Source organism: Lepeophtheirus salmonis, chromosome 4 (genome assembly GCF_016086655.4).
Source record: "Lepeophtheirus salmonis chromosome 4, UVic_Lsal_1.4, whole genome shotgun sequence".
NCBI lineage: Eukaryota > Metazoa > Arthropoda > Copepoda > Siphonostomatoida > Caligidae > Lepeophtheirus > Lepeophtheirus salmonis.
In genome coordinates, this window is record NC_052134.2 from 19731543 (window position 1) to 19865377 (window position 133835).

Below are 133835 nucleotides of genomic sequence, written 5' to 3' on the forward strand. Positions count from 1 at the left end.
ATAGTTTTGAAAAATAAATAACTACATCGACTTTTCAAAATATTGAATTATTAACATGGTATGTATTATAACACATTTATATATAAATAAATATATATATTTAATAATTACATTATTGATCGCTTTTCATAGATTTAAAAAAATCGCCTTTTCAACCCTCTTCAGCAATAACATAAATAAATCCACTGCAGCCCTATACAGTCATGAAGAACCAAAATTTTGGTGAAACAATATGGCTGACTTCAACCCCTAGACTTTGCTCTTTGTAGTGTCTTGAAGAATTATGTCTGCCTTACCTCTCAGTTAAGTTTGGATTTGCTCATAGCTGCCATAATGACAGTGTTGTACCCCATGTAAACGACTTTCATCGTCAAAAGCTGTAATTTTTTTTTCAAGCGTACAAAAATATATGTTCGACTTTCTAAAAAATAATAACAAACGCAATTGCTCTATTTCTTTTATATATTCATGTAATGTAAAATATATAAACCAAATAAATAATGATAAAAAACCAAAATTTATTGATATCTAAATAATTAATATTTGATTACATATGTGTATACGTTCCGAACCGAGGGTAAAAACGTATCTAACCGTAAGGGTCGTACCCAACAGAACTGTTGTATAACTTTGTATGATACTATCCCTAGTATTTATGTACATATATTAAATGCATTTTTTTTATTATATATGAATTAGAGAAAAAAAAATTAAAATAAGTATGAATAAAAAGTAGACAAAATTATAATTAAAAAAAAAAAAATAATTGTATTATAGATTTTATGGTTATAGCTTTTTGGAGGTTCGAGAAAAGGAATATCTTGCAATAATCCTCAGTTTCTTCAACTTCAAAGTTATTTTTATTACAAACTTGAAGGATTATTCACTTATGCATGGTTAAAGTTTAAAAACTTATTAGAGCCTTCCGTTTCTATAATTAATGTATAATTGCAAAATGGTAAATAATCATCGAATGAAAATTTCTGTTTTTTTAAAACTAAATGTAGTATTAGTCAAATTATGTATATACATACAAATGATACTACGTGCCAGCTTGAATATTTCATGCAAACCCTTCAAAAACGTATTTCCATCCAATTCAATGTAAAAATAAGCTATGAATGAACGATGGACTGGGTTCAATTTTTTCAAACATATTAAGTTGTTTAGCACAGTGGTCCCCAAACCCCAGTCCGTGAACCAATCAGTACTAATATAGTTATTACTTCTTATGTTATAATAGAATTGTAATGTTGGAGAAATGTACTAATAAATTTCCATAAGAGTACACAGTGGATTTACGGTTACTGCCATTTATTATTTACCCCCCTCCCAGACTGAACTTATGGTAGGCACGATAAAGAGAAGTATTTACCATTTTAAATTCATAAATACGTAGAGTCAGTTGTTTAAAATGAGAAAAAAAACATCAATGGAAAACAACTGATCATGAAATACATTGTATTTTTTTTCATCCCAAAAGCCAGTATGAAATCAAAATCTGATAAAAATCTGTCCGAGGGATTTGCTTTGAACGAAACAACCTTGTAGGTATTTGACTTTAACGTTTTCGCCATATATATATATATATAATAAATGAATTCCTGGATCCCATTTCTATAATATTTCATTATTATATTTAGATGTAATTGACCAATGAAAACAGGCAATTGTTAAACAAAAATGGTGACTTAACCCCATTATTTTGTTAATTCACAAATGATATAGGTTTATATACAATAATGATTAACTGCAAAAATTAATGATTTATTTCTGAAGGGTCTTGAAACACATTTTTCTTTCTTACATTCGTTAGGATCCAAAATCCTCACAGTAATAGGAAGATGGATACTTGGCATGAAGAAATGCGTTGATTCATACATGTAATTAACTAAAAAGATAGCAAGATATTTAACTCCTGAGGGATAGGGAAGTACAAGTAAAAAGTGAATAACAAACATACGTTGGTCACAAATGTACCTTCAACTACCGTTGAAGGTAAATTTGTCTTCATTTTATTTAAATAAAAGGGCTTAATTCCTATTTATATATCAATTACCCATTTTATTTTTTATTATTTATATAATATTGTAATATTATGGAAAGGAATGGATCTAATATAAGTTGAGATTTTATTTTTTTAAGAGTACGAGGAGAAGGCAGAAGCAATACATAAGGTGTTACTTAATTAAGATCCTTGTTTATATATAAGCTGCCTGAAATATGAAGGGGGGTAGGGAGAAAATGAATTACTGCTATGAAGAGGATACCTTCTACATTTAAAATAGCATTGCTCACGGCGTTACATCGCTAACAACAAAATACCCTATGTATTTTATTTTAAGTTGTAGATTCCCTCTTCTCCGTCATAGCTATTTCATAATTTATTCTTTTTTATAAATACACAAAGTAATGATTTATTCTATACTTATGCTCCGTTTCCAAAAGAACATGAATATATGTAATTTCTTGTTGATCCTTCGTCGTTTATATAATATATATATTGGTCATCTTGTCATTTCTATGAAGACATCTTGGCTATTTCTTCAAAGAAATAATATAATAACTACTCTTTTAATCAAATATTACTAAGCAATGAAATGAAATACTATGTAGATTTTAATAATTTTTAATTAATTTTAAAAATGGTGTAGAAATAACATGACAGTGATATTCTTCAATTATATATGATATATATAGCGGTTGGTAGGCCTGACTTATTTAACTAACTACCAGATCATTTTTGACCTTTTTCTGTTTCTTTTTGGATGAAGGATTTATTAAATAAATAATACGGATCAATGAGATTTAATATTAATCTTCATCTAATATACAAAATTGAAAGTTAATAGTTCAACACTTTAAATGGTCTTCAGAGTTGGGCAGTAGAAAGTGGACTGTTAATTAATGTTAATTTTTTCATTACTACAGGAAATTTTAGTTATTATTTTTTGACTTTCTGGTTATGCGAACGTTTGTGCATAAACAGACTATAATAAACATTTTGTCCTCATGAGTGAGCAAAAAAACCATCTTAGATCTCCTAGATGCTGAATTTGTGGTGGTGAGGATTATGTACATTATGAAGTGCACAAGGAGTCTATTTGATAGTATGACCAAGGTGAAGAGTGATGGAGAAGACTATTACTGATAGCGATAAGTAAAAAGCAAAATTTAAAGAAGAATCCAGAGACCCTGTACAGATTGGAGAAGAAAGCCAAGGAGGACCCTACCAAATCAATGAATTGATTCACCAACAACTTCTCTGTGGCTGCTAGGACCATCAGTAGGGTCGTGAAGGGCGGCTTGGAATTGTTATCATACACAAGGACCTCAGACCACCTTCGTGAAGGCCAAGAGGTTCGAGACGTAAAGAGTCAAAAAGATGTACCCTCTTTCCTCGCCAGATTTGAACCTGCTGGACTTTGCTGCGTTGAGCACTTTGGAGAGGGAAACCAACAAAACTCCACACTCAAAGGTGGTCCCATTGAAGGCTCCCGATAGTGTCTCTCCTACAATATGATATCGGTTCAAATGTATAAGTCGTGGTATATTAGCCAATGACGTCAGTTGTAGAGAGTGTTTGAAGCATAATCAAAACTATTAGTATTGAGATACGTTTTTATTTTTGATGTCCAAGAGTTATATTAGTAAAGGTCAATTCTATTTTTGATCCTAATCCAAATTATTAATATACTATCATGCATGATACTAAACACACTTGAATAGAAGAAAAAATAATGAATGACAAACTAAGCCTATATCATATTAAATAAATCAGATTTGTGAATTAATGTACTTGATTAATCGATTGATGAATTTCATTAGTAAGTCTATAAATGATATAAATAACCTTAATCATGATATAATTCAGATCCCTTTTATAAATCATTTTTGAGCAAACCTATCCAGGAGATAACTCAAAGTGTTGTGTTTAGTAATGAAAATCGTATATATTTTGGGAATCTTAACGAAAAAAGAAACCATGATAACCCAGATGATTTTATGTTTCGGAGGAGAAATTATTAGCTGCATGACATTTCGTTTAGCTACAACCAGCTGAGACGAGGGGAGAAAGAAAATAAACAAGGTCATTGGAAAGAATTACTCCGAGTTCGATCCATAATTCTACTCTGAGCTCAACAAGGACTTACAATTATAGCTCTGCAACAAATCCTGACGGATACTTTCCGTCTTTTATGAGCACACACAAATGTTCAATAAGGTTTTAAATATAACTGAATGTAATAGAAAATGAAGCTTACCACTCTGGAGTAGAATAATAATGACAACTGCATAGGAAAACAAAAAATCATTCTTCAGATTACAAACTCAAAAAAAAAAAGAAAAAAAAAAAGAGGGAAGCTAAAGAATACACCCGATTTTCATAACTATTTGTCCTCTATGGTAGAGTCATCATATCACAAGAGTGACCAAATATAAATGGCGCTTGTTTTTTGTTGTGTTTCATTGACGTTTTTATCTCACCTCTCTTATCCTTCTACTCCCGATTATTTAGAAACCCATATCAGCTGGAATTTGGAGCTCATAAACATTTAGTTTGATTTAATTTTTTTTTGCAATCGCTGCTATAAGAACTCGGAAGGCAACCACGTGAAGAAGTGGTGTATTTATTATTATTACCTTCTTTTTAACTTTTTTAGACGATTAAATTTGTCGTCCAAAAAAAAGACATAAGAGTAATCATAGAATAGAATGTGGAAAATCATCTGGTAATACGCATTGGTATCTAAGATGATAGATTTTTTACTTACATAATTAAATATATGAAACGTCTATGTGGGATAATCTGAGACACACTAGTTAGAGTAATATTTTCCATCGTATTATGGATGTTTGTTATTTTGTCATGAGGTATTTAAATCCGAAATTTGTAGGAGATGCAACTAGAGCTGGCTCAACTTTGGATTTTGGCATAGATTTGTCAAACTTTGCAAAGTAGGAGTTGTAGCCTTGTTATGCAGCCTAACAAACTCTTCTTGTCCACGCCATAAGTGCTGACTAAGTCATTTTATCCATCATATACTACTACTTATGCATAATTAAATAACTAGTTGCTAAATAATACCAATTAAGATTAATTTATTTCTAATGTTATATGCAATGTAAAGCTGGAATGAATCCCTTAATAGACTTTTAACTCATAAAGTAGAGAAAAAATAATCGTTAATATAAATATCATCTTTAGGATTAAAATTAGTATCATTATTTGAAAAATTGAAATTGACAGCACACTGTTAAAATATTTGTTGATCAATTCAATTCAACTTATGAGTGAAATATTAAACAAAAAAATAAAAAAATGATACAAAATACTCTAACAAATTAAAAAAAAAATATTTTTTTTTTAGTCATCGTCATCATCATGGCCAACTGTCTAATTTATTCTCATCACCTTGGTTAAAGTACATAAACATGCTTCGTGCGATTTTATAATTTGTTTGTTTTTTTGTCTTTGTTTTCTTTAAAAAGAAAAAATATTATTTCTTAAAAGTAACGAGAAACTGTTATAATAAAAATGTTGTATATCTAATAATTTCTGAGACACATCTGCGTTATAAATTGAGTGATAATTAAAGTTAAGTTCTTTAGGGAAAAAAGAGGTCAAAGACACTGAAGGAAGATGAGGAAGAGAGAACAAATTTTACACTACAATTTGTTAGTTTTTTAGTATACATATGTGGCCCATCAACACAAAAACAATCCAGAATTATTTTTCTCAAAATTGAGTATGAAGTACATATGTATTATTAAATTTACTCATTTCAACCAGCAGCGATAATAAAAGCCTATGACGGTCGACTCATAGTTAGTATTTATAGAATATATAAAAAAATATCATTGTCAGTCAAATTAATTCATTTAAGATAGGAATATTAAAATTATAAAAATAACGTAAAAGTGCAAACAAAAAATTAATAAAACAAAATAATCCCAAAATGTAAAAAATAAATATATAAATATGTCACATACAAAATCAAGAATTAACTAAAAATCATTTGAGGTTCCCCTGACGAAAGCATAGGGGTAAATAATTCTAAAGACTTGCCGAACTATCATAAAAATGTCTATATTTTGGTTTGAGGAGGTAGATGGTATTTTGATCAGAGAGTCTCGTTTTATGGACTAGGATTTTTTTAGTATCTAGGGTGGGGGAAATAGGTTTAGCTTTTTGTTTTAAATTCGGTGAAGCCTTATCAAATCCTTGATTGTACGTTTATGAAACAGATTGATGTACTAAGTCTTTTGATTTTGCATGGTTTGATGTCGTTATCTCCCAATGAAGGAAAAAAAAATCGACCCAAACATAACTTGTACCTTTTCCAGGGACTTAATCAGATTGTTTATGGAATATGAAATATTGTCAATTTACATCAAAAAAACTATTTATGCTAATCCTTTGGAGGCACCACAAGTTGCATTTAAAGTAGTCAAAATTGATCGTCACAATAAAAGAAAGATAATTTTATTTGAAAGGCCATATCGGGGCAAATAAAAGTTTCTTCAATCAAATAAAGGTTCTAAAGTATAGTCATAATTCTTGGCTATTCAAAAAAGTTCCACAAATTTGAATAATAGTTCTATTACTGACTCAAATATATATCTATGAAATATTTGCAGATACGAAGTAAAAAACAATTGGATTCCCCCCTTTGTCGGTTATTAAAGAAAGTAAAATCGATCTCTTGTGACGTCATTGAGGGTATTATTCCTTTTTTTAAAGTTATTCTGATATTTTTTAAAGAAGATGGACTTGACTCAACCAACACAATAAAGCATAAATGAGGATCAGAAACCTTTAATCGATTTCGTCTCCATTACTTTCATATTATATTTTTAATGTCGTCTCGAATTGAAGTATTCTCCTGTGGCTTCGAAACATTTATCAATATACCTCATGTGATCACTTATCCGCTCTTTTAATCTTCTTTTAGTTTGGCTGACATATTGCTTTGAGCATTTCTTACAACCAAACACATAAACAAAATGTGTAGAATTGCATCTAATCACATGAGACAGTTACTGTGTAACACCCGATACCGATGAACAGGTTCTACATACGTTTTCTAAGCTTTTTTTCAAGCCCACTTCATTGCCATTACGTGATGATCTTGAGATTCTCTATTTGCTCATAGGCAATCATAGCTGGCTTTGGAAACATTCTTTCTTTGTATTATATCGCATTTTAACCAAAAAATGCAAAAAAAAATTGCAAGATATTTACAATACTCTTAATAAATATTTCCTACATCTTATTTGGTTTCATAACCATCGACATTGGAAGGAAAAATGCCATGTGCCTAGTGTTATAGTCCAGTCCATAGGACAGCCATTTTTAAGTCCCAAGGATCTATGATCTTAAGGACTGACAAAACACTACTCCTAGCATGGTTGGGACTGAGTTTAAGTATCATAATATCCTGGGGAAAAAGTAATTTCGATATTGCAATACTTTATAAGAAGTGTTACAATCATCCGATTTAAGCCAAGTATGTCCTGATCTGTTCAATAACTTGTTGCAAACGAGAATGCAACTTCATTGTGACCTTCTCGTAGAAGCCCTTGTCCATATTGGCAAAAAACTCAGACAACTAATTTTACAACGGCCTCTAGTGAGGCCAAATTTGTACCACCAAGTGCATTAGATATGGACAGGAACATGTAGTAGTCACTTGATGCCAGATCCAGACTGCAGGGTAGATGTATACAAACTTCCTGTCTGAGCTCCTGAAGCTTCTGGCGCCTCATCAAAGATGTGTGCGGCCTCGTGATGTCTTGATGAAACACTATTTCTCTCCAATTCACCAATTCTTGTTGTATTTAGCCTTCTGCAAATTGTTAAAACGGTTTTATGATCAATGTTCTGCTCCTGGGCGAGGCTACGACTGCTAATATAAAGGTCTATATCGATATTTTCCATGATTTCATCAACATTTTCCACTGCAGACCTTCCAGTACGTGGGACATCATTCACTTCCTCTACATTAGAAGAAAATAGCTCGAACCACTGTTGTGCATCACGAACCGCGAAAGTATTGGCCCCGTATACATTACAAATTTATCTTGTTCGCTTTCTATGTATTTTCCCTTTCAGGTTGTAAAAATGTAAAATATGATAAATTTCTTGCTTTGGGACCTTCATACTCGATGCACGATAATCCACAACTACACCGGCCAATTGCAATACTGACCAAAAAGCATTTTTAGTACACACACACACCCCTTTACAGCACTTTATTGTATGATTGGATGTGACCAATAATGAACAAGATATACTTAGTTAAAAAAGGGCAGGAAATACGAAATTACTTATTCCTAAACATATTTATTAAGGACCCATACAGCTCTAAGGAACAAGCGGTTTCAAAACTATGGTATACATATCACTGTTACTACGTGAGCTCCCTCTAATTCCTTGGTATTCTTATGTAATATGTAATATTTAAATAATTAGTTAAGAGTCATTAGGAGTGCTAATACAGTGGAATGAACTCTGTATTTTCTAATAAGACTAATTTTAATGATTTATGAATTATTATCGTCCATCTTTTTTGTTTCTAATATTGTATATTGTCATCGCTTCACATGACTGAACTTTCTCTCTCACCGAAGTAAGTATTCCCTCCCTCTACATACACATCTCTCTGTGGTAAAACTCTAACATGTTCTAACTGTGTCTTGTTTTTCTATTGAGAATAACATGAATTAAAAATCTAGATTAATTATTTCCTAATCCCTGTTTTTGATTTATACATAAAACTGTATTTCAGCCAAACATCAACAAGGGAAGCGTTGACTCTTGATTCATATGACTCAAGATTGAATTAAAATTAAATTTTGATATTCAGTGGTTACCAAAAAGTATTTTTGAGTTCGACCCTTAAAATATGTGGCTAGACAAAGTGCAGCCCCATGCTTTTCATTGAGTATCCAAAGTATTTCTTTGGGCTACAATTTGTTCTCCTTCCAAGTGAAAAATAAGGAGTTCATTCTTATGTATTACTTGAGAAAAGGAACATCCAACCTCAACAGATGACAAAATGGCACCAATTTGGTTTCCAAAATGTTACCAGCAAACAGCAGCTGACTATTTAAAGATATTGAAGAGAATATATATGTCATATATTCACAAGACCTTTAAGAAGTCTGGGAATAACTAATAGGTATTCCAATAAGATGGAAATACTTTTGGCCTACCCACTTCCTTGATCTGAATCCCATGAACTTTTCAATATGATGGCGTATAAAATCCGCCATAGCAATATCATCGACCTCAAAACCTCTGTGGAGTTCCATCGGAGGAGGATATCCAGGAATTCCATTGCTAAAGATTGTTCTGCCTTCCGACCTCGTCTGGAGCCTTTAATGGAAGCTGGTAGGAATCAAATTCATAAACTATAATCTTCGTAATATGTAAATAAAATAAAAATGTTTTAAAGATTTTCCTGTACAGGCTCATTCTGATCTTTGGCTCATGGTTCTTTGTAGCACAATCGAAATAGTTAAAGACTTTTCAAACACCGTGTATATTAATATTTCTTGAATTTTCTGTGAAATAGCAATAATTTTGAAATACATTCCTAAATTTAAAATTTCAATCCGACTAGAAGATGTAAGTAGGTAAGTAGTCGCTAAAAAACTTTGTCTTACAATTTAAAAAGTAACTCCAACCAATGTTCCGTACTCCCGCTAGTTAATAAACAAGTACCAAATAATTTTTTTATTCAATTACGTAATTGATAAATGGAAATACCTTTTTGTATTAGAAGTAGGAAGATGTGTTACTTCCCACAAGTAATCAGTAGCTCTTGGATGTATAATTTACTTTGATCACTACGGAAGAAAAGCTGCCTTTATAAATTATATGTTTTACTTAGACACTTCTACTTCTCAGTGATTTGATTGACATCTGAAATGAAACGGCTGATTTGTGATTGACTCATAATTAAGTTGTCTTTATTGATATTTCAAGATGTTGCTATATGAAACTTATAAATCATTTGTATATATTTTTTACATAGACATATAATTGATATCTTGTTATTTTAGCTTGAAACAAAAGTCCATGAGATATCCAAGTACAATACACTTTCTATGACTAGCACGAAAATAAAAGCTGAGTCATTATTTATGTACGTTATTATTAGTTGCTAAAATGGATTGATTATACTTATATATATATATATATATCAATTTCAAGCAGCTAACAAATAGAAATGTAACAAAATACTAAAGTGAAACGTATTATGTAGCTTTTAAAATGTTCAAGATATATACAGGATGAATACGGAAAATTTAAGGACAATTTATTTCCCGAATTTTTTTTAGGAATTATTTTGCTCTAACATGATGGGGGTCTATAGTAATATAGTAAAGTCAATCACTTAGACTAATCACCTCTAACTTCAACACCTATTATAATTCGAAAAAAATATTTTTAATTACAAATGCAGACACTAGAGGACTTCTTTTTAAAGAATACTTTTAGTTTAAGTAATCTATATACTCTTTTTACAATCAACTAATGAGCGTCCATTATTTTAATTTTAAATATGACACACCGAGTTTTAGCTGCATACGCTAGTTGCTAGATAGTTATTTTTTACATATAGTAGTCATGCAGCTCTAAGATATTAATGCACGCCAAAAATGAGGCGTCAACAGACAGACGAACATTATTTTATTAATATAGATAGATCATTTTTATGTGACGTCAGTATTGTTGGTCTTGGAAGTCTAAACAACCAAGTTTTATATGTATAAAATGAAAATGAATTTGTCTCATTACGATTAAAGACAATTATGAACTTTGTTTTACATATATTTGGATGTGAAAAAGATAAATACATATAAAAAGAGTCTTAAGCCTATAACTTTTAGGAAAAAAAAAAAAAAATCCTTCTAACATCTAGCTTTATTATAAAGGGTGTGCAGAAATGAGGTTAATCCAGAAAAACGTTAATAGTAAGTTTATTTTTGAAATTACGACATTTAAACTTCGTAAATATAATTTAAATTTCGGTAATGAATGAAAATTTCATTTGAAATGGGTACCTCCAGCCTTACCAGTTACCGTCATAAGCAACGAACGTCCTTTAAAGTCGAACATACAACTTCATGACCAATTTGATCCTATTTTTTAACCAACAAAGCCTTTCGGGTCTTTAAATTCTTATAATACCTTTTACAGGCCTTTTTTTCAATAACGGATAAAAAATTTTTAAGTCGTTATGCTACCCTGAAATGCTGAACAAGATAGAACATGTCTTGTAAATCAAATGGGCTCTAGAAAATTCTTGAAAACAAGTCATGGAACTTATGGAAAGTTACCTTAAAAAGCAAAATAATGTGGCATTAGAACGAGTCAAGTTAGTGGGGGGAAAACAGAGTATGTCGAGTTTTGATCTCATCTTATACAGCTTTATATTGAGAAGGAAAAGATGGTGAACTAAGGGATTTGTCTAAATCCCCTGAGTTATCACTTTTGAGGCTATATCCTTTTGCCAAAGTGAAGAAAAAAGTATATTTCAGGAAATAGTCAAGTTCGTCGAATTAGAACCCGGGAAGATATTGAGGAGAAACCAGAATTATGGAATTATTAAACCTGAAAAAATGATCGACAGTCTTAAATTATAAAAACATGTGAACTCGAAACAATTTGATACTAAGATTACTAGGGATGGAGATGTTAGGATTCGAGGGGGAGCCCCCCCCCCCAATGTAGGAATTAAAAAAAGGTCTTCTTTCTAAAAAAAGAGTAATTCGATCAACTTATACTGTGGAGCATAAGTTTAAATGTTTGAAACTGATTGAAAAAAACTCTAAAACTCAAGCCTTCCCTCCCCCCCAAAAAAAAATAAAAAAAAATATATATATGTAATCCTGCAGGACGCCCCTGACTACTCAAGAGTTAAATAATAATGACAACAGATGAGGAATTAATTATTCAGTTACCAATCCAAAAAAAGATGGCCAGCTAGAAAATACACACGATTTACATCACTAGACATTACTTCTCCTGAGGAAATCACAGTCTCACACAAAGTTGACTAATTTTAATGTTCTAAATAATAAAAATCATATATGTCCCGCCACGAAGAAACGTCTGAAAGGACAAGGAGTAAAATTCAATATGTTAAATTCTTCAAGAATTTGAATGGTTGAGCTTCAACCACAGGTTGAAAGGTTTGAATAATTAATAACAAATGATATTGTTATATCAATTAATTAATATTATTTTGAGATGAAGTTGCTATGTGTTTTTTGGAATGTATAGATATATGAAAAAAAAAACTTTAAATACTTCCTTCGAATGACGACTTTGAAGTAGGTTCCTATCGGCCATTTGGTGGAGAATAAAATATTTTGAAATATAATGGATTCGAATTCTTTCTTGATCCTTTACTTTCCAGAGTGAGATTATCTCCCAATTTTGCAATACATGATAATTAATAATGATAACCAAAAACTTTTTAATGTAGTAAATAATGTACTTTAGGCCTGAGTTCGTAGAAATGAAAAAGAAAAAGTAACTCACTTCTTTTAGATATTGTTGACCTTGTTCACAACTTTCCTTATTTTAAAAAATTGCACTCATTTTGAAAATACTTTTGATTTTTGGAGTACCTTCAACCCCAACTTTGAAAATATTTGTTGAAGTTCAGTAATACTAGACTCTTGATACTTTGGATACTGGGTTTGGATTTAAAAATAAATATGAAACCCTTAAACTTAATAAATACATACATTTTATACTTATTTCTGTTTTAAAAAAGCACCATGTCTTATTATTTTAGATTTTAATAGATGGTGGATAATTTAAGTTTTTTTTTTTTTTTCATTTTACGATCGAGGTTTGTTACATTCATATGTACATTTAATGAAAATATAATATATTTATATTAGCCTTGTAAGAATGAAATTTTTTATTAATGAAAATATAAAGGATGTTTGAAATGTATGTTAAATGAATGATTGTTTTGTTTTAATGTACAATTCATACTTAAGGATTGTTCATATCGAAAAAAAAAGAAGATTTCTTTTCCCACACTTAATCGTTCATCTTAACCAAGTGAATCGCTTTCACAAATTGATGACTTAATAAATGTGTCTAAAAATATACTGATGTTGCTGAGAATTAATGTTTATTTTTTTAATATACATAAGAAACGCTTTAATGGTAATAATCATCTTTACCTACCAAAAGTAAAAATAATTTCTGCGAAACTCTATATCCAACTTACAAATTTTAATTTTAAACAACACATGATTATATGTATAATATACAGGACGATGAAAAAGTTTGGGAAAATATGTTTTAGTTATCAATTCAATTTCAGTTTATTAATTAGTATTAGCTTATGTAAATATGATGAAATTATAATTTAAATAGTTTTTTTTCGAAGTAGCCTACCTTTCACTGGATTGCATGACAGAAACAAAGAGACACTTGGGGAGAAGCGGTGCAGACAAATTTGTTCACCGTTGAGGTTATCCCAATTGCCCAAAATGACCACAGCATTCTTTAGGATCACCACCTTATCACTAGGTGCCAGAAATCCAGCATTTAATTATTTCATATTAAAAGTTTCATATAATTATATAAATTCCAAAAAAATAAAATTATAACCAATCCCCATGACGTATTCAATTATTTTTTTTTGGGTTGAATCGGGTTACGGAATTAAAAAAAGTAGGACTTGCAGGCTCTAAAAAAACCCAGGCACTTTGGTGATAATTGTAACTATAAACAAAATGATTATTGAGAATAAGACGTGCTTAAAATATAAAAAGAAACATACTGAAATTTCTCAGTATTTATTATTTACTAACCAGATCCCTTCATTTGATTTCGGTTTTCAAGTGATCCAGCTTTATGACAACTCTATTGGAAGAGAGAAGTGATAGTGTCTACCTCTATTGACCACTTTATAGGGAGGTGTTCTTTCACCAGAAATAGCTAGCAAACACTGTTGATTAAATACGAAAGATACGGTGAGTTATTCCAATGAAATTAGTTACAACTAATTTTCTTGAGTTAAATCCCTCTCTCCGTGACGTCAATTTCTAACATCCTGTCTCAAAATATGACATGTCTTTTCTAACGAAAATGTATTTTGGGAGTTAATTTCTGAGAAAAGCTTCTATCACCTTTTTTTGTAAATATTTTTTGACAAAACGAAATCTGTTTAACGTATGTTCATTCAATACAAGTAGAAGTTCTATATATCTAAATAATGTATGAAGGATCAAATTTTAACTGATTGAATCTCTTTCTACTTTTTAAACAAATTTTTAACAACTTTAAACTTTGCATTTTAAAACTCTACAATCTACATTGAGGGCGGTTTTAGAGGAAAACACATGGAACAAATGCCTCAGGCCCTGCTCTTGAGGGGATCCAGTACTGGAAACAACTTTAAAGAAAAGTAAAAAAAAGACATATATTCATCGAATAAATTTTGATAAAAGGACATTAAAAATAAACAATCATTCATTTAACATAGGTTTTTTAAAAATACAAAGTAATATTATTTTCTAAAAATAAAACCCTCATTAATGTATTATGGGCTTCATTTCCATGCAGCACATTTGGCTTCTGAAGGTATTAGCTAACAGAAAGTTGCACGCCTTACACTGGACTCTTGATCATAGCAACGGTGTAACACATGTGTTTAATTACCATGCATCATATAACTACTCAAGTGCAAACCTTCTTTAACTTTTTCTGTATGCCGCAGGTCATCATAATACTTTTGAAAGCATAGGATGGATAAAAGAAGTAACGTAGAACATATCAATAATATCTTCAATTTTATTCAATTGATTAATTATCGTTTTAAAACTCGGTAGTTTCGATTCCATGATTTAAAAAAAAAAATAGTATAATGAATGTACATACAATTTTTGATTATTATAATTATATAGGTATAAGGGTATACATAATTTACAACACGTATCTACAATATACATGGGATGTAAAACTAGAAATATAACATAATGATTTGTGACTCTTTTGACATAAACAAGAGTAAGGTAAATAATTATTATTGCACTTTTGTCCTCGACTTGTTTTATCAATTCATTATATTAGATAAGTAATATATATTATATAAGTTAATTAATATGTATTAATATTCAATTGCAGCTATTTTACAGAAATAAAAAATAAATGATTCTGTTATTTGCTCAAAGCGAAATATACACAGGTGCATAGCAGGAAAGTAATTCAAAGCAGACAGAAGACACCGTTAAGTTAAAAGAATATAATGTGTACACCTTAATGAAGTATGTAGGGGCATTTTCTTTTATTTAAATGCAGAAGGTATTGTGTTTACATACATAGCTTGAATAGAAAAATGTGCAGGCTAAGTTCTGGAATAAAATATTGGCATAATACAATTTACAGTCTTTTTCAATTTTAAGTATTACATTTAATGATATTTTTATTGTAAATAAATAAATGGGTAGGGATAATTATCACAAAAAATCAAGAACACATATATTTGAAATATTAGAGAGAAGAAATGAGATTCATAGGTAACAATAGACACCGAGAGACTATTCTATATGTGTCTTTTCTCTTACGGAAAATAGCCCAATGCATGTTTTAGGTTTGCTTCACTGAACTGGTGTGGAACAGATCGATCGTGCGGATGTCGACATGCTTGCTCTGAGTGGGAGCCATTTTTCATGGAGTCATATGCATCGTCTGTTGAGTCTTTATCGTCTTCTTCTCCTTCAGTGCCGTTGAAAATATCTGTGGTTTGATTGATCTTTGCTCCGGAGAAAACAGCTGCGATCTCAGCAGACTTTTTCATTGAGATAATGTTCATTTTTGAGTTGGCATCTCTTTCTTTTAATTTGGAGCGGTCTTTGGGCTGAATTTTGTTGTTTTCATGAGAGGCTCCCTGGTATACGACGTTTCCTTTCGTATCCACTGCTGAACACATGAGGACTTTGTTGGGTGAGATGCATTTGTTGTTAAGATATGATAATCGTTGACTGGAAATGCTTGAACCCCCAGAAGATGAGTAGTAGCAGGAACAACAGCATGAAGATGACGTTGAGTACCCATTTTTGGATGAGGAGTCGTAACCAGACCCCCCCGGAGCCGATTGAGTTTTTTCTTTTTCCGGTTCTATGAAGGATGGGGCGTTGAGGGATGTTAGAGTTTTTTTGTAGGTTGTGGACGTTTTTGGGAGTAAGGAACATTGGAGTTGCGTGATAATGTACAGTAACATTTATCGTTGGAGTCACAAGATCCATAGTCGCAGTTGCAAGATACGATCGTGGAAGAAATTGAGCTACTGGAAGAGGATGATGACGCTAATGTGCCAACATTGGAACATTTTTTGGCATTTACAAGAGGAGAGGAGGAGGAAATACAGGAACAATCACTATAATCAACAGTCTCGTAATCCGTTCCACATCCTCCGCAACAAGAATATGCTTCATCCTCTAATAATTTGGATTGAGGAACTGGAGGCAATGGTGCAGATTTGACAGGCCTCGTTTGCGTGGAGGAATTGGAATATTTTCCAGTTATAGGTATCGGATTCGAAATGTCAGCTTTTGTGATTATCTTTAAATTATTTGAGGAAGAAAAGACAGACGAGGTAGAGTTTGATGAACTTTCTTCTCCATTCTTGTTTTTCTTGTTGAAGAAAGATCCCAAAATCCCATCGTTTTTACTTGGGCCACTACCGCTGCTGTTATTGTTATTTTGACTCTTCGTGGATTTCTTTTGTGATATTATATTTTTTGAGCGTTGAAAAATTTCATCTTGAGTCATTGTCATTGCAAGTTTAAGGAGTAACTCCCTGTACACAGGTTTGATTTCATTAAAGGATATTCCGTCTGGGGATATTATTTTTTTGAGTACGTCATCTATGGACTCAACCCCTTCCTTTTCCTTTAGCTCTTTGAAAAGTTCTTGTAGATTGTACTGACTTGTAACGTTCATAAAACTTTTTGATCTAGGAATGGCTACTCGAGTATAGACGTCTCCTTTACCAGTTAAGGAAACATTAGAAGGCATAGTTGGCTTCCTTTTTCGTCGACTACTTCTACGATCCAGAGATGCACGGTTTGAGAGTTTTCCAGAGCGACGTCCATTTGCACCTCTTTTTATAGACCTCCGAGATGAGCCATTGCTTCGAAAAGAAGAATTTTTTGTCTCTTTTTTGCGTCTTCGTGGTGGTCGAGTCGGAGGAGTAACTAGTGTTTCTCTATGAGGTATGGGTAGATTCTTCGAAGCTGATGAGGGTACAGAAGCTTTCTTAACACTTGGTTTTACTCCATTATTTGGATCAGCCCTTTTTTTCATAGTTTTGAGCAAGGCTTGATACAAATTAGCAGCAATGGTAATGGCATCTTCAGCTTCAGAGCAGACAAACCCATGGCACTCTAACTGTTTAGGGGCTCCATTTCTTCTCATGACACATGCAAATAACGGGGGATGTGGAGTATCAGATGCAAGCTCCACCTCTTGGTCCTCGATGTCATTGAACAATGAGGCTTTATCTCTTCCTTCTGGATCACTGATTAAAGGTAAAAATGCAAATGAATGACGGATCTGTCCTGATCCTCGAACTACATCTCTTTTATGCATGAATTTCACTGCCGCCCACACAGCAATCGTGGAAAAAGAGTTGAATATTTCTTGGACACCTTTATGAAGTTCCCGAATGTATTGGACGACCAACCCATTATCATTAATCTCTAAAGTACCTGGAAGGTTTGTTTGTCCGAGATTCTTCATTGCTCGATACTTGAAGTATAAATCCTTTAAAGGTTTCTGTAAGGAACTCAGACTCGTAGATTTAGATGGCACTGGAAGAGCCCCCAAGTAGTCAACTTTGTGCTTAACAAATTCTTTTTTCTTCTCTGTAATCGAGAGCAAAGACTCCCAGTGGATAAATTAGGAGACGAAAGACGAGATTTCTGATGTTTTTGTTCAAGGCTCGAATGAGTATGGAGAAGAGAAGATGATTCAGATATACGTATAGAGTCTACGGACCCACTTCTTGCAGTAGATAAGGGTCTTATGGACTTTAGAGCATCAGAAACTCCATAGTGAATGGGAGGGGGTGGTGAGTGACTCAAAGGTTCCAGTGATGGAAAGTCATGACTCACTCCATGGGATGTGTGTTTAATAACAACTCCTCCAACCCCTTCCTTACTTTTTCCAAGCAGAAGCACATCTCTCCCTGAAGCATGATTCCGTGAAAAAGAATTCGAAGAAGAGTCAAACATTTTCTGGATTTGTTTTTGAACAGCAGAGCGTGCTTCGGAAAAGGGCGTATCTCTGTCAGGGATCCCTCTACTTGCAGGGACAGAACCAATGGTGTCTTTAGGACTTTGAAATTTCATTTTGATCTGATGAACTTTTGGAGGAACAGATGTAATCCTGGATTCATTAAACATCTGATCAATCTTCAATTTACTTGAGGAGGAGGAGGTAGAGGAAGGTGGACGTCTTCCATTCGAAAATGTCGAAGATAAAGTTCCTTTGAGACTCTCATCAGATGAGAGACGAAAAGAATAGTGATCAGTTGTGTCCAACATGTTCTTTCTTTCTTAAAAAAACAACAACAATAAAAGTATTTCTTTTCTTCTAGATATGTCTACTTAGTTCATTCTTTCACTACTAAACCATCTGACGATCATTATTTTTTTTAAACCCGCAATTGACGCGGGTTGATTTTTTTCCATACCTTTAATAGTCGCGTACGACGGTTGTATGTACAGTTTCTTAGAAGTTTCCCTACGTAGATTTTCAATTCTTATTTAAATAATCTTCGATGACAATCAGAGCAAAGTTTATAACGTATTGATGACTGAAATAATCTCTAAAGATCTTCTAAAAAAATGTGTATTTCCTTATTCATTAGGAAAACTTTTTGATGGTGTTCATGTGGTACACGCTATTCCACATCAACTCCTTGTATTTTGCCTTATTTTTTACACTTGAGCAATCATAATGATCCCAATAATGTTTAAGCGTCACGCTTGAATTAAAATTTCCAAATATCCATGGAACAAGGATTTTGTTAGGAGATCCTCTGAATTACACTTCAACATCCACTATTCATAGGAATCTATTTACCAACTAAATATAACCTTTGAATCCCGTAATCTTCATTTTGATAAGATACCACAAAAATTGAATAAAAATTAAAAGAACATCACATTGTTATAAATTAACTTTTCATAGTTTTATTTATTGAAAAGGTATTGAATTTACTTACAAGACGTTATCTTGTTATACACCTTTGTGGAGGTTTCTAATTTATCAGACTGAAAATACTTCTCATTCATTAACTATATAATTAATACAACAAAATTTTACGGCAAAATGACTTGTCACTTATATTTCATAGTTATAAATATCGTATCGATCCACTTATTGAATCTATTTTTAATCAATACTATTTCTGGTTTACTACATTTAGGGATTTCAACTGAAGTGACGATATGATATGGATTTTCCGTTCCTAATTTCTACACAATAGTTAAAATATTTTTACTAAAGCATAAATAAATTAGAATAGGGATATTATAAATCCTATTCTTTCTATAGGATTTAAATTATACGATGAAATGTTCTTCAACGTATTCAAGTTATAGTTAAAAGATTAAGTTCAATTAGGCGACAAGTACAACAGTAATGAAAATTGTGTATATTTTGGAATGTTTAAAAAAAAGAAACCAAAAATCTGCATTGTAACTCTGACAATTTGAAGAATGTTTTCAAGGAGAACCTCATAGTTTTTATGACATTTCATTACATCAGCTACAATCAGCTGTGACAAGGGGGAGAAGGAAATCAACAAGGACAATCATTCTCAAGAATGACTTCCATGTCAATTCTTAATTCTACACTGATTCCAACCAGGACTTACAATAATAATAGCTCTGCAATAAATCCTCAAAGTTACTATCCTTTATGAGGACAAACGAATGTTCAATCAGGGTTTGAAAATAATTGAATGTTGTAGGAAAAAAAGTTTACTACTCAGGAGTTACATAACAATAATGACAACAGCTCAGGAATATAAATTTCTTTCTTCAGCTAGATTACCAATTCTAAAAAAGTGGACCAGCTAGATAATACACACGATTTATATCACTGCACATTAAACTTGTTATACAGAATATAAACAAAGTTTTTCTGATTTCCATTGTTGAGGTCAAATAGCACAAAAATATCGTCCCCCCCATATGGATATCAAATTTATAAAGACCTAAAATGTATGAATAAATACGCAGGTTTAGGGCCGCTCATATTTTTTTATCCCTTGAGAACCGGCTTAAGTGGGCTCTGCTGTACCATGGAATTCTGGACACTAGAATTCCATGACTGTACAGATGTTGCTATCTTGTACAAGTTGAAACCCGAAAATTGGATGAATAAATTAAAGTACTTGGGAATTCTGGAAACGGATAATGCAATAATTGAGTATTATAAGGAAAGTTGATATATTTGTTACAAGTGGTAGCACCGAGCATTTCCCGGAGTCTGCTAAAATACAAAGTTTTACTTAAATAATATAAAACATAACTACTCCAGAAGATATCCTCAGTGTTGCTTTCCCTTTTTCATAAGCACAATCACACGTAACTACTAAATACTTACATACATTAATTCAAATGTGTTCTGTTCTTAAAATAAAAGAATAATAATAAGAGTTTAAGAAAAAAAAAAAATTGGGACGACTGTTGAGTACTTTTATTCAGAGCCCTCACTAATTAAAAAAACAAAGTTCATTTTAACATACCAGTGTTTATTTTTATTTCAAATCTTAACATATAGTGAAAATGCACATGAATTATGATATTAAATTAATCATATTAATTATGTGATATTAAAAGAAAAGGTTAATAGAAATACAAGGCTATACCCAAAGTTGATAATCCTGGAGAGAAAAACGCGTGTAAGGAGAAGGGGGGAGAAAGACTTATGGTATCATTGTTTAAAATACTGATGTTATTATCAGCTGCCTGCTTTATTATGATTTTTGAGCGTATAACGAAAATATTTATTAGCAAAATGTTTAATGAAGATATACTACGTATAATTGACTTAGACGTTTTTTATCTGTTACAGCAGATTTGAAAACGTCCCACTCCATGAAATTGTAATTCATTATGAACCATATTCTCAGAATAATAACTAATGAAACGACAAAGTAGAGTATTTTGAAATATATTTGAAGTTCCAAGTTTAAAAAGAAGGCTTACATTAAATATAATCTACATACTAAAAAATAAACCATCATATATTAAATATACAAATTAAACAATTGGAATCATATAACTAATAATAACAATAAATAATAAATACAGAATATTGAAATGATAGATTGATCCAAATAATATTGTCTGGTTCTGACATCGGAATTCAGTTAAATATGTCATAAATTTAGGTTGCAAAACACAAGCCGGACGTGGAGTTTAAGCAAAAAGATCACTATCCCTTTTTCTTCATGTGGAAATTGCTATATACAATTGTGCACAGGATACATATATATATCTCCACCGATGATGCCTAAATAATTAGTACTAATAAAGTAAATGTCAAAATCATAAAATTAGACAATAAATATACTAATAAAAAAATGTTAGAATTAAATCCATCGTAAAGATTTAGAGCAAAAGCTAATTATGTACTAATGTCCGGGGATAATACTTCTTATTAAGAGCATCAAAAAAGTTATTTATGCTTGCATAACAACATACTATTATCATGAAGGATACAGGCAATTGCTAATTATAATGCTACGCCCAATGCAACTGCCCCATTGTTGTGACCATTTAAGCAGTTGTTTTTGCCTTGTATGAGTTTTTTGAACACCCTTTCTTGGAGTTTATCAACCATGGCCAATCCTTAAGTTATAAAAAAGTAATATTTATTGACTATATAATATTGGAAAACCTAATTATCATACCCAAGTCTTTCAGTGAAGAAATTAATTTCAGACAAACTAGCTGCAAACCATCCAAAACTACTACCCTGTTGCTGCGACCATTGAAGCAGTTGTTTTTGCCATTTAATGGGTTGTGTATCAAAATTCTTGATAATTTTAGCTAAAAATATAATCCTATTTTATGGTTGGATTTAAAAAAATGAATACTTACTGTTAGATGGTACAAAATTCAGAGTTCCATTTCAAAATTAGTAAATATTTTATACTTTTTACTGATAACTTTTTATCGTAATTTGGTGTGGATGATTCAAAACATCCTGAAAATTGTCGCAACTTCACAATTTACAATGGGGGTATTTCTATAAATGACATCAGTCCCAACATCCTCCATTAATTTAATGATAGTTCATCGAGAAGGGATGGGTTTACCCGTGTATTTCTCCATATTTTTTTTTTAAACGTAGGATGATTAGCAATGGATAAGGATATATTACATCCAATAAGCACCTTTGTGAGATCAGAGTTAAAGTCTGACTTGATGTATTCATCATTAAATTCAGACAGGAGTCGTTATTTTAGGCATTTTATTCAGTTCTCTATCGACTATCAGTATCTAATATTATATTAAGATTGAATAATAAAGGCGGGAATTGTTACTGTTCTTGATAGAGGAATATGTTTATTATTTTACTCAATGGTCAATGATACCATAAGTATTTCTTCCCTTCTCCTCGCACGCTTTTGTATCCATACCAAAATTATCAACCTTACCTATACCATAACGCATGTACGACTCATGTTTGACTTCCACCACGCTTTTAATATTGACGTCATATTGTATGAGTCGTTGCAGGATTTCTCAAAGTCTGTTTTTCCAACCCAGCAATTGATACGATATATTAAATTAAAAATTCTAACAGTGGTGAGTGGTTGCTTGTTTTGTCAAAATCTGCTTGTCTTGCCCTGCAGTCAGTACAATACATCAGATTGAAAATTAAAGCAAGACCGATTACATGATGGTCTAACCTTGTATTTATATTATTCTTCAATGAGACTGCCTTATTATTTCTTATATCAAAAATAGTTCTATTATTTACATAAGAGAGGACCCTGTAAACACATTCGATACTATATGTAGGGATATGATTTTTGTGAGATTGCAAGGAGAAAGAGAGAGGGAGACATATGGTACACCTGAATTAAGACATTTGTAATATCAGCTGCATTTTATATGGTTTTGGAGGGATAAAATGATCTTCTGCTATAAAGAGGAGATCCTTCTAAATTTAAATAGCATTAGGGCAGGAAAATGTTATAATTACATTTAAATACATATTTATTTTATAATGCATTTTAAAATCAATTTACACCAAAAATAGCCAAGAATTCTTCTTTCTGAGGGAAATGTGAACACACACATAACTTATTAAATAATGAACAAAAAAGAAGAAAGATCACACACATCAACTGTTTTTCCTTTTCTAATCGATATACATAATTTGTCCTTATGTGCAACAGTTCATTAATATGATTACATTGTTATTGCTTAGTACAAAATATGTACATCATGGCCACTATTTACAGTGCACCCGCTGACTCGTTTTCATTTATTCAGATATTCAAACATACAGAAAAAATTTGCATTATTATTATAGATATAACTTTCAACTATTTTAATTAACATAACAAATTGATTATTATTATTTGAAACATTATGAAACTCTAATATTACTCGTAAATACATATCAATCCCTTAAGCTGTAATTACATTTCACCAATTTGAGATGAAAAAGTTGCAACTTTTAAAATTTGCTTATACAAGTTTCCGCTTAAATATATATTGTAATATTGGAGTAAGAGGTTTGGTGAGATATGCAACCTTAAAAAGTTCCAATTTTGTTAAAATATTAAAAAGTCAATATATATATATATATATTTATTTTTTTTGATAATTCCATTGATAATATTTAGTAATTTTTTTCTGTTTAAGTTCTGAAATAACAAATCATATTCATGTTTTTGTTAAACTTACGTCTTCAAGAAGCACACATTCGTTTGAATCGAACTAAATACTGAGGTTTGAATAAATTATAGATTTTAAACATTAATTAACATTTTTAAAGTTCTCTTATTCGATAAAAATTGTATTAATTTTATCTTTGTTCGAAAATAATCAATGTAGGCATGAGTGATGCAGGCAAAACAAATATATGGCTCACTTCTCTGCAAGAAATAAATATAACTATTACTTTATTAATACTAATTAATAAATGTGTTTATTGGAGTTTTAGGTTCGAGAGTGTTTCCTAATTGAGAACTGACTTACGTAAATAACAAGTTCGACATAACCTTGTCATTGTTATAAATGAAGTATTTAGGCTTAGATATTGAACACAAAATGTTTTTTTAAATACTTGAGCAGAATATAAATGAAAAAATCTTTGAAAGGCGTTATTTTCAGAACAATATCAAAGTCGTAATATTTCATTTACAACGATGCAAAGGCTGTATTGACAAAATGCTTGACAGTAAGGCAGTTTAAATTCCGTTTTATATCTTTAAAACTACTTTTTCCTTTTCACCCCTGGCAGAAAAATTTAAACTACTTTGGGCCCAGTAGTTCACCTAGACTACCCGTGAGCTGAGTTGTTTTTTTTGGGATATTTGAAGAGTTCATTGAGACTCAGGAAATCGATGGCAATTTAACATACCTCGGGGCTCATCAGCTTGCCTGCACAACCTGTGGGACAGGGTGTATTATAGCATATTAGAATGGATTTTTCATGCTTACAAACGCGGCAGTGGTGGAGTTTAACTGTATTGGGCCCCAGCACTTCACCTGTACAGGGGTTTAAGGGTGTATTTTTAGATATTATTAGGGGTCTATGATGCTCAGGGAAGCAGCTGCAGTGGATGTTTTTTTATCATTCAATAGATTGATTGCCCGAATGTAATAGAATTGCAATAGAATTACACACGATAATATTGCCTTGCAATGAAGTTACTCACAATCATATTGCTAACAATGAAATTGCTTCACGATTATATTACCCACAACAATTTTGTCTCACGACAAAAATGTAAACCACGATTTTACCACGCAACAATATCATTCCAACGAATTTTTCCACAACCTGTTTACCAAAATCATTTTACCAAAACACAAAAAAATTATAAATAACTGAAAAATATTTATCATATCTTTATTTCGTTTCTAAGAATACAAAATATTTATGATATAGCACAGACATAAAAAACGAACTAGTTATTGATTTTTGAGCATATTGATGAACAAATAAGTACACAGAACTCATTAATCTACATGCCTTATAAGAATAGTTACAAAACCAATCCAAAAATAGAGCAGAATAAAGTTCAAATAGAAATGCTCAAAAAAAAAAAAAAAAAAAAAAAAAAAAAAATTATGTATAGGTATTGAGATCAAAAAACAAGGAAAATATAGGGTTTGTATTCGCCGTTTGTACAGTTAATTAAGTATTTCCAATGGTCGTGGGAATATTACAAAAGTTAAGAAATAGATAAATTCTTAAATTAACGATACTGAATTGATTTTACAATAATTGTACAATTAGAGACATCAATGCATGTATGGATAAAACAGGGGCCTCGCAGCAGTGGGTCATGACCACTCCAGTTTTTGAAAATTTACGACTATCATATAGCTAGGGTGTCCATATTTTTGGCTGGGGGAGGGTAGATATTTTGAAAATAGTAAAAGTTAAGGTTAGATTTGGTTCTTATTTGTTATCTTTAATATAAAAAAAAATATTTTGATGTTTCTTAAATAAAAGTTGACTTTAACTATATTTTTTATTATTATTACAAAAAATCTCTATTGTATATTAAATTAGGTAGACCAACTGTCTTTGTTTGCACGAACCTGTTCTCTTTATACTTACTCTGAAAATCGACTTGACCCATAAAACCAGAAATTTCATGAATTTATAAAAAGTCTCCAGAGCACTCTAGATATGATGTAAAAAGAGTACATGCCAGAGCATATGAGAAATTTGGGTCCCGGAACATACAATAGCAAAAAGCTTAATTAAAAAGAATATATATATATGTAACTCAATTAACCCCTTTACTTTCAAAAACGGTGCACAGAGTCTGTTGGATACATGCAGCATTATTTTATAACTTAAGAGGTATATTATGTACAAATGTTTAAATTGTCATTCAATTTCAGACCTTAAAAATAATAAATAGATGGCACTTATTAAAAAAAAAAATAATAATAAAACAGCCTCATTACTTATAAAGTTCATAAAAGCTCATGGTAATGCAATAATATTTGGGTAAGGGGTCTAGATATTAATAGACCCATAACATATTTGGGAACATTTAAAATATGATCAACTGATGGCACAAAGAAATTGATTTATAGCTTCATGTAATTATTAAAAACACGATGTTCCAGTAGTTGGGCAGCAGACGGCCTTTCATCCTGATTGATTTGTAGACATGAGAGAAGGAAGTCCAAACAATCGACACTCAAATTATTAGGAATTTTTGGTGGGTCCATGCTCTGAGCTATCTGTGAGGGATGCATGATGTGGTATAAATAGTTAATAAACTATCCTAAACATGGAGATTGAGAGTAACATACCTTATATATTAAAGCCAAATGATTAGAAATATCAGATGTATTCCATGGAGGCTTCTGAGTAGCCATTTCAATGATACAGCATCCAACACTCCAAATATCTGATTTGAACCCATAACTTTCCCCTCTAATTACCTCAGGCGCCATAAATGGTATCGTACCTCTCAACTCACAGTCGCTTCCTTTTGGAATCAATGGAGAATTGAGAAATACTGCTGCTCCAAAATCCCCGATTTTCAAATGATGACCCGTTGTATCAAGTAATAAGTTAGCTCCTAATAGAAGATAATTATGAAACGAGATAACTATAGTTTATATTTTAGACTTTTTAAGTATTCACACCTTTAATGTCACGATGAAGAACAGTATTACTATGTAAGAAGTCCAGTCCTGAAAGCAATTGCCGAACATAGCCAACAATAACACGCTCTTCAAAAGCTCCATATATATCCAAGATATGAGAAATACTTCCACCCGACATCCATTCGATGAACACATTAAATATTGAATTATTCTCACGAATTGCACCCAAAAGTCTAATAATATGAGGATTGAATCCCAAGTTTGAAAGTAATTCCACTTCTGAAAGAGATGCTTCGGCAGTATGAGAATACAAAGGTATTTGTTTTACGGCCATGAGAGTTCCTGTTCGCATGTCACGTGCTTGAAAACAGGCACTGTATGCTCCAGTTCCTAAAATGAAAAGCATAATATTTTATAGTTTAAGACATATAAACAAATTATATGAGCAAATTACCCAACAAGGGTCCTTTGGTCCAATCTCGATTTTCCAAGTATAGAAAGTTATTTCCAAATAATGCACCCTCCATTAACTAAAAAGTAAAGCACATAATAAAGTTCGCATGGGATTAATAAATTGAATATGCACTTACAATTGTGTGAGGGTGGATCAAAATATGCTGTTGAACGTTATTCAAGGAACCTTGGTATAATTCATCATACTCTCGACATGATGGAGTATCATATGGAAGATTTTCTTTCAGCACAGATTCTTTCAATTTCCGAAGATTCATACCTTTGGCAACTTCTTGAGAAAGGGTAACTGCCTTCAAGTACAAATGTTCTGTGGTAGAGGAAATGCGGTTGTAATGAGATCCAAGTTCTTTTTTAATTCTACTTTGAAGAGTGAGATCCAAAGAGGAGAGAGAGTTCCATACATAGTGGAATATTGAAACCTCAGACACTTTAGCCGCTTTCACTAGTATTCGACGACTAAGTTTACTCACATTAGCATGTGAATGGTTCAAATTCCTAGTGAAGAAAAAGTTTTAAATCATTTAGTAATATAATTTTTCATAAAATGTAATTCTTCAACATACTTAAAAGCAAAATTGATTATCATAAGTACAAAATTTTGATTAAGTAAATCTTCTTCATTTTCATCAAGGAGTTTGTCAAGAACAACAGAAACACCCAGAATCCACTGCCAGGATGTACTAGCAAATGATGATTCTCCTCCAGGTTCAAATATTATTTTTTGGAAATACTCATTTTCAATGCATAGATGAGCTCTTTCGTGGTAAATATGTTTTCCTGGAGCAAGTTCACCAGAGGCTCCCTTACAAAGCTCGCTTATTACAGAATAACTCAAATCCGCAACTCTACGTTTCCCATCAGAGCATTTAACAACTATTTTCTGTATTAAGGGCTTTAACAAAGATTTAAACTCGGATTCACTAAGAAAGCAAGGACAGTGTGTCAGAGTTATCATTGTTTGTAAAGCTTTAAGAGCTCCTTGATATACTCGAAATATTTTATCATCCAAGCATCGATAAAGAACCTCAACTGTCGTTTTCCATAATTTTTCTAATTGGGGATCACCGCCTACTGAATGTCGATGTTGATTTAAAGCATTCGCAAGAGCTCGAGAAAGACCTTTGAGTCCTGTTTCTCTTAAACTCCAGTCTTTTGATAGGAGACAACCAGTCAAATCTCGACCAACCACAGATATCCATGAACTTGCTAAAGACCAATTATCTCTGGATATTGTGTCAGGAGCTCCAGAAAAGTAAATTTCAGGACCTCCAATCTCAGGTAACGTCCATAATTGTTTAGTAGAGTAATCCGAGCTAGGACTGTTATAGCTAGCCTGAGAGCAGGACGGAGAAGAATCCTGAAGAAATACAATTTGATTGATTATAATAGTTCATTTGTGGCTAGTACATACATATTAAAAGAAAAACTTACTTTAGATGAAAATAATTTATTATTACTGGAGAAGGGAGAAGATACTTCAAACAGGGGAGAACCATTATTTGAAGGCGTGGAACCGCTGATGATCCCCTGAAAAATAATAGTATAACATCATTCAAGTACATACATACGACGGATACAAATGACACATACATCTTGCTTCTCTAAACTTCTTGTCGAATGAAATCCAGAGGGAGACACCAATGATCCTTTTCTTCTTTTAGGTGTAAGAGAAGGTGAATATGCTGCTGTGGGAGAGGTGAGACGACCTTCATTTATGGCTGATGGACCGACACATAGCTTACATGGTCGTTGTCTTTTAGTTTGGGCAGATGGACTGTTGGTAACTGCATTCCGGGATGGAGATACCTGTCATTTAATAAATGTGTACAATATTAGTGTATCAGTTTGAATACATAGTGGATCTTACAGTTTCATAGCCAGGAGTATTTTTTTTCCTTTTGAGTATGGATATTCGGGATTTGATTTTACGTTGAGTCCCACTTGAATTAATTGGAGAGTTCAATGTATTTGACTCAACAAAAATACCTCCTTTGGATTTTGAACACTTATGGCACGAGTCTTCGACGGGTAACATTTTCTGTTACAAATGGAATACCTATAAATAGAAAATAAGCGTTTAATTAGTAAGAAAGGCATATACATATATATATATATAAAATCGTAATAAATCCATTATTTACATAAAAATTTAAGTATTAATTATAGTATCGTTACTATCAATCATTTAACATGAGTACAAAAATTAAAATAATAATATTAACATACATTTTTATGTGAAACGTGGCATATGGGATAGAACCCCATAATATATATACATTTAATTGTAGTTCAAAGTATATTTAAACGAATAACAGTTCAAAGTGATCTTTAAAATCAACAATATATAACAATATATAAGTGACATTATGTATAAGAGCGTAGGAGGGAAAATTGGCAAGGAGCCACCCTAAAGGTGAAGAGCCAAAATATATATTTCATAATATTTTTTGAGAAATAAAAATTAATTTGTAAACAAATAATCATTATATGAGAAAAAGATCTGCTGAAAAAGACGCCAAGGGAATAAGCAAACACAAGTTGTTTTATATGTAGAGGATGGCACGTACATACGTGCCACCAATCAATATATTATGTATAACATTATAGATTAAAAATAAAGAGACTTTTAGTGTTTGAAAAAACTCGTAGCAAACTGTTATGGATAAACAATTGACTAAGATTATATCTAATAAAAAAGAATTAACGTTCATATATTTACGTATATATACCTATTGGTCTATTAAAATCTGAAAACTTTGAATTTTAAACTTCAGCAAGATAGAATTTATTAATTAAGAATAAAATTTCAAAAAAATTAGTACTATCAATAGATATATGTGTAAGCTCTCTTAATCATTAATGTAGCTGCCCTTAGCGGCAATGATGGTTTTCAGGGGGCGAAGGAATGCCTGTCACCAGCTGCAGATGTTGATCTCTGCCAATGCGTTCCAATGCTCGCTGACAGTGGCCTTGAAGGACTCGGTGTTTGGATTGCGGACACTGCAGGCATTCCCCATGCACCCAAAGGTGCAGTCTAAATAATTTTAATGGATCATTTTTTAAAATATAAGCTTTGCTTTAGTTTTTGACAGTTCAATATCTTTTTAGTCGTAATTATCGTCGGTTACTTTATATAAGTTTATCCACACATCATATGTTCTCTTTCTATCTCGAAATTTGAGACAGCGACAGCGGATAATTGAAATTCAAACATATCAACCTTCTATTAATAAGGAAATAAATTTGATAATCGACGCTTCGCAAAGCGAATAATATATTATTGAAGTAGGAGGAGAGGGGTCTCGACTCAATCTATCACAATTGCTTGAATAAGTTTCAGCGTAGGATTAGACAATCAGAGTTTGGATTTTGTAGGATATATTTCTATTTATGTTTGTATGTTTGGCAAATCCAAGAAAAAGTCAGTCGTAGTGTTTTCTTAATGAGATGTGATCTCCTCCGGTCTCATCCCTCAGTCCACGGATAAACCCCTACCGGAATCATTTATAGAAGACAAACTCACAACCTCCATCCCATAATGAGCTTCCCATTTATTACTTGTCATTATACTCTAACAATGTGCTAATTGTCGGAATATCTCGAAAAAGCCTCATCTCCTAATCCAATAATATACTCCTTATTATATAATTTTCTTACTCTTAAAATGTTTGGATAATTGAATTTTGAACTTATACAATGTTCCTTTTATTGTTTAAAATCCTATTGAGTTTTGCTGCAATACTAGCCCGTGCATCTACAGACACGTTTTGGCGGACATTAAACAGTCCCTATACTCCACGTCCCAGTAGGCAAAAAAGTTGTCACGGAGGACCCTCTATTTGGCAACATATTAATCAAGTGGTCTTCATTGAGCCTATTAGTTTGAAAAGACTGTCTGAAGCCTAGGTGCTCTAAGTGAAGCTCTACATATTTTTTGTATTAATCAAGAAAAACGAAATACTATTTATGTTTGCTGCATATGTTCATTCTACATATTATATTATATGAATATAGCTTTGATAAGACATTTTATACTTTTCCCGGATATACAGAAATTATATGTTCACATTTCATTAAAAACATAAAACAACAAAAACCCAGTCTTTTATCAATAGCGTATATTCATACAAGTTAAGCACCATAAACAGCACATGTAAATTTATGTCTCAATAATTGAAGAAATGCAAAAATTATACAAAGTTAAAAAACAAACAAAAATTGATGACCCAAATATATATGTAGGTATATATCCAGCTACAAATGTTGTATTTCCATAGCACTCACTTACTGAGTGTTTTCTACAAGGACTGAATACAGGATTGATGTATTTTGAGAAGAAAAACCTTCACCTAAATCTCTCAAGTGCATGAAATACAAACTATGTTGAATACATCATCCTAATATAGATACCGTACACTCCTGTCCAGAAACAACCTTGAACCTCGTCTATCTACCTATTTTTCTATCAAATTGAACAACAATACATCCCCCCCCCCTTAAGGATAAATCACACAACTTCTACTACACACATACATGAGTTTACCATTAAATATGACTTGATTAGCCAATACGACTTGCTTTTTGAAATAAACAATGACACAACACAATACACATCGTTACTTTTATTTATCCTACAACCTTTTCTCCCGAAAATAAAGGGGGAAAAGGCCCAAAACCAGTTGGTAGTTAGCCAATTCTTCCTGACTATAGAATTAATATGCAATCATTGTTGGGAAGCGTTTGCAGACTAACAATAGCTAATTCTAATTCAAGTAATCAACGTTCAAAACGCGAATAAGTAAAAAAGAAGCCGAATTATCGACAGATGACAACAAAATAAACTGTATATTTTTTTGTTAGAGAGGTAACGCATTGAGTAACAATAGTTTTTTTATGAGTTGACTCTTGTATACTTTAAAGTAGCTGACTCTGCGTATTGTCAACTCAAGACGGCGTTGCCTAACTAACACAAATATATGTCTTGTATTTTGTTGTCAGCTTACCATGTTTCTGCTTCTTTTCTCCTAATCAGTGTTCTGAACGTTGATTTGTTAAAATAGAATGAACCACTGTTACGCAGTGAACACTTCCCAACAATTACAAGGGGAACACTCATTTTGTACAAATATATTCAAACCAAAAAGGGAATTTATCTTTGAGTGCAGAATCCAATAATGTCCTCAGTTTTTCTCTCGGTCATCTGAATTCTAAAATATCTGGGATTATAAATTAATTAAACTTATGTAAAAGTGTTTTTATTTATTTCGGATTTTTCTAAATTCGATATATTTCCCTTTTTTAGGCTTATTTTTTTAAAAGTTATATAACTTATTCATAGTATATAGTGATGTAGAATATCATGCCTTATATTATAAGAAAATATTCAATGTATAATTAAAAAAAAATGTATTTAAATTTTTTTTTCTTTCCATTTTGTATTTTTTAAGTGATTCCATTTTGAGATATTCAAATTCTCTACTCATCGTGAATGAATCGCTTTATTATTTCAATCCTGGTATATCATTCCCAAGGAAGGAGTCCCCTCTACTCCCTTATGAGGTTTTGTAGTTTTTCTCGGATTAACTATCCTCCAAGACGTCCATCGTGGAATTCGGAATCCGAACATCTCTTGAGATAGATGATCAAGTTAGAAGTAACTTCCTTCGATTGCCTCGATCTTTCTTTTACGAGGCATTACGACATGAAATTGCGATTGAAATCAAAAAAAATATATGATGATAAAGTAGACTATTTTCTAGGACACCCCCATAAAAATAGGATCACTACGAAATGGAACAAAAATCCTAGGAGATATTTATTTTTTAAATATATCTTTTTTTAAATGAAACATTGAATATTTTTTTATAATGTAAGCTGTGATATTCCTCATCACCTTGTATTGTAAATAAGTTATAAGTGTCTAACAATAAGTGTCGTTTTTCATTATTTTTAAGCCTTAAAATGAAAATATATAAACACTTTTAATAATCCTACTTTTGATTTGAGGATTTTTTTAAGGATAAAGAATGAATCTGAAAGATAATAGTCCCGAATTATTATAATCCCATATATATTTCAGAATTCGGATGACAGAGAGAAAAACTGAGATCAGTTTTGGATTCTGTGCTCGTAGATAAACTCGATTTGTGTTTTTAATTCATTTGTAGAAAATTTACCCCCTTCATTATTCTCCTGTGTTATTGAATGACAGTTCCATAGTTGGAAGAATTGGTCCAGCATTGTCTAACTACAAATTGATTTCTGTTTTTTTTTGTTGTTACTTTTCGTATAAAAGGTTCTATGATCAAAAAAGAGAAGCACATACTAAGCTAGGTAATACACAGTATTTTGAGTTTAATAATAAATAAATAGATATAAATCAAAAACCTTAATTCAATGTATTCAAATGTATATAATATCCATAGATGATAATCAAGGTCAATAGAAATACAAGGTTAGACCATCATGTAATCGGGCTTGCTATAATTTTCAATTTGATGTATCGTAGCGACTGCTAGGCAAGTCTTACAGATTTTGACAAAACACACAACCAACTCAACTTGAAGTTGGTCTGAATTGAAAACCCCTATTCTAGATAGGGACTGTTACAAAACTAGTTGTGAGTAATAGACGCCAGATTTGAATTACTCCCTTATTGCCGTGCATAAATTAATTGGTATTAATAGAACAATTTGAAAGCCTACCCATTTTACTTATGCAATAAATGACAACATTCTATGTACAACATGTAATAGACATACATATGCAATGTAAAACAATTATGGAACTAGAATGGCCACTTGATAGAGCTCATAACATTCTCAAACCAAATTGAGTTATCTATCTCTATTTTTTTCAACGTTATTGTCGATTATGCATTTTTTACGTTTTGGGTTATCTTGATCTTGACCTCCAAATATTTAATGGCCTTTTACTTTGACCATATATAATCTATGTACCAAGTTTGATCAAAATCTATCTATAACCTTTGCCGTAATCCTGGGGACTAAACAAACACATAAATAGACGCAAAAAAATTATCTTCATTCAACTTCTTTGAGGAGGTAAATATGATCATATTTTGCTTCAGACATTGACGTAGGAGATGGGGGGAGGGGGTAATAATTGTCCTTTTATTATGACAAATTAAATAATATTTGGGCAATCACTTTGTTTTTAATATTCTTATAAGTAATAAATGACAATACTGTATTCAAATAAAATATACGTTATCAAAGAAACGACTACCAAAAAGAAATGTTTCTTATACAGAAAAGGAGATCAAAAATTGTATTTAAAACATAATTCATAGGAATCTTTTATAAAAAAACATCTCAAATAAAAAAGTTTTTCAGACTAAAAAAAATCATAGTACCAAATTTTTATTGAATTAGTAATTCCCATCCCAAGGCTCTTAAATCTCAAACAATAGACTAGAAACCACTCTTTCTTATGCTTTTTTACCCTTCATTGAATTTAGCACACATTTATTCAAGCATACAAAAAGTAACTTAGAATTTGATGTGATGATTTAAAAAAAAATTAACATTCAACTTAAGGGTTGATGATGGCGGGTTTTGTCATTTTTGTGACAAGTTGTTAAATAAACTATGGGAAGGAGGAGTAGAGGGGCAAATTTAAAAAATTACCGCACACACAAAAACAAAACAATATTATAAGGTAGTTTAGTCTAGGAACTTTTTGAAACGTGAGTTAAAGGTTGTTTGGGCAATTTCGCAACTTTTAAGTTCCAATTTTGTTACATTGAATAATTAAATATGATGTGTTTTTGTCAAATTTTGTTAAATTAGATAAAATGTTGTGGGTCGGATTACAGAAAACAAAAGATGTGGGACTAGGGGGCTTAAAAATAATCAACAGGCGAAAATGTAGTCTGCATATATAAGGATTTATTTATCCTGATCTCAGGAGTTTACACCTAGTGGAAAATTCCACATTTAATTATTTCATATTATATGTTTCATTAAATTATACATCATTCACCAAGAACTAGCTTATTCATCACTTACTATTTAATTATTTTTTGTAAAATAGAATTGGGTTATGAAATTCTAAAAATATGGACCCGCAGGACTAAAAAACAACTTGAGATAAAGAATCAAATGATAATTTATGATTAAGACTAGCTTAAAATATTTTTGTTTTTTAAAGTATAAAAGGAAATAGTTCAATTTTAGAGTATTTATTATTTAATTCTAACAGGGCCTGTGCAAGGATAATTTTTTTGGAGTGTTTTGATTATTTTTTTTCTAATTTTTTGAGAATAATATGAGGTGACTTTTTTTTTTGTTGAAAATAAGATATGGGGCTTTTTTATTTGTTACTTTTTTATAATAGGATCCAGCCTTTTTTGGGTGACATTTCTTAGACTGTGTCGATATTTAGTTAAATGGAACAAGTTTTTTTAGAAAGTATGTATTATCTATTTCGAAAAAGTCATTTTTATAGAAAAAGGACTTTGACTTTATGTCCCGGGATACTTCTCAAAGATAATTTACCGGGAATGATAATCTTTTAATGAGTATCTTTAGATAATGCTTGGCCTTGATCTAATTAAAAATTTGCAATTGTCTTTCCCTTTAGAGAAACAGAAAATAAACACTATTCATTAGAGCAAACAAATGTAATTTACAATTCGGCCTACATTATTATCAAGGAGTATATATTCATGTAAATAACATGTTTGAGGCCAAATTAGGGGAAGTATACATTCAATATGTAGAACTGCAAATATGTATACCTATATATATATAGATACATAGATTGTAATGCTAATTATAAAGGAAAAGGTGTAAATATACAATTATACATATGGAAATTTAATACAGAAAAGCTTCGTTATATTCACCTCCTTACTATCTCTATAGTAATAATATTTGTATCTATTATAATTTTGTTCTTGGGAATAAAACAGCGAACAAGATTAACAATCAGGCTGGAATTGGGCCGGTCAATACTTAACCTCCACCTCTAGCCATCTGGTTAATTGGGCATGAGCGTTGTTTTCCTATTAGTTTGTAAAGAAACAGAGTGACGCCATCTTGTGGCAATATAATAGAACTCCCTCAATGAAAATGCTATTTAATATAAGTTATAGGTGTATATTACTCACATAGAGGGCACAGTAAACATTGTTCTCAGCACTTTTGTATTTTTTCAAAACTAGTTTAAATAAAAAGCTTCAAACTATCCCACCACCTGTCTATGAGATAAAAAATCATGAATGTGACTTTAGAGGTTTAGTAACGAGTAACAGAGTTTTGGCTAAAGCTTAGAAACTTTATTGACTTAAGAGAAAACAAAGGGCGTCCGCAGGATTACATTTATGTTCATAGCTATTCATAGTAAATTTGCAATTTTTTGCAAAAATAATAAATTTCAAATATTAAATTTACTGGTAGGAATCAAAAATAATTCCTCCTCTTTTTTTTTTTTTTTTGGGGGAGGGGACGGACTCTTCAGTCCTCCCCAGTGGACGACCCTGTATATTTTCACTGAAAGGATCCTTTTCAAAATAAATCTGTCAATTTATCTTTTTATTATTGTGACGATCAATTTTGGCTAGTTTAAGTGCAATTTACAACACAACCAAAGGTTTGATAAGAATAACTTGATGGTAGAAATGAACGATGATTGGCCGAAGAATATAAATTTAATTCACACTCAAGTTTGAAAGACTTCATTCTAGCTTGCTTTTGTGTTGACGGGCAGCATAGATTTAGAAGCTCTCTCTCTGTAAAGTAATTATAAATAATGTATTGAGTTGGGATAACAAACGCCTTCAAAAATGCGTCGAATAGAAATATACACAAAGAACTCTATTTTTACACACAACTTCTGTTGTTGCTTTTAAAACTATGTTCTATATATAATTCGTATACATGTGTTAGTATGATGAGGGTGGAACTCACTAAAAAGAGAGAATCTACATGATATTAATACATACAATATTTTAAATGTATAATTTATGAAGTAGGGGAGACCAGGAAAGTTGCAGATCTATTCAAGGCCCTCCCCTGTCTAAAAAAGCATGACTGATTTAATTTCTATTATAAAAAGTAATTGAGTATTTTTATTAACATCAAAAATTGTATCGACATTGAGGAAGACGCCATTTTATGGGATCAAAGTTGATATTTTTACTAAATAAAATGTACAAATTTCTAATAAATCTGGATTAAACTCCTTCCAATGTCTTGAATAATAAAATAGGCTGAACACCTGCAATGTATTCTACTTGATGACAATGATACATACGGATATTTGAATTTAATCAAACTATTATGTACTAAAAATCCCATCAAATATCAAGATTTTTTTTTGAAAAATTGGGGATGAAAAAAGTAGTATAATTAAGAAGAAAATATCTTATTCTTTCCATTGTAATATGTAATCTCTACAACATGTAAATATGAAAGTATAACGACGTAAATACATATTTTTAATAGATATTAGGGTCAGATATATAACACAACTATGCAAGAAACGGATACAATTTTAATAGACAGTCAGGTTTTTAGTCCTTTTTTTAGTTGATCCCTTTTAAACTCCAAATAGTTTATTGTTTTCTTTCAAATAAAAAAAAAAAGGTTTTATTGTTATAGAACTTAAAAATGGCTCATAATAACACAATGTGAAAACGCTCTATAGACATATTTAGATGACTTTTCATGGTGTTGAGTTATTCAAACATTAAGATATCTAATAAGATTTATTTTATAGATCCTTGATAATTATTATAGATCGGAAAATATAACTCTCAAAAAACTCTTCATGTCCCTGCCCTGACTAAAAGATCAAGGGGGATGTAAAGTGTTATTAAATAAAATGATAAATTATGTAAGGAAAACTGCAGTACTTGTTGCAAGTGTACTCTGAGCGTAACAATATAGGAACTTTCTTATCATTGAGTCAGTTTTGTGTTATGATAAAATAATATCAACTGATAACCAAATGACTTATAATAATTCAAATCATATTAATTACATGACTAACAGTTAAAAACTGACTGTATTATTACAAGGTAATATAAAAATAGAACTGTTGCAACCGGCTCCGGTCTACCTTACTAAAGTTCAACTCGTAAAGCACTTAAAGAGGGAATATCAGGCTTTTTATGAGTATTTATTCATCGAACGTTTGCAAAAATCATAATATGTAATTGTACACTTTATGTATATATGTGAAAAATATACATTTATGTCATTTGTTATATTAGCAATATAATCCTAATTGTAAATAGGATATCCACAGCTGCTCTGACCCAACATATATACTAATAAATGACGAATATAGGTTAATAGTGTTGGGTTTCGCTCTGGACCCTTCAGGAACCGTTATAATTGTGATTAAATTCAAACTTGACAAATTACGTACTATAATTCATTCTACGACAAAAATGGTCTAGATCCGATTCCAGGTCATTTTCGGTCTACTGTCTAAATTATGCCTGGAACGAAATACTAATTCAAATAGATTTACTATGACCGAAAGAAAAATCTATTATGTCTTGGACGGAGTCTCAACGATAAACTAATGTAAAATCTAAAGTAAAAGTTTGGCCGTCTTAAAGTATGTACGTACATTCTAGGGTATTTATAATAACATCAACTCTTGCAAACTTCACTCTAAAAGGATGTTCCATTAAGGAAATAAGGGAACTTTATGATGCAAGCATGAGACACAATTTGAGTATTCAATAAGTTGATAAATTTTACTGAATTGAGTGAACCATTAGTTCTTTTGCAAAAATTTGTTGTGAAAAAGTCTTTAAAAATTAACGTTGATTAGACTTAAGAGACATCAAGCGAGTAAAAAAATAATGTAGATATGTCTGCATGCAACTTCTTAGTCATTTTTGAACTAAGAAATAACAATTTAGTCATATTAATGAAACCTTGCAGGCGTTTTGCATGTAGCGTTAAAAAAAGAAAAAAATTGTAGGGACTAAAATACTCCCTAATTCGTTAATTTTGTTCCTCAATCTGTTATTATTTCATTCTTGAGTAAAGAACTTAAAGTATTGATGTGTGAGTGTGCTGATAAAAAAAGAAAGTAACGTGTAGGATTTGTTGGGGATTATCTAAAGTAAAGTTTGTCTGTTTATCGACACCTAAAAAATCCTGTCAATTACTTGTGTACATTATTTATTAATTTCAGTATAGGAAAATTTTAAAATGAGTAAACTTATGATATCAAAATACATAAATCAAGGGTTTCCTTGTGGTTTTTGTTGTCAATGATATTTTAAATCTTAAATAGCTGTGGATTTTATAAAATTTTCTGTTAAAATTTGCTTACAAAAAAATAATTTTCTGTGAATAGCTGTAAATTAAAAAAAAATTCAAACAAATTTAAAATTAGAAATTTTTATTACAAAAAAAATTAAATTTTCATAAATAATTATAGATTTTTTTCTATTTTTTTTTTTTTTGTGAATTTTTTTGCTATGTATTTTATGAAGGTATAATTAAAATATTAGTCATATTTATAATCAATGAATGTTAACACCAAGACAGCAGAGTTCTAAAACGTCACTAGCTTATATCTATAATTATTACACCATTTAGAAAAAATTGATCAGTGGTACGTATTTTGGGTCTGATTTGGGAATGTCTTTATGATTTAGGAAGGTAAGTTGCGAAACTTTGGTTCCGGATGACATAATTTGTTGATATTTTTTCTTCTTTTTGTAGAACTTATAAGCTGCGCGTTGTTATTTAGAGAAATATTCATTACTCATCCTACAGGGGCGCCCACAAAAGGTGGACTGGAGGTGCTGTAACTCCACTTCCCCCAAAAAAAAAATTTTTGAAAGATATTTTTGCTTTTTAAGATATTTTTTTTGGTCAAAATGACAAAATTTTAATATAAAATTTAATTTTTGAACTTATTTTGACCCCCCAAACCAAAAAACATTAATATAAAATTTAATTCATTCTTTAGCAGGGAACATGAAAGAATAAATTATGTGTCCTTAATGATTGAAAAATAGTAATACTGATGAGTTATATTTATAAGTCCTTATTGACTTGGAGTAGAATTGAGTTTCGACAACGTAGTTAATTCCTATCTATATCTTTAAAAATAAAGATTAAAGTATTTATAGGTTTTAATCAATGAAAGGGGATATGAATGGTGTGATATGATAAAATAACAAATTAGGTAGTTTACACCATGCTCCAAGATAAGAAAAATAAATAATTAAGTTACATAACTATTTGATATGTTATATACATACATAAGCTAAATATTAATATGTACATACATGTAACATGTATCTCTAATTATTAATTATCTATGTGGTAATTGTCTAATATCTACCATAACATAAAACAAGAATTCAGTAGAGTTCGAGTTTTTGTCCTTTTGAGTAGTGATACTAGAAATTTCAATTATCACTATTCGAATTTGAATTTATTTCGAGGATTGGTGTTTTGATTATTAAAGTTAAATTAGGGAAAAATATTTCTGGGGAGTTTTTTGGGAAAATATTTGAACTTTGGTAAAGTGGAATTTTTATCCGAGTTTGATTGATAACCGAATCTAACAATACTGTTTGATGTTATGTCACGGCTAAAAATAGAACAGATCCACATTTTCTCAGATTCTTTAGATCTGTATACTCAAGTAAATTTTGTGTACCAAACTTTCGGATCCAGATCCAAATTAAAATCAAACAGATCCTTATTTCGAAATTTATAAGTACTTTTTCAAATTTCGGACCTAAATAAAATAGGATCAGAATACAGGTTACACTTTCACAGATGATGCCAAAACAGTAAATAACCTAATTTTATTTCTATTACAGCATAATTGTTAGTTGTTATTAGAACTATTGTTATAATAACATTTGGCACGTTGTAAAAATTCTTCCAACAATTATTTAATAATAGTTGATAACTGTTCACAGCTTAATAATAACTAATTTGTATCTAAATAATCAATGTTAGGAACACTGATTAGAGGAAAAGAATTTGAAATTTCTACAACTATATAGTGTACACTAGAGTGTTCGCTATTTTATAAAGTTGACCAAATTCAAAATTATCCTGTATTCCGAGATGTGTTTAGGTGTTGGTAATGAGCTCCTAATTTTTTTTCTATGCCATCAAAAACCGTAACCCTCCATCCAGTCAAAGTTTTTAAACAACAAAGTATCCTAGAATAAATGTGATCAAGAGAAAATAATACAATAATTTAATTGTAACAAATCAATAAAAATTCCAAAAGTCTGATTTCATGAATTCATTCACCGAGTATAGAAAGATTTAAAAACTATGTATCTTTATACCTATTTGTATATTTTTCTTAAAAATATTTAATAATATACATTACTAAATAAATAAAAAATCCATAATTATTTATCTACTATATTTGTATGCTCTCAATAGTTACTCCATGAGTTTTAACTTACAAAACCGACTACATAGTAAAGTAAAAAAAAAATACTAACAATTTCAAATTATTTTTTTAAAATTTAAATTTAAATTAAAAAAACAAAAGATTTTTTTCTTTTTTTGATTTGACTTCATTTTGAAGTACTTCCGGTTCGCTGGAACTTTGACGAGTTGAAGGGTAATGGTTTTTGATGGTACAGAAAAATAAAATTAGGAAGTAATTACCAACATCTATACACATCTCGTGATCCAGAATAATTTTGAATTTTTATCAACTTTACAAAATAGCAAATACTCTGGTGGACATTTTAGTCTTTGTGTGCATTGATATACCTCCCTAACACACAAAATATGTATACTGTGTCTTTTGTAGTCAGTAGTGTTTTTTTTTGTTTCTTTTCTCCAAATTAGTGTTCTGAACGTTGATTGGTTGAATTATAATTTGTTCCTTTTAAAATGTAAACAATTCTCAACAATCATTGAGCAAAAGCTCCATAGATGAGTAAAATTGGCTAACTACCAACTGATTTCTAGCTCTTTTTTCACTTTCTTTTAGAAGGAAAAAGTTGTGTGATATAATAAAGGTAACGTGGTGTGAGATGACGCGTATGGAATAACCAGGGGTTGCAGCTTTTTATGTAGATGTCACTCCAATCACTAATTAAGTTAATTAGAGCGAATGTTCGATATATGCCATTAGTATGTTCTAGCTATCATTCTTTTTTTTTTTTTTTTATATTATTTCAATCAAAGCTGGGAGTGACTAATAGCTAAAAGATAGCAAGGACTGTAGGACTGAAGAACCGACTAATCCGTCTTTAGAACCATTAAATGTTAGAATAGATCAGACCGGGGAAAAAAACTGAAGGGAGGGTGGAAGACTCATGAAAAAATCAGTCCTAGGACCAATTCAACACCACGTCGTGACCTCACTAATAATAATAATTAAAAAACACTGTATTTTATTGTCAGCTGTCAATTTTCCAGCTCCTTTTACTCTAATCACTATTCTGAACAATAATTGGTTGAAGTTGTATTATCACTTGTTCAGCTCAGTGTAAATATTGTCAGCTATGACCAGACAAATGTATTCTTTAATGAATGTTTTTTTTTTTTGCTTTACCATTACGAAACAGCTACCAGCAACTGATTTTGGTCATTTTTTGAAGCTGCGACACTTGACGAGAAAAAAAAGCTATCTGTGCAGAACAACGAAAAATATTTGGAGCAACGTAGTTCAACGCACAATGAGGTCGGGAAAAGTTATTATCTTGAACTCAATGTACGTAAGTTCAATACCCAATCGCTTCTAGAAAACAACAACAACGTTATGTATATGGACTTCAAAGACAATTCCCAGGTAAGAGGGAGAAAATGTAATTATAATTGTATCAGTCCTTATTTAGGACAAAAGACTGCAGTCACGTCCTGATCACTCTCGGTATGGTCTAGTTCAGTCCTGTATATCAGCCCAAAAACTGATAAAGTTCAGTCCTTGGTGACGTCATGCAACTTTATTTCTTCTTTTTTAATCAGTTCTACTATCGATAGTACGAAGGACCGGTCCTAAGACTGGACTGGACGAATTAATAAGCATAAACAGTAGAATTCTAATTGTAATATTATAATGTTTACTTATACTTTTTGAGTGCATTTCCATCTCACTAATTAAAGGATTATTAAAATATATAACTATATTTGTAGTTATTTACCTCTATAAACTCCAACAACTTGTTAAAATAAGGATATAATTACGTAATAAGTTTAAATTCCCTCCATTATTTTTTTAAAATCTTATTGATTCCTTCAACTTTATTGCAGACATTCAAATGTTGATTGTTATTGCTATTGATTCAAGTGAGGACGTTTCGAAATTCTCTTTAGAACATGCTTTAGAAAAGTTTGTTTTCCGGGTACTATATTTTATATTTACTCACTTATAGAAAAGCTTTATTTTCCTTCAACAACAACAAACAAATAAATATATTTCAAGTGCATTCTATCTTGTTAGCATACTTATGTTCTTATTATAACTACAATTTTAATATTTTGTTCCACGGCTCGCTTCTTGAAATAAACAAAGATGTAGTGAGTGTATTTTCCTTTGAGCTGTTTTTATTAATTTCCACAAATTGAGTCTTCATGATGTAAAGCAGCTGACTCTACGTATAACGAACTCCAAAAAGGTAGTACAAAGGATTTGTATATATATTAATTTATATCAATTAAGGGTCGTTGTTTATTATTTGAGTCATTTCATACTATGTCATTGATACTTAATTTGATAAAATTATCCATTCGATGTATGTATGCAATAATTAATAAATTTTATCTAAATATTAATTAACAGTTGACAATAACAACATTTATACAGAAGGCTACCTACTGTATGTTTTTGTCAAATGGTTCCTTTCCTGTTAACGGTCTCGATTGAGAGTAGATCAAAAAGTTAGTGTCCTATTAATTACAACTACAATTTGTATGTTTTGGTCAACTGTTTTTTTTTATAATGGACCAAGTGATAGGAGTTTTTTTTTCTTCATTTTTAAGAAGAGTCTTGTGCATAAAGTTTTTGCTATTTTTATACTAGCCCATATCATGTGGAAATCAATTACATCACTATAGAAATACAAGTTCTGTTATATAAATTTAGATGCACAAGAAAACCATTAAAAATATTGTATTTTATTTGTTAAAAAAATTAAAAACTTTTTTTATATTAATAAAGTAATAAGTTGAAATAAATTTTTTATCGAAGTACACAAAAACTGCTCTTTTTTTTTAGAGAGTCAACTGGTTTTTTTAAACATTTTTATCGAGTGATGGAATAAACTCTTAGTAGATGACGTAGATGACAACAAGATGTGGGAACTTACTTATAATAATTAATATTTTAAGGACTTGTATTAGAGGACGTCGACTCCCACTGAGAATTATTATACGTCATATTCGATTCTTCTACATTTAATTTTAAGTATTCTATTATTTTCTCACCTTTTTTATTTGTATTTTTCTAATTTCAAGCTGACATACTAGTACATTGATAGATAGGGATTTATCTTATCTGTACGACACTTATTTATTTCAGAATGAGTCTGAGTATTATTATTTTAAAGGTGGAAAAAATAATAAAAATAACATGGAGAAGTAAATTATGATTCTTTAAGCGTAAAATACATTCATTATTTAAGAAAAAGGGACTTATCGAATATTTGATCCGATAGGGCCATAAGAATATCCCCCTGTATGTAGTTAGTTTGAAGGTCAAGCAACCATTAAAAGAAAAGGGCATTTAAAAAGGGAAGGAATACGTATTCGGCCTCTTACAGCAGAGCTGTGGAAAGTTGGCAAATGATATAATGGTATCATAGTCACAGAACCTTACAATTTTATTACAGAACTATTGCACTTAATCATAAAAAGTGGGGCTAATGACCACTTGGCTTATGTGGCTCCAGCACCACTGGCCTCATGTGTCCCAATATTGAATGACCTCAAGATACTAAAAAAACAGTGTTAATCCAGAGGCGTCCGCACGATTATATATTTTAATTTGTTTAGGGGTGTGGGGGTTAAATTAATTTTTTTTTGGAAAAAAAATTCAAAAATCCTTAGTTATACTCAAAATATTTAATTTTTTGTGAAAAAAATTAATTCAAAAATCGATAGTTATTATTTATAAATTCAATTGTTTTAGAAAAAAATTTCAAATATAAAATAATTAGAAAAAAAATTTATATTTTATATTATTTGGAGAAAAACTTCCAAAATCCATAGCTATTCACAAAAAAAAAAAAAAAATTCCAAAAAATTGAAAAATATTTAGTTTTCTACTAAGAAGCAATAATTCCTTAATTTGACCATCCCAAATTAGCTACTACCACTCCAGCCCAAACCCTACGGACACAACTATCTGGACTAATTATTCAATCATTGTACACAGCTTAACTAGAGACAAATGGAATTCAACCAATCAGCTCTAAAACGCTTATTTGAGGAAACTAGATATTAAAAAAATAGCTAACAACAAAATCGAGTATACATTTTTACACTAAAAATGAAGTAATACACCTAATTATTCCTCATACAAAGAGATAATTAGTAAATAGTGCTTATTGTTGTTATTGTATTTTATCATGTGTGTGTCCTTAGAACATAGCGGCACATGAAGTTGGTTTAAGCTCTTATAAAAAGAGTTGAAAGATCATTATTAAGTGAATCTACAAAAAGTCTATCAAAAAAGAGGCATTTTAATATTTATGGCTCTTAAATAATCTTTCCAATCATGGATATTTCTTCTTTAAATAGTAACTACATGAAAGTGAGGCATGTATGGAACCCATTTTTCCTAATTTTGAGACATAACGTGTTAATTTGTGCAATTTCATTGATATATTATATATTAATAAAGGGTCACAGGGGTTGGGGAGGCTTGGCTTATATATTTTTTCTGAAAAAAAAATTGAAAAATTTCAAACTTTAATATTATATAAATGTTTTTCAAAAATCCCCAAATATTCTCACCAAAACTTAAAAAAATATGCAAAACAAATTCAAAATCCATAGCTTTCACAAAAAATTAGATTTAAAAAAAAATCAAAAATGCAAAGCTTTTCTCAAAAAAATATATTTTATGGAAAAAAAATTCAAAAATTGAATTAAATGTAAAAAAAAATTAAAAAAAATTGAAGATTAAATTTCCAAGTAATAATCAAAAAAATAATAAATTAGTATCTCTAATATATTTAAAAAAAACATATTATCGATTAAGATAAAGTGATTTAAACATATTTAAATCATTTTTTCGAAAAAAAAGATTTATTCCGAATTAGCTGTTTGCAATATACATATAATATTTCTTCATGTAAGCAATATTTTGAGGTAGATTTTAAATTCGTTTCAATTCAATATGCCCCTATCTATGTAAAAGTTTCAAGTTTTACATACTTGAGAAGTTGATTAAGGTAGCTTTTCCACTTTTTTCAAAATCTCATTGTTGCTCAAGATCATTATAAATATAATTCTATCAAATTGCAAAATGCGCAGTTTTTTACCATAAAAAAGAGAAAAAGTTCGATTTAAGTGAGCATCATCAAGTCACCCTAAGCTACAACTGTACAACATTCACATCTCTCATCTAATCCCTAATGTCTATACATACTGGCATTAAGAAAAGAAAAATCAGACTTTGTCTCATTTCATTATTATTGTTATTTTTAAGGGTAGCTTTTTTTACTCCCCCCCTGTCCCAGCAGCTTATCGCCTTCTTTATTCCTAAGAAAACAACACACAAAGAAATGAGACAACAACACTCTGAGAAGAAGCTTTGTTTTTCCTATCTCCTTCTTCTAACACACATGCATGTTTTTTTTTTTCAAATTTTCTTCACAATTCTTTCTTGAATCTACATTAGGGGGTTTCAAAAGATATTTATTCCTCATACATTCCATAATTTCTCTTACCAAAATATCATTCTACTCCCTAATGTATTCTCATCCAACAAAATTAAGTGTCCCAAAAAAAAAAAAAAAAAAAAATTATACTTAATTTTCTAATTACAAAAGAATAATTGACCAATGAACACCCATAGAAACCTCAAAGATATTTTAACAAAACATCAGGGGCGTTTAGATTTTGGAATTCTTTTCAACAAAAAAAAAAAAAAGACAAAAATTAACATTTTTTTGTAAAAATTGGTGCAATCAAATTTGTTTGGAAAATCATCAGTGTTTAAATTTAATAAATTACATTTTATGATTTTTTTTTGAAATATAAGCTCTTCTCAAAAATTAAATTATTTAAAAAAAAAAAAACATTTCAGAAATTAAGTTTGAAATGTTCAATTTGTAGAAAAAAAAATTCAAAAATACACACCTATTCACAAAAAATAAATTTTGTCAAAAAAATTCAAAAATTATATTTCTTTTATATATAAGCTCTTCACAAAGAATTAAATATCAAATATTAAATTTTATAGTAAAAACGAAAAAATATTGAATTTATGGAGGACAGCCCCTCCAGCCACCCCCTGAGGTCACCCCTAAACGTGCTTAATTAATTGTGGCTGGAGCAGCTTGGCTTTGGCAAGAATAATCTTATAAATATGATCCTGTAATAGTGTTCCTTATTTAGAACTGAAAACTGCAGTCCTTTCTAGTTCACTCTCGGTCCTGTCCAGTTCAGTCTTGCAAATCAGTCCTAAAAACTTAAAGTTCGGTTCTTGATGACGTCATTCAACTTTATTTCTTCTTATAAATAAGTTCTAGTACTGATAGTCTGAAGGATCGGTCCTAAGACTCGACTGAACAAATGTGGTCTGTCTTCTTAGCCACTAATGCAAGAGGTTAACCAATTAACTAGGCTAAAACCTACTTATCCTTTGATATTTCGTCCCACTATATAGAATCACCCTAATATATCATACATATACACACAACGTAATAATAAATATATAGTCAACTTGAGAAAGCGATAAGAATCCAGGTAAATATACATGTCTTCATAAGAGTTGTATAAATATGCAGGTATCTACATATTTTGTTGTTTTGAACCGAATCATACGATCATAGGTGGTGCAACATTGTTGTTCCCATTCATTTATTTACATATTAACAATTTAAAAAAAAAAAATTATTTAATTTACCTTATAAAACGTTAATAAAACTGTTTAAATTTAAAATTATGTGTAGTGTGGGATTCAAGTCAAAAAATTTGAGTGTTAGGATACTATACCAACTACACCATCTGACATTAGAATTGTCTTTGAAGTCAATATGCATTCAGTATATTTCCTTCTTTTCGAACGACCAAGTATTGAACCTACTCATATTGAGTGCAAGATAATAATTTAGCCCCCTCCCCTGCGGGTTATCCATTAACTAAGAAAATTGTCCGCTTTAGGTGAGCAAGATATATATTTTTCAGTTCGAGTAATACTCGAATCCAAAGCTAGATTTAAGACACTTTATGTAAAGTAATAAAGATAATGAATAATTCCCCATTCACTATTTTAAACTTCATAAATAAATCCAAAAATTAAATTTATTTTCGGAAAAAAATTTTATATTTTAATTTCAAATATTAAATTATTAGGAAATAATTCAAAATTCCACAGAAATTTACGAAAAAGTTTCAAAAATCCATAGCAGTTAAAAGAAAAATTAATTTTTTGGATTAAAAAATTGCACAATTAAAATAAATTTCAATTACTGAAATTTTTTAGCAAAAAGCAAAACTACCTTAATTTGGGGGGTGGGTTGGAGGAGCTGTAGCCCCCCCCAATTAAGATAGTTGTAGTGACAGTAAATTATACATACGGCCCAATATTTCACAGACATATATATAATTCAATTATAGGGTTTTATTCAAATTTAAAGGAGGACTAGTTAATATAACCAGCAATGATGAATTACTGTAGAAACTACATTTTATATATGAAACTTAATTTCCCCTCAATATACTCATTCAATAAAAATCTAACAATTTATAATTATTTTGTTGTGACAATGGATTTTGTCACTTATAAGTGCAATTTGTGGAGCCTCCTAAAGATTATACTTAATAATTTGTTCATAGAAATTGCTGATAATAATTCGAAATTTTTTGAGAAAGATTGTACAAGATTGCGTTTGTGTTGATGGGCCAATTAGAAGACATAATTTATTTCCGATACAGCCTTTAAAAATAGAATTTAATTTATCTTTTTTCTATAGCTGATTGATAAATATGTAATTAGCAGCGTCTTCGAAGGATTTATCAAAATAATTTATACATAGAAATGTGTTCGTTTGAGGTTGGTGCTGTGTTGATGGGCTACATAAGTATTATTTTTTCAAAATGTATAGAATATAGGTACGTAGATATAAAGTTTAATCTTAAATCATTTTTACTTTATTCTCATTTTAAAGCTAGATATATCAAATTTCCATTGTTAGATTAGATACATAAATGAGGGGGAGGGAAGGGTATGGTTTTCAAAAAATTAACTTTTTTTTGGGAAAACATATGAAAAAAATTTAATTTCAAATTTTAGATTTTTTTGGAATAAATTTATACAAATTCCCAAATATTTACAAAAATTAAATTTTTTGGTAAAAAAATTCTAAAACTAAACTAAAAATATTGAATTAAATAAATGAATAAAATTTATTTTAAATATTGATTTTTTTAGAAAAAAAAATTTAAAATTTAATTTGAAATATTAATTTTTTTGGGAAAAAATTTCCAAAATTGAACTTAAAATATTAAATTGTTGGAAAAAAAAAATTCAATAATCTACACCTACTCACAAAAAATTAAATTCTTTGAAAAGAAGTTACAAAAATTCTAAGCTATTCACAAAAAAAAACAATTCTAAGATTACATATCAAGGATTAAATTTTCCAGCAAAAAGTAAGTATTCCTTAATTTGGGGAGGGCTACATCCCATCTAACCCCCTCCCTGCGGATACTCCTGAATATATGTACAATGCCTTAATGACTTTTAATCTTTGTGTGTTTGAATTGTTATTGTTTTTTAATACCATATCTGAAGAGATCCAAATTCCAAGAAAGAGGATTATTATTGACCAATTATATATAGAGTAAAATAACTATTTTTATAAAGAATGTTTTTTTTTGTTTTGTTGATTCTACATATTTCTAAAGATGTTGTTAACGAATAAAAAACAAAAAATAGTTACCTTGAAGAACAGCCCCCCCCACCCCATGTTATTTTTTCTATCTTGATCTTATGTATTGCTTCAGATATGCAGATTTGACAGGTTTTTACATTATATCTTTCTCTGAAATGTTAGAAGGACCTATTCCAAAAATGTTTCATTTGGCAAAAAATTAAGAAAAATAAAATTTGAACGTTATTTAATAAATTAATTTTGACTTTCCTTGAAGTTTCAAAATATCATAATTTTTAGGGGGGCGGGATAACATTTTTAACTACTAAAGTCAATTAAAGTCAACTTAGAACCCCCCAAAAAAAAAAAAAAAAAAAAAAAAAAAAAAACAACAACTAATGAGAGATAAATAAAAAATCTTTCAAAAGTTACAATATAGTTTTTTGTCTAAAATGATTATTACTTATAAAAAAATGACAAATAAATATTGTTGTACCGCGTATAGCGTGTACTTTAGTCCTTTATAAAGGTGTAGTAAAAATAAATCCATCAATCTCTCCTTTGCAATCAAAACAGTGCTTACATGACAGTATTATTCTATTTCCATTATTTTATCCCCAATTTTGACAATTGGCCTTTCATTGTATCTTTAACATCAAAATTACCGGAACAAAATCGACTAAACCAATATTGCACGAAGTTAGCTTTTAAAGAATGGTAACCACAAACAGTATTCCCAATTTTATTCGCCTGGTTTAAATTTTCCCCTTCTTCGAAGAAAAACTGTAAATAATTGCGAATTTTCTCTTTGCCGGTGTCCATCTTTGACAACCGCTCAAACAATGCTTACTTAAATAATCCCTAAAAGTTTTTTAGTACGGAATCTTATTTTTCTAACACTATATAGCGTAATCCGATCGCACTTTTACAATGCAAGATATCTATTACTAAAGGAATTAAATTGGAGGAATAAAGGATTATTGTTTACTACTCCTATTATAGAAAAAAATATCTAATTGCACTTTTTAAATTGAATAACTGCATGTTTTAAGTGTGGGTGGTAAAATAGTGGACTTTTTATAACAAAGAAAAAGGGTAAACTTTTGCAAAAATGAAAAGGAGTACAACATTGAAGCTATATCACATACTTTTTTATTGATATGTATTTTTATTTTTCGAATTGATTTCCATTGAATTCTACCATGACCTCAAACCTGGACCTAAAGGTGCCGCAGAAATTTCTGACAAATGCCTCGGATATGACCCCCCACTACTGCTCAACAGGGCATTGAGGCCATCCAAATTTCGCTGAGGATTAACACAAACTTTCTTCTCAACTACAGTACAATTGGCATAGTCGAGGGGGAATATTTTTTGAAGGACCACTTATGCTATAACAAAGTAAAAAATTTCTGGTCTCTCTTGATCCGGTTGGTCTTGATTGCGGTTGAAAGTAGTTGTCGATATCGTCGTTCATAAGAGGCCTTCTCCAAATCCTTCACATACCTCCTCACAGTTCAATAACCGACATTGTGAGCCTTGGCATTCTGCCTCATCGACTTGGCCTGACTTCTGGTAATCACAGAATCACGTCTTCGATTATCCCAATTTCCTTGCATCAAACTCTGCCAGGGATCTCTCAAAAGCTTTGATCTGAAGCCACCATACTTTTAATCTTGGACACAAGACTCTGGGAGCACCATACGATCTTCATGATCTTCACGATACTCACTTGGTCTTGGAGCAAATCAGACACCACTTGTCTTTTCGCCTCCATGCTGACAATTGTTGATTTTTGAAAGTTTGTTTTCTCATTGTTTATTAATAGGAATAGTCCCTACTTCTATCTAGTATTTTAAAATATTCACCCTAAAGTAATCCAGATTGATTTAAAGTCAAGTCCACGATTTTACCTCAAACAATGTAGTATTGGCTTTCGTTCTAGGTATCCTTCCCGGATCTAAAACCGTTTTAATTGTGAATAACTCGTATTTACTTCAGTCTGGAGAGGAGATGCAGTCAAATTTGTTTAAAATAATATTAAAAAGTCGATTTGGATCCGGTCCAATTTTATTTTATTGTAGAAACTAAATTTGGAAAGAAAAAAATGATGAAATGACGATCCAGTTTGATATAGATAATAAATCACTTAGGACCGAACCGAATAAATTCGGAGTCAGAAAATGTCTCAACCCTAGTAACGTCACTCCAAGTCTCTTTTTATGCTTTGAATCTCCTTAACAAGGTCTTAATAAGAAATATGAAACTGAGTTGTAATTAATCCCTATACAATATACAGTCTACTTACATACAAAAAAAAAAAAAAAAAATCATCCCAATATTTGCCTCTTTAGTCAGTCCTACGATTCATGACACACAAAAAATTAAAATATTAGTAAGGGAAATAAAAAGCGTTAGTTGAAGCTTCTTAAGTTGGAAATTGAATTTGATACTACTAACTTTTCGAATGTGTTATAAGCGTTTTCTAAATATTTAATACGTATATTATATTATAAACATAAAACAAAAACTGAATAAGCAACTCCTTAATAACAAAGAAAATAATAATTAATGTGTAAATAAGTAAAATTAAAATGATTATACCTTATAAACCTTAGCCATATAAGCAAGAAAATAAAAGTCTAAATAACTTGATATATGAGGCCCGTCAACACAAAAGTAAACTAAAATCAATTTTTCCAAAATTATTTCATCGTTTATTTATATAATTGATTCAAATATGTCTATAAAATATGTGTAAGACAAAATAGAAAATCCTTTAGATGTTATCTGAATAATAACACCATCTTTAAATTTTCCGGATTTCAAATCTCTACCCTGTATATGAGGTAATAAAAAATTGAGATTTTCTCCTTTTCTTGATTTATGTACAAGACTGTTTTTATTTTGATACAACACATATATATGTACTCAAGTTAAAGAATTACATGGATAATTTTTTAGTAATTATTACCTAGTTATATATTAACAGTCAGTTAGCACTTCATTACTCAGGGGCCGCGCGACAGGGGGTGAGCATGGCCACCTCACTTTTTGAGAATTATCATATAGTCAGATGTTAATATTTTGATTTCCAAAAAGTGGACATGTGGCCAATTAGTTTCAGTTTTTGGTGGAGAAGGGGAAAAGTGTAAATTAAAAATTTAAGGTTTAATTTGCATTTTTGTTTTTAATAATAAAAAAATTGTATTTTAATCTTCCTTCATTTTTAAACTAACTTTTATTTTGTATTTTATTTTTATTACAGAAAATTCATAATGTAACTGTATTAAAATATGAGGACCAACCGCCCTCTTTCTAAATCTTGAAAATCGATTTAACCCATAAATCACATATTTCATTTTCCCTGGACGTTCTAGATGTAAGAATAGAACTTGTTTGAGCATAGGATGACAATTGTTCATCTAACATAGAATCAAATTTTTTTTAAATCAGAGTTATTACACTCCAACTACAAAAGCAGTTCGCCGTGCCTGTTACATTTATTGCATCTCGAAACCTTCCCTCCCACAATAAATTAAAAAGGTCCAAAATCAGTGACCCAATTCTATCCAACTTGGAATTATTATTGACTAATTGTTGGGATTTGTTCACACCTTAATAACAAGAGTGGCTAATTCTAATTCAACTAACCACCGTTCAGAAAACCGATTTGGTTAAAATAAGCAAAACAATCGACAGTTAACAATAAAATAAATTGTAAATTTGTGTGTTAGGTATGTATATATAAAATATATGTACAGATTTGCAGAAAAAACGGTTCCCCTAAAAGGAGCAATAATATGTAGGTATGTATATCCTAAAAAACAAAATAACGGAAAAATCGCATATAAAAGAAATAGCCTCTTTGTTATAAAGTATTAGTAGAACTACAGCAATACTCCTAAAATATCTAGGGATATTTGAAACTATTTGAAACCGGGCTAATGCAGATGTTCGTGGATTTTATTAGTAAAATAATGTTGAAATAGAAAATGCATAGCGAAATCCGGACTTAACGAGATATTTCTTAGTACATATATATGTGAAATACTTTTTTTTCTCCATTAATTAAGCCTTTGATTGTATGCCATCCTGATGGAAAGAAGCATTGTAATAAATATATAAACGTCAGAAACATGTAACTAAGAAAATAATTAAGTCCAATATTTCTACAAAGAAAAAAAATACCAATAAAACTGCAATGAATCCACTTAGTCATAAATGTATTTATGTAAATTCTCTGCACCCTTTGGAAATTTAGATCTGAGTGAGTGAAAAAGAAAAATATTGAACTATGAACTCAACAACAAACGTATACTATTATCAGATTATTATTAACAAAGAATACTTTTGTTTATCTTACTTCAAAGTGTGCACCAATGTTGGGTCAAGGATTTTTCATCCTATTGAATTAAAAGGATGGAGTCCGGAGTAGATTCAAAACAAGAGATTAACTTTCTGAAAAAACACTCTATAACAATAAATAGTTAAAAAATAATGTTGTATTAACTGCATTAACTTTTTATACACATAAATAGACGAAACGGAACCTCGCACAAGAGGGTCCAATGGCAACACTGATGAATGTGTACACCTATGTATGTGTATTAGGATTATGCATGAAGAGAGCGTGCACTCCTTCGGCCTGTATAACTTGAATATACAGACAGTGTACGTACTAAGTGAAAGAAGAAAATGGGCGATTAGTGCGTTGGTGGACGTTAGCTATATATTTTCTTTATGTAACGACATCTATATTTGTTTCCTTGAACTAAATACTGATTACATTGTGTATATACAATATACATATAAGATTGCCGGCCAGTTTTATCCTAGTTCTTTCAGTAGCGCTGTCTTACTTATCAGTTTCTCATTGTTTTGTTTTTTGTTCGCCTATACATGCCTAATTGTAGCTTTGTAGCACTCCTCCTCCTTGTCCTAGCTGCATGATGAATGATAAATAAGTTTGAAAAGGAAAGAGCTGGAGCATTCAAATAAAAGAGCAAGTTTTTTATGTGGATAAAGTCTATAATTACAGTAATTTAACACATTTGAATTAGTTTTACAATACTATTAGTTAATATATGTGATAAAAAAACAACTTCGCGCAAGTAGGTGTGATCTTGATAAAATATATATTTGAGGTATTTCACAATTGATAAAAATACTATTGATTTTTTGTGGGTTCAGTAAGAACAAAAGATTCAATTACATACTTTTTGAACTGTACAATAACCCTAAACATACAAACAATGCCATTTCAACTAGCGTTGAGTCGACTCGAACAATTATCAACTTGATTCCATTCTTAGATTTTAGATTTTAATGACCCAGTTTGACTTTGCTCAATAAAACTCATCAAGTGTTCTGAGTCTTGTGGCCCTAAATTTAAAGGAGACAAAAAGAGCGTCAAACAAAATGGAGGAAGTGGATGTCCAAAATAGGCAGTTACTGACGAAAACATCGGAAAGAGTCCACAACGATTTTTGAAGTTAATTGACAAAGCCGATACTATATAAATATCAAATAAAAGTGTTGGAGATGAATATGTGGACATGCAAAAGCTGTCTGACAAGGGGATACCACATGATATCATAATCCATCAAAAGCAACAACATGATAATGATTTGGAGCCATTTTTAGAAAACTTCAACAGTAATAAATATGTACAATTTTTTCAACGATATGTGTCTCTGGATAAGCATGTCTCCATTACTACACTCCAGAATATAATCGATACCCAGCCGAGTTGATTTCACGTCATGAACCGAATCCAATGCTTGAGAAAACGCAACAATTGGCTGGCAAGGTTGTTGCATTAGTATTCTGAGATGTGCATGCTATAATATTAATTAATTACCAAGTACTGCACTATCAACAACAATTATAAGAAAGCCTTTTTTGGAGCGTTTGAAAGAGAAATCACGGAAAAAACCGAGAGAAATAAGAAGAATGCGTAGAGAAATGAGACGAAAAGGAGTTAAACATAAACAAGTATATTATAGACATCATTGTTACTCGACACTACTCTGATAAATACATGAGAGTTACAGCTATTTATACTATTAACATAGAAGCTAAAACAGTACTTTACATATACACATATTAAATAATACTAAGAATAAAAGGGGAAGAAGGCAGGAAAGAAGAACCTTTGTAGTTTACAATACACAATGCACCATGCAACAAATGACTGAAAACGATAGCAACATTGCATGCATTAGGCTACATTTTGCTTCCCTATCCACTGGACTCTCCAAAACTGGTCCGCAGTGACTTTTTTCTGTTTTTAGACTTCAGAAGAATGCTCACTGAACAAAAAAAAACCAAAAAAAAACCAACATAGGTTATTTAAAGGTCATCTCCAAAATCCAGGCCTATTTTGAGATTAAGTAGAAATCGTACAATAAAGAGGTTATCAGAAAATTGTATGAGTGCTATATTACCCTCGAACGTAACTACATTGAACAGATAAATCGAATCTTGCCAAATAAATTTGCTATAGGATATTAGCCTACGAATTTTTGGGGAGATGGTTATAACTCTTTTTGTTATAAATATATAAAAATATAATTATTTTGTGCCTATATGATAAAATACATCATGAGCTAAAGCAACGCCATCTTGGATTAATAAAGTCTGTACATTAAAACAAGAACATATTAAATGAGAAAGTGCAGTTCTTTCGTTTTTCTTTTCATTTCTAAAACTAAGGCCTAAATAAACGATTGTCTATCCCTGTTTTTGTTTATTATATGTTTGATTGAGTGAGTTGAGAAATGCGTGATTATCATTATTATGTCTTCAAAATTGGGAGATAAACCAATTCTAGAAGATCAAGGATAAAGGAATGATTTGAATCCATTACATATCCCCGATTTCTACGGTCCAACATTGCAATTGTACACAAGAAGACCAGGAGGCCTTTCTCTATAAGTCAACATAATCAATTATTTCACCACATGCCCGATGGGAACCTACTTCAGAATTGTCACTCGAAATAAGGATTGAACATATTGAATTTTAGTCCTTTCCCTTTGCAATTTCCGATGTCATACATTTCTTTGTGAAAGGACATGACATAAATTTGGAAAATTATGTATAATACGTCTACTACTTACAAGAGTAAAATTATTCAACTTTTCTGGAAGAAGTAATTCTCTTCGTATATTCCCTGTTTCTGGAACTGACTTTCATCCAAATCAAGAGTAACCCTGTGGACGGTGTTCTCAATAACTAATAAGGAAGAAGGAAATGCTCTTTTTAGGCTCATAATAAGAGGGAATAGGACTCGTACCAGTTGGAGAAGCATATTAATTCCGACAAGATGCGGGCAAGACGCAAGACTCTATCTCCTTACTCATTCATTAAGAAAATTTTTTATAGCCTAATCATTTCGGATACAAAATCCTCTCTGAAGAAGTCAAGGAGGAATAGGAAAAGCTCTGTCCGTCTCTTGCCTACCTTAATCATAACATACCCGTAAACTCCGAAACCACTTAATAATTCCTCCAGTCAATGTCAACTCGTTTGATCGATTCTTCTATCAAGGATCAGCTCAAGTATTGACTTCGCTTGTACTTAATGACAATTATAGTAGTCAATGTTCATTATTGAAAAAAGAAATACTAATTCTGCATAATTTTTTTTTAAAACTACATGTATAAAGGTATTACTTTTCAAAAAAATCCCCCATCTGCAGAAATCCACTATTTTCCTACACCATTGGCTCATTAACATTATTGTGGACGATGAAATTTGGACTCAGTACTCCTTCATGGATACCTTCAGAATGGTGATGTTTAGATGGTAGGTAGTACGGGATTTTTGCTGTGCGGCACATATTAGCCGAGATGATTTAGGTTTGGTGATGACAAGGGCCAGAGATCCTTTGACCAAATTCACCCGACCTATATTTTATTTTTCAGTAGGGTTATGATACTTTTGATGTCTGTCATGGAGCCCATCTTGAGTCCATGCCCGATTCTTAAACATAGGAGATGTTGAGAACAGGAAAAATATTGTGGGCCAAAATAATGCACGCTATCCATTTCGCCATTTACCCAGACTGTAGGTAAGACTATTCCATCACTTCCAATTACTCCCAATTTCATGGCTAATGGAAGTTATTTTGATCTTTACATATATGTAACACATAGGGGCACATCCTCTGGATTTCTCACGATTGTTCACACTGCCAAATCTAAGTATTTCATATAAAAATATATATACACAATATATTTCTTATTTTAACCAGATATTTTGAAATTACTTGAATGTTTATTCACAAAAAGTAATAAAGAAAGCAAATTTATAAATCTTTTGCGTCCACAAAACATCTCCAAAATGTTTTATTGCTAATATATGAAAGAATAAAGAAGTTATTTCTGCTTCAAAAGGTGTCCAAGCGCCATTGAGACATGCTGTATATGATAAACTTAGGATTTACATAGGAGGTTGAACATAAATATGATAAATATAATATAGCACAAGGATATTTTAGTCTCTGGGGTGGATAAACACTACAGGATAAAAAGCTATTAATGCACTAGTTATAATTTCGTGGGTTTTTTTAGCCATGAGCTCATTAAGCTCCCATTGACAAAATATATTTACGATTTAAACTTGGAAGGGCTTGGGTTTTATTTTACAATAAGTCTGAAAGGGGGATTGATACATGTATTTGCAAAAAAAGGGTTAATGATTAGAAGACATCTGTATATGTTTGAAGGCTTTTACGTTGTTGAAAAAAAAAGTCAACTATTGTTGTTTGCTCCATTCAAATATTCCATTGTAGGTTTTTATTTTATTTACTTTCAGTCGTTTGATCATATAAAGTTATAACCGAATCCTTGAGAATATATTTCTTTAGTTTATTTACGGACCATATACTACAGACTATGTATTAGTTGTTGCAACAATTTTCTTCAAAATGTTGAATAGATATAGTCTAACATGTTTTCTTATGGTAAAAAATGAGGACATACTTAGTTTCAGACATATTCATCAATTTTTAGAGTTTGAACATAGCCATTTAAGTTTCTAAAATTCATAAAAAATTATCATTTTTGATTGAAAATAGTAAATATATGTCGAAGGCTGTTGTTTAGTCCTTCATTTGTTACTAAATAAATATTTCTGAACAATGTCCTAACATTAAGAAACATACCATATTAATAACCAATCTAATGGTCTAATAATATTATCTTTTCTTTTTCATCATAGTGTCATTGTAACTCTACACACCTCTCCCATGCAATACTCCCATCTCTTTAACCCGTCCAAATAGTAGTTGGCGTTTTTCTCAGCAAAATAATTCTTCACGTAGCCTCTTCAATTTGACGAAAATCTTTGCAGTCAACTGGTTGGACTTTATTTTTGTTCGCCCTATAATGGTATATCCAAGTTTCATCTACAGTAGTTAATAGGCGCCAAAATCGAATTTATTGCCCCGAAATTGCACTTACAGAGCCATACTCGATTTTGTCCATTTTCACAAAAACAGTTGGATACACCCACCCATTAACGGCGATAACAATTTAGGACAGTTAGATCAACATTGGGTTATAGTTTATATATATTACTCAAATATGATAATTATATTTAAAAAAAAAAAAAACTCAAAAAAATCCTTGAATTCTGATAGGAACTGGTTAATTAATTAACCTCTCTTTAGCATCTGTAGCATTTAGGTATGAGAGGAAATATTTGATTGTATAAAATTTTATTTTTTAATTATTGGATTAGGATACATATCGTTTATTTAATTATTGGATGAAGTATTAAAAAATAAATAAACATATTAAATTATATTCATTTTGTATTTACATTAATAAAATAAAAAATAAAAAAAAATTATAAATGGTAGCTTCATTTCTATTATTTATCAAAATTATAAAAGTGATGTGAATGCTTTTCAATGTTGCACCTGAAACAACAAACTTTTGTGACAGGTTAATTTTTTAACCACCTAACTTTAAAATAGAATGTAACATCTAGGATCAAAAAATATTTCCAATTAAAATTTAATATGTAAACTTTAGCCTTCATGAGATATTTACATTTTCCTGGAAAACATAATTTTCATTTGAGCAGCACTCTCGATTCGAGCTGGAGTCTTGAGTATTACCGTGTCTTAGTAAATAATTTATAATATTCTTTTTATATAATATTAAGTAAAGTACTCATAATCAAAAGTTAAATATTACACGTTCTTCTTAGATTGAAAAATCATGCTGACTAGAGTAGGTTCGCCTAACGTTGCCCGGGACATTAAGATATTAAAATTAATTATGAACTCTTCTGCTTTATATAAAACAAAAATAAAGCCAGTAAAATAAAAAATAAAAATTCTCGTTGTATGATCGTATGTCATTTTGTTATCTTTATTGTATCACGCAACCTTTAATACAAAAAGAAACGGGGAAATGCTTAAAATCAAGTCAATCATACCAACTGCTATCTATATCTTATATACTCGCAGATTATCATTGTGATAATATTTTTTCACCTTTTTTTAGAATAAATGATGTATTAAAAAATCTACATAGTATTTAATTTGATACTGCATAAATATTGCTTAGTAATATTTTACATAAAGGGTAGTTATGATTAGTTATTAAATTATTTCTATGAAATCACCAAATAGATCAGGGTTGGGCAAGTGATAAGTAAGATGTGGAATCCCCTCCAACTGTGAAATTTCCTCTGAAAATTCAGGTTTGCGTCTTTATCAGCCACCAAGCAGTGTCAGATCTTCACTTAATTCCACGAAACTAAACTATTACGGCCGAGTACTACGTAACAGAGATCATCAACAAGTCTCTGATGTCAGTTTTTGACACAAAAGTAGTGTTCAGACAATTTGGATTCTTTCGAAGGCAATGGCACATGGCCTGCCAATAATCCTGATTTGTCTCCCATTGAAAATACGCCCAGCAACTTCAGAGGATGAATTTAAAAAAAAAATGACAAAAGCTTGGGAAAAAATTTCTCCAGATACTTTGAATAATCTGTAAGAAGGGATGCAAAAACCCATAAATAAAGTATTAAGCTTAAAGGTCGTTATATTGGAAAGTAAATAAAGTTTTTTGCAAAAAAAAAATCACTTGTTTCAGTAATTTCATGATTAAAAAAAAAAAAAAAATACCATCAATTTTTGGACATACTGTACTTTTAGTAGATTAGTATTTCTACTGTAATTCAGTTTTAATTATTCTCTATGTTTGCTTTCAATATATGATGTTTATTATTGATAATGATTTATAAGTTAGCAATAAATTTCAGAATATTAGACCCAATTTTAACATGAGTCATAGTATTAATTAAATAGTTTGCATGTTAGGTTTAGATTTACAAAATTGTACTATGAGAAATCATATGTTTTTATTGATTTTCTTAATTTCCATAATTTTTTTAAAATGACAATATAAATTAAGTTTAACTTCTCTTTAGCTATACAACTAAATCTACCTAGATTAAATATTCAATAAATATTACTTATTCACATTTGTCTGTAGGTATATTATTAAATTTAAAAAAAAATTACACATTAACCCAAAAACAAAGCACAAATAAACAATACAAATAAATTAATGTGTGTTTTATTATTGATAACAAATAGATATAATATTTTATAGGATAAATAATATAAATATACACAAAAAATTTCGTATTGTTGACATCACAACAAGAAAAAAAAAATCGTTTTAGAATTTGGCTAACACAGTTTAATTACTTCATCTAAAATATCATTACCCGAATTACTTATATTCTCTTAAAATATTAACTTCATAATGGATTTAAGAAAATAAATAATTCATGATATAAAATAAATATTCATGTTCATCGATATTCATTATTTAATATTATTTTGCTTTGCATATTTGCTATTTAAAATAATAAAATTAAATAAATTTAACAAAAAATAATCTATTGTAGGGTAAATGAGTTAATTAGGACCTAATGAATTGTTAGAAGCAAATTTAGATGTAATTTTACATCTTGTATATAGAAATATTCTGAAAGAGCCTTTGTTTAGGAAGTTCCTTCAAAAAAATAATTTTCTGCCAAAAATTTCGTCATTTTTCTTACATAGGATGTTCGATTGGGGTTTTAATTCCAAAATAGCGTTTTTTGGGTAAAATAAATAAATTCCATATTTAAACTCTTAACGGTTTATATTTTCTTATAAAAATGTACATTTCCCAGTGGCATTTCGTGGCTTTTGATCTGTACTTTTTTGTTTTCTAAACATCCCTCTTATCTAAAGAAATAAATAGCCAAATAACTTTTATTAAATGAGTCACTGGTATGCAATCCAATTTTAATAAAATATTGAAATTAAGTATTTACTAGTTTTTTTAAAATTTTAATGAATCTTGAATATTTCTTGTTGATTTCTACAAAATTTTGAACGTTTGTTATTAGTGAATAGTATCTCTCTGATAATAAGTGGAAAGGTTGCAAAGACTTATTTTCATTATTCATATGAAAAAAGAAAAAGAATAAACGAAAAAGGGAAAACATAAAAGTATTATTATTTTAAAACTAAATCATCGCTTGATGAGTAAGTAATTTCGTATTTTTCGCTTTATTTGAATAATTTAAAAGAAACTTTACAATCCTCTGATTTAAGCCAAGTATGCCCCATTCTGTTCAATAACTTGTTGCAAACGAAGCCCTTGTTCCAAACGGCAAAACACTCGGAAAAGTAATTTTCACCACTATGGAGACCAAATTTGTACCCCAAAACGCGTTGGCCAAATAAGGTAGTCACTTGGTACCAGGTCCGGACTTTAGGGATGATGCAGTAGAACTTCCCATCCAATTTTCCGGAGTTTCTGGCGCGTCATCTATGTGGCCTGGCGTTGTATTTTTGTCTCCTATTCATCAATATATGTTCGATGGCCACATTCAAACGGTTGAACTGTTCAAAAAATCTCTCGAACCACTGTTGTGCAACACAAACCGAAAGAGTATCACCCTCGTAGGCATCGCAAATTTCCTTGGTCACTTTCGAGGCTTTTTCCCCTTCCAGGTAGTAAAAATGTGAAATATGGTGAATTTATTCCTTTTAGACCTCCATACTCGACGCACGATAATTCACGACTGAACCAGCTAAGCTCAATACGATATAAAAAGCGTTTTTAGCATACACTTTCGCCTTTACAACACTTTATCGTATGATCCAATGTCACCAATAATGAATAAGATATACATAGTATTAAAAAAAAGAACGGGAAATACAAAATGTATTTTTCTCCCTACCTATGTGGCCTGTCAACACAAAATCAGGTAGACTAATTTTTCTCCAAATTGATAGTGGATTACATTTGAACTCTTCAATGAATTAACTTCCCCTTCAAATAACAAATGATTCTTTCTAGGCACCACAGATTGAACTTTAAGTAGCCAAAATTGATCGTCATAATAAAATTATGTGAAGTTGATAGATTTTATTTGAAAAGCCATATTGGCTCCTTAAATCAAATCAAAAATAAATATATGAATAAGTTAAATCAAATTTTTGAAAATCTTAACTCATTCCAGTAATTTGAATACAAAACTTATACTTGACTCAAATATATGTATGTATAATATACATATAAGACATAGGTTGAAAAGTCCTGGGCTTCATACAAAGATGGCGATATTTTTTAAATTAACCTCTTCTTCAGTTAATTACAACTTTCAAAATCACACCATGTTCCTTAGTTTGTCAGTTGCTGTGCTATGTGTGACCCTACCTTTGTTATTTCTAAAACAATGGATTAAAAATAATTTTGTGCTTGGATTTTACACTGCTTTTTGCTAGGAAAGAATACCGTTCAAGCAAAGAAAAATAAATTGATAAATATTATGGGGTCTCCGCTCCATAAAGCGAAAGAAAATAATAATAATAAAAAAAACTGTTTTGAACTAAAAAAACCCGTGTTTTCTTTGTTAAGCCCACGATTTCTATGCACATGTGTTACATAAAGCAAAAAAAAAAAAAAATCTGCTTTCCTTGACTTTTGTTTAAGATTTTTTTATGTTGACATATTAAATTTATTAACTGGATTCAAAGATTTAAAACTTTAAAAAAAAAGGAAGAAAAACGTATATTTTTAATTCAGCCTTTTTATTGGAAATAAAAAAATCCATAATAAAACTTCAATAATATCAGAAAAAACGAATTTATTTCAATTAGATGCATTTAAAAAATGGGCATGCTCCATTGAACTTCTAAGTAGATACTAAATCATATGCCTAATACTTTCTTTGTAATCGAATTTTTGTAAATATGGTTTTAGTAGTAGTTTGACTCTTATTCTAAAGTAATGTTTTCAGTTTCACTGATTTTAGGCTAGATCTAACCATTTTTTGACTTGTTTGACTGGACAAATATAATATAGCTGATAGCCCAAAATGTAAGCTGGTCTTAGCAATTGATAGCCAGTTTTTAATTATTTAAGAAATGTAAATAAAAAATTATAGGTTCTATTTTATGATTGTAAATGCATTACATTCAAATCTTTAAAAAAAATCCTGCAGCCACCCTTGCTCTTTTACATTCTTTATTTTGTAGACAGTCCCACGGATTTTTCAACAACGTCTAGCAATAATTTATAATTTTCGTAGTTGTCTCAATTGTACCACTCAAACTTTGAATAATTATAATTTAAGGAGTTCTAGAATGTTTAAATCCCTCAAGCAATGAACCTGGGGTAGGGCTAAATTTCATCATTGAGGGGAGGGGGTTAGCCCCAAAATTATCAACACAGCTATATAATTTCTTATTCAAATATTAATTTTACACATATACTAGCAGAAGGTGCCCACGTTACAGGGTAATAGAAACAAAGAATGAAGGTAGAAGAAAAATGACAGAGAGAGAGGGAAGTAGAAAGAGACAGAGGGAGAAGAGAAGAGTGGCAAGACAGAGTAAAGGAGGGAGATGTAGAAAGTAACAAAGAAAAAGAGGTATTATTTTGGTCCAATACAGTCTGTTAATGACATCAGAAAAAATTATAGAAACATGCTTTGTTATTATACACGTTTACTGTCTCAATTTCAGACTGATCTGTTCGACCATTTGGATTGCATGTGTGATAACAGCGAAAATTATAAATATATAAAAGGTGTGCAAGTTATCTATGCCGCCACTTTGAGGCACTATCATAGGCAAACACGCTTACTTAGACAGCTGGGTTTTTGTTAGATGGTTTGTTCAAACCTGGACCAGTTAGAAAAAAATTGAATCAATGTATAAATTCTGGTTCCAACTGAGATATTTATCGGGAAAGTTAGGATAGAATTTGAGGTTTCTAAAGTTTATTTTGAGGTAACACTAATGTGGACGGAGTTAACATTTCTCCAATACAATTATGACGTCTTCATCTCGCCCAAGTTTTGGCCTTCAAGCATATTAGTACCGATAAATGGGAATAGTTAAACATACCAAATTAAGGACCAATACGATTAAAACAAAGAATAAGGTTTTGCAGAAGGAAAATAGTAAAAATGTAAAAACATTGCTCGCATCGAGTTATACATGTATCTCTTCAACTATTTTGCCTTGTAATTTAAATTATTAATATTTTTTTCTTAGTAAACGGTAGAAGGAAAAAAATACAACCCACCATTAATCTTATAGCATCTGATTAAATTTTGAATATATGTTTGTCGGGAAATTAAGTCAATTTTATAGGTCACATGTGTATAGGGAAGCCAATTAGCTTTATCTATGTTTTTTTTTCTTTTTTTCTGTGGCTTTTCCAGCTTTGGAGAAGATGATTTTATATACACGTAGAACATGTATTTGAAAAATACACCCATTCTAATTTTATGTAATTAGCTAATATTATGTTAGTAGACGTAGGATTACAACTTATCTAATTCGAGCGATCTTTCTTTAAATTACCGCTTTCTCTTAACTTGCACACTAAAATTTAAACCGGCTATCAAAATGAATAAGAAATAGGCGTCTTTGGAAAGTTTCTTTGGGGGTTTCTCCAGTGACTGCCATTTAAACAAGGCAAAGAAGTAGACTGGATATGAACACTACACTTTGAGCGTCTTTATCTGCCCTTACAACCAAATTGGACATTCTCTTTGCAAAGAAAGAAGCTCAGGGCTATTCTTGGAGCAAAGATGGTGATAAAGTTATTATTTCCTGATATTATCATAGCATTGTAATGCTTGAGCAATGTTCTAACAAAGTTAGTTCCATATGTGCACAGAATTGATCCGCGTTTACCATTATTATTATTTCAACCCCCCCCTTCTGGTCCGTAGCAAAATTGTAAGCGTTGAAGGGAATAATGTCTTAAAATATATTTAGTAATAATGATGTCTCATAGACACTAATCTTATTAAATAATTTTAGTTTATACAAGGAAGTCTATAATTTAAGAGAAAGGAATATGTTCATCATTCTTCTTTTCTTTCAATGCCAATTGAGATGAAATAACGATGTGCTATACATGAATAAGGGTAGCATGGTTTATACTTAAAAGGAAAATGTTTTAGTTTGAATTATATGTTCATTAAACTTAAATTATATCATAAGATTTGGCAATATGGAAGTCGAGGGAATCAAAGTGATGCTAAACAAAGTGACAGAAAGAAAAAATATACTTGAGATCATAAAGAAAGAAACGTTAACCTAACATCATTCCTTCCTTCGTAGGAAGATGATTTGCAATATTTTTCGGATTTAGAAAGAAATTAAGCAAATTGATTCTTACGGTTCAGGAATATTTTTCAGTCACTTAAGTTGCAAAACAAATGCTTTAAATTGCTCAATAAGAAAAAATATGGGGTTGAGTAGGGTGGAGCTCATTCTTTAAATTTAATAAATGTTGATTTTCAACTTAAGTGACCAAAAAGTATACCCATTTTTTTTAGGCTAAAGATATCGTATATAAATTTTGAACGGGTTTGAATAATATTTAAAGGTGGCTCAACAGCTTAAAGTTTTGACTATTTAGAAAAAAAAGTATTTTGACCAGAATATCATCTAAGCACTTTGTTTTACAAAAAAAACCATATCCCTCAATAAATTTAGATGAATAAATTTGTAATTAAAAATATATTTTAGTTTTTCTACTAAAATTCCCGTAACTTGCATTTTTTGGTATATGCAATTATCAATTTATGTTTCCCAAATCATTAGTAATTGTCAATTTATTACTTGAAGGATACAGAACAGGTTAAATTAATATAAATTCGACCTTTTTTCGATCTTTTTTCCATAAGAAATTCATTATAATCTAAATTCATCTTATTATATATATAAATCCTTTGTAGTAGCTGTAATTAAAAGCTATTATAAGCTAGTTTTATTTGAAAACTATCACTTTACAGCAATTTTATTATGACGTAAGCATAAGAAAGGTAACAACGTAAATAAAAAATGTATACATTTTGTCAATAATATATTTTCTTAATTTATTATTAATCTAAATTTTGAACATAATATTAGAAAGTTCTAGTTATTTCTATTTCAACTATATTTTAATTTTAAACTTTAATAGAGACTTTCTCCTTGAATCAAGGACATATAAGCTTCAATCATCCTTGACCACTTGGGGGAGGAATTGGTGCTGCGATTAATCAGATGTTAGTAGACCACAATACTTTTTAATGGGACCAACTCAACGCAGAGCATGAACATTAACAAGATTTAAATGTCAATCATCATCTCAATAATTCCATAAGTCAGGATCTGTTCCAAAAAATGTATCTTGGAGGTGCAGACCTTGAAACAGTTTGTTCGATTTTTTTTAGCGAAATCTTCAAAGTTTTTGTATTTTAACTCATTGAGAGTAAAAAAAAGGCCTTTTTTTTTTAGTTTCAATACTCAAATTTTGTAAGGCCTTTAATAAAGATCTTTTTTGATTCTCTACTTAATGCACTGTCAAATAAAGTTAATCTAACAAGTTATTAGGAAAAACATCATAATTGATTGAATTAATATTATGATGTTGACTTCGATATGTCTGAATTAAACGATATGGACGAATATTTAAGGAGGGATTTTATAAATTCAGGTCATTTTTAGTTGCACTTAGAGCTTGAGGAGCAGATATTCAGGCTTGAAGATACACTCTCACTATAAACACAAAAATATTAAACTATCCTCACTCCTCTATGTCTGTAATTTGAATTGTGATCGATACATCCAAATTTTTAAGGAGTATAAAACTTTTGATAGCTATCGGGCTTGGTGTAAAGTACCACAGGACATAAATTTTACACCTTGTAGATGCACATCACCAAGGAATATAATTACCCCGTTAAGGAATTCTTTATAGTCTTGTCAAGAAAGATTTGTTTCCGTATATTTCCTTGAATAATCGAAGGACTCGTGTTGGATATCTTCTACGAGACTAGCTAATTCACGATCTTTACTACATAGTTGTATATATGAATGACCATTTTTCTTGAAATCTTTTGAACATCGGGAGAAGACTAAGGTCCAAAACATGACTGCAATGCTGTGCTTATGATTAAGATAAAATGTTTTTTCTTAGTTTTTTCTGAAGATGAACACAAGTTTTAGCAATCCTCTCCGTACTTGATTTTGATGTGTCGAAGCACATGTCTAAAATTTGATGACTTATTTTCCGTCATGAAAAATTTGAACTAAATAGCTGCTCTCAGAAATGTTAATATGAGTTTAAAATGAAATAAGTTTTAAATACTTTATTTAATGATTAAAATTTGGCTATTAATACTTTTTGGAAAAGTAAAGGTCAGAAAAAGGTTAACGTTTTCAAAATAAGTATTTCTTAATACTCAATTACGATTTAATAAATGGATTTATCTTATAAAGTCTTTTTATCCGAAAAAGAGTTAATTAAAAGGTCGGAAAATGGGGAAAAAATATCCTAAAATAACCAGTGTATTCTATTTTGAGTAATACATTAACAATTGCACATAAATTGTAAATATGGATATCAATTCTGTTACGAGCAGACCAATGGACAAACAGCAAAAAATGCAAGTTATGTTTGTCTTTTTTTTTTTACCAATTGGTACAAAACTTTAGAATGTTTTGGATTGCAAATTTATTTATTTAAATTTCTTGTATCACATAAGGTTTGTTGTAATATGAAGTGCTTAGATGATATTCAGGTCAAAACACTCATTTTTTAAAAAATCGTAAAATTTCAGAACTTGGGGAGCCGTTGAACTACCTCTAAATATTTTAAACTGTTTCAAGTTTATATACCATGTATTTAGCATATATAAAAAATGTAACCCTCGTAGCTCAACATTTCTCAAATTTAAAAATAAGCTCCACCCTAGTGTTGAACCCTGTGAAAAAATACGAATCATACAACAATCTAACTGGCAATTACTAGACTCTTGAATAAATAGTTGGTGTCTGACATCTTTAAAACATTATATTTTTATGTTTAAAATATACGATTAATAATTGTACTTTGTTTGATTGATAGTTTCAGTTCCATTTTAGTTAATTCATGAAACATGTGTCTATTGCGTACGAATAGTTATAGGACGATTACTAAGAAAATTCCGTTGCGATTCTTATAAAAATCTCCAATGCCGATTCTGATTCTTTAATATTTTAAATAATAGTTAAAAAATACAATTTTGGTATCAGGGGCGTCCACAAAATTTTATTGGGGGGTTGGTTGGTTCTTGGATTTTCTTTGAAACAAAAAAATGATTAATTAAATAAAAAAAAAAGTTCAAATATTATTTTTTTTCCTTCAAAAACCCATGGAATTTCTCAAAAATTAACAGCTATTTTGAAAAAAATAAATTTCTTAGAGAAAAATTTCAAAAATCTACAAGTGTTCATAAGAAATTTCAAAAATTTTCACCTGTTCTCGAAAATATAAATATTTGGAACAAAATTTCTAACATAAAACTTTTGAAAAAAAATTCAAATATTAAATTTTTCGGAGAAAAAGTTCAAAAATGCATAGGAAAAACCCAAAAATTCTTTTTTTTTTTTTTCCTACAACTTAGAACAGTAATAAATAAGAATCAGAATTGTAAAATAAACATTATTTTCCCGATTCCAATCCTGATTAAAAAAAAACAACATCCGATTCCCAATTCCGATTAATCGTCTCGTCACTAGTTTCTAAATATGGGCGGATGTCCAAATATTTTCCAATCCTATAAAATGAAATAAAATTTCTGTCATATTCCGATCTGATATAATATTTTACATTATAATTACTCGTACCTATACGAGTATTTTTTTGTTCTGTCGCCTTTGGGTTTGTTTTATTTGAAACAAATTCATATTATAAAGATACAATATTTAAAAAAATCAAAACATATTATTAATTAGTAGCTTTTCAGAGACAAGACTTTTATTAGGCTTTGTAATCTGAGAAGTTATTTTTTAGTTGTAATCATTTATAAACATGTTTCTCATTCATTTTGTTTAGCCTTGTTGTTGAATTCTTTAATATATTGTAAAAGCTGACTCGTGACACAAAAATTTAATTGAATATAAATATTTGAGTTATTAAGTCCGGATACATCAATCACTCTCTGTATTAAAAAACAAAACTACAAAAATTGAACAACAATTTAGTTTGAGTCCTTGTTTTTTTTATTGCATCATATAAAATATTGGAGTAAATATCAAAACTTTAATAATTTTCTCTGATGCCGATGCGATGCAGATATTGGGCTGATATATCAGCCCACGGCTAATAGTTTCACCTTTCTAACTCATGATTGTATTATTAATTTACATAAATACTAAAATCTGTTCAAATACACCGGGAGTAGAGACTATACTGATGCTCATCTTGTTAAATACACATAAATCCTTAGAAGACCAAAGCAAATTTAATAGAATACTCCTTCATTTGAATGTAATATCATGTACTGCGGTCGAATAAAATTTTTCTGCGTTCAAGTTCTTTTAAAGATTTCAATACTACTCGAAGTTACCAGGCCTCCTTGTCCTCATGCTATGTTATTCGATTATTTATTTTCAGACTACAAGTCTACAATAAAATGGCTTGAGTACCACACTATCAAACTTCATCACAATACGTGTTTACTATATTTACCTCTTTACATAGAAAAATATATGGCTTAATACAATCAAAGAACAATTACTGACTGTCATGCTATTATAACGGTCTCACACTATAATTATCCCTTTATTCACTTAATATAGAAAGATCATAAACATGAGAATTGACCTCTTCCAATGAATGCATCACATCATTCTTTGTGTCCAAAATCAAATGAGTAAGATATTCCATACGACACATTAACAAATATTGGACTTTTTTTCTTTTTTTTTTCTGAAAAATATTGTTCTTCCATAAAAATTTTTTAAGTGCATATTTAGAAAAAAAAAAAGCAAATCATATATTTTCCCTCGTTGATCATTCATTTTGTCAAGTTTCTTTTCAACAAGGCTAATTTCAGCGATATTTTCATATAGTAAACATTAGATGAAGTGACTTCATTATAAAACGTCACAACTCACAGGGGTTTCCGCAGGCTTACGTATATACAGGGCGAGGACTCAAATGTTAGAAAATTTTAAAAGCCGTCTTCACTTCTACATATTTTTGTTTTGTGTCCTGTTTATGGCAAACTTTTCGAGTAAAAGTTGGTAATTCAACAATTTTCTAAACTTTTCATTCATTATGTCCCTCTCTATTTGTAATGATGGCTTCAATTCGGGGACGAACAGAAGCACAGCTTGGCTTAATGAAGTCCGATTATAAGTTGTTCCACTCCTCTGTGATCACGGCCTTTATGGCATCGACATTCGGGTGAGAAGTTTTGTTCGTCTTGCTCTCTAACGCGCACTAAACAGCGAAGTCCAGGGAGTTAACGTCGAGTGAGGACGAAAGGACAGAAGTCTGTCCACCAGAAGGTAGCCATGTTCTCCATGCAGAAATGCGGCACCTTCTTGGACAGGTGTGCACATAGTTGTACCTAGGAAACGTACTCAACAATCATAGCAAGATATTGTAAATGAGGACCTTGTAGTAGACGCCCGGTTTGACTTTTTTGTTGGCCTTGAAGAAGTAGAGAGGCATCTTGATGCCGTCGGACGCCACGACGCCGAGTACCAAGACCTGAGCTGGATGTTTCTTCGACCTGAGCTCTTAATATATCCAAGATGCAGTCATTTCTCCTGTTCAAAACAGCTTCCACTTTGAAGATCTTCTTATCGGAGATTGACTCGTGCGCGGAGGAGATCGCACACCCTCTATTGCTTGTAGCTCAGACATTTTTGATCGCACAAAAACAAAACGAACGTCTAATTGTTGCTTTTTGTTTGTTCTTTTGAATAGTGCCGAGTACAATAGTGTCAAACTTTAGAAATGTGGTTGGACAGCTTCGAAGTATATTCTAATTTTTGTGTCCTCATACTGCATACTTTCGAAAAAAATTTGAAAACTAAAAGAAGAATTTATGTACTGACACACTGAAAGTGTTTGTTATTTCTTACTCTGGATAAGAAAAATAAATTTAATAATTTCTAAGTGAATTTAAAGTGTAGATGGAGTATCTGAGTATAGTTATCCTTCACGAGATCTTACTTTTGATATTTAAATGGTCCAAGTGCTTCGTTAAGACCGTAGATTAGATAAAATTCCGGCATCCTCAATCCCAGTTATTATTAGAGAAGTTACGAAGTAAGTGATGTAAAAATACAAGAGGATATTACTCTGAATAAGACTGAGTCACTTTTTAAGAGGAAAATGAGCATGCTTTTGACGAACAATATTTACAAGAAAAATACACACAGATCAAATGAAAATGAAGGGGAAAGACGAGCATTCATGAACCGAATACAATTAAACGTAATATATTACTTATTCTAAAATGATCAGATCTGGCTCTCGGAAGACGCACCACATTGAGATTGTCCTAATGTGGAATAAAGTATACATTAACTGGAAAGATGAAGAAAATAAAACGTTACAAGGTTTTTACCCAAAAGTGAAACATTTCAAGAAAGTTTTCGAATTACTATCATTTAAACAGGAAGAGCTCAGGTGGTTTAACGACTGCAAATGTGGAGTTAGGTTTGTGATACTCTCTTTTAAAAAACCAATTAACGTAATTTATGGATTGGAGAATATAGAAGGACGGCTAGAAATCGATGAGGGGATTTTCTTCTATATAAGAGGATTGAAAAATCTTACAACAACTCAAATCCGGTAGAAGTAATTGTTAAAAATACTCCCTAACCCCGGAAAATGAGAAAGAGTTGAAGTTTTTAAAAATATTAAACCAAATAAGTCCGTGGAGATTAAATTTTTTCCCAAAAACTAAAAGGAGATTGCCGTGGGTAATTCCTGTCAAAGGAAAAGAAGTCGAATCAAAATCTGGCGTGCAACAGATAGAATGATTTAGATGCCTGAAGTTTGGTCATACTAAGTCGAAATGTTCTGCCCTAATAAGGAACATCGTATATGGTTTTCTAAAAATATTTTTGAGCTGAGCTAGGTGTGCCTGAGAGAATTGAAGCTATGGAAAAAAGCGCTATTGAACAAACTGCCATCTTAAAGGAACAGGAAAGTATTGGAGAAGTCAATAATGAACACATTCAACAGGTACTAGTATGTGGAGCTCAAAGTTTATATACATCGCCATATACGGATAATCAGATTGACACCAACACACCAGATAACACTCCACTCAGAGACGATTGCAAAATGGGTTTAAGAAAAAAATCGGAAGTTCCTACTGAGAAACCACAATTAAGTAAAAAAATACGTGAAGATGGCATTTTCATCCCCACAGGGAATTCTCTAAAAAAAAAATCACAGAAAAAAATGAAGAACAAATTCTAATCTGTGGAAGAAATTCATCTTTGAGAACCTGAATGTCTACCTACAGCTGAAGAGTAGGTAGTGTAAGACAGATAAATAAAAAAAGCCAATAAAAATCCCTTTCTATGCCTCTATCAATAATTGCATATAATGTTAACACCATTGCATCTTATGGAAGGGCTTATTCTATTTTTAAATATTTAAACGCAACTCGATTCCCAGATGTGGTTGTTCATGCTGACACTCGTCACAATGATACTCAGGATATGTGTCAACTTTTTCCCCAAACTCACAATTATTTTTTGCCTTCGGGTGTTTCAAATTCATCCAACCCCTCCAGAGGAGTTCTCTTCCTAGTAAGAAAGTGTCTTGCTCCGGTGCTAATTAATTCTGACAAAAGTGATAATTTTCTCTCTGTGGATATCAATATCTTGAGAGAGATGACAAGAATCGACATGGTCCTAAAAATAACTTTTATAACTTCTTCTATAACATAGTGTCCCAGCAGTTAAATTAGAGTGTTAATATTATCGGGGATCTCAATGTCACTACAAATAAATATAGAGACTCTATTAACTATGGTAGTTCACACCACTCTAATTGTAATATGCAAATTCTGTCTTGCAGATATGGACCTTTTTGGACGCCAAAATAACACAGAAATAACTTTTTCAAAGAAAAACTACTCGAAAGAGATAATCAGGAGTAGACTGGACTATATTTCTGTTTCACCCGACCTTGGTTAACACATGGTTGGTTTTAGGAATCTGCCCCCTCTATATCTCAGATCACTCTCCAATCCTTGCTAAGTTCAAAATAGGAAAAACAAGACATTGACATGATATCAACGATTCTGAGACTTTCATCAACAAGACTGGAATCAGCAAGAAGATAAATTATTTTGCGATCACACGGGTTTGTACAAAAGAAGATCCTTGTTCTGCATCTCTTTTTCCGATTGCTGTCAACGGATGGGAAGCACATTAAAAGACTTGGGCTCGGTGCTTCGAACATAAACTATGAGAGAATGGTTGAAATTGCCTGAAAGGTGACAAATTGGTATGCCCAACCCCAAATAAATATCTTAGATAAGATTAAAATATGGAAAATGATTGTAGTTTCATTTACTTTGCTACACCCCGTTTTTGAAAAAAGTCAGTGCGGAACTGCAAAGACAACAGAACAACTTTCTTTGGCTCTGCAGACGGCCTTACGTAGCAAAATGTTGTCTGTATGCTCCGACAAATGCCTTTTACATATTTTTGGAAAAAAACGTGATTTTGTTTTAATATTATCCGTATCCTACACATTACAGCTTGTTTGTAAAATTAACAAATTTAGTTAAGTTAACCTTCTATCAAAAGTGTTTAATAAATGTTATTGATAAATCATTTTTTTTGTGTCTTAAATAACGACAAAAATATTTAAATTAAATATAGTCTTTCTACCTCTCTGTCAATTCATCTACGTATCACAGCCAATGAGCGGCTACTGATATCTAAAAAAATTGCAAATACGGTTTTTTTACTTATATTGACAAATAAAAAAAAGTACCAATTTTGAGAACCTTAGCCTTGATCATCTTTTTTATGACCTCTTTTGAGGAAAAACGTCTATATAGTCAAGTTTTATAAAATAAATCAAAAAATTGAGTAAAAAAAAAATACTGGAATGAAAATTTTGTAGGAGCTAATTTTATAAATAAATTAAGTACAAGGCCGTTTGAGGCCGAAAACATGGACAGATTAACAATAGTAACATATATTTTAAGTTAATAAGTAATATTGCAATGTACCACATTGTCTTATATTTAATGATTAAATAACAAATCAAAAGTATTCATTTGTAATTTTTTTTTCTGGTAATAGAATATTTATATTTTCATAATTATTTCATATTTCAAATTTTTTATAACATAATATTTAAAAAAGCTATGATATATTTGTTAAAGTTGTAAATCTTCTATGGTCGTCATCTACTTCTTTCTGGGACAAGGGAGGCACAAGTACTAAAACTGTATACTTGTATCGATGAATATTATTTTTTCTTATATTTAGACATTTTTTGCACAAATGTATTAATATTTTGGAAAAATTATAAGCTCACCTCAATATTTTATTAACTATTAAGTTTTGTAATATCAATTTGAAAATAAGAATGATATACATTTTATATTATTTTATATATTATCCTATTTTTTTTTCTTTTAGATGCCTAAAAAAATAATTTTCGAGCTTTTCACATCTTAAAGCATGGGAAAAAAAATCGGAAACATATTAGAAATCAAAAAAGTATATTTTTGAATAGATCTAGTGTAGGGGGTTACCAATGAATACATCCAGCCATTAAAGCACATACAAGCATAATCTTTAAGATATAGTGGGAAGGAGTTATGGCATAGTAGATGTTCTGTAATTTTATATCAAGAGCTGAATTATAATAGAAATAAAAATCCCACAACTCAATACATAGAGCTGAGGGTATAGACAATTTTTCTACCGAACAAATTTCCTAACCACTTAAATTCCCAGTAGGAATCCTCATTATTATAGTGGAAGCTTTCAAATAAATTCGACTTTGGTCGTTAGATGTTCTGTAATAAAATGAGTTCTAATTTTTTTAAAAAGAAACAGGATAAATTATTAAATGTATGTTACCTTAACAACAAAAAGAGAATAAGAAAAAATATAAAAGGGATTTTCTTGTCCAGGTGTCTGCTGGTTGAATGTTTACTTATTTTAATAACCAACAGTCTTTTAATGCACTTTCTTCAGCACTATAAATAATTCTTACTTTTTCACCTGGATCACATTTTACAATGCGACTCTCTTCATAAATAAATGCTCATAATATGTAGAATCATTAAGAATATAGTTTATTATTAATGATTTTAATTTAATTTATGATGACATAAGAATGAGTTAATTATATTTGAGTAATAATTTATCTTTTTGTGCAATAGTCGTTTTTTTTTATTATTTTGGTTCCATTCATAGAAAAAAAAAGAATGTTATTTAATAAATCACATTGCATTATAGGCTAGGGGTCACCAAACTACGGCTCGCGGGTCATATCAGGTCTGCAACATCAGTTGATCCGTCCTGACGACTGTACTTGAATTTGCTTGGCAAGCAAATCTAAATTTGACAATTAAGCTTAGAATACTAGAAGATCCTGATTGCTATTTGCCTTAAATTTACTATTGTTGTAATGTACTTATGCGTATTGTCTTGTAAATAGCTATAGAGTATCTCAAAGAGTGTATGATGGAAGCGAAATGACTTGTGTCTATAAAAAGGCGATTAGTTTGATAGTATCAGTCTTTCGGGAAGTTGAGCTGTGCAGAGAACCGAAGAATTTGAAGAAAAGCAAAAAGCTAAAAAAAAACACAAAAAGTTAGGAACTTTTTGTGGGGTTCTCTGTCACTGGATGGGTCTAATGATCGTTTGGATATTTCAAAACTGCAATGTTTGAAGCAAAGCTGGAAGGAAAAATATATCATTCCTTTGCACTGTTTCAATGAGTTTTACCCTACAGTTGCCAAACATGTCAACATCGATTTTCCTAACAAGATTATTTTGACTTGAAGAGATTTTCAGATCTTGACAGAATTGAAAATGACAATCTTTTGTTCTAGAATTCTTTCGATTGTAAGTTTGAGGATATGCCCGTTGGAGCTCATTGATTTGCAAGCAAATGAATTGTAGAAATAGAAGCAAAGAGAAGGAAAGCTTGTTGCATTTTACAACTGCTTGCCTGATGGTGACTTTTCAAAACTGAAGAACTTTGCTGCTTATATGGCCTCAGTGTTTGGAACAACTTATATCTGTGAGCAAATATTTTCAGAAATGAATTATATGAAGTCAGCACATCGAACGTTATTGACTGATGAACATTTAAAAGTATGTCTATGTAATGAATGTAGCAATTTCAAACCAAATATATATGCCACCTTGAAAACCAAACATCAGTTTCGCTAATCTCACTAACCTTTCTTACTGCTTTGGATTATGATTTGTGCACACTATGTCTGATGTAACAATCTTCATGCTAACATCGCTTCTTTTATAAATTTTTAGTAAATAAACTTGATGGTTGTTTTGCACAACACTCACCCATGATTAACATGGAATGCTAAACTTAGTTTTTCGTCTTTTTTTCCCAGAGTTTCATTCTAGCTTGAATTATGTATTGAACAGGTCGATTATGCGGCCCGCGCTCGTTATTCTTCCAGTTATCAGGCCAGCAGTAAAAAAAAGCTTGGTGCCCCCTAATATAGACAGATTAAGATTTAAACGCTAATGATCGTGAAGAATGTATTTGAACCCCAAAATTTTTTCTGCAATTCACGTTGTCAATTGCACATTACATATTTCTTAAAACATAAGATATTTTTCTATGCTTAAGAAAACACTTCGGATGTATGGCTATTTTCATATTCAGTATATGTTTCATTTCTTTAGCAATAGTACCTGAAAGAATTCAATATGATTCATTTGGGATTCTTATTGGTGGTCCATGACTAATATCAGTTCCATCTCTTTTTTTTAAGAATTAAAAAAATCTTCTTTTTGTAACAAATCTCGGTTGCTTAATACATCTTTCCATCGCCCTTCCAGTTAATGAGGGACATTTAAAGGTGACAAAAACTTTCTATCCAATTTAGTCCGGACTGGTTGTTTTGTTATCCGTGAAATATTTCTATATGTAATCAGAAATAATATATCTAGAAAAATGGAACTTGAAATTTTGAAAAAAAAAAAAAAAAATTAGAAACTCTCATTTTGCTTCATTTTATTTTTTTTCCTTCTCTCTTCTTCAACTATATCTGATATCTTGTAAGTATTCACTATATCCGAATAAAATTTCCTCCATGTTTTCATTAAACTCCTATGAAATTTTCTAATTCGTTGGAATTATGCAAAACTTAAGAACAGTAGCTGATGTTGGACGAGAGAAAGAACTATGAAAATTACTCTGAGTCTATAACAAAGACGCTCGTTAAATTCATCTTCCTCTAATATCCCTTACGATAAAATAAATCATATTTACGATATTTCAAGATCATTAATTCTATGGTCTGAGACTGGATCAGTATGGTAATATACATTCCTAACCTAGGAAAATAGTATTGGGGATACAAGTGGCAAATCAATCCTAGACGACTGGTATCCCCTTCTCCATGAAAAAGTTACTTCTGAACCCTTATAACTTGATTTGTGTTATGATTGTTTTGATGCTGAGGCACCAACTTTACTTTTTTATAATTTTTTAACTCCTTTAATTGTTCAGATGAAGTTGCACTGATTAATTATAAGAAACATCTGACGTAGGAATGGTCTTTGAGGTCCATATATAATGTACATCAAGTGATTTCCTTATCTAGGAACAACCTAGGAGCGAACCTATGAACATTGAGTTCAAGAGAATAATTTATCCTTAGCACTTTGCTCATTGAGCTTTGTCGTTCTATCAAGATATTGTGTTTACTTGAGTATTACACTGGTTAACAAAGTTTTAATTTTTTTTTCTTACATGAATTTGGACAACATATTCTTATAGAATTTGGGCTGCTGATTCCAAATATATGCTTAAATGTTCCCCATTACATCAAGTTTTTGTGCTATCTGATATTTAATATTCGTGGAAGGCTATAAACGTGTTCCTGTTCTGTATGTATGTCTTTCTCTCTGTTTGACTCGAGTAACTATAATGGTTTAATATATAAATCGATGTGTGCCAGCTTTTCTTTTAGCAATCAATATATCCTTTATTTAATCCAATTGGTACTAGTGTAGTTCTCATTGGATGCACTTTCTTTTGTTTCTTTCATTTGGGTTTAATAAACAATGAAGGTTATTAAACATTTTTTAAAACACCATCATAGCTGTTTACGAAAGCCGAATAAATCTGTATTAGTATATAAGTTAGCCATGTCTATATCCTCACGGAGAAGAAAGTGTTGTAGCGAGCCAGATATATTCTGTTATATCTGTGGATGCTTCACTTTATCATCTCAAAGAAGGAAAATAACTCCCTTCGTTAAGAGTGTGCACCTTCCTTATTTTAAAGTACCCCTTGGAGACCAAGACAAAAATGGGCACCTCACATAATATCCACGACTTCTCTCGAAACTCTGACATCCTGGTGTCAAGGAATAAATGCTAAGCTCAAATTTGGTGTGCGAAGGATCCGGAGAGAACCAACAAACCACCTAGATGAGTTCTACTTATGCCTTGCAAATGTTAAAGGATTCAATAAAGAGAAAAAGTGATATATGGCATACCCTAGCATCTCCTCTGCAATACTTCCAGTCCTCAATCAGACGAAATACTTGTACCTTCTTTTACCAAGTTTGCAGATATTGATGAGGAAACACATACTCGATGATGATGATGAACAAGATGCAGATGCAAATTGTATACTATTGGGTTCATTGTTTGGTCAACCTTCTCTGTATAGTCGACCTGAATTGAATGACCTGATTTGATGTTTGAATTTACCTAGATAATCTTCTGAGTTGTTGGCTTCCAAACTGCAAGAGCAATACATGCTTACTCAGGGTGCAAGTGTTATATTTTATCGTAACAGTGACGCAGAACTGAGGAAGTTCTTTAATTACAAAAATCACTTTGTATTTTGCAGTGACATTGAAGAGCTTCTTGTGGTTGTGGCTGCGTATCATTCAAGTAAGTGGAAGCACTTTATTAATAGCTAAAAACCAGTTCAAAGTGTGTTTTACTTCACAATGTTAACATATATGGATGTATCCTATTGGACACTCCGTCTCCATGAAGGAGGAGATTGGAAACATCAAAATAGTACTTGAACGAAAAATACCGTGATCACCAGAGGTTAATCTTTGTGTTTTTAAAAATGGTGAACTTCCTTTTGGGTCAACAAGGAGGTTGCACAAAATACCCTGGATTCCTTTGCTACCAGGGCAGTAGAGCTGACAAGGATCACTGGGTTAGAATGGAATAAAATAAAACCTTTGAATCAACCTATAGTTCAAAAACCTCATATGATAACCAACAACTAGTTGAACACATTGAAATCAACAGCAAATATGCAAATAAAAACACGTAAAACAAAAGTAATGTATTCATTTTCTCTCGTAAATTAAGGATTTTTGGTATGTGGTGTAGTATGTTTTCATCGCCCCGTTGTTCAAAAAGTTGACACGTATGGCAAAAACTAATGACCGTTATAGAATCAACAGCTAAAATGCAGTCAGATTCACTTTAAAAACCCATGGGAGAAAATTTTTGTTGGGCAGTGTTATATATTAGTTCAACAAAAAATGATATAAAAACAAGTTATTATAGTTATTACCTAATGTTGTAGTTATTTGTAAACATAACCTTGTCGATTGGTTGATATGTTTTTAAGCACCTAGGTATTTTATCGAAAATATCTTCATTGATTTGATTAATTTCTTGATTCCTTGATGATATAATTGCTCTTTTCTTCAAATTTATTTGTTGTTCTGAACAAAAACAGGGTAAATTATTTCTAAAAGTTCTTCTGAATAACAATATTTTTTTCTCCTATAAAATTTTATCTCTCCATTGCAGAAATTTACAAAGAACTTTTTTTTTACTATGAAAATACAATTTCATTGCCACAGTCTTATTTATTAAATCCAGTACTCATGCAGTTCTAATATATTAACTGCTCATTCAATAATGGGGCGTCGACAAACATTAAGATTGACAAATTATTCTTTATGAATATAAATAAACATCATGTATTTTTATTTTCCTTCTTTATTAGCCACTGGTAACATAATGCATAAATTTTAAGTTGATTAATATTATTATTGCAGTTTTTTGGAACACTATTTTTTTAACCTATAATAATTATGTCACTCCACCAAATTAGAGACAAAAAATATCAATGCATTCGTGATAAGAAATAATATTATTACTTCCACCACCGAAATTGAACGGAGGTCTGTAGTCACAAAATTTTTATTACTCCCTTCTTCTTCTTCTTTTTACCTACATATGAAGGGGTGAAGAAGAAGAAGAGGCAAGAAAAAAGTTTTTCTTTTCTTCCGTTAAAAGGCGCAACATTCTCACATTTAACACATACCTCAATTAATTACATTTTATTATGAAACTATTAGCATATTTGTATTTTTCACCTCGACACAAATTTTAAAACTTATTTTTAATTAAAATTATTGGTGAAATTATATTTTAAGAATAGAATTAAATGTGTGACGCTTAAACGTTTTATGATAAATTTGATAATATATGCATTATTATATAATTGGAAGACAAGTTCATTTATATATCTCAAAATCTACACGTTATATCTTTACCATTGTATGGTAGGCACAGAGATTATGTAAATCAATTTTGATCAAACTTTATTCGAAGATTAAAAATGATCACAGTAATAGGCCATTAAATTGAGAGGTCAAGGAAGCACATAACGTAAAAAATGTATAATCGACCATAACATTGTACCAAATTAATATACATTAGTCAATTTGTTTGTTGGAGAATGTTATACGATCTAACGAGTGCTCATTCTCGTTTATTTTAAAATTATTTGAGACTGGGTTTACCATTGTCCCCTTATTCTTTTAATTTATCTTTCTATCTTGATATTTTGGACAGAAGTAAGTTTTTAAAAGATAAAATTGAAAATAATAGAAATGCAATCTTTTGAATAATGAAGAAAGAAAGAAGGTTGGACGATTAAATTAAACAAGTTGCAGTCATTAAAAAAATCAAGCCTCGGAGTTAGTAGGAGTGGAATCTCAACTCTTGCATTTTTCGTTTTTATCTTTTTATAATTAGTTCTTGGTTCTAAAATGAAAGTAGGTTAAAAGTATTAATAACTTGTCTATTTTGTCAGTTTGTATTATCGGTAGAATTAAAAGGACACAGAATTAATCACTGAACGTAGGATAAGCTCAGAGGTGTTTCCTTATCTAAAGCAGCTGGGTCTACGTAAAGATTAATTCAACAGACTAACATATTAATAGATATATAATGACTTCTCAGAAGAAGTCTTAATATATAACTCATACCTAATTATCTGATGTATTTAATTAATGGAATGTAGTTTGTTTGTTTTTCCTCCTATTAATAAGATGGAGTTACATTAATTAAACATAAGTACATATTTTAGTACTACAATTATCCCATCTAACTAATGGAAGTTGAATTTATGTACATAATTCGGTTCCTAATTATATTTGTGGCCTCAAAGAAAATATGCATTGTAAGCTCCATATCTGTTGTATACAGTTGATGGTGCAAGATCAACTTTATAATACCGGTTTATTATTTACAAGTGTTTTGATTATCTTATAGTGATTTTAAATATTCTGGCTGTAAAAAATGGAATTGACACGTGAACACTTTCGTGCAAACATTTTTGATAACTATCGAAGTACATTATTAAAACAACAGTAGATTGATTAAGCATATGCCTTATTTGGGGATCATGAACCATCCTAAAGTACAATAAAAACTTCTATAACGTATTCCTGCGAGGCCCAGTTCGCTCCAAAACGAAGGTCGTCCAAAATCGGGTTTTGTTCCAGAATACATCGATGTTGTGCATGAGCTAATAAAACAATATCTTCCTGTGACTTACCCGGAGATTGATGTATCTTTGGGGATAGTTATAACCGGCATCTACGAGATTTTAGTATGAAAATTTGGCTGTAATTTTTTTTTGTTCATGCTTGATTCCACGTAATCCGACAAATGATACAAAATAAAAAGCTTGTGTCGATTAGTGCCAAGAAAGGTTGAAAAATTTTGATGTAGGTGCTTCAAAAAGCTGTTTATAGTATTTCTACGGGTGAAAAAACATGGATATATGCATATGAGCATAAAACAAAACAGCAATTGTCTCTATGGGTCGTTCAAGATGACAAAAGTTTTTTTTGGACGAAGCACAACAAAGAAAATGTCTGCCTTTTTTTCGGTTCGACAGGTCATATAGCTTCAGTGGCAATAGAGAAACGTAGAATAGTTCATTCTGAATGGTACACAATCATTTGTCTGCCAGAAGTATTTCAAGAAATATTGTAAGTTCAAAATTCTTTATATCGGGAGCAGCTTTTGCTATGATGCCCAAAACCTCACTAAAGTTTTTTGATACAACAATGTTACTACTGGCAAAAAAAAAAAAAAAAAAAAAAAGACACCATCAGGCGGCTGCATCATAGCAAAATTACCGGTGCATGCAAGTGCCGATTTGATATTAACGCCCTACACTGGTAGTGATTCGTATTCCCTTGGAATCTATCTACTTTATTCTATGGACTTAAACAACTTTGAAGTAAATAAATTCAAATACTATTCAGACAAAGCTTTTCCTTATCTAGATACTGTTGAATGCGTTCTGACTTTACAAATATGTTGAAGAGGAACAAAAATTTTATGGTGAGAAGTAGATGGAAAAACAAAATATTTATCTTTAGAAGAAGGAATATTAACTAATTCTGTGTTGGATAAGTTCAATTCGTTTGTTATAAACTGTAAGAAAAGTTATTTTTTATTACAACCAATCAAAGAAAAGTCATTCTTTATTAGATTTTCCATTTTTTCCTACGGTAATTTATCTTTTGTCAAAATCTATTCTCCAGGAATAAATAATGGCAAATCAGAGTACGGAATTCAAGGCTTTAACAAATTTATAGGAATAGCTTGTTTACTATCAGACCATTTTTAACATGTACAACTCCAGGAAAAGAAGTTGTGATGATAAACATGAGATAATTTGGTATTTTTTATAGAGGGTGGAAATAATAAGTATTCGAAAATGCATCGACTAAATTTAGTGTGATAGCTTCCACGAAGAGCGGATGCCCACTAATTCAGTGGTATAATATAAATACATTTTGAAACAAATATTTCCCCTCTCTATAAGGAATAACAAATTAACACAATTTAGCCGAACATAGTCAATCAATTTTATCTTTACACATGCATTATTTGGTACAACATACTTCCTCATCATCTTTGAGTAATTTATTAGAAGGTATAACCCTCATTTTCTATTACTTAATTTTTTTAAATTTTAATTTACTTGTTTTCTATTATACTACACATCATGTAATGGTGATAGCACAAATACAGATTTATTTACATCTTTTGATCCGGATCAAGAACTTCTACATGAATAAGATGTGTTTAAATCAACAGGAATAAAAAAGAAGTGCTTTTCATGTGATTGAGATAATTTGCACAGTAAATATTTGAAAAAAGAGATGAAAAATGTGGATATTATACACATTGCACACAAAAATAAAAAGAATGATGCAAAAAATGTATTTGTAGAAAATACAAGTCATAATCTATATAATAAATTAGAAGATTATTCTTGTATGAGGGTTTTTTGTTGTCTTCCTCCTGCATTCACAATAATTGGCTATGGATAATAAGTCATTATAAAAGTAAATGTTTATATTTGTGTTCTATTAATTATAGTTGTAAATAAATCGAATGTTGATTTTTGTTGTTATTCAATTTATGAATGATTTTGTATCGATGTTAATATATTGTCTATATTGCGCTGTAAAAAAATAATTTTATTATGTACTTTAGTTTAGATCAATTTAATTCTATATATAAAAAGTGAGGAAAATTTGAACTGCCAATCTTTATTTCTTAGCTTCAATTCCCTAATATTTCATTTTGTAAATCGAAACCAAATGTGGGCCCGATTTACTCCTAAAATACAGACGAAATACTTCATTAACTAATAATAAAAGAATTGTCTTTTGCAAACAAACAGCTAAATCAGTTTAATAAGGAATATAATAAGAAATATTGTATTATCTAAACTAAAAGTTTATCCTAATCCATGAGATAAATAATTATTTTATTTCAATTATAAGGCTATTTACTTCTAATATTTCCCATCATACAGTAATGCAATCCTCCCTTTCAACTAATATATGGTATAATACCCTTACATGATACAAGTTTCATCAACTGTCTGGATGTGGCAGATCAGTAAATTTGTATTTCAAAAAAGTAAAATATTAAACCAGATTAAATATTCACTATTCTTTGTAAGATATTTAGAGGATAAAGGATTTTCTGAACATCCAAATGTAGGCAAGACTCATACCTGATTATAATTCTGTTAATAAAAATAAAAATTTAATAATCAAACATTACAAACTTTTTACAGCCGTTCATAGTTATGTTTTTGATTGACTAATTTCTTTTCAAGTGTAAAGGTGTATCTCACTATATTTTCTATTCTTTAACTTTTTACTAAGTTACTTCCGTGTTTTTCATGTGGTATTAGTAATAATACTAAGTTTATTATTTAGTGGAAGCTCCATACAGAGGATGAAACATATAAGACTATAAATAAACCGTACGACACCAGCGTTAGACGAGCAAATCTTGGCTCCGAGGATGAAGGAGAAGAGGTTAACAAAAAGATTTATGTAAAATGAAAAGAAGACATTGCATCAAGGTCATCTTGTGATACTCCCACAACTAAAAAGAAGAAGGGTAATGTATGTTCTTACTCTGATTTGGAGGGAAAATAATAAGATTAATAAACAAAACGACTCCTCCCATTTGCCTGTCTCTCAGGCATTTAAGCGTGATGGAATAGACATCATCAAAAATTCTGAAAGTGATTTGATTATGTTCTCAATATTTGTTAGTGATGCAAATAGTCGTAAAAGAATAACTTTCTAACAGAGGAATTTCGAAAACGTTGCTCTCATTTCAATGGATACTTTAGGTCTCAATCTAATGGATGTCAGATATGTCTCTTGGGAAATCCCTATAAACTGGAAATGATTCTAATGAAACCTCAATCACTCAGTCTTCTGTGTGAAAGAATATGTTTTCCTCTCACGGCAGAGTTACAAGATAAAGAAGACAATGCAAAAATAGAATGTCAATATTTTACTGACATCATACAAAAAGACCGAAACTACAATATCAGATTGATCAATACCTGGGGCATGCTCTCTCATGATGAAGTAGCTAATCATTTAGCTCATTTGGTTAAAGTTGAAGGAATTAAAGTAGCTCAGCATAAATCTAATGAGGTAATGGAGCTTAGAAGTTTCTCAATTCTGAAACAGTTTCCCAATCTCCAAAAACAACTGAGCTCTTCATTAAACGTTTTATTTAAGGGCTCACCAAAAAACCATCCAATAAAAGGTAGAATATTTTTTTATATGTAATTTGTAAATGCCATCAATCAATGCTCTTTTGCTTTAATTTCGGACATGGAAAGACTAAATGAAATAATGAACAGCCGAAAGGTTACAAAGATTACACGAGGTGGATTTTAAATATACTTAAACTAATAAAAATAGCCCATTCACGGAAAATATCACCAATGACGAAATAATCAATGAAAAGACTGAACACAAAAATAATATCGAAAAAGGAATTGAAACTGGAAAAAGTGATTGTGAAGGTAATGTTGAGATGATCAACTCAGTGATATCCTTAGCAGCAACCCCTCATCATTATGAAAAAATTAAAAAACTACCTCTCCATGGAGTCCAATATCTTAAATATTGATATATATGACTATGGACGTACAATGCAGGAAATCACTGAACTTGCTATGGAGTTTGTGGAAAAGAAAAGATCAATGGAGGAGCAACTTTTGAGGATTTTTAGTATGTTGTGTAATTATAATTTATTTTATAATAATAAAGTTAAAAACTCATGATGAACCTCTACTGGCTGATTCCGGATTGAGTTCCGGTTTGCTGGGGTGCATCTAGGAGCTAAACAAACAAACAAAGTTATGTTATTGTGGAGAACTATCTTCTGCGAAATTATTTTCAAAATGATTCAGAAGAGACTTATAAAATATTGATGGTTGATATTATTATAGTTTTGATGCCACTCAAAGTAATGCCAATTGAATTACAAATTCTTCTTTTTTGGAAATCCTCTCGCGACCCTTCCGTTGTGTCCTGTGATCCCCACTTTATAAACTACAGTCGTATACTTTTTTTACAAGGTACTTGTAAAGACCATCAAGGAGACTAATCTTTTTAGCAAAATCTTTAGTCGAGAGGAAGAACCGTTATGCTTCAGTTTCACAAAGAATTATAGTAAAAATTATGTCCCTAAAGTGTGATTTGAAGGTCTTGGTTATCCTCTGATCTAATGTTTGTGACACCCTTTGCCTTTTACTATTTCCCAGTTGTGTCAAAATAAGCCGTTTATATGATAAGCTTACTGATTTCCTACTATTGAATTAATTATTGGGTTTTAATTTAAATTCCTATTATGTTCACTCTGTTGCATACAAATACAAGATGTCTCTAGATAAAATACGTGAGGTGGAAAACATGTCAGTCAACTCATCTATTATACAATTTAGTTTTCCAAATCAAATTTAATAATTAAAACTCTTCATAATGTTGATCTTATTTTTATTTCATATTTTCCGTATTTTAGTCGGAATGAATGATTTCAAAAAAAATTTCCCCAGAAAAATAATCATTTCTTAGTATTTATAAATTGGATTAGGTTCTTAATAACAACCTTTCTTTTATTTATGCTTCTTTTAGCCTCGTAAAAAAGAAACCAGAATGACTAAAAACCATCTTTATTTCTAAGTATTCTAGGTATATCCAGATTTGTAAGCACTTTTACACTTTTTTGGCATTCTGTTATGTATTGTCTTTTATTTACTTTTAGATTATGACGTAGGGATTTGTTTTAAATAGATAGTAAGGCACCTTGTGTTTTTACGAGTTGGTATATTTTAATAGTCAAATGTATGTACATCCTTTTAAATGTAATCCCTTACAGAATATATGTTTTAGTGTATGATTGTACCCCCAATCCAAAGGTGTTCTTATTGACTTTACTCCGGTCCGTTGCTTCCGTCTGTAGGTGGTGTTCGTAGAACATTACACATTCCCTTCAATATATTTTTTTATCATTTAGTGTTTAACGTTCTGTTGAGCGTTCAATTCATCTAGTAGAATAATAAATGGGGGTTGCAAGCTATATGTAGTACTGAATTGATTGATTGAGGTACTCTCTATAAAATAATATTTAGATTTTAAATTTAAGGGCGAATGTATTGTCTTTTGTAATAAATAAAAAAACAACACTAATTCTTCACATTCTAATAGAATTCCTATGAACAACGAAATCATAAATGACTTAAGTGTAGTGACCGTTAAATCTCGAAAACCAGTCTCCGTAACAATTTTGAAGTTCTTTTTCAATAATATAACAAAAACACCTAGATTAAATTTTTTATTTAAAAACTAAAAAAAGAAAAGTTTTAAATAGATTCAAATGAATTAAAAACATTTTATGTGATTCGTGATGTAAAGTATACCAGTTCATTAACTGAGGGTTAAAAAAGGCTCTGATCTCTGCTGTCACTCTCTTGGACACATAGGAATCTATTTTTTTTTGTTTTTTTGTTAGATGGGTTGTTCAAACCTGCACCCGTTGGAGAAAAATGGAATTATATCAACGAATTCGTTGTCCCAAGTATTTGGAGCCTTCTTGGAATCCACGCAAGGAGCGACAACTAGGGCATGGTAGAGACCAAGATAAAGCCCTGGATCGAGATGGTTGCCAATGGACAGGACTCAGCTTCTTGCCACACCTGCAAAAAAAAATTCTCAATTTGCTCCAGAACTTCATCTCGCTTTACTTTTGGCCTCCAAATACGCTGGATGTGAATCCAATGATTTGTTTGTGTGTGGGGTGTGATCGAACGACTAACCAACTAAAACTGTTGCAATACCAAAAAACAAACTTATCAGTTGGATCAAAAAGGAATTCCAGCCATCAGTCTCGTATATAGACTGTAATTGAGGAGGGATTTTATTTTATTGAATAAAATAAATTAAAATTCATCAAACTTTCCGAATCTGGTTCTATTTTTTAATCTGATATCTGGCTGAGAGAAAATTGCGTTTGTAAAAAAACCAAAAATTTTGTAACAACAGTTTTAGAGGGATTCATTCAACAGCAAGGATGGAATGAAGTAAAATTTGTTCATGTTTTTGCTACAGTTTATTCATTTACAGCATGATACATTTATCCTTAGTTAGCTAACTATTATATTTGTAATTTTTTCTTTAATAAATCTCTAATTTTCAAACATTTACCTATGAAAGAGTAGATAACTTTTTTTTATAACTTATATATTTTTAAATAAGTAATAGTAATAAATGACTTTCACTCACAAAAATAATGTTAGATAATTTTATTTTTTCTATGAATTCAAATTTAAAACTTCTTTTGTTCTTGATTTTCCATGTAGCTCCTCCATAAGTTTCAAAATCCTTTCTACATTTTGCTTTAATCTGGAAATGTTATGCATCAATTTCTGACGTTTACAATGGTTTTTCATGTTATTTATTATCTTATTACATAGAATCGAGCGAAGTGAGGACAATACATCTATAAAAGTTGATTTATTATACTTTTGAGTCTGAAACCAATCGTTTCCCCAAAAATTAATGATTAAATCACATCTATTGACTAAGACAGTTCTACTATAGGGAAAAAAAGAAAAACAATGCACCCCCAGAAGGTCTGACAGGTGGTAATAATGTAATTGGAGCTCACTGTACTCCAATGCTCATCCACCAAACCCCTTATCCAGTAGGATTTGGACTCGAAATGGAGACAGAATGTGATGATACGACGAGGCTTGTGCTCTTCAGACTATTGAGAAGTGCTTTTTAAAGTTGGAGTTGGTCCTGGCCAACGTTTTGTGTCATTAATGGACGCGCTAACAATGTACCGTTGAATTCTTTTGCATGAGATTGCATGGATTTCTTTGTGCTTTTCTGATCAGTATTCTTGATTTCTTTTGGTATGAGAACTACTTCCATGCTTCCTATGTACTTCTATACCGTCATTAATGACCTTCTTGACGTTGTAAAAAGTCTGAATGCTTGCCTTAGTCGGGGTTTGGACCTCTGTTGTTATGTGTGGTTTGCAGGAAGCAGAGCAGCAATATTGATTACTTTTTTTGATGGGGTGTCAATATACACAGTTTGTCAGGCTTTGGGAGGAATCATCATGTATTTTTCATTAATTTCTCTTTTATAAGTGTCCCAATATCAACTACGGGTAGGGTACCAGGCTCTTTATCTCAAAAAAGTCCCAAGTTACTCTCCTGCTGGTAATTTGTTCCATGTTGCAAACCAGTGATTATAAGTTATAATTGAAAAAACAATGAAACCATACTTTTATTAGGAATGATTATAATCTAAAACTAAATGAAATCAATTGTTCAAAATATGTAGCTCAACACAATTCACAAGGAAGCCTTTTTTTTACTTTTATTAAACACATATTAAGCTTTTATGAATGGATCTCTCAACTTTTATACTTTTGATAATAATAAAGGAACTAAACACATTTGCTAAGTGCAAATAAGTAATTACAAAAATGGCTAAGGGTTATGGGAGTTTAAAAAACAAACAAAAAACGTTGATTGACAATGGGAGGTGAGGCAAAAATCAATTGCTGTCATATTTAAAAAATGTGTGTATAGAATATATGGAGGACTGGAGTCTACATATATGTATAATATTTCAAGTATTATGATGTAATATGCATGGATTATAATAATAATAATAACACCATTCATAAACACAATTCCATCATTATCCCACATATGTGGAGGTGTACCAATACATGTGGATGCATGAAAAAAAACAAAAAAACACTTTAATTCATGCAATATCAATATGTAAAAAACAAAAAACAAACAAGGGTTGATAAAGCGACGTAGCTGAATGCATAGGGCACTCTTGAAAAATTATTATCTTGGGTCAATGTGCGTAGTTCGATTCTCCATTCGCTCTTAGGGAAGAAAATATAAGCAATTGATGTATAATTCAAAGACAATTCTTAGATAGGTCAGATGGAGTAATGTTGATACTATTATGGTTACTTATACTTAATACCAATCCATGTGCCCACTTAAAGGGACGTTGAAAAAATAGATATAGATTTTGTTAATTGTCATTTTTTAGTTATTTTTTTTTAATGCTTATTGAATTGTATTTTTGCTCAAGAAAATAATGTTAAATTTCATTTTTAAAATTACCCTCTTTCAAAAAGGTTAATTACCATGGTCTTTTATAAATTATGTCTCTTGGAATATACTCGTATCTTTAATTTTTTTTATAAAATTTAACCAGCGCAAGACCCCTTCCATAAGCAGTGCCTTGAGCACTTGCCCTAAGAGTCCCTGAAAAGGGGAAGGACCTCATAATTTCCGAGATTAATCCTATGATTCAATTTCATTTTTTCTTAAAATTTTGTTTGTTTGATGGAATGGTTGACATCATTGGTTTGTTTAAAAAAAGAGTTATGGTACAACCTTGTATTTCTATAAGAATTATTTTGTACAGAAAAATTTCGATTACTATTTGGACGGGTTAAAGAGATAGAAGCATCGATGGGAGAAGTGTGTAGAGTTCCAAGGAGACTATGTTGAAAAATATAAATTCAGAAAAAATGGCTTGTATCTTTGTTATATTGGATACTTTTTCAAAAACCCCTAGTATCCATTTATGATATTGCTATTTTATGAATAAGATTAAGAGAATGAGTTAGCCAGAGCAGACCCTAACTACGGTTTAAACCTTATTTAGTCTTACTTAAAGTTCCCGATTGACATAAACGGAAGATAGGATGACTTGTAAAAAGTTCTTCGGTTTAAGTCTAGTGGCATCGACGGTCATTTTTGTCAAGGTAAACTGGAGATTATTTCTTACAAAGGAGATAATTTTAACAAAATAATAGATAATTATTTAAAATTAAAATCCACCTACAATTAAATAAAATTAAACCTTGTATTTTATATGGGTCTTTTTTTCTATATACAAAAAAAGAACTGTGGGACGTCAAGTAACTTAGTTTCAATATTCTGTGCAATTTTTTTATAGATACAATGAAGTATTTTGTTGTTGTTCTAAGATATAATATAATATGAAGAACAGTGAAAATGTTTGCATTTTTAAGTGTGCAAGGATACAATTGTACAAGTTTTAACTTGAACAAACAAATTGTAAATTGGAACTTCTACAAATAGGTTGTACAAATTTTTCCTCACAGGCTCAAAAAATGCACGCACATTTACTAATCTACAGATATTACTACAAATATGTAGAAATATTAGTACTTTAGGGTTCATACCTATTTGTTAAAATATCAGATTCAGGTATACAAATTGCTAATTATAAATATTTTGATCAAAGAATCCTCGTTTTCAAATTGATAATCGAATAAGTTTTCTTACATTAAATTACAAAATGACCAAAAATCCATCTGATTTAAGAGGCAATTTGTTGATATTTGGCAATGTATGTTTGTATATTATATATGATAGGCAAGTTTCGGGCTAGCTTAAATTCAAAATCACTTCTCTGACAGAATCTTTGTTCATAATCTAAAAAAAAAGTTAATTTGGATTGGAATAAAGTACTTGGAAATGATAGAGATCCCATTCTTACTCCAAACTTTAAAACTTATAATCATATATTTTAGATTTTTACTTCGCCATGCATGTGTTCTTCAATACTTGCATAATCCTGCTTATATCCTTAAGTGCAGAACAATCAATATTTGTATCAGTTTCAAAGGATGCAGGACTACAGGGTTCGGAAGCAAAACGTCGACTGAATGGCTGATTTTAGAAAGATGTCCAAAATTTCTTTTTTGATAAATAATTTTGAAATTTTTTGAAAAAACTTTGAGACACGACCTTTGTGAACATGTTCACTCAATATGCCCACCCTCAGTAGCAATCATAGCCTCCACCTGGTGGCGGAAAGCCTTGCAGAAGTTGACGATGAACTTCTCAGACAACTTTTTCCACTACTTCACAATGGTGGCCTTCAGGGAGTCCACTTTCCCTCTCCAAAGTGCCCCATGCAACAAATTCTAACGGGTTCAAATCCGGCGAAGATGATGGATACATATCCTTGGCCCAATAATCAGTCATGTTGTCGGTGCAGAACTGCGGGTATTTGGCACATGTGTGTGAGGGTGTACCATCTTGGGTCAACACAAAGTTGTCCTCTGGGTAGGTGGCTTTGAACCATGGCAGTACGCTGAACCTCAGCACCTTGTAGTAGGCCTCCTGGCCGATTTTCTTTCTAGCCTTAAAAAAGAAGGGAGGTATCTTCTTGCTGCCGGACACCAAACCCCCCAGGACCATTGTTTGGGCAAGATGTTTTGTACCCCCCCGTAGCCTCCTCTGGTGATCCCCCAAGCCAATGGTCGTTCCGACAGTTGTAAACCTGGTTTACAGTGAAAATCTACTTGTCAGTTAAAAATATTCATGTGGATATATATGCCTTGATCCACGCACGAACTTTCTTGCAGCTCTGCAGTCTCCCTTCCTTCAGAGTGTCCGTCAACAGGGGACGTGGGGCCTTTGTGTTAGAGGACAACCCCAAGTCCTCCTTCACAGCCCTCCTTATTGTCCCCTCGATAGGGAGGTGATTCCTGGATTTTTTGGGGGCTCCTTCATCTTCTTCTTCAGGTCCCTCAGAAACTGAGAAACTCTTTTCAAGTTGTGTTCGCTACTTCCCTTCTTTCCTTGAGAAGTATTTTCCATCCTTTTTCATCTTGGCAACCTTGAAAATAAAGCTCCTGGAGCACTTGACAATGTCCATAATCTCTGCCACCACAATTTTGGCATCCAGAAAGTCTAAGATCCTCTGCCTTTTTGCTTCTTGCTCACTGATGATGAAAGATTTGATAAATGTTTATTATTGTTTACTTATGCAGAAATGATAGGAGATTCGGAATATTCAGGAAAATTCCCATAACCTCTCTGTTTTAATTTCATAATTAGAATTTATAAGCAGTCCACATTTTGCTTCCGAACCCTGTAAATCTATCAAATATGTATTGCAGCTTCGACTCTTTCGCCCAGGGAATTAATGTATTTTTCTATTATACACTTTTATGTGAGGTCATGAAGGTAGAAGTCTGACATCTTGAAGACAAAATCAACCAAATTGCAGGGTCTGGAATATTAAATACATTTTTAAGAAATTGTTTTTTTAAACAAGAACAAAATGGTACTAGGTTTAAAAAAAATTATGTAATGAAACGTATATTAAAACACTTTTACCAGATGTTTTCCGGCTCAATCCGGCATGTCGGAGCTTTTTCAGTTATAATACTTTTATTAGTCGTCAGTTGTATGTATCATAGTGAATTCTTGTTTCTTTATGTTTGCAAACAAAAAGAAGAAAAAAGAGGAAAGTTTAAAAAATATGAAAAATTGAGCAAAGTTAAAGAAAATTTTTTTATCAAAACTATTACTATCATAATTACTACTTAGGACAGCGTTACCTCGCTAACAAAAAAATATGCAATGTATTTAGTTTCAACTGTCCATTAACTTATTTCACTTGATACGTCATGGCTATTTCATAATTTATACTTTTTGATAAATAAACGAAGTAATAAGTTATTCTATACTTAGTTCTGTATCTATAAGGACAAAGATACAATTTCTTGTTTATCAATCGTAGACGTTGCATATAAATATATATATTGGCTATTTTATTATTATTTCTATGAAGAAGTTTTAGCCTATTATACACAAATAAAAATGTATAACTACGCTTTTGATAAAATATTACTAAGCAATATTACAATACAGTAGCACTTACAGGATTATAATATTACGAAATATTTATATATGTAATTCATTTTGAAAGTGGTGGATAAATAATATTACAATGATAGTCTGGGAGCGCATAAAACATAAATAGCATTTGATATGATTTACTTATTTGACTAGCTAACAAATTATCTCTGCCTGTTTTATGTTTCTTTTTTGGATGAAAGGTTGCGTGATATAACAAAGGTAACAACGTGTTATATCACCATATTGGAAGTGGAAACAAAAGCCATATTTTTGAATGGCGCTTCCGACAATCACTTTTTTGCTCAATAGTTTCTACTTGTATGGTAGGGGAAAGACTGTAGACCGTCCAATCATTCTGAATAAGTGTTCACCCTAGCACTGAGTGTGACTTACTTAGTTTCTCATATACATCTTCTTTACAAGGAATTACAACGATGGCGATTTTCCATTTTACTCGGATTCAAACAAGGACTGACATTTATAACTTCACAACAAATCTCCTGTTACTTTTTATATAATCTTGATTTTTGAATACTTATTGTTCTCTCTTTCAGAATAATAAGGAAGTATGTCAGCATTGCCACTGAAAAGCCTTTTCACTAAGCAATTACAAAAAGAGCGGGATCCTCAAATTTCAAATTCTTGAACTTCTTTTTGAGATCCTTTTATTTATAAAAATATCTTATTACTGCATTAAGGATTATTGTACAATCGCTCATTGCTAACAAAAAGGGCTCACTTTAATCTTCTTGATAAAATCGCTCATTTTTCTAGTCTGATATGAAACTAATAGAAAAAATTTTGAAATTGGAAATTTACCCTCAAAAACCTTCCTTCATTCACCTATCTTTTCGGAGCTAATGCTATGTGTATGATGCAATCAGGGCTATGGTTACATGATCGGATATGTGAAAGAGCCAGATTCTGATAACAGCCAATTTGGGAAGAAAAAATGTGACCCAAAAATTGACTTTTGAATATTGCAACAAAGAATAAATACTTATACGCCAAGTTTTGAAATCTTGGCTTGTCGATATATTTTTGCAAAATAAGTTATGGTAAATTTAAAACAAAACAATAACTGTAAATTATCTTTACAAAAATTGTATTTTTCTGTAGATACATATTCTCAATTTTGAGTCCTCATTTCCCCAAATATTAGTGTGTTTTTTATTCCTTTAAAAAAATTGCCAAAAATTCTTAAGTCCAATTATTACAAGTACTCGTTATACAAACTTACTTTGTGTAGATGCTAATAAACTATTTCTATACAATAACCTTAATTTTAGGATTTTTTTTTTCCATTTGCAAAAGATAATCATGTAATTGCTCAAATATAGAAATATTTAGTATTTTTAGTAACTATTTATTATTTAATTTATTTTAATATGGTCTTTCTAGATCAAATTCCCCAAAGCAACTCAGAATTTTATATAATTTTTTAATATACAAGTAGAATTTACTGGCGGACTAAAAGTCTACTTTTTTCTTTTTTGCTTGCAATCAGATTGCAATTGGTGCCCGAGAAATGGATTGCTTTATTTTTGCTACTCTCCAATAATAGTGGTGTGCATCAAATGGAAAAAAGTATTAATTAAGTTTGAATGGGTGTAGTGTACAAATAAGTATTTTGGAGAAATCTAACCCTTAGTTTGCTAAAAAGACTCGTGAAAAAGGAAGACATTTGGCCAAAAATAATCAAATACTCATTTGAAAGATCAATTGGAAATAGTTTCTCAAACGGAATATTTTCTGGACCAAATGAAGTTTATATTATAGTAACATTTGTTAATTATTACTAAAAAAGGGTAGTTTCTTGAGGAAGTTGAATTGTTGATCCTTTCATTACCTGAGGTCTTGATGATCCACTCAACTATAACACTGCCTTAGAACTGTCGATTATTATTATAAAGAATAATCAACAAGCGAGCTGAAGTTATTCAAAGGAAACAATGCTGATGGGATTCTTCATGCAGGGTCACTTCCTTGACTTGTGTTGCTATTTTCCTACAACAAGGCTCGCCAATCCCATTCTTTATGGTTATTCGTTCAGTGGAAAGGAAAAACAAAACAAAAAAATCATTTCCTATAGAAAACAACAGCAATTTTATTGGTGACAATGCGCTGACAGAACAAATATGATAGAATATGAAAGAAGAAGCAATCAACCCGAAAATAATTAACTCAACCACCTTTACACCGTGGTAACAGAAGTGGTTTCTGTATAGGTTGGCGTAAGGTCTAGTTAAAAGAAATCTATTATTTTTTTTTTCTATGTATTATTTAGCATAGTAAGAATTATCCGTTTCAGGTAAAATACACATCAGTTTGTTATATAGCTTGTTGGTATTTTGAGGTAATTTCATTATGCCTCTTCCATAGAAAACCTCGTCCCTGTTGGCAAGAAACTGCGGGAGTCGATTTTCACAAGCATCTTTTGAGTCCAATTTTTCACAAACAAAATCATAAGCCATAGAGAAGAACAGGTGGCAATCACTTGTTGCCTAGTACAGTCTATAAGATAGATGCATAAACACCTTACAACATAGCTCCCAGAGCTTCTGGCGAATCAATGTCTATGTTTGTGGCATAGGATTTTACTGATGGAATATAATTCCACTCCGATCAGCCAAAAATGGCCTCCTTCAGACGGCCCAATTGTTGACATTACAACTGCCAAATTAAGAGTTTAACCGTAAGGGAACAGCTCATAGTAGATAATTCCCTGGCATTCCGACCAAACATACAGTAAACTCTTCCTTCACATGACTTGACCACCATTAGCATCGGTTCATCACGATTGGACCACAACCTTTTTGCTTGATGCTGTCGTTAGTGACCCACTTTTCAACACCAGTAACTATCCGCTTCAGAAATGGATCAATTTTGTTGTGACAGAAGCAGGGATCCACAGATGGAAATTCGGTTGTTCATGAGGGTTTTTTTGAGTGAACTCGTGGGGCATCCATACATTTGCCTTCTTTTTTAATCCAGTCTGATTTAAGTGGTTCAACGTTTTGTTGTTTTTGCAAAGTTTTGGGCAAGTGAAGCATTGCTTACATGACGGTTGGCCTCACATATTTCAATAATTTTATCGATGTTTTGATAATTGGTCTTTTAGAGTGTTGTGCATCTTTGGCATGCCAATTATTGGAACGGAATTGATGAAACCAAAATAGTGCATGATTATCTGTTAAAATGCACAGAACATGAACACACTTCACATTATTAGCTGCCTGGCTGGGGGTTTCGTCCCATGATGAAAGAGTAAGACTGTTAATGTTTTCTTTCAATAACTTTTTAGGCCAAAATATAAATTCTTATTTTAGAGTTTATTACGCAATTAGAGAGTTAAATGGAAATGTTAATGGAATAAAGGATGATTGAGTTTAGTTGATTCATAATCTATGAAGTATATTAACGTTAATTTATGTAACATGTTACATAATATCAGAGTATAAAGGAAATATAATATCAAATATAATTAGTTTCCTCGAATAGTGTATTTGCTAACAGAAAGTATATGAATATAATCACGTCTCAAAGTTGCTTAATCAACTGAATAAATCAAGTATACATACTAATTTACGTCCAAACTAAATCATGTAATTGTAACTTTGTGACAAACATACAATTATTACAATTAGTCAATATATATCATTTCCTAAATGAATAATAATTAATTTATTTGTTAATAATTTTGGCTTTGATTTTGAGAATATTTTTTTTAAATTTATTATCTATGCTCCATAAATATAAACTGTGACACCTTTTTTGAATGATTTGGGTGATTGGGGATAACTTTCTAATACTCCATGATCTAAATAGTAATTCTGTCTTCAATACTAGAAGATTTATCTTCCCCTGCGTAAATTGTCGAACTTACACCTTCCTCTGGTGCCGTGGTGTCTAAAATTTGACTTTAGAATTACTAATTCGTTAGATGCGAACCTCCAGGAGGTATAGTAAGTTTTGCACCTTCCTCGTTCGTGGGATAAAATAATTATGGACTCATTGGGGGGTATTAAAAATGGGGAAAAGTGTATTTCCCAGTTTCGGATATCTACTGACATAATACAATTCTTAATACCGTCATATAATAATGTTATATACACCTTTTTTGACTGTCCTACGTTGACTGTAGTTCGGGATTTTATTTTACTTAAGCATAGCTACATAAGAGATTTTGAACAAAACTTTGCAAAGGTTCTTTTTCTGTTTGGTATTCCTACTCACCAGTCGCGTAAGTCGGTAGAAAAAAAAACACAAGTGCTGCTTTTGGAAACTGTAAAGCTTTCATAGCTCAACGTATTACGGAGGATAACGTGATTGAAGAGATGGATCTGAGAGCTATTTTAATTTCACTATGAGGCCTTTTATCTATCATTTTATAGTTGTTTATTTATGTGAGGTACTATGTTTTCTGATTTCTGTTGAGGTATTTTTTTTTTATAGTTGTTATATCTGTAAGATTTTAGATGTCTAAAGAGAAAATTAATTTTAAACTATTATGTTTATTTATGTTTTATTCTAAACACAAATTTTCTTTTATTCATTTTATAAATGTTGACATATATTAATTTTTTTTTTTGTGTGTGCATGTGTGAATAAATAAAACTTAGTTGAAGAAAAAAAAAAAGTGTGAATTGTCCTTCCGTAATTTCCATATTTATTTAATATTATAATATTTATATATAATTTTCTTGTAGTTATCGCACTTAATATCATTGGCAAATAAACTCTACAAAAAAAAACTATTTAATTTGACTTTGATTCTTCTTCTTTTTTTTTTTTGACAGAGTATCTATAACACTCGGAAAACTCTTCAAAATATATTTGATTAATTAAAAGCGGTAATATCCAGCATTGCTCGAAATAGTTATGGGTAGGCTAAAATTCAAAATTTGCTTTAATAATATAGAATATAACTCCTCGAGAAATCCTCGGTATTACTTTCCGTTTTTTATGAGCACAATCACACTTCACAAATCAATACTTATATTGATTCATTAGTTCTGTTCTCAATAATGATAGAATAACAACAAGGCTTTGAGAAAAAAAGATAAATATAATGGGATGACTGATGAGTACTTCCATATTAATTACGATATACATAAGGTAGTAATAACAAAAACAAACAGAAACATATTCGATTCTAGACGCACAAGCCTGCAATATTTATTTAATACGACTACATCGTTATTTTTTTGATCAAAAATATGTATATGATGTTGCAAACTTCAGCAAACGATTTGAGAGCAGCTTCGGCCATGGACAGCAGCTCACCTTGTTCATTCAAAACTCATTCCTGGTCACAAATATGACAAGGTTTACAAAGTAAGTCAGACAACACTTCAAGTGGGCAATTGTTTCAAATGAAACTGATGGATCTTCAGGGAGATGTTGCACTAAACTTGCATTTTGGAGGAACTGACTATGTCACTTTCTCAAACCAAATGGTTTTGGAGACAGCTTACCAAGGTTTGGGGAAATCAGCCTGTATGTATATCTTGACCATGTTTGGTTCCACATTCAGCTGTGAGGTATCTTTCTCCATTATAAATAATATCAAAACCAAATATCCTTCCAGACTCAACAATGACCACCTTTACATGTGTATGAGAATGGGCCTTACACCCTTCCAGCCCACATTTAAAATCCTGTTGGATCAAGCTAAATCTCACTTCTCTCATTTAGCAACAGAAAGCAAAATATTGTATTTTTTTTCCCACAAATGAAACACTTTTCAAAAGCTGCACGTTTTTCAGAAGCTTCTTTGTTATGTATTTAAAAACATTTGTTATTGTACTTGAAATCAGGAACTTATTATTTATAGCACCTCCATTTCAATGTGAAAGCTGAAATAAATATTGTTGAAATATTATAGAATTGGTCTTTCTTTATTTGATTTTACACTCTGTTGTTGATTTTATTTGTCACCCGGATTAGGTGGGTGGGATGATTATCCCAGTTTTAGATTTTTATTGCATTATAACTGTACTTAGTTTTATCCTTTTGTATGCGTACGTAATCTTTTCACCTTTCAGATCTGAATTGCTTTATTTCGAGAATATAACCTTTTTTCTACATACTTCTTTACAACTCCCTATTTATTAACGAGATATATTACGTTCCCGCTTAATAAATAACAATTAGGATGGTCCGACCTCTGCTTTAGGAAATTTTCTCTAACTGGACATCTTGGATTTTTTTTATTACCCCTTATTTAGACCATCATGAGCGTTGTTAGCAAAAAAAAGTCATGAAAAAAAATATAAGTTAATCGTGATATTGAATATTTAAACTAGTTTAAATTATGGTGTGTTTAAATACCCCATCACTACTGATGGTGGGGTAGAGGGCACAAGAAAATAACAAAATAATTGTCCATCTTTTTGTTAATTATTTGCAGTCGAGTCCAGAGAAGAAAAAAAAAAATATATATCCACCTAGAATTTCATCAAAGAACGTTTTTTTATTAATTAAATAATTTAAAAAAAAATGTAACCCTATTTTCCAATTAGATCCTTCATTTGGTGGCGACTACATCCCCTCCAACTCCTTATCCTGCAGCCCTGATTTGTAGCAAGTAATTATTTGATTCAGCCATAATTGGATGCTGGAAGTTGGCACCTGCCAATATGATCTTTTCCTTTGATATTATAGTTGCTTTTATTTTGTTTTTCGTCTTTTAATATCATGTATTATATAAATATATTATCTCAACCCAATTTAGAATAGATAACTAGGCTCTTTCAATGGGAGCTTTATCTAATTATTATTAGCCCAAGAATATTACATAAAAGAACATAATTCTACTATATACACACATAAATAGACTATTTTTTATTGATAATTGGGTTGACCAAGTGGATGTATTCATTAACTTATAATGTTTTTATGTACAAACATTGTATATTGTGTTGTAGAAATTATATGCGTAAATACCTAATTAAGTTAACTATGAGAGAAGTTGAGTGCAATTTCAGGTAATTAGAGCCGTAAATTCGAAGGACATTCCTCAAGTCAATTTTTGTTGTTGTAGGCAATCGGAGAAGTGTTTTTTTATTTTATAAAGCTGTTATCATTATGTTTTCATTCTCAAGGAGAGAACATTTTAATATCTAAAAAGTGCGCCTACATATGAAAGAAAGACCACTGATGATTAGTTAGAGAGTTATAAGTCTTTGTTGGACTTTGTTGAGTAGATGTGAGGATAAACTTATTTCCTCACTCAAATAGCTGATTGTAACTAATCACGACACAAATTAGTTTTATGTTGGTTCTTATTTATTATATTTAATCTATTCCAATCTTAGAACATGTCCTTGGTACATCTTCAAATTGTCAGGGTTATTATTTCATGTTTAGTTTTCTTTTTTTAATATACCGATAGTGCTTAGAATTTACAATTCTACAGATTTTTGTCTTCAGTCTTTGGGACCGGCCATTAAGACTGTCGATCCTTCGGACTGTCAGTACTAGAACTGATTTAAAAAGATGAAAAAAGGTGAGTGACATAATAAAGGATAGAACTTTATAAGTTTTATAACTGATACTAGGGACTGATCTCGACCAAAGTGAGACTGAACTAGACGAGACTACTTACAGACCGACACAATACTACTCATCGGGAAATAACTTTCTTTCTCTCTCTTTAAGTTCTTTTTTTTCTTTGGCAATATCAAAAAGTATCAAACAAATAGAATAATACTCTTCTCTCTATAAATCCCCTTTTTCTTAGCATCAAGACCACGATCGCTCTAAAAAAAATTTCTTCTAGTAAATAAAACTTATAACAAATAAGAAGTAAAGAAATCATTCGGTGCAAAGATTCGTGAGAAATATGTAGTGAAAATAATCTAGTGCTTATAATTTTTTTTACCTTTGATATTCAGGTAATAAAAATGAATTGTAGTTAATTTAGGCTTTAATTTTCCTCCCTTATTGTTTATTTAACTAGTTGTAGCAATGAAATATTAAGTAGATATTGTACAAATACAATGATGGAAATGTTTTCAAGTAACTATTTCCTTCTCGAATAGAACCCAGGGTTTGAACTCACTTATACTAATTTCCCAGATCAGATAGATTAAATGTAATACTAATACGTAATCTGTGCAACTTCATATTTTGTAGGCTTGTTAGAGACCAAGTCGCCTTCTCATTCAAGATCAACATAAATACCCTGATATATACTTATTAAGCTGTTACAGAATGTCAGCGTTCAGAACTAACATTACATTATTTTCAGATCGAATTAATAGGGGTTTGAAATGAAAAATGGAGCAATCCAGTATTTAATTGGTTCGAAAAAATGTTAAATTGTTATGTAAGTTTGTATCTTCATTGAAAAATATTTTGTGATTTTCCAAATTCTTGATTAAATACTAGTTTTAAGACTCGGTTCAATATTGTTTTTTTTTTATTCCGTCTTTATTGATTTTTTTTCACATACAAATCTGCTCTGATATTTCAGTTTAGATTAAATTTCCTTATTTTTCTCTTTTCCAAAAAACATCATATCTGCTCAATCAAATTTAATATTTAAAAAACAAAAATGACGTGGCATAGCATCAATACCGAATTTTAATATGAGAACTGTCCCAACCAAAGTCGGGCCGAATAAATTTGAATTGCAATATTCTTCTTACAATTTGTGAATTGAATTGAATTATGTTTGATTGAATGCAAATTGCATCTTTTAAAAGTTATAATTTGTACAGATATATATATATATATCAATAAAAAAATGCATTTAATCTAGATTTATATACATATGTATTAGCGGTAGTAACCGGCATTGCTAGTAGTTATTAGGCGTAGACGAACATACAAACTTTGTCTCAATAATATAGAATTGGTTTAAAAAAAAATAGAAATAACCCCCCAACAAACTCTTACGGTTACTCTCTAAATTTTATGGACATTCACGCTATGTTATTAAATAATGTGATGTTCCCTCCTCAAAAATGAATAAATATTGATGATTAGTTTTGTCAGGTGGGTTTCAGGAAAATCAGTTATATTTATATATAATAACGGCTTAATTATTAGCTAATCCCAATAAAATGGTGCATGATAAAAATAATTGTCACTGATCCTTTTAACTGCGTACACACTCTTATATTTTAAATTAAATTATCATCGAGTTGTACTATTTTATCGTACACAAGTAAACAGAAGCTATAATAAAGTATGCACATTATGTGTGCCAAATGCAAAAATATTGTTTCCATTACAGAAGCTTCGTTGAGTGTTTTACATACTATGTGTCCTTGAGATAAATTCCAAATTCTTTCAAGCAAGTTACCGGGGGGGGGGGAAGAGGGGCTTTTTAATCCCAGAAAATATGTACTTTTGGAGGTCATTATACTATATTTAATAGACAATATATTGATAAAACTTAATGTGCATAGTTTATGTTCTCTTTATTTTTTATCAACATTTCACATGTCTTAAAAAGAAAGCTATTATATTATGGTTACATTCATTGTGAATATAAGTAAGCATTTGGAATTTAAGAATATCCTGGTTGAACGATACTTTACCCTGGCAAACTGGTTTTTTGAGTAGTCATGAATATTTTAGAGGCGGGAAAAGTTCAGTAATTAAATATAAATAGGTCGATTAGATTACTTAACATCGAATCAATAAATAATAATCAAACACATTGGATCTGAAAAATATTTTTATTTTAAACCTTCCTTTTTCGCTGAGTAATGCCCCATATTTATAACCTGTGGTTCACTTGCACAATCTGTGGGCAGGGTGTATTATAGGATATTAAAAGGGATCCTTAATGTTAAGGAATGCGTTGGGGGTAAAACGTAATGACACATCTTTTGAACATGCGGTTCACTTCCATAACATGTGGGCGGGTAATATTATAGGATATTGGAAGGAGTCCTTAATGATCAAGGAAGTTTCAGTGATGGGTTTGATCCCACTTTTGAACGAGTGGTTCACTTGCACAATCCGTAGGCTGGGGTCTATCATAGGTAAAAGTGATGATATGTGTAGCTCATTCAAGTCTGTCGAGTGGAGACATAAACGTTTCTTCGACTTAATACAGAGTTTATCACATCCAACGACAACTACAACCATAATCTTCGAATTGATTTAACACTTATGTTTTTCACCTCACTCCTAAATGAGATACCATTTAAAACAAGGTAGCTTGAAATTGTATTTCCTCTACGACCACATAAGCCTTTTAAAAGTCAATGAAGCCAGGAGATTTCGATGCAAACCCTCCAAGTTTCTACATAATCTTCCCCATCATTTCTCAGAAGCAAAGGATTCACTTCTATAAATAGATCAACTAGTGGTGCATTTAGGCCATAAGATAGATCAAGAAAATAAAACGTTTCTTTTGCATTAGCAATAGGCTAATTCATATAGCCTATCTGTACTTAGTTTTTGAAAAATCAACTTCATGCCTTGACAACAGTTATCTCCATTTAGGGCATTATCTATAACACAGTGGTCACATAGATCCTTTCTTTTTAAGCAACTACTCGGCTCATATAGCTTTCCATATGTCTCGTAAACTAATCATTCCTATACCTCCTCATCTCATAGGACACTTTATTATTTTCATGGATATGTTAATTTTCGTGCTGAGGTCAAGGAATCCAAGAATAATTATGCCCTCCTTGCACAAACTTCCAGTGAATTCAGTTAGATGCATGATATGTAGGCATTGAGAAATCACGTAGGAGTTCCATAGATCAATTCAATCCCATATCTAAAATCCAAGCTTCTGGATGAATCTAGTACACAGATAATTTTTTTGGATAGTATTGTACTGTAGTTATATCTCGTGTTGTCTTCTCCAATTTAGGCACCAGAAACCCTGATCGTGGTTTTGCCAATTGGCCGATATATATATTTACGATATATGGATTATTATGATGATTATGCTCGACTTCTCTTCATTAATTAGTAGGTCTGACCTTGTGCTAAAGGATAATGAAACTCTATTGAGATCTATTAATGATGCTATTGTCAATACAGTTTTTTCATTGATTATAATAGGTGTATCGTCTGCGCAGGCATATACAGAAGTACCATCCCTAGGTTGCCTTTTCCTCAATCACGTTTTATTTTTATTAAATTGAAAAGAGGATATACTACTATTATAAATAGTAAAGCTACAATTGGATACCCTTTTTACAGCTTTGAAACACCTAAAAAAGTTTTTACTATACCGTATTGAGTTTTTGATCTCCCCATCATTGACAACATTCGTATGCTCGGATCAATTTCCGAAGCCTATATTTAGTGTTGAAGTTTAAAATTCAAAGTGTTAAGACTTGAATGTACCATTACGTACAATATCAATTTATATACATCAACTCAACATTTGGATTAAAAAACATCAAAGAAGAATTAGAAAATTATAACCCCGAAATAACCTATTTGTTTTTACAGGAGTTATAGATTATGTTAATTTAATTTGTAATTTTTTTCATAAAAAACAATGTTATAATATTTTGTTTGTCAAAATGAAACTAAATCTAACATAATCAAGTCATATATTTTCTTATTTTAATAAAATGTTTTTAGTATAAAATGTGCTAATATTTACGGCTTAAAAGTATAATCATTTATAAGATAAATTGTATAGTTTGCAAGCCTTACTTTATTTTTTTTTAAATCACCATTTTTAATTAAACATTTTTAAATAGTCCTTCAGATACCGAACATGAGTACTACTACGATGCTCAATATAAGTGAAGAGGCATATATTTGTAGTGGAGCCACAGCAGAAGAAATTCAACATTTTACAAGGATTGATTGGTGGATTCAAGGATTGTTACAGTTAATTATTTGTATTATTGGACTGACTGGAAATACGGTTGCCATTCCAATTTTATGCTCCAACGTATGTTAAGTATAATTTTAATATATATTAGTTTCATCTAGAGTGTGATTTTTTGTTAATTTATTAGCATATCAATAATCTAGGAAACTCAACTATTATGAGTATAGATACAATTAGACCAAAGAAAAAATCAAACGGAGAGACGCCTATATTATCTTCAGTAGATTCATATGGTCTTTATTTCGCCACTTGGTTTTTAGCTTTGAATTCGAATTTATGTCTAAAATTTGTCGCCTGCACATTCATGCTATTTAGTTCTTTTTTCCTTCTTGAGCCAGGGTACAGACTAGTGACCGTCTGTTAAATAATGTTGGAATATAAATTAACGTTCTAAAACACTTGGTGGCACTCTGAACTATTACATTTTTATCAAAAATCCATTTCAAAACTGATAAATTTTTTGTATCTACAGAAAAAACAAAAAAATCCAAATAATAAGTTACCAAAAAGATTAAAAATACTGAACTTGGTGCATTGATGAATTTAAATATTCCGTTAGAGGACTAAGGCTTTCAACCAAATTTTTTATAACATTCGGAAAATGTTATGTTTGTCCTAAAGACTTTAAAATTTAAGAACATCCTTCATTTTTACCTCCACTGAGAAAGTTTGTTTTTGTCTCGGTTTCTTTGTTTCTTAGTCGCCAGAATTATGACAAAAGTTACAAATCGATTTTGATCAAAATTAGAACGACAATTATATGTGTTCACAGTAAGCGGCCATTAAGTTTTATGAGATCTTAGTTAACACATTTTTTGCTATTTGAAGCAACTTTTTTTAAGCCCCGACATAATGACGCGAATTTGAGTGATGTACTTCAATATGTTCTTAAGTTATTCCCAATTTTCTATTTCTAAATTTCTCTGCTACTTTGACCTTTCAAAATTTAAGGGTCTGAAACCAATTCTGCCAAAATCGATTTTTAACTTTGACTGTGGTTCTAGTGACCAAGAGACAAACAAACAAACCGATCAGAGATTCAACTTTGCAAAGGGTAAATATAACTATCTATACATCAATCGCTCCAGATCTTATACTTCTATAAAAACTAAAGAATTTCATTAAGAAAAATATAATCAAAATGGTATCAACGTAGGTCAATGGTCAAAGCTTGCTTTGTGTCGGCTTTTATTTATGATTGAGGAATGCAGTGCAGTCCATTCCCACTTGTCGGTCCTTAAAGAAGGTAAAATCGATCCCTCGTGACGTCAATGACGGTGTTGTTCCTCTTTTAAATTATTCTGTTATAAAATATAAAAAAATATTTAAGGAAGTAACAATACAATATATTCGGATTATATTGTATAATAATGAAAAATATAATATTTTTGGAAATATATGTGAAATAATCTTAATACATATTTTTATAAAAAATTTGCAGTACCGACAGTTAAGAACCGATCCCAAGGACTTTTGGCCCTAAGACTTGACTGGACCGAATAAATAAGGGCTGACACAACACTAGTCAAAACACTCGAAATAACTTCTTCTCACGCCCGATCGTTCCTAGAGAAAAAATACACTTTTTGTATATGGATTTACAAGACAAGATTCCTTTGTCAAATGGAGTAAATGTAATACTATAAAGTTTACTTATTCTTAATCAGTGCAATTCTATCCAACCAATTAAAAGAACATAAAAAAGTCAAATGTAAAATTTAGTGAGGATCCAACAAACAAATATTTGAAGTGGTCTCTATGTTGTAACCATAGTTTTTTTATTACTGTTACTATTTGAATATTTTAGTCAACTAGGACAGTGTCAACTTCTTCTGCATATCCGCACTCTATGTTTGTTTTTTATCTTTATGTTCACTTCATTGCAAATTCTGTAGAAATTTACAGTTACAACATAGTTATAAAAAAAAAAAAAAGATGTTTTTGCAATGCGTACAAAAGCATATTAGTGAACCTACCTGAAAGTATCTTGATTTTTTCGTCTGTCCAGAGCGTGATTAGGCTTTTTCTTTGAAAAGAACAAACGAACAAGATAAATCACTTATAATTCTTCCACATATCCTCAGTGTTACTCTCCGTCTCAAATAATTGAACACGTGCTCGTAGTTACTTCATGCTTAGATGTTATTTCATTTATAATTTAAGAATAATGATACCAGCTTTAGAAAAAAATATCTGTTCAGGATACCAGGAATCTAAAAACTCCTTAGGATTTACAACCTTAATCATGACACTGTTTTCATAAAATAAAAGATATTAGAACACGTCCAACTTTGTGATGTAGATGGTGTAAGTCCTACAAATATATGAAAAGGACGCCGTATATCGACTGCCTTAGGACAAGCAACGCAAAGATACAGATAAATTAATTTTGTCTTCCTTCCCAAGCCACGTTAACCCCATTAACGTAAGCCTCAAGTTGTCTGAGCGTCGTGTAAACGTTAATTTTGGTTGCTCTATGGTTAATACATGGCTGCCAGCAAAGTTGTCTAAGCACCGTATTAACGTTATCTAATGGTTAAACCCAACTTTCAAATAACGTTGATAGAACGTAATCACTTGATTGCTTAATGGTTGAGCTCAACTCCTTAATAACCCTAGTATTATGAAAACACTTTCTAATGCACAGAGTATTACGTACCACAATATTATATTTTATTAAATCAAAAATATTAACATCATATACAAGTACATACATATAACACCAAGACTGAAATAATTATTACATATTTACTCATAAAAGAATAAGATATATATATATATTAATATTATATAAATAATAAGAAGATAATCAAGTGCCGAGTATTTAATAGAGTGTTTCAAAGACCAGTGTTGTAAAAAGTTCTTGAGTTAGATTTCCACTTCATTATCCTCAACGGTAAAGTCATAAGATAATTCAAAAATCTTCAATAATCTCAGGAAAAAACACTTACTTACTGTATTCCAATTGTCATCCTATTTTCAGGCTCAGTATCTGTCAATAACAATAAGGAATCCTCATTGTTAGAGTCCCGAATTCCGATAGATTCTTGTTGTTTTGGTTAAAGCTGTTCAACGTTGGGTACATTGTTTTCTTGTAGCATTCTCTCCTCATTCCCTTTCGCACAGATTTCATCTGTTGAGAAACCCTTTTCCCCTTCTTGCTGTAGGCTTGCCTGGCTAATTGCTCCTGCCTCATTACTGGTAAAGTCGTAACAAATTAACTCAAAATAATTATTAATAAATAAAAAAAATACCACACGCGTTTAAAGTCATATTTCTTAAAACTCTAGTCATACTCCAGCTGTTGAGGAAAATGGCTCTTATGCATTTATTCCTTCCTTTATTACCTTTTATTACCGAAGTTGAACAGAGGTTTGTTTTTGCCTTTGTTTGTTTGTGTTGTCACCTAGATTACAGCAAAAGTTATGATGGATTTTGTGATCAAACTTTCTATGAAGGTTATATATGTTCACAGTAAGAAGCCATTTAATTTTAGAACTCAAGGTCCAAGCTCCAGGTCAAGGTAACACAAAACGTAAAAAATACATAATCGATCATAACTTTGGAACAAATTGAGATACACAACTCAATTTGATCTACTTTTGAACTGAATAATGTTCATTCCCCATTATTTAAATCTATATTAATGTATATATACTCGTATGTATAAGTATACTTTTATAAACATACATATACTCAGGGCTTGACGGTCATAAAAATTAGTTAATAAAACACCAGGACTTGTAATTTTTTTTGCTAGCCCTGTAAAAAATTTAGTAGTCTAGAATACCATAAAATATAACGATCTATGCACTTGGTATATAAATGGTAATATTTGATTGTCTTAGATTAAAGGAAACCCCCCTTTACATACCTTTTGTACAATCAGAAACACTGACACAATGAGCTTTACCAAATATGTTAAATCGATAGTTTGGTTCTCTAATTGAAATTGCGCTCCTCGCTTAGAAATGTCACTGTTTGTAATAAATATTTCCTAACTACACACGAAGTGAAATATTGCAAAATTTGTATTTAAAAAAAATATATTTTACTTATAAATAACCCATAATATTTGTTTTCAATGGTTATTTAATGTATGAGACGTATATGAGATATTTAAGGTACGACATTACGTATGCAAAAAGACTAAATAGAGGACACCCTCAACTAACCCAACGGATTTTATACAATCCACAGGTTAGCGTGTCTGTGTAGCCCTACATATATATATATATATTTAACTTTTTACAGGAACTGGATTCTGTTTTTTACCGTCTCCTTGTATTTTTGGCTATATTTGATAACATATACTTGACATGTGCTCTTTTCGAAGCATGGAGATCCAAGTTTGTTGTTCCGTGGAGTAAATTTCATCACTCAGTATTTCATGCTCATGTTCTCTATCCTATACACAACATAGTTCTTTGTTGTTCAGCTTATATGACGGCAGGGATTGCGTTTGAAAGGTAATTAATTGTACATGTACATTCTACATCTATAATCACATTGTTAATTCAAATAAAAATGATCCCTACAGATACTTTGCTGTTTATAGACCAATAGAATATTACAATAGGATTATAAACAATGGCCGCTCACCCTGGTTTCGAAGTATTTTCTACTACACCATCCCGGTATTATTATTTTGTACATTTGTCAATATTCCAAAGTTTTTTGAACTAAACGCTGTCCTTAATGGTTCAAATGAGGTAAGTTGATCATTTAATAATTACATATTACGAGTACAATCTATTGAATGTTTGAGCGTAGGTTCAAATTGTTCCAACTACAATGCGACTTGATCATATATACATTGTGTACTATCATCACTACACTAGATTAATTGTCACTGGTTTAATACCTTTTTTTATGCTCCTATATTGTAATATCAAAATTTATCAAATCGTTATCAAAAGAGACAGAGCCACAGGTACGTTTAGCATTAAAAAGTTTTAGAATTATATTTATAATTTGTAATTTTCAGAGTTCAATTGCCGAAGTACCACAGCTACCTCTGTTGCTTTAGAATGGGAGAAACGACAGGCCATCATTTTAGTCCTAATCATTGTACTTTTCTTACTTTGTAATATTCCACGACTCTTTTTGACAATTTTAGAAACATTCAGTGTTAAGGAATTTAAAGAAGACTATTTGCACAACTGTTCTGGAGTATCAGTTTGGATCCTCTTTACAGCCTCAATTTCGCACATCCTTCTTACGTTCAACTGCTCCATTAACTTTTTTGTTTACTGCTTCATGTCCAGCCTGTTTAGAAATGTCATGAAATCTTGGACCAGTAAAAGAATGAAACAAATCAAGACCCTTTTTTACTTTGATCGAAGAGAGCAAAATTCATCCATTACATATTATTCTCAAAATTCATTCAAAAAGAAAGAGTCCATTCAAGCACAAAATGTCCAAGTTGATGAAGGGTTAGAAGAATCCAAAATGGAACAAAACCCTTCGAAGTCTAGAAATGTACTTATTCCATTGACGGAAAACATATTACCTCTTTATGAAGAAACTAAAATCGATGAAAACGGAACGATAATGACCTCTCTATAATAATTATCTTTTAAAAACTTGATATCATGTTATAGTACGGCCTAAAGCTATAAACCAAAAGGTGAAACAATAAACACACAACCAATTTGTTTATGATGAATTATCTTATAATTAACTTTATTGAAGATTAACAAGTTAAATTCTACCGAGGGAAGAAAAATTTGGATACGTCAGAGAAACATTGATAAAGTCATATCCCAAAAATGACATATTGTGGGAAAAAAGTTTTTGCATAGCAAGGAAAAAGGCGCTTTTCATCACTTTGTTCTATAGTTTTTGTACGGCCATTCTTTAAAAGCATACTAATCATATATTTTCTTAAATGTATTGTGTAAATTGTAGATAGGGCTCTCAAGTTTTAATCCATATTATGTTTTGACAATTGAACAATAGTTAGAAACTAAAAACTAAAGTTAAAAAATTCAACGGCACTTATGGCTTGTTTTAATTACTTTATGACGGGTATAGGTAACTAAATCAACCATTTTTACTGTCATTATTGCTAATTGAATAGAGTTGTTATATTTTTATTTCCAAAAAGAGGATACATTGCCCAATCACGCGGAGGAAAGTGTTATTTTTTTTTAAACAATAAAATTAAGGAAATCAATATTGGCTTTTTTTTTTTGGGGTTGTAAAATATATTTGGAATCTTGCATGAAAAATGAAAAAGATTTTAGTCAAATTTTGAATTTTAGTAACATTACTTCGAACTTTTTGTTTTGCAAAATTGATACATTTTAGGAACTGTGAAAAAAGTTCTTGGACGATCTAGACAGACTGTAAAAGATCACATTAAAACGTTAGAAATACTGTGTATGCCGTAAGAACGGGCGGCAATGCGTGATTCACATGACATTTGTTTTAAACTTGAGAGCCCTGCATTAAAAGATAATATGTATGTTATAAATAAATAAGTATTTGTGTTTTGTGTCTTTCAAAATCAATATATATATAACATATAACGGTTCTAAATAATAATGAAAAAATAACTTTCGTCGCATAAATACAACTAAAGTTATTGCTTTATGATTATAAAGCATTATATTAAATGATTAGTCCGTTTGTCAAATGATTTTTTACATAATAAAATCTACATATAATTGTGAATATATCATTTAATACTAAGAATTTGGAGAATTTATGTAATAAATATATGCTTAATTATTTTCTTGAAAGTAGTAAATAAAAAAAAAGGACTTCTATCAAAAATCGTAAAATACACTATTCATACCCTTGAAATTTATCCAAACCTTGGGAATTAATTCTACAATATTTTAAGTATATTAAAGTCCCAGTTTTCTAAAAATCATATGATTTTTATGTTTATTCGCCCTTCAACGTAAATTCCTAATTTATCTTTATTATTAGGTATACTAAAAATATCCCCTAGAATCTTTTTAGATGCAACCAAGATACTTAGAGACAAGGTGGGTATATCAGAGATAGTTTTGAAAGTTATTATCTTTTTTATACAAAGAAATAAAAAATAAGTAAAGCATACATAAAAATTTGAAAAGTGTTTTACAGTAGTGGTCCACAACCCCGAGCAGGGGACCTATACTGGTCTATTAATGCAAATTAAGAAAAATTATTAATTGTGCGAGGTAGTTGTTAATTATTTTTGGGTTGATAATTTATATTTATATTTAATGTTCCTTTCATTGCTTAGATGAAGTAGCACTGATTAAGTATAAGTAAGTATTATAGTATTATATTTACTCGTTCTTAACTAGAAATATTTTGGTTAAATGCAGTTACATTAAGTATATTTCTGTCTCTAGAAATCACCTGAGTACGAATGTACACACATTGAATTCAAGAGAATAACTTCAGTCCAGCGCGTTTTCTATGAGCTATGGCGATTCCATTTACTCATAAGATTTCACAGGCAACAAGTATCTATACCTACTTCTTCATATTCTCCGTTTTTTTTTTTTTCCTTGCTTAATACTTAATATTTTTCTTCTTCTCCTAGCAACTTTTGATAGAGTAGTAAGTATATCATAGTCTGAGTCTACACGGAGCGGTAATTTATTTTTAAACCGAAAGTATTATCCTTAACCGAAATTTAATCCAGCTAGAAAAAATGAGTAAGTAACAGGCCCCGAACAATACCATGTAGTTGCAAAGAAGCAGGCTCAGGGTTCCCATTGATTTAGCGTTACAGACCGTTTTTAATGTTATAATGGTGTTATATTGTGGAGCAATCTGCTAATAAATTTATTATTTCCTAATGTTATACTAGCATTGCAATAATGGAGCATTGTGGAAATAAAGTTGGATGAAAGTGGATTAACGTTTATTATTTACGGAATTGTGTGTTTATTTATGTATATTTAGTTCCGTTACATTTTATGCAAAGTCATTTTGCATATATTATCTTGTATATAATATAAATAAGAAGTTACTCAATGCGTGAAGAAATGAAGAATTATTCCTAAGTGCAAGAATTTTATCACTGCAATTAATTACATATCATTATTATTGTTATTTCACCCCCCAGTCTGCAGTAAAGTTATCAAGTGTTGACAGTGGTGACAAGTCCGAAAGTGGGAAAAGGTTGGGGACCACTGTTTTATACGACAGCAACTTAGCTGTCGTGACGTTTCATCAAATACGCTGTAAGTAACTATGAGAGGAAGGAAATAAACACAAATCTCACTCCGTAACAAGTTAGGACATTGGCAAGAATTAATATTTTGTCCGATGCTCATTTCTACTCTGAGTCCAATAAGAACTTATACATATAACTCCTCAACAAATCTTTATTATTAAACTCCGTCTTTCATGATCCCACTCACACTTATTTAGATAATACTTAGATATTCTCTCTTCAAGACATAAAACATAATGATAACAACTGTAGGAAATGTAGTTCAGGCTGCCTACTACAACACAACAAAATTTGCACCCCTCATCATAGACACATTTATCGTGAATGAAAGATTGTAAAACACGATTAACTTTTTAAAGTATTTGTTTCAGTCTTATAAATATAAGTGGAAGACTACAATTATGCCCCCCCCCCTCAATCGGACATTTTACGTAAGTGAAGATAAATTAAATTCATTTAACGTACATGAAGTCTGTCTAGCGAGGTAGAAAAAATGATAACTGGTTTACATTGCCTTTAAGTATCTTAGTTGTAAAATGAATATTTTATTTACTTTCCAAAGTTTTATTTTATGATTACGTATGATTTTATTCCCAAAAGGCAGAAAGTAAAACTCGGGATTTTTTGGGGAATTATAAGTGTAAGTCTATGTTGGATTCGAAGTAGAATTGATTATTGGGATTGAAGTGATTCTTCCTAGAGGATCAAACTTGATACGGAGAGGGATTTGTTTATATTTTCTCTTCTATATAGCTACTTGCAGTCAATCCAATAAAACATAATTACAGCTAAGCTGATCTCCTCTCAAACAGTTTTCCAAATTGTCATGGTTACCACGTTAATTTTCATGTTGTTGTTTTTTTTACTTTTTGATGAGTCATATCTTTTACAAGTCTACTTATTATTGTACCTAATATATTTAATATTTTCTAGTACAAATATGATATAAGTTATTCAATATTTAGATCTTTCTGATCGAGGTTTTGAAAAAAAAGAAATTTAGAGAATGTTATAATTGACATCAGAGGTATTTTTTTTAAAAGAAGAAATAAGGAGTAAATTTAAAAGAAAGTAATGACTAAAGTTTTAAATTCGAAGCACTTTTGGTAAAAATAGAAAATGAAAAATGACACAGTACCCAGACAATTGAGAACAATGTTGAGGAGTAGAAAAGCTCAGATTGATTGGTGTAGCTACGTGCTGAAAATAGTTTAAAATTTACAACTTTAGTTATGACTTAGTTTGAAAATTTTGTTGATGTGAGTGAACACGGCCCTAATTCCTATCGGGCTCCTCTGTTTGATTCCATGAGCTACTTGTTATTAAAAATAAATAATAAACAATTCTAATATAACTGATCAAAGTACTATTACATCTGTTCTTTTTTCTTCTTTCCTTAAACTTAACTTTATCTTAATATTAGTACAGATCGGTCTCTCATTACTAATGAGCAGATACAACTATTTGTGGGAAACATCAACTGGTCTCTTGTTTGTTGTATGAAAAGTAGAATTTGCTGGGAGCATAAAAACATTGAGCAATGACGTGAAGATTAAGTTGACACCGTTCCAAAAGAAGAAAAATATACTGTGTTTGACCAAAACATGGTAGTAATTATAGGTATGTTAATAACATTGAGGGCGCTTCGAATTTATTTATGTTCGTCATTGTATTTTACATTTGATTATATATTTTTGTATGGAACTCATCATTTTTTATATAGGTAAAGGATGATTTCATGGAAAATCTGGAGTGATTGAAGATTAAATAACTATATTTTTTATTGTTTTGATCAACAACTTTCGGCTTCAAAAATGTCTCTTTTTTTTTCTAAGCGTAAGCACTCTATTTTCTATATCTCTATGACTGGTAGTTTGGGAATAATTAAAATCAGCTTACTCAAAAGTAGGGGTTTCTTCTACTGTTTAATTACTCTATCATTTATTTATCTTAATTATTACCTTTTATGGCAGTGAGATATAAAATCTTACTAAATTAGGAATAAATATTTTCTTTCAAAAATTATTCATGGGTTCATAAAAGGTTGCTTTTTTTTTCTGTAAAAGTTAAAGTTTAACATATTATATTCAATAAATCATATTTATGTATTTTATCAGAAAAACGCAACCCTTGTATTAAATTCAAGGCCATGTTCATATTTACTCGATATTACAATCTATATACATAAAAAACCTTTTTATCAATAAATATATGAAAAAATGTTGAACACTCCTTAGGTTTATCGATACGCATAGATTGATTTAAAATATCGTGTAAGAATAAATACTTTTAAAACTATTGTGTGAGGGATTTGAAAAGCTCCAAGTAAGTTTTCCCGTTAGAATTTGAAGGAAAAATGTATTTTCTAAATAAATTTCTTACCAAATCCAAGATTGTTCATTCTAGTGTACATTATTTTTCATTGAATGATTTATTAGGGCTTGAAGCTACATTAATTTTACAAAATTTAAAAATAGATATATTTATAAGTACATTATGGACATGGAAATATCAATAACATTTCTCAACCTCTTCTTCAAATGTAATGTGATAGTTACCAACTAGGAATACCTAAAGCATTAAAACAAGTAACGTATCAAGCACCGTTAGCCTAAGGCAGGGGTTCCCAAACTTTTCAGCCTGCGACCCCCAAAATAACGGTGCCAGAGACTGGCGACCCCCAACAACACTGGAGGTGGATTATAATGTTGCGCACAGCCACGCGCACATGCACTATGCGTGCGTGCTTGTGCGTGTCTGTTCTCCCAGACAGCGCGTGCACACACAGGCCACGGGGCCCCGCTCACTCGACCAGAGAGACGCACACAGTGAGATCAGAGCTCGTTCACGTGAAGCAGCCGATCAGTGACTGACTGCTTCTTAACAGTTGAAACTGTGAAAACACAGAGTCTCTCTGGTCACAGCTGCTCAGAGATCAGCACCGCAGCTTCTTGAACAGAGCAGAAGCTACTGGTGGTTTGTACCGAGTTTCTGTATCCGCCTCCAGTCCGACCTGCTCTCACGTTTAGTTTTAATATTTCGTCAACTAAAATATATCTTTTTAAGCTATTAGGGTGCAGCTATATAATATTATTTATTTCAAAATAGAGTGCTTCTTATTTGATACATTTCATACATATACACACATATATGGGTAGCAATTTATTTCAAAATAGGCCTATACTTGCAGGTGTATTTTTTTCTCCTCTTCAGACGAGTTTGGTATTTTCCTTTGTTGTCACAGGTAAAAATAGCTAAAAAAATTTCAACAGTTGTCGTTCTATACTTTAATAATTGCAACAAACTATAGTTTTTATATATATAGTATAACTATATATAAAACATTATAAGCTGTGTTATCAAATATGATTTGCGGCTCCAGACAAATTTGATTTGGGGGAAGAAGGGGCAAAACGGCTCTTTCGATAGTAAAGGTTGCTTACCCCTGGCCTATGCAGAACGGGCATTAATACAACACAAAATAACAACAGCCTTACAGAGATGAAATTATTTTATAGTAATTTGAGAAATAAAATACAACCAGAATACAGGGAAACTTTAAACAGCAGGGCTGAGTGAACATACAATTATAAACAAGTGCGCAGGTAAGTCTTGTCTGAGAAAAACACAGGATCTGTGCGCTTATAACGTGCAACAGACACCTTATTGCTGCATGTGCAAAAACTTTACTTATTAGGGATACTTATTTTAGCCTATTATTTACATTTCTTAAACACACCTAATGAGATGGGTGGGCAATATTCTTGGAGCAGAGCAAGTCCATTCTGGGCTTTATTTTAGAGACGGCCACTCGTAGATCCTCCTCCACGGTTAGGCGCGATCTGTATTTATTTTTTATGTAGGTCAGTGCTGAGAACGTTTTTTCGCACAAGTAAGTAGAGCCAAATGGAATCAGGAGATGCATAGCGGCCTTGGATAGCTGTGGGTATTCCTCTCGACCGAAATCCAAAACTCCGCCAGTGTCTTGGTGTTAAATGCTGCCTGTAAGGTTCTGTCACTTGACAGTTCAACCAATGCGTCCTCCAGGTCGGATGTGAGATGATACTCCCTCGTAACGGTGAATGGTGATCTTATCCAGTCATATTTCTCTGGAGCAGTTTCCTCCGGAAAATACTTGTTGAAGTGTTCCAGGAGAAAATGAAGGTGCGCTGTGATGAACTTCTGCACAGTTTTGACACTCAGTGCATTTTCCTCGATGAATTCGTCCAGCTCAGAAGACATATCGAGACTCCCCATTCTCACTTGCCCTGACCAGCGCTCGAGTTTCCTCTTGAATGTGCAGATTTTGTCATTCATTGACAAGATGTTAGTGTTTTCACCTTGCAGTGCCAGATTAAGTCCATTTAATTTTTCAAATATGCAAGACAAATACGCCAGCCTTGTTATCCATGCAGGGTCATTGAGGTGGTCGGCGAGCTGGGATCCATGCTCCATCAGAAAAAGGCGCACCTCGTCCCGCAGTTTATACAGGCGGCTGAGCACATTTCCCCGCGAGAGCCATCGGACTTTGGTATGGAACAGCAGTCCCTCATGCTCTGATCCCAGTTCGTTACACAGAGAGGCAAACAGTCTAACATTGAGTGGACGTGTTTTTATGTAGTTTACCATTTTAACCGCAGTGTCGAGAACATGTTTAAGGTCTGGTTCAAGCGTTTTGCTGGCAAGCGATTCCCTGTGAATCATGCAGTGTGTGAAATTTATGTGCGGCGCCACTTGTAATACTCTCGCTTTCAGTCCTTTCTTTTTCCCCAGCATCGCTCCAGCCCCGTCCGTACACACACCGATGCAATTTTCCCAAAATAGTCCCTCTTCTTTTAGTTTGCTGTCAAGCTTTTCAAAAATGTCCTCACCTGTGCACGTTCCCTCCAGCGGCGAGCAAAACAGCATGTCCTCATTTAGTTTTCCCGTCAAAGCTGTATCTGACAAAAACAAGCAGCTGGGCAGAGTTGGATATATCTGTCGATTCATCTAGTTGTAAAGCATATTTTCCTCCTTTTATTCTGTCCACCAGCTGGCACATTATGTCCTGGGCCATGTCTGTGATGCGCCGGGCAATAGTACCGTTTGACAGCGGCACCGATTCCAGCTCACGGGCTAATTTATCCCCATGCATGGCCCGACTCATAGGTATAGCAGCAGGTTTAATTAAGGTTTCACCAATTGTGTGTGGCTTTTTAGCCTGTGCAATTAAATATGCCACCTCATGTGAGGCCCTTTGAGCTTTGGCTGGGATTCTTGTTTGGCTGGTAAGGACTTGCTTTTGGTTATTTTTGATCCTTGGTGTGCTGCTCAGACTGGTGATGTATATTGCCACGGAGGTCTCCACCTCTGCCGAAGATCGACGCACTTGAGGACGGGGATGCTTGTCTGCTCTCTACCTCCGCTGACCTCTCCTGCTCCGCTTGCATCTCTACCTCCGCTAGCATCTCAAGCTCCGCTGACATCTCAAGCTCCGCTGGCCTCTCCTTCTCCGCTAGCTTCTCAAGCTCAGGTAGCCTCTCCTTCTCCGCTAGCCTGTCCTGTTCCTGTGGCCTCCTCAATTTGGTTGGTATTAACCAACGTTTCATTGTGACTGTCAATAATTTTCAGCTGCTTTCCAAAAGAGTTTTGGCCAGCTACCGTGTGACTGGTGCTGCTGTAAATGTAACTGTCGCTAACCTGTGTCATAAGATAAAAAAAGGAAATGTTCTTTTTGTGGAGGAAAAAAAGGGGAGAAAAAAGAAAAAAACTGATGGGAAATGTGTAAGCTATTTTATTTAGTGACTCTTATTTTGAAGAGGGGTTTTACCGGAAGGATGTGCTGTACTAAACGGCTGCTATGTCTCCTGTGTCTTCTTTAGGCTGAGGCCTTATTCAATACAACAACTAAACGCTCGGCTACAATTGCATGGTTTAACTCTAATATCTACTCATATGTATATGTTATACAAAAAAAAAAAATTATATTAAAAATTGTATTTGTTTTTTGGAATGCATTTCGCGACCCCGCATCTGTGTCTCGCGACCCCCACTTTGGGAACCCCTGTCCTAAGGAGATAGTATTTGCCATAATATTTTGCAAGATGTCACTTTTCTATAGCGTCACTCATTTATTTATTGTAGGTACTACGTAATATTAATAAGTTTAAATGAGTAATAATACGTAAATAATTTATTCTAGTCTTAATAAATTTTTTATATTTACATATAATTATTAAGCAAATTTGACACCAATTATTTTTCAAAATAATGGTTGAGTCTCTGTATCATGATTGTCGTTATTACTCAAACAAGATTTATCTATTAAAATTAATGAAGCAAGTAATGTCATAAATACAGACTTTGATCAAATACCACTTTGTCACTCATTAAAAGATAAAGTAATAAGATTTAGTTTTGTAATATTTGTAAAGACTAAAGACTTTAAAAAAGGAATAAAAAATGCAAGCAGCTAGAACAAGAAGGAAATAAGCACGAATGCTACTCCCTAACAAGTTAGGACATAGGCAAGTATTACTTTGTTATGTTATCGATCCTCTATTAAACTCCAAGTACTATTTACGTATTATTACTCATTTAAACTTATTAATATTACGTAGTACCGACAATAAATAAATGAGTGACGCTATAGAAAAGTGACATCTTGCAAAATATTATGACAAATACTATCTCCTTAGGCTAACGGTGCTTGATGCGTTACTCGTTTTAATGCTTTAATAGTCCTAGTTGGTAACTACCACATTACATTTGAAGAAGAGGTTCAACTGCAAGTAGCTATATAGAAGAGAAAATATTAACAAATCCCTCTCCGTATCAAGTTTGATCCTCTAGGAAGAATCACTTCAATCCCAATAATCAATTCTACTTCGAATCCAACATAGACTTACACTTATAATTCCCCAAAAAATCCCGAGTTTTACTTTCTGCCTTTTGGGAATAAAATCATAAGTAATCATAAAATAAAACTTTGGAAAGTAAATAAAATATTCATTTTACAACTAAGATACTTAAAGGCAATGTAAACAAAATCCAGCTTGAGCATTTTAAATAAAATTATCCTGCTAGACTATTGTATCAATTATTTTCAAAGAAATCTCACTAAGTTGTGGATGTTATTTTCCAAAAGTTATTAATTGACCCAATGCCTCCCAATAATTTGACAGAGCCTTGACTCTTAATTTATCGTACCGAAATACTTGTATCAATAGATAATCCTTTCGGAAGCCTTCCCAATCAATTGAATCATCAAAAAATGTTACCCCTGAAAATAGGATAATCTTCAAACAAAAAAATTCCTATACAAAGCAATCCAAGACCATCATATTTCTTCCGATATTATTTTGTGTTTACCTCCAGTTATGTTTAGACTTGTCTAAAAACAAAAAAAGACTACATTCCTATCAGTCCGGTCCTAATAAAATATTTCATTCCCAGTATAAGCATTTTATGGTAACTACAAGAGCTGAAATGACGTAGTTACTATGTTTTTTCAGCTGTTCAGCATAAAATCTTTCACAGAGACAAGATACCTTAAGTTTAAGTAGGAGTTGTGTGGCCATGCACTATCTTTAGGAAATAAAAAGGTCTGCCATACCTCAATTATTTTACATTATAAGCCTATTTATACCTTAATAAGTCCTAAATTAGGAATAACGACAAAATATTAAAAGGGTATCAATTTTTAAGTTTTTTAAAGATTTATTTTAATTAAGTTAATTTTCTAACATTTTAATTAGCCCATTTATGCTTTAATTAGGCCTATATTAAGAATAATGGTAAAATATTTACATGTTTTAACGACACTTGAAGTTTTACTTAGGTATCTAAGTCATATGATAAACTCAGATACTTACTATAATAATAATGATTAAAATGAATCCATCTAGAGAGCCCTTTAAAATCTTTTAAGAACGTGGAAAGGGACGGAACTTGACAAGACCGATTTTAAGTTCCATATTGAGTACCGATACAGCCCTAATTCCTTATCCTACTTGTATACTTTTTTTCCACAGAACATAAAACTTTTAAAGATACCAACGATGACGTCAATGTATATCAATTGAGATTTTCACTCATGACTTATGCAACTTTTTCTTCTTTTTGCGGAATTTACCTTGTACATTTAGTTTAAATGTAACTCCATAAATGTATTGTTAGTTTTACGGTAATATTTAATTATACTTGACACGCAAGGGACAACTGTATTAGAGAATATTGATCACGTGGACTCTTTTTCGGCTTGTGATTTATAGATTTGTACACGCTTATTCTAGTCTAATTTTGTTCGAATCCTTATTTAGGATTGAAGACTGCAGTCCCCTCCATTTTAATTTCGGTCCAGTCCAGTTCAGTTATATATATATGTTTTAAAAACTTATAAAGATGGTCCTTCATGACGTCACTCAACTTTTTTTTAAAATTCAGTTCTAGTACTGCCAGTTCGAAGGACCGACAGTCTTAAGGAACGGTCCTAAAACTGGACTGAAGGAATAAATAAGGACTGACACATCACTATTCTGGTGTATGTTAAAGAAAGTAGAAAGTTCATAAAAATGATTCAGTCAGAATTTATTCCACTAGAAGTTAGATAAATAGTATATGAGGTATTTAATTAAAAAAAATAATGAAGATTGTGTTTCAATATATGGTTGGCTGACTGATTTTTTAATGAATCCTTATCAAACGTATTATATAACTATTAATACAGTGTTTTTTCTTTTAAATGTTATTTGCAGACGTTCCAATCTATAAATGATTCGTGAGTTGTATATATGTCAATTAATTTTTTTAATGAAGGATACTTTTTATTGTTTGAACCTCTATATACATGATTTTTTTTTCTATGGGGTTTACCATTATTATTTAATTCTTGAGGAGGGAACATCTAGAATATAGTAGAAAAGGGTAGCTACAATATGTTTTATTTTCAATTTTACCTTTTTGTTTTGAGAGTCGAGGTTGTGAGTGATAAAAATGCTCGTCATCATTCATTGATACTGGATGACACATAAGAAATTAGTCTTTCGATTCATCTTTCCAATTAATCAATTTATGAAGGACTGAAAACTTTTAGGATTCGGTCATCGATGACGTCAATAAAACTTTTTTTTTTTGTAAATCAGTTTTAGTACTGACAGTACGAAGGACCGACTGTCTTAAGGTCGTGTCTCAAGTACTGATAGTACCAGTTCTAAGGCTGGACTGAAAAATAAGGACTAACACTACAATCTAAGATGTAGTATACCTATTACTTACAATGATTTAGATAATATGAAACTCGGGTATACTTGAAAAAAATAAAACAAAAATGGTTGTGGTCCCCCAGACAATTTGAAAAATATTTGGGAGAAAAGCAGCTTAACTGTTAAGAAATTGCCTTAAATTTGCTGCGAGTAGCTATGAGATCAATGATATAAACACAAACCCCAATCTTTATCTAGCAGTGTTATATAAGTAGTAATTACATATATGTCGATCCTCAATTCTTCTTCGAGCTCACCATGTCTTTCACGACTTATCCACTATAAATGATTTTATATCCATTTTTCTCCATTCAAGAATTAAGGAATAATGATGATCGCTATGCTCTAGAACTGGCAAATAAAAAATATTTTCATGTTTCAATTACAAAAAGAGCGGAATCTTCAAATTGCGTATTTTTTGAACCTCTGTTTATTTTACACAGAAATTAATGAATCACAATGAAAGCAGATTCTTGGGGGAGAATTATAGGACTTTTAAAACAAGACAGGTTGAGATCCCTCTTATATATTATTTCAGAACTTGGATAAAATACATTAAGTTTATATTAGTAATTCTACATGATCCTTCATATGTATATGAATTAAGGAGGTTGCGATATTTAAATATTTCTAATAATTGCGAGTTAATTATACAACATATTGTGCCTTTTTATGTTAAAATTTTTTCAAAATGGGATTATTGGTCAAAAAAACAAGTCCCAGGATGTGACATATATTGATTTCTCTAAATAAAAAGGACAATTATCATAAGGAGTTAACTTTGATAATTAATCAATTTAAGAATAAAGGATTTAAATTCTTGTTTAAGATTATTTTAATCATCATATTTCTTTTCTTAAAGAAAGGATATTTTGGATGATGCCTTTTTTTTACCTAAGACTTTTTTTTTTTGACGAAAATATTATAAATATTTTTTTTGTATTAAAATATTTTCTTGAGATTAGATCTTTAATATGACTTACATAAATCAGAACATATCCTCATTTTATAAAAAAAAATGACGGACGCTTTGGACTTGATGTAAACAAATGAAGGTTAACTATCTTATTTTAGCTAAAAGTATGATCTAGAATCCTTAGATTGTCAGAAATTGTTTCACTGGCACATAAAATATGTGGCCCGTCAATGCAAAAGCAAGCTAGAATGATTTTTAATAAAATTGAATGTGGATTAAGGTATCAAAAAAAGAGATTTGAGTTGTAGAAATGAAGAGAAACATCATAACAAATACGTGTAATTCGCGGTACCAAAAGAGAATATTTATTTATTGGCAATATGCTTGGAACTAAAATACTCATACCATGAGGCAAGTTAGAGAAAAGTTGTTGAAACATTGTTGGAAATAAAAATACCCCATGCTAGAGTTCTCGGGGTTTCACACCAGATGTCCAGAGAGCAATAAAAGAAAGAACAGGGGAAAGAACCATATGAAGGTGAAAAGGTCACTTTTGCCACCAAAAATGGAAGAAACTCATCCCTTCCGTTGTAAGACTATTTTCAATGAGTCTTTTTAGTTCTTTTAAACTCTTTTTTGACAATGTTGTCACCCATCCATCCCTGATGCTAACCCCTTCGACTACAGCTTTTGGGTGCATGTCGAGGGAAAGGCCAGTAGTGTTCGTTATCCAAACACCGATACCCTCAAAGCTACTGTCGGACAGCGCTCCGATGCCATGAGAGAGGTATACATCCGCAGCAGGAGCCAGGCTTTCTGCCACCGCCTGGAAGCCATAATTAACACTAATGGCGGCTAAACTAATCATAAATTAAGAGAGCTCAAACACACATGTATTTATTGTATTCATTTTGTTGAAATTCAATTGTTAATTAATAAATTATATCTTGTTGAATTTTAAATTTGAAAGTTTCCAGATTTTAAATGAACCAATTTTTATACATAAATAGAAAAAAAAAATCTTAAAATATGTGGTATGTATTTTGACAACATAAAATTGACAAATTTGTATTAAATCTTGATAAAAGTTCATCAAATTACTTTAAGAATAAGAAAAGACTGAACGCTAGCATAACAATACTGCATGATACCAATGATAATCAAAGCAAAATAATGGAAACTCCACATCCCTAAAATTGTCAATATTATTTTTGATTGATTAGAAACAACAATAATAGGATAGTTAGAGAAAAATATTCCATCATTTCTATTGTAATAGTTAATTAGTCGTCTATAATATGGAAATAAGATATGTAAAGATGTAATAAAATATTTTTTATATAGTTTCGGATTAGATATAACATAAAACTAGGTATTAGAAGTAGTGATTTATCAGTCCTTATTTATTTGGTCCAGTTCAGTCCAGTCCTAGGATCGATCCTGTTGTTCTTAAGGACTGTTAGTAGTAGAACTGATTAAACAAATAATAAATAAAATTGAGTGACTCATCGAGGATCGAACATTATAAGTTTTTAGGACTGATATGCAGGCTTAACTAAACCGAGCGGAGCTGGAAGGTACTCCAGTCTTCAGTCCTAAATATCGACAAACACAACACTATTTAAAGGAATAGATTTTTGATAGAGAATAACGTTTCCATTCTTTTATTTGTTGGTCTCATTTTGACATCCAATAGTTGACTTTTTCCTTAATATTAATGAAACAATAGTTTCCATTGTATTAAAGCGTGGTTAATATGCCCCCAAAATGGATGACTTCAACAATGATGACGTGACATTGAAAACACACGCTGAGAGTAAATGTGTTTATGTTTATAGCTAGAGTTAATACAACAAATATTTTATCAATTACTATACGTGGAGCTTACGTCAGTATACATCAATTACACAGAGTTATAACATCCGTGTTGTATAAATTTGTTACATATACGAGTATATGCAATCACCATATGTAGGTATTTTGTATTACGAAATGCCATTTCCGATTACTTCATGTTCTCAAAGACATTTTTAATAGTCATAGTGATTAATAACAGAGCAATGGCTACAGAGTGAGACACTCAAATGGATTATTAGAATGAAATTCTTGAAATGGGATGTCTGTGGGGAAATTTGCAATGATTGCAAAAAAAAAAATAATAATAATAATTTAATTTCTAAAATAATGTTATTTCATATTTGAGTTGGAAAAAATAAAATTGACCTATTTTTTTTTTTAGTTCATAATTAGTTTTTTTGATTGGTACACTAATTTTTATAAATAAAAAAAATGAACATTTACCACCACACAAAAAATAAAATTTAGCTAGTTATTACTAGTATTTCGTGAGTTCATATTTATTTGGTCAAGTCCATTCCTGTCTTAGAAACGGTCCTATCAGTTCTTGGGACGAATTTTTCATACTGCAAGTACTAGAACTGATTTAAAAAATTAAAAATAAAGTTGAGTTACTTCATCTAGGATCAAACTCAAGAAGTTTTTGAACTGAATGCAGGACTGAACCATACCCTACCGAGACAGAACTGCCACAACACTAATAACTACATATGGATTGGCACCCTTATATCATTATACAGGGGGGCATAACTTTATAAGTTTTTAGGCATGATATGCAGGACTGAATTGGAAGGGATAATACATTTCTTATAATTTGTGGCAATCAAAATATTTGGGATATGCAAAAATGCTTAATTTTTTCTCTTCAATTGTTTTTGTCATTTCTTTTTTTCTGAGCTTAAGGAACATGTTTCAAAAATTGTTGAATTCAAAAAAATATTAATAGATACAACTTTCTTTGTCCTAGGGTACCTTAGCTTGTCAAAATTCATATGGATACTACATTTATGTTTTATCAACTTTTTCCTTTTATTTTGACAGTCAAGTTAAAGAATGGACAAAAATCACGTCGTACTATGTCTAGATGCGATTTGATTTTGAGCATTTCTCCTCTCTTTTTTAAGAAAATGTGGAAAGATATATTCATGAACTCTAAATATGAGGATTATTCTAAAAATATGTTACTGACAATTTTTTTTTCTTAATATCAAGTATTGTATGCACAGAAATGGTAAAATATATAATGCCCACTAAGTCAATGCTTGCTTAGAATTCTAAGATTTTTGGAAATTATAATTATTGTCCATTTATATGAAGATTTTTTATTTTTTATATGGCTACTTAAAGCCAGGAATTTATATAAAAATTTGAATTTTCGATTTTGTTTGTCACTCGAGACATATTTTTCAAACGGCTATTGCACAAAAGTAATGGAAGAAACAACTGAAAAAACAGTTTTATTTTAAAGTCCTGGCTATTATCTATCTTTTGAACATAAATAATGGTTTTTTTAATGCACATTTTAGATTATATAGGTCTACAAAATTAGTGTTTCATAATTTTTGCCACGCAAAAACTCTAATTTTTGGAGAAAATTGGTCACATATTAAATTTTTTGGCTAAAAAACAAAATATATGATTGAAACTTAAAAATCATAATTTACTTGCATTTTTACCCTAGAAAATACTTATTAAATAATTATCAATGTTTATTTTCTACACTAATTTTTTTTTCACACTTTTGGCAGTGAAACCGGGGTCAAATCTTCAACCATGTCATAACGGATCTTACTTACAAGATTAGAAAGAGGGAAGATCCACTTCGAATATCAACTTCTATAGTACCTTTTCACTGACGTCATAAATTGCATCATAATAAAGAAGACCTTATTTGTGGGTCTCAAGTTGATATTTTTATTACATATATATAAAAATTTACAATAAATCTTGATTGAACTCCTTTGAATGACTTAATAAAAAAAATAATAATAATACTAACATTGAATAGTTCTTAAAACCAACGATAAATACTGATACTTGAAAATAATCAATGAAATATTTACTAAAAAGTCTAATTTTGTACAACTATTATTCTTTTTTGAGCGATTAGGAAATAGAAAGGTCATATATGTATTAGATAAAAAGATATTTTAACTTCTATTATAATATTTTCTTTTTATTTTCGGCATGAAAATACGAATGTATAATGATGTAATGACATATTTTTAATACATTTAGTAATATATACTAGAACTAAGGAATAGAGGGATATATGTTTGATACACAGTCAGGATTCTCAAAAGTATTTGTGGGTGAGCCAAAATGAAATTAAGAGATCTTCTCGCACACCCTACTAATTGGATTCAATTTAATTGGAAAGTAAATAATGTAAATGTGATAAGTCATTGACGTTTGAATTTTCATATTGTAAATCTCAATAATATAATTTGGAAGTGACTTCTATGCTGTATTTTTAATGTTTGATCCAGACTGGTTGTGACAATCTTCATTATCTGATCTAAATGATCACTAGCGAATTTATAACTATATTTATTTTTCACCAAATTCACTTCAGAGAATACTGACTCAAAGACCCGTGTTTCACAAACATTTCACAAAAACGAAGATACAATTGCTTATTACAATAGACTAAATTCATTTAGTTAAACAATCACACTGTTGATGAAATTAATTAAAAATATATGAAAACAATCTATATAAGAAAAACTATATTAAAGATGTGTGCTTTAAAATCAATAAGAAATTGATTTATGTCGTTATGCAGGTTTCTGAAAAATAAATTTTTCAATATACTTTAGAAAAGAGCAAATTCTAAATCTGAGCAACATTTTCGCTGGAACCAACGAGTTGCTTTAATTTGGATTTATTTATACAGATTGATACATAAAGATGAATTAAACAACAAATTAGATCATACATCTTTATTTACATATAAATAATTACATACAAATGACCATTTAAAGAAATATATAACATCTTCTAAACACATTTCTAATTCAATGGCATGAAACATTTCACCATTACCACTTTTGCTATTTGTTAAAAATATATTGATTGATTCATCAATATCTGAGACTCTGGTGATGCATCTAGATAAATAAAGTATTTTAAGGAAATCATGGAATCAAGATTTCCAAGAATAATTACCTTTTTATTCTGGATTATAAGCATTCCTCATTTATACATCCATGACTTCATGCATGCTTATTTCAAGCTCCATGGACACAAGATGACTCTTTGCAGACCTGTAATGAGTGAGGAATACCAAAAGATGTACATTCAAGGGAGCAAATCCTCACGAATAAATCCTAATGTGCAGGGGCAGTTCAGTAGGGCTTCAATTGCCAGGTATTCTCTCCTACACATACGCCTTTCTCCATGGTTGACCACCGATCCTGAATTTGTGATCCTACTCTCAAGAGGGATTTCATTTCACACTTTTTAAGTTCAACCGCTTCCTTATTTTCCTCTCTCTTTCTTCCACTTTTCTTCTCTTCAACGACACATGGTACTTATACTATTATTATATAAAGCAAATCACCCTCAACGAAGTAGTGAAAATGGGAAATACACAATACTTTCTAATATAATGTTAATATATTAGTCAATTAATCATCATTCATCCCTTCGTTTCTATCACTTCCTTATTTCTAAACTAAAGAGTTACGTTATACCATATTGTACATCCTTTTACAAAAAAAATGATTCCTAACTTTAAAAGATAAAATGTTCTATGTAAAGTTCATTTTTGGTATTTTCTTTTGTAATTGGCTTGTTGAAAAATGTTAAAAGTAATGTATGTAGCTATCCCAGGTTGAAATACATACCTTACACAAGTATTTTTTTTTATCAAAAACATTTTTAATTCTGTTCAATATTGGTGTATTTCTGGAAGAAATATTAATTGTAGTACGGGATTTCACACGAATTCTCTAATGGAGATTAATTAAGAGGTTGCACAAAGTTATAGCTATTTGATTTTTATGCCTAAAAATACACTTTTCCCTACATGAGGTTGAGTAACTGACCCTTTTTTCACTCTAAATATTAGTAGAACTCATTGACTGAGCACAGCGCTGCCACTCGTATGGATTAATCTGTCGCAGGGATAAGTTATATTATTGAAGGAAAATAATTCCCTACGCTTACATTGAAGTAGGATATTTTATCTCTACTTTTTCTTCTGTAACTAAGAATATTAATTACCTCGTAAGTTAAAAATACGTTTTGACTTTGACTATTAGAGGATAGAATTTGAATCGACTATTGTGTTGCTCGGTAGTTCTAGTTTATCATTTTACTTTATTTAAATGGATCTTTTCGATGAAAAATTCGTATATATGGATCTGTATCCACCCATTGTCCCAATGAATTCATATGTTTTCATTTCATTGAATATAGTACCATTTTACTTTTAACTTGATGTTCAGGATTTCGTCGTTTAGAGGAGGATTTTTGGCTCACTCATTAGCTGTCATCTCCATTAATTGAAGGATAAATCATTGTGGAGATACACTTACTTTAACATACGAGGTCCATTATAGTTACTTCTAGCCTCGTAGATCATCAACTCAAGATGAATTTATCAGCTGCTCCAGCTCTAACATGGAATCGTTATATACTCTTATGAGAACTGAGGATTGATGAATTTGATATAGAGTGGGAATAATAAAATAAAAACTCAGTGAGAAATAGAGGGAGTTATCATCTTCCATCTACTTTATTGAAACTTCTCAATCTATTCATCCTAAAATCAACAATAATTTATATTCAACTCAAAAAAACTCTTTGATCGATTTGAGTCCTTGGTTGTCTTTGATATAGAAAAAAAAATAAAAATCATAATCTCGAACACATATATTTATAAGTAGTATCAATTCAATTTATGAGGAAAAATTCGTGTTATTTGTTTTGATTTGGGTTTTGATTAGCTCACTAGAACATATAGGTTAGAATAATATTTGAGCTCCTATGGTACTTATAGCCTTTCATAGAATTTAAACATAAAAATACATTTGTTATTTCAAAGAACACTTGGTCAATTGAATACATATTTTTATGTTTAATTATATGCATCATGGATAAGAAATATAAAGTGGTGACAAGTTATTTTTGATGGTATTTTGGCCTTGTGAGGCAGATGTCCTTTTAAATATATAGCTTCGGTAGAAGAATTTAACTGCTATAAAAATAGATTGTGTAGGAATCTCCTCAGTTTGAAGAACAAGTTTAGAATATTCAACGTTAACACTACACATTGGTTTATTTTCATCAGTTGAGTTAATAGAGTATGAACAAACTAAAAAATATATATTATGTGAAAGGTGGAGTGATTGTCCCTCTGTACGAGAAACATATGTACATGTTCTTTTTTATTAATTAATAATTTATGGATTTTTGCTACAAAACAGAGCCTCTGTCTGTTACTATTTTTACGAACGAATATAAGTAAACAACGCAATAGCCACATTGAATCTGGCGTGAGCAAACTAATAAAAAAGTTATAACAGCAAAAGGGAACAGCCACCTTCGCCCGAGCTCATATGATTGAAGTAATGAAATCATACAGTAAATAGCTTTATATAATTAGTAATTAATAACATTGCTCAATAGTCAAAATGTCAATAGATTGCAATCCCCTTTTACAAAATGGTCTTAGTTGTTATCGATCACCCGTAGGATTAATCGAGTTTTTGGTATTTTTGACTATTTTTAAGATACAAATCTTTTTTTTTGCACTTGTTGTTGAAGATATAGATAAATAGTATGAATATCTTTTAAAGCCCAGTGTTTAAAGATTATAAAACAATTTAAAAAATATTAAAAACATCTTGGAACTCTAGCTATCTTTATTTAATTTAGAAAACGGTTGTTTCTTTTAAGAGGCACGTAGCTCGGAAAAAAATAAATATCATTTAAAAAAACATTATTCAAAGTATTAGTTTAAAATCTTGATCGTTGTAT

General features: G+C 31.0%; 4 protein-coding genes across 5 annotated transcripts; 1 reads left to right on the top strand and 3 right to left on the bottom strand.

The window, feature by feature from the left end:
• Positions 1-15322: 15322 nt before the first annotated feature.
• LOC121116980 (uncharacterized) lies at positions 15323-18653 on the bottom strand. Its single transcript, XM_040711297.2, is given in 3 exon segments — positions 15323-16247; positions 16250-17926; positions 17929-18653. Coding segments are annotated over 3 exon segments (2982 nt in total). The 5' UTR covers positions 18592-18653; the 3' UTR covers positions 15323-15605.
• Positions 18654-26035: 7382 nt separating this feature from the next.
• Positions 26036-55007, bottom strand: LOC121116981 (mitogen-activated protein kinase kinase kinase 1). Its single transcript, XM_040711299.2, has 10 exons — positions 54756-55007; positions 29225-29413; positions 28948-29163; positions 28789-28884; positions 27921-28714; positions 27474-27852; positions 27338-27413; positions 26923-27273; positions 26584-26855; positions 26036-26511 (listed from the first exon to the last, which is right to left on the bottom strand). Exons 2-10 carry the CDS (start codon positions 29390-29392, stop codon positions 26356-26358), a joined length of 2508 nt encoding a protein of 835 aa, XP_040567233.1. The 5' UTR covers positions 29393-29413; positions 54756-55007; the 3' UTR covers positions 26036-26355.
• A 2788-nt stretch (positions 55008-57795) lies between these two features.
• LOC121116982 (FMRFamide receptor) lies at positions 57796-114338 on the top strand. 2 transcript variants are annotated; one of them, XM_040711300.2, is made up of 7 exons: positions 57796-58201; positions 58324-58466; positions 107514-107710; positions 111905-112119; positions 112191-112362; positions 112424-112583; positions 112638-114338. In XM_040711300.2, the coding sequence occupies exons 3-7, from the start codon at positions 107531-107533 to the stop codon at positions 113216-113218; spliced, it is 1308 nt and encodes a 435-aa protein (XP_040567234.1). In that variant the 5' UTR covers positions 57796-58201; positions 58324-58466; positions 107514-107530; the 3' UTR covers positions 113219-114338. The 2 variants fall into 2 exon arrangements, with proteins under 2 accessions (XP_040567234.1, XP_071743798.1); XM_071887697.1 differs by lacking the exons at positions 57796-58201; positions 58324-58466 and adding an exon at positions 103605-103718.
• A 5409-nt stretch (positions 114339-119747) lies between these two features.
• LOC121116575 (zinc finger BED domain-containing protein 5-like) lies at positions 119748-120824 on the bottom strand. The gene has a single exon (XM_040710841.1). The coding sequence runs from the start codon at positions 120822-120824 to the stop codon at positions 119748-119750; it is 1077 nt and encodes a 358-aa protein (XP_040566775.1).
• Between the last annotated feature and the right edge of the window lie 13011 nt (positions 120825-133835).

Bases quoted from the DNA above. Each gene is read 5' to 3' on its own strand.
- LOC121116575 (XM_040710841.1), bottom strand. From the start codon at position 120,824: ATGAATCGACAGATATATCCAACTCTGCCCAGCTGCTTGTTTTTGTCA.
- LOC121116982 (XM_040711300.2), top strand. From the start codon at position 107,531: ATGAGTACTACTACGATGCTCAATATAAGTGAAGAGGCATATATTTGT. The intron at 112,120-112,190 runs GTAATTAATTGT...TGATCCCTACAG, and splicing joins GCAGGGATTGCGTTTGAAAG to ATACTTTGCTGTTTATAGAC. The intron at 112,584-112,637 runs GTACGTTTAGCA...TGTAATTTTCAG, and splicing joins CAAAAGAGACAGAGCCACAG to AGTTCAATTGCCGAAGTACC.
- LOC121116981 (XM_040711299.2), bottom strand. From the start codon at position 29,392: ATGTTACCCGTCGAAGACTCGTGCCATAAGTGTTCAAAATCCAAAGGA. The intron at 28,885-28,947 runs GTATGTGTCATT...ATTATTTTTCAG, and splicing joins GAAGTTTAGAGAAGCAAGAT to GGGATCATCAGCGGTTCCAC. The intron at 26,512-26,583 runs GTATGTTACTCT...CATCCCTCACAG, and splicing joins ATTTGGCTTTAATATATAAG to ATAGCTCAGAGCATGGACCC.